Source organism: Triticum urartu, chromosome 4A (genome assembly GCF_056163025.1).
Source record: "Triticum urartu cultivar PI428250 chromosome 4A, HENAU_Tu73, whole genome shotgun sequence".
NCBI classification, from domain to species: Eukaryota; Viridiplantae; Streptophyta; class Magnoliopsida; order Poales; family Poaceae; genus Triticum; species Triticum urartu.
Genome location: NC_141876.1, coordinates 599,355,946 through 599,493,152, shown reverse-complemented (window position 1 = coordinate 599,493,152; position 137,207 = coordinate 599,355,946). Strand labels below are relative to the sequence as shown.

At 45.0% G+C, this 137,207-nt stretch overlaps 11 protein-coding genes and 1 non-coding gene across 15 annotated transcripts; 6 read left to right on the top strand and 6 right to left on the bottom strand.

Annotated features, from left to right (window-relative positions):
• Positions 1-21,809: 21,809 nt before the first annotated feature.
• LOC125554969 (putative histidine kinase 2) lies at positions 21,810-24,468 on the top strand. The gene is made up of 3 exons (XM_087521069.1): positions 21,810-22,134; positions 22,762-23,333; positions 23,641-24,468. Exons 1-3 carry the CDS (start codon positions 21,810-21,812, stop codon positions 24,466-24,468), a joined length of 1,725 nt encoding a protein of 574 aa, XP_087377195.1.
• Positions 24,469-34,324: 9,856 nt separating this feature from the next.
• ERD2B (endoplasmic reticulum retention defective 2B) lies at positions 34,325-37,063 on the bottom strand. The gene is made up of 6 exons (XM_048716926.2): positions 36,791-37,063; positions 35,840-36,105; positions 35,548-35,663; positions 35,189-35,262; positions 35,034-35,097; positions 34,325-34,611 (listed from the first exon to the last, which is right to left on the bottom strand). The coding sequence occupies exons 1-6, from the start codon at positions 36,879-36,881 to the stop codon at positions 34,575-34,577; spliced, it is 648 nt and encodes a 215-aa protein (XP_048572883.2). The 5' UTR covers positions 36,882-37,063; the 3' UTR covers positions 34,325-34,574.
• Positions 37,064-38,346: 1,283 nt separating this feature from the next.
• Positions 38,347-40,889, bottom strand: LOC125554379 (putative polyamine transporter At3g13620). The gene is made up of 2 exons (XM_048717949.2): positions 39,875-40,889; positions 38,347-39,100 (listed from the first exon to the last, which is right to left on the bottom strand). The coding sequence occupies exons 1-2, from the start codon at positions 40,758-40,760 to the stop codon at positions 38,517-38,519; spliced, it is 1,470 nt and encodes a 489-aa protein (XP_048573906.2). The 5' UTR covers positions 40,761-40,889; the 3' UTR covers positions 38,347-38,516.
• Positions 40,890-52,338: 11,449 nt separating this feature from the next.
• On the top strand, positions 52,339-59,858 carry LOC125553144 (inner membrane protein PPF-1, chloroplastic). 2 transcript variants are annotated; one of them, XM_087519163.1, is made up of 12 exons: positions 52,339-52,786; positions 53,999-54,109; positions 55,103-55,177; positions 55,708-55,841; positions 55,944-56,043; positions 56,132-56,236; positions 56,901-57,008; positions 57,469-57,572; positions 57,964-58,182; positions 58,776-58,920; positions 59,000-59,095; positions 59,238-59,858. In XM_087519163.1, the coding sequence occupies exons 1-12, from the start codon at positions 52,439-52,441 to the stop codon at positions 59,349-59,351; spliced, it is 1,659 nt and encodes a 552-aa protein (XP_087375289.1). In that variant the 5' UTR covers positions 52,339-52,438; the 3' UTR covers positions 59,352-59,858. The 2 variants fall into 2 exon arrangements, with proteins under 2 accessions (XP_087375289.1, XP_048572884.2); XM_048716927.2 differs by having other exon boundaries at positions 52,341-52,786; positions 55,708-55,768; positions 55,970-56,043.
• LOC125554380 (uncharacterized) lies at positions 59,804-60,665 on the bottom strand. Its single transcript, XM_048717950.2, has one exon. The coding sequence runs from the start codon at positions 60,549-60,551 to the stop codon at positions 60,192-60,194; it is 360 nt and encodes a 119-aa protein (XP_048573907.1). The 5' UTR covers positions 60,552-60,665; the 3' UTR covers positions 59,804-60,191.
• Positions 60,666-63,807: 3,142 nt separating this feature from the next.
• Positions 63,808-73,554, bottom strand: LOC125554970 (4-hydroxyphenylacetaldehyde oxime monooxygenase-like). Its single transcript, XM_087521068.1, has 3 exons — positions 72,963-73,554; positions 64,656-65,008; positions 63,808-64,467 (listed from the first exon to the last, which is right to left on the bottom strand). Exons 1-3 carry the CDS (start codon positions 73,552-73,554, stop codon positions 63,808-63,810), a joined length of 1,605 nt encoding a protein of 534 aa, XP_087377194.1.
• Positions 67,458-68,773, top strand: LOC147977114 (uncharacterized). Its single transcript, XM_087519397.1, has 3 exons — positions 67,458-67,611; positions 67,711-67,925; positions 68,072-68,773. Exons 1-3 carry the CDS (start codon positions 67,458-67,460, stop codon positions 68,771-68,773), a joined length of 1,071 nt encoding a protein of 356 aa, XP_087375523.1.
• A 6,404-nt stretch (positions 73,555-79,958) lies between the features above and the next one.
• LOC125528019 (GDSL esterase/lipase At3g48460) lies at positions 79,959-82,920 on the top strand. The gene is made up of 2 exons (XM_087519162.1): positions 79,959-80,674; positions 82,203-82,920. The coding sequence occupies exons 1-2, from the start codon at positions 80,030-80,032 to the stop codon at positions 82,725-82,727; spliced, it is 1,170 nt and encodes a 389-aa protein (XP_087375288.1). The 5' UTR covers positions 79,959-80,029; the 3' UTR covers positions 82,728-82,920.
• A 46-nt stretch (positions 82,921-82,966) lies between these two features.
• LOC125528017 (serine/threonine protein phosphatase 2A 57 kDa regulatory subunit B' theta isoform) lies at positions 82,967-86,883 on the bottom strand. 3 transcript variants are annotated; one of them, XM_048692530.2, is made up of 4 exons: positions 86,671-86,883; positions 84,868-86,266; positions 83,521-83,888; positions 82,967-83,427 (listed from the first exon to the last, which is right to left on the bottom strand). In XM_048692530.2, exons 2-3 carry the CDS (start codon positions 86,041-86,043, stop codon positions 83,529-83,531), a joined length of 1,536 nt encoding a protein of 511 aa, XP_048548487.1. In that variant the 5' UTR covers positions 86,044-86,266; positions 86,671-86,883; the 3' UTR covers positions 82,967-83,427; positions 83,521-83,528. The 3 variants fall into 3 exon arrangements, with proteins under 3 accessions (XP_048548487.1, XP_048548488.1, XP_048548486.1); XM_048692531.2 differs by having other exon boundaries at positions 82,967-83,424; XM_048692529.2 differs by having other exon boundaries at positions 82,967-83,888.
• A 4,996-nt stretch (positions 86,884-91,879) lies between these two features.
• LOC147977113 (uncharacterized) lies at positions 91,880-125,024 on the top strand. The gene is made up of 4 exons (XM_087521067.1): positions 91,880-92,524; positions 92,608-92,996; positions 123,328-124,042; positions 124,962-125,024. Exons 1-4 carry the CDS (start codon positions 91,880-91,882, stop codon positions 125,022-125,024), a joined length of 1,812 nt encoding a protein of 603 aa, XP_087377193.1.
• LOC125530812 (protein CYTOSOLIC ABA RECEPTOR KINASE 7) lies at positions 123,795-131,464 on the top strand. The gene is made up of 8 exons (XM_048695223.2): positions 123,795-124,042; positions 125,193-125,301; positions 127,067-127,311; positions 127,429-127,555; positions 127,664-127,937; positions 130,075-130,207; positions 130,811-130,897; positions 131,012-131,464. The coding sequence occupies exons 2-8, from the start codon at positions 125,208-125,210 to the stop codon at positions 131,156-131,158; spliced, it is 1,107 nt and encodes a 368-aa protein (XP_048551180.1). The 5' UTR covers positions 123,795-124,042; positions 125,193-125,207; the 3' UTR covers positions 131,159-131,464.
• On the bottom strand, positions 125,835-125,906 carry TRNAC-GCA (transfer RNA cysteine (anticodon GCA)). The gene has a single exon. It is a non-coding gene; the product is annotated as a tRNA-Cys (tRNA).
• Positions 131,465-137,207: the final 5,743 nt, after the last annotated feature.

The following is a 137,207-nucleotide window of genomic DNA, read 5'->3' as shown; positions in this document are numbered from 1 at the left end:
TTATAACGCTCTTGTCTTTGATAAATAAACTACAGGAGTTTTTCTTATTACATCTCATCCGAGTGAGAATTCAAGTATAAAAGGGGCGGAGTAGCTCCGCATTCCAGGCTCGTGGCTCATCAATCTGGCGATCGACATCGTAGAGGTGGTATGCTCCATTGTGGAGGACTCTGGTGACTATGAAGGGGCCTTCCCAAGTAGGAGCGAGCTTGTGTGGTTTCTGCTGATCCACTCGGAGGACTAAGTCTCCTTCTTGGAAGGCTCGGCTCTTCACGTTTCTGGCATGGAATCGACGCAAGTCTTGCTGATAGATGGTCGATCGAATCAAGGCCATTTCTCTTTCTTCTTCTAGGAGGTCGACTGCGTCCTGCCGGGCTTGTTCTGCTTCATCTTCAGAGTAGAGCTTGACTCGGGGAGCGTTGTGAAGCAGGTCACTCGGTAAGACTGCCTCGGCTCCGTAGACCAGAAAGAATGGGGTTCTTCTGGTCGATCGATTCAGGGTTGTCCTCAATCCCCAAAGGACTGATGGAAGCTCGTCGACCCATGCACCTGCTGCGTGCTTGAGATCGCGCATCAATCGAGGTTTCAGTCCTTTGAGAATTAGGCCGTTTGCCCTTTCTGCTTTCCCATTTGACTGGGGGTGAGCGACCGAAGCATAGTCGACCCAAGTGCCCTGAGAGGCGCAAAAGGCCCTGAATTTGTCGGAATCCAAGTTTGACCCATTATCCGTGATGATGCTGTGCGGAACTCCATATCTGAATATCAACTCTCTGATGAAACTGATAGCGGTGCAAGCATCGAGATTCTTGATAGGCTTGGCTTCAATCCATTTGGTGAACTTGTCGACTGCTACTAGCACATGAGTGAAGCCGCTCCTGCCTGTTCTCAGTGGTCCAACCATGTCCAGCCCCCAAACAGCGAAGGGCCAGACGAGTGGAATGGTTTTCAGGGCTGATGCGGGCTTGTGCGGCATATTGGAGTAATACTGACATCCTTCACATTTGTCGACTATCTCTTTTGCCATCTCATTGGCTCTTGGCCAGTAGAACCCCGCTCGGTATGCTTTAGCCACAATGGTCCGAGAGGACGCATGATGACCACAGGTCCCCGAGTGGATATCGTTAAGGATCATCTGTCCTTCTTCTGGTGTAATACACTTCTGGCCAACCCCAGTCGCGCTTTCTCTATATAACTGTCCCTTTATGACTGTAAAGGCCTTGGATCGATGGACGATCTGTCGAGCCTCTTCTTCGTCTTCTGGGAGTTCTTTCCTTAGGATGTACGCGATGTACGGTTCTGTCCAGACGGGAGTGATAACCAAGACTTCCATGATCAGGTCGACCACAGCTGGAACTTCAACTTCAGTCGGATCTGTGGTGCTTTTTGGCTGCGGGGCCTCTTCAGTGAAGGGATCCTCCTGGACTGATGGTGTGTGGATGTGTTCCAAAAACACATTGCTGGGAATGGCTTCTCTTTTGGAACCTATTTTTGCCAGATCATCAGCTGCTTGATTTTTCAGTCAGGGTATGTGATGAAGCTCTAACCCCTCGAATTTCTTCTCTAGCTTTCTCACTGCATTGCAATAACCAGTCATGGATGGACTTCTGACGTCCCATTCCTTCATCACTTTATTAACCACCAAATCTGAGTCGCCATAGACCATGAGGCGACGGACGCCGAGTGAAATGGCCATGCGCAACCCATATAAAAGTGCTTCGTATTCTGCCTCGTTGTTAGAGGAATCAAAGTGGATTTGAAGAACGTATCTGAGTTTATCTCCTCTGGGGGAGACCAACACTACTCCGGCGCCGGAACCATTTAGCATCTTGGAACTGTCGAAGAACATGGTCCAATGCTCCGAGTGAACCTGAGTCGGCAGTTGTTGTTCAATCCACTTGGTGACGAAATCCGCGATTGCTTGGGACTTGATAGCTTTCTTTTCCTCAAACTTGATATCTAGAGGATGGAGTTCAATCGCCCATTTTGCCACTCGACCAGTTGCGTCCCTGTTATGCAAGATCTCTGACAACGGAGCGTCACTGATGACTGTAATGGAATGATCAGAGAAGTAGTGGGCAACTTTCTTTGTGGTCATATAAACCCCATATACGAGCTTCTGATAATGAGGATATCTTTGCTTCGATGGGGTCAAGACTTTAGAAATATAATATGCTGGGCGCTGAACTTTGAAGGTTTTCCCTTCTTCTTCCCGCTCGACCGTAAGTACCGTACTGATGACTTGTCCTGTGGCTGCAATGTAGAGCAGCAAAGGCTCCTTGCTGATTGGGGCAGCAAGCACCGGCTGGGTGGAGAGCAGAGCTTTGAGCTCTGCGAACGCTGCGTCAGCTTCAGGAGTCCACTCAAACTTGTCAGACTTCTTCATCAATCGGTAAAGAGGCAATGCCTTTTCACCGAGACGAGATATGAATCGACTTAGGGCAAAGGTTTTCACCGAGTAACTTTCCGCCAGGAACCTCGAATGTGCATTTTGATGGATTAAGCTTGATATCAAACCTCTGAGGTTGGCAAAGGTTTCAGCAAGGTCAGTCAGCAGGTCGGAACCCTTCCATGACTTGACCACAATATTTTATCCATGTACGCCTCCACATTCCGACTGATTTGGGTGAGCAAACACTTCTGAATCATCCTCATGAATGTGGCTCCGGCATTCTTGAGGCCGAATGGCATGGTAACATAACAGAAGCACCCGAATGGAGTGATGAAAGCTGTTTTGATCTCGTTAGGCCCATACAGACGGATCTGATGGTACCCGCAGTCGAGTCGACTATCTGGTCGATGCGGGGGAGAGGAAAATGATCTTTCGGGCAGGCCCGATTGATATGTTTAAAGTCAATGCACATGCGAAGTGACTTGTCCTTCTTGGGGACCATGACAACATTGGCGAGCCACTCGGAGTGGTAGATTTCTCGGATGAACTCCGCCGCTAAGAGCCGAGCTACCTCTTCGCCAATGGCCTTTCTCTTCTGGACGGCGAACCGTCGGAGATGTTCCTTGACAGGTTTTACTTTTGAGTCGACTCTTAGGCGGTGCTCAGCCAGCTCCCTGGGAACACCTGGCATGTCAGAGGGCTTCCATGCAAAAATGTCCCAGTTCTCACGGAGGAACTGGATGAGCACTTCTTCCTATTTGGAGTCGAGTGTTGTCGAGATATGAGTTGGAGCAGCGCTGGGGTCGGTCGGGTGGATGTGAGCTGTCTTCGTATCGCCAGTCGACTGAAAAGCTGACTCTGTAGCGGGCTTCTTGGCTCGCAACAAATCACTCGGGTCTGCAGTCTTCTGGTATTCCTGCAACTCCACCACTGCCATCTGAGCATCGGCGATCTTCGAACCTTTCTGAAAACATTCTTCCGCTTTCTTCCGATTGCCCGTAATAGTGATCACACCTTTGGGGCCAGGCATCTTCAATTTGAGATACACATAACACGGTCGGGCCATGAAGCGTGCATAAGCCGGCCTGCCCAAAATAGCGTGGCAGGCACTCTGGAAGTCTACAACTTCAAATGTCAACTTCTCTTTCCGGTAATTCTTGGAATCACCGAAAACCACATCAAGAGCAATCTGGCCGAGTGATTCAGCCTTCTTCCCAGGAATGACCCCATGGAAACTCATGTTGCTGGCACTGAGTCTGGACATCGGAATGCCCATGCCTTTCAACGTCTCAGCATACAATATGTTCAAACCACTGCCACCATCCATCAGGACTTTGGTCAGTCGAGTGCCTTCAACAACTGGGTCGACCACCAAAGCTTGCCTCCCAGGGGTGGCGATGTGCGTTGGGTGGTCGGACTGGTCGAATGTTATGGTAGTCTGAGACCATTTCAGGTAACTAGGTGTCACCGGAGCGACCATATTCACCTCTCGGTTAATAACTTTCAGTCGACTTTTGCTTTCAACATCGGCAAAAATCATCAGAGTGGAATTGACCTGAGGGTATCCGTCGTCACTGTCTTCTTTGTCCTCGACCTTGTCCGACTCCTTTTCCTTACCTTTGGGCTGCTTTTCCTGGAACTATTGGATTAAGAGTCGACACTGTCGAGTGGTATGTTTCGGGTAAATGAAATTACCCTCTTCATCTTTCTTTGTGTGGACGAGACATGTTAAGTCCAACACATCATTTTCGTCCTGGTCTTTAACCTTTTGGGGGTTCCAAGGTCCTTTAGGTTTCCCTTTAAACTTTCCTTGGGTTAAAGCCAAGGCTTCCCCGGGAGCCGCTGGCTCGGCTTTCCGCTTCTGTTTCCGATTGGAATTTCCTTCGGTTTCTTGGGCGACTGACTTGAGTTTGCCACTCCTGAGTCGATCCTCATCTTCACCATTAGCGTACTTGGTGGCAATCTCCATCATCCGATTCAGGGACATATCTCCGGTTCGACCGAATTTCAAATTCAGTTCTCTGTACTTGATGCCTTCCTTGAAGGCACAAACTGCTTGGTGGTCAGGCACATTCTCCACCGAGTGATGTAACGTGATCCACCTCTGGATGTAATCCCTCAAAGTTTCATTCGGCTTCTGCACGCAAGACCGCAGTTCCGTCAGCCTTGCCGGTCGCTTGCATGTGCCTTCAAATGTGGTGACGAACACTCGGGAGAGATCTTCCCAAGTGTAAATGCTGCTAGGTGTTAACTGGTTCAGCCACGCTCTGGCCGAGCCCTCCAACATGAGAGGCAGGTGCTTCATGGCCACTTCATCATTGCCGCCGCCAATCTGGACGGCCACTCGGTAGTCCTCAAGCCAAGTATCGGTCTTGGACTCACCAGTGAACTTACTGACTCCAGTCGCCAACCTGAAGTTGGGAGGAATCACATCGGCCCTGATGGCTCTACTAAAGCACTTTGGCCCCGAAACATGTACTCTGCTGCTGGTAGGTGCATCTCTGTTATGACCTTCTCGGTGAGCCCTGTTCCTGTCGACCAAACCTTGGACTAGAATGGATCTCGCGTCAAAGCCTGGCCCTCTGGGGTCGACTGGAATCCTTCGCCCACCACTATGAGGGCGCATGTCATCCTGCTGGCGAGGCACATACGACCCGCTCCTCGAGGAAGGCGTGGGCACTCGACGTCGACCGTCACGATCGACTCGGTGATCATACTGCTCATGGTTCCCATACTGGTCACGCCGGTCTCCATGTCCCTCACGCCTCGGGGGCGATCTTGGGCTGTGAGCCGACTGGACTGTGTCCGCGGCAACGGATCTGCTGTGAATCCTGTTCCGCGACTGAGAAACAGCGGAATTCTGATCTCCTGCTACCCGAAGTAACGCTCTGATCTGCAACAAGTCTCTGCCAGCCTCCGACTGGGAAGGCTGAATCGACTCCACTATACGGGCCGCAGCTGCTAAATTCTGAATCGGAGTTCCATATACCTGCGGGGGCGGGAAGAGCTGACGTCGACTGGATTCGGGAACCCGTTGTCGCGCACGCTCGTCAAGTGCTCGCTGGAGATTCTCCAGTCGAGTGCACTCGGCCAAGTTTGCCAGGCGCGCGTCCTCCAAGGCACGAGCCTCGGGGGTTTCTCCAACGATAGGAGTGTGCAGTGCATCCACGTTCCGGCGGCGAAGTTCTTCTCTTTGCAGCGACGTGAGAGGCTCGGGAAGATACTCCTCATGGAGACGCGACGGGTCGCCTCTACCCGCGCCTCCGCCGATGCGGGGAAAACCAGGAGGACTGGGCGGTCCATCGACCATCAGAACCTCCGCCACCGGATCGCTGCTGTCGCACTCGGATGCGGTCTCTGCGGAGCCAGTCGAACAGGCCGTAGAGGGATTTGTCGGGCTTGATTGCCGCGACTTGAGGGGTGGCCGACTGACGTGCCACCGTGTATCTCACCCACCGCTGAAGTCTCGACCGACCGGAGCGCTTGCGCCGGCGGGAAATGGGGAGGGAGGACAACACAGGAGCCAATGGTAGGGGGTCGACGGTTGCCGCAGGAGAACGCCGCGAACGCACGCGCTAAAGTGTGTTGCCCCGCGAACAGGGAGTGCGTCCACGTCGAGCGGAGCCTCCTGGAGCCAAGCAGAGTCGTCGATGATGAACGCGAGCGCGCCGAGACAGATCTCGCGGCCCTCCACCGAAACTCCGCCGAAAACCATGATGATTCGGGTCGGAAAAGGTCGCAACTCCTCCAACAAACGCTAAAACACCTGCCCCACGGTGGGCGCCAACTGTCGTGGTTCTAAGTCTGACAGTAGTGTAGGGGGGTAAGTATGGAGAGGCAAGACTTAGCTATGGAGAAGATGTAAGCACGCAAGGTTTACGAGTTCAGGCCCTTCTCGGAGGAAGTAATAGCCCTACGTCTCGGAGCCCGGAGGTGGTCGACTGGATTATGTGAGTATGAATTACACAGGTGCGAACCCTTGTCTCGGAGGAGGGGGGTGGCTTATATAGAGTGCGCCAGGACCCCGGCCAGCCCACGTTACAAAGGGTTCAATGTACATTAAGGCAGGGCATTACTGGTAACGCTAGTAATAAAGTGTTATGATGACCATAAAAGCTACTTAATGACCGACCGTTAGCGTGCGGAGTGACTTTAGGTCTCCTGGCCGTCGAGTGGTTGGATCTTGGTCGAGTGATTGCTTCTTGGTCGAGTGTCTCCGAGTCTGTCGAGTGGAACACCTCCAAGTCGATTGAAAGGTGATTTCTTCTAGAGATGTCCTTGGGTAGGGCAGTTAGGACAGGTCCATGACCCTACCCTAGGTACATAGCTTCATCACCAATCATATTATGTAATTCAGAGATAATGTCATATTTATATGTGTAACCGTAATATGAATACTTTGTATGTATTGATATGTGAGTAATGAATAAAATTTCATCCTAAAATATTCTCTTACTCTATATAGATTTTACGGGAAGATAATCCAATGGAAGAAGAACTATGTTTGGTGGACAGTTGTACCACTAACACAATATTAAGGGAAATAAAATATTTCCAAACTCTAACTAAGAGATAAGGGAATATTATGACCATTGCCGGTCGCGATGCGTCAATTATTGGTTCAGGACGAGCCACACTCGTTCTGCCTATGGGTACTACCATTGTAATTGAGGATGCACTCTTGTATCCTGAATCTACTCGCACCCTTCTAAGTTTCAAAGATATCCGATGAAATAATTTCCATGTGAAAACTATCTCTGAAAATAATACTGAATATTTGCTTTTAACAAAGAGCAATGGGTCTGACAAACAAATTCTTGAGAAATTCCCCTCACTTTCATCTGGATTATATTACAGTTATATAAAACCCGTACCACATGTTGCGTACAAAATAATTTTCAAGATCTTGATAAATTCAAGACTTGGCATGACCGCCTAGGTCATCCTGGCATAGGGATGATGAGAAAAATTATTGACAATTCTATTGGTCACAGCCTTCCAACTAAAAGATTCCCCAAATCATCATATTTTGTATGCACCGCATGTGCAACTGGGAAATTAATTATAAAACCATCTTATCTTAAAGTAAAAAATGAGTCATTAAATTTCCTTGAACGCATTCGAGGAGATATATGTGGTCCAATTCAACCACTATCAGGACCCTTTAGGTATTTCATGGTACTCATAGATGCATCTACTAGATGGTCACACGTGTGTCTATTATCCACACGTAATCATGCCTTTGCCAAGTTAATTGCTTAGATTATCAAATTAAGAGCAAACCATCCCAAAAATAAGATAAAAACAATTCGAATGGATAATGCTGCTGAATTTTCTTCACGCGCATTTAATGACTATTGCATGGCTATGGGCATTAATTTAGAACATTATGTGCCTTATGTTCATACTCAAAATGGATTGGCTGAATCTCTCATCAAAAGAGTAAAATTATTTGCTCGACCATTATTACAGAATTGTAATTTGCCAACATCTTGTTGGGCACATGCGGTATTACACGCCGCAGACCTGATACAAATCAGACCAACTGCATATCACACAACCTCCCCGCTGCAACTAGTTCATGGCACTCAGCCAAGTATTTCCCATCTGCGAAAATTCGGTTGCGTAGTATACGTACCGATATCACCACCCCAGCGTACAACCATGGGCCCCCACAGAAAACTTGGGATCTATGTGGGTTATAATTCTCCGTCAATTATAAAATATCTTGAACCTCTTACAGGGACCTGTTTACTGCTTGATACGCTGATTCTATTTTTGATGAGGACCATTTCCCGGCATTAGGGGGAGAATCAAACCACAAAGAATGCCAGGAAATAGATTGGAATGTAACAGGCATCCAGTCCTTAGATCCACGTACTAAAGAATCTGAAACTGAAGTTCAGAGGATTATAGATTTGCAACACATTGCAAATAATCTGCCAGATGCATTTACTGACCATAAAGGTGTCACTAAATCACATATTCCCGCTGTTAATGCACCAGAACGAGTGGAGGTACCAAGTAAAACCACTCAAACCCCAAATGAGAGTAAGAGGGGGAGAAATCTGGTTAGCCGGAATAGAGCTTGTCAGAAGCCTCCGCGGAAACATAGGAAATCAAATCCTGTACCAGTAAATGCAATTCAACCTCAAGTTGAAGGACACCAATCAAATGCTCAACATCTAGAACCCAGCATAAATGCGCATACAAATATAATAGCTAGGACATCGGAACACCATGACTCTATTGTTGTGGGAAATCACATAGAGTCTGAAGGTATAAAAGAAATTTCCATAAACTATATAGAATCAGGAGAATCATACAACAGAGAGACTACAATTGTCGACATATATTTTGCCTCTAAAATTGCTGAAACCCTTCAACTGGATCCAGAACCAAAGACCGTCAGGGATTGCCTCAAGCGTCCTGATTGGCCTAAATGGAAGGAAGCAATTGAGGCAGAACTGCGCTCGCTCAACAAAAGAGAGGTATTTTCCTCAGTAATACCTACTCCTCAGAATGTCTTCCCTGTGGGGGCAAAATGGGTTTTTGTTCGAAAAAGGAATGAAAACAACGAGGTGGTGAGATACAAAGCGAGGCTTGTAGCACAAGGGTTCACGCAGAGACCTGGCATCGATTATGATGATACATACTCTCCTGTCATGAATGGAATAACGTTTCGATATTTAATATCTTTGGCAGTACAAATGAATTTATCTATGCAGTTAATGGATGTAGTGACAGCATACTTGTATGGGTCACTCAAATCGGACATATATATGAAAGTTCCCGAAGGACTTAAAATGCCGAATCCAAAAGTAAATCGCAACGCATATTGTGTAAAATTACGAAAGTCACTCTATGGCTTAAAACAGTCGGGTAGAATGTGGTATAACCAACTGAGTGAGTTTCTTATTCAGAAAGGATACTCAAATAATGATGATTGCCCTTGTGTATTTATAAAGAAATCTTCAAATGGATTTTGCATCATCTCAGTGTATGTTGATGATCTCAATATCATTGGGAGTACACATGATATAGAAGAAGCACGCAATCATTTAATGACGGAATTTGAGATGAAAGATTTGGGAAAGACCAAATTTTGCTTAGGCATACAGCTTGAGCATCTTCCCTTGGGAATTTTAGTATACCAACCTGCTTATATTCAAAAGGTTTTGGAAAAATTCAATATGGATAAATCATATCCAACCAAAACACCCATGGTTGTCAGATCCCTTGATATGAATAAAGATCCTTTTAGACCTCGGGATGATGATGAAGAGATATTAGGACCTGAGTTCCCGTATCTCAGTGCTATTGGTGCGCTAATGTACCTTGCAAATTGCACCAGGCCTGATATTGCATTTGCGGTAAATTTACTAGCTAGACATAGCGCTGCTCCAACAAAACGTCATTGGACAGGAATAAAGAATATCTTTAGATATTTACATGGCACAAAATATCTTGGCTTATTCTATGAGAAAAACCAAGATATGACTATGGTAGGATATACTGACGCTGGCTATCTATCTGATCCTCACAATGCTAGGTCACAGACAGGTTTCGTATTCTTATATGGTGGAACTGCTTTTTCATGGAAGTCACAAAAACAGACTCTCGTAGCAACTTCCACTAATCATTCTGAAATAATTGCATTATTTGAAGCATCAAAGGAATGTGTATGGCTTCGCAGGATGATTAACCACATTCAAACTTCGTGTGGTATTGGTTCATTAGGATCACCAACTATTATTTATGAAGATAATGCAGCTTGCATTGCTCAAATGCAAATGGGTTATATTAAAAGTAATATCACAAAACATATTTCTCCTAAATTGTTCTTTCCACATTCATTACAGAAAGATGGAGAAATTGATATTTTGCAAACCAAATCATGTGACAATCTAGCAGATTTGTTCACAAAGTCTTTACCAAATTCAACATTCCAGAAATGTATTCATGGGATTGGTATGAGACGCTTTCGGGATTTGCAAATTTCAGGGGGAGAAAACTCCTAGAATTATGACCCATTAGTTATCATCAGATAATAATTATTGTACTCTTTTCCTTATGAGTTTTTACATCATTTTTCTCATAAAAGGTTTTTAATGAGGCAATATAAATTATACCATATCGTTTTCTCCTTATATTTTTCCCACAGTGTTTTAAAAGGAGTTTTCAATGGTGTATCTATTACTCCTCATATTTTTCCCACAGGGTTTTTGGGGGAGGTTCTTAAATTGCTAAAATGATTCTCAAGCTGGATGACGATTATACAAGAAGCACTAGATGATGAAATATACACGAAGCACTAGATGATGGATTCTTCTAGAAGATGTGTGATCCAAGGGGGAGTGTTAGGAATAGAGTTAGAGTATTTGTTAATTTACTAATTAACAAATGCTAATTAAGGAACCGACACAGGAACCGACCTTGTACTCTCTAACTGCTATGAGCAGTTGTACTTCCTCTCTCATCTTAACAACTGCTATGTGCAGTTGCTGTTTTGTCTCAAGCATTGGCAACCGCATGTTGCGGTTAGAAATGTTCTCACAGAATTGTAACCACTCCCTGTATATATAGTGCTCAATCAATGAGAATCATCTACTTCTGGCAAATAACTTTTTCACTTTACAAGGACAACCCAAAAAGGTAACCCACCCACCCGTGCACGATCACGCCCACACTATCTATCTCACCTGCATTTATTAGGGATCAAAAACTTTAAAAAGTTGTAACTTTTCATTAGAATGTCAAAATTCAAATCCGTTTTCGCCGTTGGGTTTCTCGCGACGGGTTCTTCAAAACTAGAACCCATATGACTAGGTTTCGACGAACTTTTTTTTCGAGCAACTTTGTGTGCTACATAGGCAACTTTAGTGCTATAGAAAAGCAACTCCTTTTTATTGTCTCATATGATTACCTATGACTCGGGAGTCCTTCTAAATTAGTTACCATGACCATCAATGATTAGTTTCACCTCTAAGTAGCACTATAGGGAAGCAACTCCATCTATTTTGCCTAGTGGGACTACCTATTAGGTTGGTTTGTGTAAAAAAAATGAGAAAAATCACACGAAGGCTAGTCCTACATGCAAGCAACTTCATTGCACTATGTGCACCTGCTAATTTGGTAACATTATCCCAACTTGCCTATCGTAGCTGCTTAGTTATCTATAAATACTATGGAATCTCCTATCATTGATGCCTAGTTGCCTGCTATTCGTAATTAGTTGCCTACCATTGTTGATCAGTTGCCTATATATATTGTGAAGTTGCTTATCATTGCTTTTCTAAGTTGCCTACAATACTATAAAGTTGCCTACCAGTGATGCTTATATTAGTTGCTTGCAATTACTATTTCAGTTTCCTACAATACATTGCGAAGTTCACCAGGCAACACGGGTGTAGTCCAAGCCTGAACAACTCCATAGTTTTTTCTTGGGCAACTAGGCAGTAGCAAACGAGAAAACACACAAACGGCGGGTGCACACACACACACATACATTGTCATGTGCCTCATATCTCTAGGTAGGAAACCTGACCAGTTCCACCCGCTCCCCTATACGGTCACACCAAGGGGATCCAACCCCAGGAGAGGAAAATCTCGACTCCACCTCTATGACACAAACTTAATTACAGGCATCTAAAACCTTTAGATATTTACGAAATAATGATCTAGGGAAAATGTTACTATTCATGAGGATTGAGCAACTAGATACATGATTTTAGGCAAACTATTTGTTGATTGTGGGCAACTGGATACTTAATTTTAGGCAATTGTATGGTTGATTGTGGGCAACTATGACACCTGAAAAAGGGATAAAGAACATAGACATGTTCATTTTTGGAGGGTTCACAGATAAATTTAATCCCCTAAAAACACTTCATAGTTTTAGTTACTTCCCCATGACCAACTCCACCCTGCTCCCCCTCTATGATTATTCGCCAAGTATTTACAATCATATCAAGGAGATGAATTCTTGACGCATCTCTATGACATGAACTTGAAAGGTATCTAAAACCTTTACATATTAGCCAAACTATGGTCTTGGTAATGTTTCTGTTCATGAGGATTGGGCAACTGGATATATGGTTTTAGGCAACTATATGATTGATTGTGGTCAACTTTTGGGTGTTTTTTGCAACTCCAGTGCGTTCATCAGACTACTCGTGTGTAATCCCAGTCTGACTTGGTATCTAGATAAAACGGTCACATATATAAAAGAGTAAGTTCACCCAACATAGCCTAATGGGGGTAAAAAGGACGACAACATTATGATTGATATGCACTGGAGTTGCACATTAAAAAGTCAAAACCTTTTGGGTATTTTTATGCAACTACAGTGCATTATCAGGCAACTCATGTGTAGTCAAAGTCTGACTTGGCATCAAAATAAAGTAGCCACATATAAAATACTACAGGCACTAAACTGAGCCTATTGGAGGTAAAAAAGGACAACAAGTTTGTGATTGATATGCACTAAAGTTGCATATAAATATTCAACAATTGTTGGGATGTTTTTGTGCAACTCTAGTGCATTTACGAGGCAACTCATTGTGTGTTTTCATCAAGCAAAATAATTACATACAAAACGAACAAGACTGGACCAAGAAAATACACAAAATTATGCCCAGAAAAATATCTTCATATGTATGCACAAAAAATATATCGTTGAAAGACAAAAAACAAGTACTAAAATGTACTATTAGTACTAACTTAGTTCAAAAACCGGCAAGAATAACTAAAAGAAGCGTGATAAAGCAACTTTGGACTTGGGTTGTGCAACTTCTGTGCATATATTAGGCAACCAGAGGGACAACATTTGATATTGGCTCGTCCACATCAAGTGAATCTAGCTTAGGGAAGTCGGGTGGGTTGGTCTTACCGTGTAGCGCCGTTTACCACGAATGACCAAATCGGAGACGGAATGGCCTTGTCGTGTAGCGCATGCGACACCAACGACCGAATCAAGGGTGTGGGAGTTGCCTCTGGTAGAAGGAAAGTTGCTTATGAAATGTGATTTTCAAAGTTGCTCATTGCCGCTAATTAGTTCCTATCATTACTAACAAGTTACTTTAAAAGAAGCGAATTTTCCTACCTTATTTATTTTTCTAACTTTAATCCTAATTGGTCCACATATTATGGTATAGGCAACTTCAAAACCATGGAACACATATGAGAAAACATATTTTACCTACTTTTGAAAAATATGAATATGTCATTATTGGACCGTGTATGCATAATACATAGTGTATGCACCTTCATAATGAAAATTTCCTCCTTTAGTGCTAAACTTGCCCCCATGTAATATCAAAACAATGGAAAAACGATAAAACATTGTCCACACATGTTTAGGAACTATTTTGGTTCCAAAACAAAAACACGAGGAAAAATATATAAAAATTATTTCCTACTATTTAAAGAGGAGCAACTTCCTCCCAATTTTGCAAGTGCATGCGATCTTGATGATGTCATTTGGCAAGCAACTATGTGGGTTTTTTAAACAACTCTATTGTTTTCCTCGGACAACTAGGTAGTGTATAGTAGAAAACACACACAATTAAGGTGACCCAACATAGCCAGAGTTTTGCGGGTGCCTGTGAGCCTGATGAGATGTGATTAGCGGGCAACTCTGTGCAGTTTTCTGAACAACTCTAGTATTTTCCTTGGGCAACTAGGCAGTAGCAGAGGAGAAAAAAACACACACACAAACTACTAGCACTCCGTTTCAACCAATTTCAAATTGGAGATGCTGATTTCAACCAATTTTGTACCATTCTTGTCAGTAAATTCACAGATCAGCACAAAAGTAAGTACATCAAGTTAGATAACACACAAACTTCAATAAAAAAAGATAACACACAAACTACTAGCACTCCGTTTCATTCCTCTAGAAACTACGAGGAACATGTGTACATATTCATACAAGGAGTAGTAATTATCAACACCATGATCAGTTCATCACAGTACTACTAACAAAGCATTGATTCCAAAGCAGGGCCGTCTTCAGAAATTCGGGGGCCCGGTGCGAAATGCAAATGGGCCTCTAAAATCTAAAAGTTTCTTGCAACCAAAGCATACTCTCCCACTTAAATTATACTATGACTTTGGTTATGTGTTATTCTGTACGATATCCATAAAAACAAGGGCAACTATCTTTCTCAAACAATTCAACCCGAGAGCAATTGACATATAAAGATCTACTTCCTCTATAATGTTTTATAAGACTAAGTTACAGAGGTTCTATGAATTAACCGAAGAACTGGTGCACATGTACCCTACACTCACTAAATTACTGAACATGGAATGTAGCCTAAATTTGCTTTGGCTTGCGCACCTGATGGCCATTGACCGGCCGGGGATGCCTAAATTAAAGCTCCTGATCATAGCGTCTGCCTTCTGCTTTCCTTGGTGGTATTTTGGCCCTTGCTGGCCCGGCGGTTGCTGAATTTTGATTGAATTCATGGCGCTGCCGCCTGCCCTGTCGTTGCGATTGCGCCGCCGCCCAGATCTGATCGATTCGAGGGACATGGGAAGATTGGAAACGAAGCGAGGAGGTAACTGATCGGGCATAGAGCCTAATTTGGACAGCGTTCGACACGGCCCATGCGATAGATCGAGAGAGGGAGCTCGAGCGATCAAACCAGGCTGGCAGGCCCAAATCCATGCAAACAAAAAAAGATATCGTAATAGTACATATAATCTTGATCTAAAATAGGAGGCCCCTAAAATTTGGAGGCCCTGTGGGGTCGCACAGCCCTGTTCCAAAGTAGTACTCGATCCTCTAGGCTCGGAGCTAATACCAGGGTGCGCGAAATAGAGGTGCACCGTTCGCCGCTAGTGACTACTGACTAGTGAGCTGCGAAGTAGAGAAGGTGTGCTACGGCCGGCCGGCCGGCCGACCGGCGTCACGCCGTCACGGCGAGGCGGCCCAGCCTAGACGGGTGGGGCTTGAAGTCACGGCAGCTGCGGTGGTCGCTGCCTCCGGAGGACGGCCGGCTGAGTCGGGCTGACCAGCCGCAGCAGGTGCGTGCGCATGACGGACCGACACTTGCCTGTTCCTGCCTCTCGCGCCGGCGCTGGTGCTCATGATGATCCCCTCCACGTGCTGGCCCCCGGCGCGAGAGGAGCAGGTACCTTGACGGCTCGGGCTCGACGACGTCGGCGGCCGCACCGCTCCATCTCCGTTTAGAGAAACTGGGAGGCGCTGCTGCTCCAGTTCCCTGGCGGACCTTCTCGCCGGGCTCCTCCGATCCGCCGCCTCCACATCGACCTCTCAGGCATCGCGCCGGCCTGTTCCCGTGCTTCTTCTCCACCTCCGTGCTGACTGCTGAGACGAGGAAAGGGATAAAGATAAGGCTTTTTTTTTCGGGAGAGAGAGCGACAACAAACGGGATGGACCGGTGTGCTGGATCTTTTAGGAGGCATGTGATGTGTGTGACTTGTCGGATAGTGCGTGCGCTCGTAACAACCAAATCGCGCAGCTGCACTGCTAAGACTAGCCACAATAGAGAGTAACATACACTAGTAACATACATATATCTCTAGACTATATTACTACCTTCATAATGGATAGTAACATAAGTGTAGTAACATGCAAAACTTCATTTATTATGTTATAGACTCATATTGCATTGGAACATGTGATATTACAGTAACTAGCTAAGTTACTACAGCTCCCTCTCTCCTCATTAACTCATTGCCACATAAGCAATTTTGCTGAGTTGGACTCGATGTTACTGCTGAAGTTACTCCCACTATGGCTAGTCTAAGTAATTAGGTAGGAAAAAATATTTAACACAAGTTCGTCTGTTTTTTGGGCCATCAAGTTAAACTTCACTACTCCATACTTCACCAATTCTTCGCTAATAACCTGATCCAAAGAAAACTAAAAAAATATATAATTCAACAGAAGCACCACTTCCTTAACTGCTCCTATTAATTCAATCGGTCCTTTCTCCAATCTTCGTTGGCTACATTCTTCTTTTCTCTATCGACTTCTTAAGGTTGCACACTTATTTCTTCTCTTTTTCTTCAAACTTGGACATTGTATCCTCTCTAGCAACTAATGCACCAACATCTAGCAAATTTCCGGTCATCAATAGATCATGTACTCTTCTTACAAATACCAAAATTTGCATCCACCTACTCCCTCCGTCCGGTGAAAATTGTACATCTAAATTTTTTAGAATAAAATATGAAGTGAAGTAAAAAATGTATTGGGAAGATGCAAGACATCATCTATCCTATTTAATTACACAACCCCCAATGAGCTAAGTGCATGTAGAAATTAAGAAGACTATGTATAAAATGCTATTGGTCTTGATTATCGTAGAGAAAATACTTTGAAGTGCATTGGGAAGATAGAAGTACACTCTTTCGTGGACAAATCTTAAACCCAAACGTACACTCTTCACCTAGTTTCACTCTACGATGAATTCAAAAAACAACTGTACGAAATGGCACTCATTCTATCCTTTCTACACTTGAAGAAACCCCATCCAGGATGTTTCAACGTGCTTGAAACGAGACGCACCACCGGCCACTGGCAGTGGTCACACTTGGTTATCGGCGGAGGCTCGCTGACAAGCTGCTCAATAAGGGCTGAGCCAGGTCGACGGCCGGACGTGGTTGGGCTGACGTTCGGCCGACATGTGAGATGCGAGCAGCGAGAGGAGGAAGACATACCAAGATACAGCGGGTAGCGGTCGAGGTGGATGATACGTCTTCAACGTATATATAATATTTGATTGTTCCATGCTATTATATTCTCTGTTTTGGATGTTTTATATGTATTAATATGCTATTTTATATGATTTTTGTGACTAATCTATTAACCTAGGATCAACCACGCTGGAGTGTGTGCGTCAGGTTGCTCACACGCAACCTGCTCACCAAATAGAGAATCACTAGTTAAAGTACCCTTGCAAAGGTCACTCTCATCATACCATGTTGCGACAAATGGTGCACTATATATGCGCCACTTGTCAGGTTTTTTTTCTTATATTTGTTTGTTGAGAACATTTTATCTTTTAAGTCGCGTGTCTAAATCCTGAAGCGTTTGCACCGTTGGATTTCTCATGTCGAGATTTTGAAATTAAATTCCATGTCGATATGTGTTGATGTACCTTTATTTTCATGAAAGAACTAAACGAAAAAAATCAAGCTAGAAGCATGGTTTTTTTATCATTCTTTTCCTTTTTCGAAGAGGCACTGTTGTGCCTCTCGTGAAAGCAAATTTGTTCCTCAACGAGAAACAAATCTGTGCCTCACGGAAGAAAAAATGTGTTTTTTTGAGGTACACTAGAAGTAAATATATGCCTCTCATCGAAGGAAAAAAAAGAAACATGTTTTTTGTTGAAGAGGCACATTCCTCTCAAGACGTAAATTTGTGCCTTCGCAAGCAGTAATTTGTACCTCTCGTAGAAGAGAAAAATGAAAACATGTTTCTTCCCGAAAGGCATGACTGTGCCTACACGAGAGGTAAATATGTGCCTCTCGCGGAAGCAAAAAAACCATGTTTTCATGCGTAAAAATGTTTTTTTAAACATAGAAAAAACCTGGCAAAAACCGAAAAGCCGGAAAAAATAAAAAAATCATCTAAACCCGAAAACACGTTCAAAAAAATAAGAATCCAAGTCCCGAGAGAGCGCCGAGCAGCGGAAGTGGCGCGCTCTCAGCCAAGTAAAAGTGACCATGAGGGCTCCCGCAAGGGGTACCCTTCAATTAGTTGTTCTCGCCAAATAGGAGATGTCGTGTACCCTCAATAACACACAAATTTTGGAAATTCGGTACACATGTCCACTCGTGTAAGAGCATCTCTAGCAAATCCTTTATAACCGCCCAGCGTATAATTCCGGCAACTATATGGGTTTGACCCTTTTTTGGGCCAGACTAGACCCTGTATAGTCGCCCTGCCTGGTAAAAAGTTTACAGTGGCCCGGAAAAAAAAACCACGCAGTATATATTCGGGTCCACTTCCGCGATATGGGTCGAAACCTATCCCCCCCCCCTATTTCCCCCTTTGATTTCTCGCAGTTGGTGACCTAAACCCACCGCCCCACCGACCGATCCACCACCGCTCCGCCTCATGTGGCACGGGATGTGGAGCGCCGGCCGCTCAGCCAGCTGTCACGATGACGAGGAGCGCAAGCGGTGCATCGCCGTCGACGCGACGTGGAAGCGCTCCGCCCGCCAGTACACCAACCACAGCCTTGAGCCGCCAGCATCCCTCCCCTGCCGCAAGACAAAGGAATACAACCGGCGGCAGGCTCGGCTCTTCGGTGCGGGCAGCTCTTCTGGCGCGGGTAGCTCGCGCACGTCGCTGCCGCCGATCAAGAGGGAGGCAGAGGAGCTCCCGCCGCTCCGCGTGGTCAAGAGGGAGACGGACAAGCTCCACGTGGTGAAGAGGGAACCCAAGGCAAAGGAGCGGGAGGAGGACAAGGTGGTGCAGCGCCGTCGCCGGGACGAGGAGATCAACCAGCTGTTGTACGAGTAGGGCCTCGCCAAGGCACGGGAGTTCGACGAGAAGATGGAGGCGTGGCGCCGTGAAGGCGACGCGCAAGACTCCATGTACATCGTCACCTCTGACGACGACGATGACGAGTGATCGCCACCAGGCTGCAGCATCGCTGCTGCACCCAGAGGGCTCCAGTGAGCCCCATCTTGGGCAGTAGGTTAGGGTCCCGACGCTGCGATGAATCTGCACAATGTAAATCGATGACCTCGTATACGTATCGATGATGAACTTCTATCTACTACTGTTTCTTGTTCATCTTTCGCGCCAAACCTTTTTTTTTCAAACTTTACAGTTTCAACTATGATTTTTTTTTCTGTTGCAGTCAAATTCACCCTTTATAAAAGGGAAAATGTGAACTATAAAACCCTTATAAGGGCTCGCCTTATAAGGGGTCGGCTAGAGATGCTCTTACTGGCTACTACCACTGTCCAGTAATCTAGGAGTAGTTCCGTAGAAACTAGAATCACTTGATAATGCAACCCGGTACGTAATACTAGCACACTGGCCACTGCCTCCTTGCCTCCTCGAAGGGGCGAGCTCTGTGGTAGTCTGGTGGCAAGTTTTGGAAGATTGGAAGGTCCTGCAGGGAGAGATAAATCTGGGACAAAGATCTTGCAATTGCAATGAAGGAGGAGATTGGAAGGCCCTGCGGCTGCGGGGACAGATTTTGGGGCAAGTTCGATCTTCCCGTGGGAGACCGGACCCACAAAACATGGCTGCGTGAGATTAACTGTTCGCACGTCGATCGATCGCCCTACCCAGGGCCAGGGGAGGGATCCGCCGCCGCCATCTAGGTCTCCACCATAGCTCCCCGCCGCCGTCCCCCGGCCGGCCCCAACACCTCGCCCATGCCTCCTGCTCTTCCTCCGCTAGGTACCGGTAAATGGCCGGCCGTCCCCGGGCCGATCGACGCAGCTGGGAGGTGGCCTCCCTAGCTGCCCCGGCCGTCCCTGCTTGGCATGTGTACGCTTGTGATTTCTTCCTTCTTGATTGCAGGCCGGGTACGTGCGTGATGAACAGGCTTGACTCCTTGGTGGAAATATAAGACCCTGACCGCAAGTTCGTCGTCACAGAGCAGGTACGTACGTACGTCTCCTCCCATGCATGCAGGCACTTAGGGTGCATGTTAACACAAGCTTTACATTGCCGTGAACTATATGGACCGTGTTTCATTCACAGGGCCGTACCTGAGAAAAGGGAGGCCCGGTGCGAAATCAAATTACGGGCCCTTGGCATTTTTTCCTTTTCTTAACTTTTCCATGTCATGACTCATAGTTCCTTTTTTGACATCATGACTTGTAGTTCCTAATTCTTCTGAAGACACTGAAGAAGGTAAAACTAAGAAACAAACATCCAATGTTTAAAATTGGACATATACAGATAAAAAGGATTCAAGCTACCTTAGCCTTCAATTGCAGTCAGGCTCCAATTGATGCTGATGCACATAAGTTGCAGCGCTGGCAACAGGCAGCTAAGTGGTCGAGAGAAACACTGATATGCAACCCTACCAAATTGAGATCTGAGAAGAATAGAACACAAATAAAAAAAGGGGATTGAGAGTGAAACATTACCTATTCAATGTTCATCGCAATGGGTTATTTGTGGAAATAGCACAGAATTAGCAGAGTGCTGCTACACACACGATGGTTGTGGACGATTTCCGCACGATGAAGCACATCAACGCGTCCATGTGTCGATTCAAAGTGAACAACACCGTTGAATACTCCATCGTGCGCAGTTCGTCCGGCTATTGTCGTCCACACAGTAGTTTCGTTAGCAGATGGGGATTGGGAGTGGAACATTACCTATTGGAAGTTCATCGCAATGGATTATCTTGGGGTAAATGCGGAAAAAAAAGATGGGGATTCAGAGTGGAACCTTAGCAAGGAAATAATGTTGCTGAGGATTTAGGAATTAAGAGTAAACTAAGGATCAAGGAGTGAAGATTGATGAGGAGTAGGAAGGGGTATTGTACCTGCTGTGTTAAGAAGCAGAAGAGTAGAAGAGAGCCATGCGTGAGAACCTCATTTTTTTAATGGAAAAAGGAGCCATGCGTTGAGGAGAGGCTGGATAATTTCTTCACGCAGGTTCCCATGTAGTAGTACTGGCTGAGTTAATTAAGCGCCAGGTTGCCATGCGTGAGCAGAGGCTGGTACGTTCCTGCTTTGATTATTCAACCGTCCATGGTAATAAGTGTACCTACCTCCTACTAACCCCAGCAATTAACTAATACTCTCGCTGATTTGGGGCCTCCGCTGACTTTGGGGCCCTGTGCAGGCGCACACGCTGCACATGTGCCTGGTACGGGCCTGTTCATTCATGAACTACGTGCGTTCGTTTCAGACTCAGCATATTGGTGAACTATGTTTCGTTCATGATGTAGTATACCAAATTTTGAAAAACAAATCAGTAAATCATGAATGATTGATGCAATATTCTGGTATAGTTTCAGTTAAAATTGACTTGCAGTTTAAGAAAAACTTGGCGTTTAAGATTTAAGTGCACCCCTTTTTCTTTCTTCCAACACAACACTCTACCAAAACTAAGCTTACTTAAGTCATGGCACCACAAGATAGCACGTATATTAAGGTGCCAAGTATCTGCGGTATCTTCACAGAAAATTTCATCAACTTCTCAAAATGGAAAGGGTACTTAAAAACTCGAGAGTTTCCAAATTAACGGGATAGATCAAAGTGATTTTTCTGTTCCAATCGTGAGATATCGTCGCAGATTCAAAGATTAGGCTCTCCATGAAAATTTTGTTTCCTTGTAATCCGAACGGCTTCCAGCGCAACAGCGGCTCACTGACAAATATTTACATTCATATTTCTTGTTGCTTCCTAAGGAGTCCGGCTGGTGCTCAGCGGGTGAAGCGAGGCGGCCGAGGTCTGGGAGATGGAGGTGGTTGCCGTGTGCATCGTGTGCACGGTTGTGGCGATCGCGACGGTAGTGTGCTTTCTCATGGCGCGGGCGATGTGGCGGGCCGGAGCGCGGGAGGCAGTGCTGGAGGCTGACCTGGTGAGGCAAAAGGAGGCGCTCCGGCAGGCGGAGCGCAAGAGCATGAACAAGAGCAATGCCTTCGCCCGTGCCAGCCATGACATCCGTTCCTCGCTAGCCGCAGTTGTTGGGCTCATCGAGCTCTCCCGATTGGAGGCCCATGACAACCCCAACCTCACCTACAACCTCGACCAAATGGGCGTCGGCACCAACAAGCTCTTCGGTCAGTCTGCAAGCTCCATATGCATCCATAAATCCATGGTCGATCCTACGTACCATTGCATACATAACAATGCCATGAAAGTAAATTTTAGTACTAGATCTACTCCACACTTGGCAAATTAGCAAATATGGTTGGCGCCACCTTTTAGTACTAGATCTACTCCACACTTGGCAAATTAGCAAATATGGTCAGATTATTATATAATTTTTCACGCCATGAAAGTAAATTTTCCACAAATAATATGTTTATAATTTTAGGTGTAGAACATGTGCAAGACAACTGTTATACGTTTTGAATATAAAATTTGCTCATCATTTATAAAATAAACAAGAAATAAATCTCTGTTTGGTAAAGAATCAATAGTTTTTTTAAGATTAAAGCTTAGGATAGTTGAAATAGAATTTTCCTATATCACCATGTTAGCAGCCAGTAGATACATTGTGTTTCAATATTTTCTGTCTATTTTGTGGTAAGGCAAATATTTTGTCACGTTAATGCACCATACGTGTTGGTTGTGGCCGTCTTTGAAAGCATAAAACGACAAGTTTTTTCACTCTCTCTCTCTCTCTCTCTCTCTCTCTCTGCTGAGCATATGATGACTAATATACATGTGTATATTACATGCAGATATACTTAACACGATCCTGGATATGGGCAAGGTGGAGTCCGGGAAGATGCAATTAGAGGAGGTGGAGTTCAAGATGACAGACGTGCTTGAGGAATCCATGGACCTGGCGAATGTCGTCGGCATGTCAAGAGGCATCGAGGTAATCTGGGACCCTTGTGACTTCTCCGTGCTTCGATGCACTGCCACCATTGGTGACTACAAGCGTGTCAAGCAGATCCTTGACAACCTACTTAGCAATGCCATCAAGTTCACGCACGAAGGCCACGTCATGCTTCGGGCGGTTGGCCCAATCATGAGAGGATCCGTGATTAGCACCCCGACGAGGTTTGCCCCCCGCCTTCGCCCTGGTGGGGTCTTCCGATGGCTCCTTGGAAGGAGGGAGAACTGTAATGAACATAATGGTTGCATGTTCTTGCAAAACGATCCCAATTCGGTTGAGTTTTACTTTGAGGTGGTTGACACTGGTGTGGGGATACCCAAGGAGAAGAGGGAGTCTGTGTTTGAGAACTATGTTCAAGTGAAGGAAGGGCATGGTGGTACCGGGCTTGGACTTGGAATCGTGCAATCCTTTGTAAGTGATCTCAACTCTTTTTGTGGAGGTTAAAACCCTGCCAAGTACATCAATGCTTTTTCTATGCTTTTGAATTGCCACTTGACTAAAATATCACCTTAATTTACACACTAGAAAGTATAATAATTTGTATTGTATATTGGAGGTTATATTTAAATTATAGTGACTTGAGATGAAGATGGCTATATCTTAATCCAAATGCTTAGAAAATTTATTGTATCTAAGAGAAATTCAGGCAACTTATGTTGTTTTGCATGTAACACTCAATAGAAGTTCAAGAAACTTAATACTTACTTTGTATGCTTAGGTTCGTCTCATGGGAGGAGAAATCAACATAATGGACAAGGAGCCAGGGGAAGCCGGAACGTGCTTCGGTTTCAACGTGTTCCTGAAGGTCAGTGAGACTCCAGAGGTTGAAGAGGACATCGAGCAAGGGAGGACGCCGCCCTCGCTCTTCAGTGAGCCCGCCTGCTTCAAGGGCGGGCACTGCGTCCTCCTCGTCCACGGCGACCAGACCCGCCGGATCCTGCACACATGGATGGAAAGCCTCGGAATGAAGGTCTGGCCCGTCCCACACACCGAGCTCCTCGCCTCGACTCTCGACAAGGCGCGCATCGCCGGCGGTGCCTCACCCTCGAGGCCGGCTTTGATGTCGTCGCTGCATGGCGTCGGAGGCGGCGACTTCGGTTGCACCACGGACCGGTGCTTCAGCTCCAAGGAGATGGTCCGCCACCTGCAGAACAGCGGCGGCATGGCCGGCAACCACAGCGGGTGTGTCCACCCCTTCGGCCTGCTCGTCATCGTCGACATCTCCAGCGGGATGCACCACGAGGTCGCCCGCGAGGCGGCGAGTTTGGCGAGGATCAGGCACCAGGCACCGTGCAGGGTCGTCTGCCTTACCGACCTCAAGACCCCCTCCGAGGATCTGAGGAAGTTCAAGGAGGCGGCGATCTGCGATCTCGACCTGCGCAAGCCCATCCATGGATCCCGGCTGCACAAGCTCCTCCAGGTCATGAGAGACCTGCAGGCATCCCCGTTCCAGCAGCAGCATTTGTATCAGTTCGGGACAGCCATGAAAGAACTGCCAGCGGCAGATCATACCTCTGAAATCACGCCCACTCTGACTGACTCCTAAATCAGCCACCAAAACTTTTGCTTTCTATCGCCATCTCGCTCTGCATTGCTCACTCGCTGCCTCTTCCACCTCCATATATGTTTCCATGGAACTTTTCTGAAACTATTAGATAAGTTTTTTGAATTTTTGTTGATGGTGGATCAAACAGTCGCATGAAGAGCTTGTCCAAATTTGCACAAGACCCCCCAAGGAGTCTGATAATTGCACCCAGGTCTAGAGACTCCAAAGCTAACCGTTGGATCCATGATCCAACGACCTAGGAGCCCTCGTGTCATGGGAGCAAGGTAGTCAGAATCCCGACCCGGCTGCTAGAATCCTACGACTTCATGACTGTACAGAAGCATGTCGATCCAAATCCCACTATGAATCCGAATCAGGTAGAATCCATGTTGAGTCGCGATCCAAATCATCGAATCCTGTACACAAATGTACAATCCCGACTATGCTATGGACTATGTTCGATTCTACTAATTTATTTAAGCCGTTTGTTTAGTTGTAGCAGAATGGTATACCATCATCCAAACCCCTTTTCATATACCTCTTGGACCTTTATTCGCCTTCCAAGCCCAAACGCTCAGCCGCCGACACCTTTGATCTTGCTCTCAGAAACCCTAGATCGAAATTGAGGACCAGGCTTGTCGATAGATGGAATTGGCATGAAAAGAAGGATGCTTCAAGATTGATCGGAAAAGGAGAGCAAGACCCTTCAAGGTTTAGCACTACAGGTCAGATAGACAAGTGATCAACTATTCACGCACTCTAAAAAGAACCTAAGTAAATTTTGTGCATTGAAGCAACGGCGGAGCTATGTTATGACCTGAGGGGGCCGTGCCCCCCCCCCCCCCCAGCCCAAACGATTTTATTTCATTACTACTAGGTAGCAGTGGCCCCTGCTGGCTGCAGCTCGGCTTAATCCATCTTCACGCACAGTGCAGCAACGAACTAACCCATCTTCAGGCACGTGCTTCTCAGCTCATGTGTGTAAATTATATCTAGTGTGCATGCAGTCACTAGAATAGCCTGCGAACTCATTGTCAGGGCCGGTCCTGACTTTTCCGAGGCCCGGGGCGAGCTTTAAAAGTGGGCCCCATGAAAAAAGACATTTCTTTTTGAAAGACATAGTCAATAATTTCATTCATACTGATATATATCACAAAAGTTTATCGGACTTCAAACATCTAACTAAACAACAGTACCAAGAATTCATTAGCAAATATGATCTCATAATACACCAAGGACATGGTAAATTTTAGCAAACAACCAACAAAGCTTTTTAGGTTATACGTATACTGCACGAAAGGAGAGGGGACAGCTGAATCGTTGGAGGAGAAAAGTAGAAATTGAACTAGACAATTCCAAACATCTTCGACCTCGCTCCATCCTCAATTTCGTGTTTGAGAAACCTGTATAGAAAGAGAAGACCAACTAGTGAGCTAAAATTACATAATTGAGTACAAAGATCAAATGGAAAACAGACTGAAAAGTTACTAGAACTTTTTGAGGCGGTGTCCGTCCTAGTTGCAAAGCAAACATAACTGATGTGGTTCGGCTGGCCTACCCCCTGCGGCTGCTTATAGGATGGGACGTACTTATAGGTAGCGTGCTGCAGAAAAAAAAGAGAAATTCATAAGATACGAGTAGTAGTGATGAAAAATTTAAGGGTGATCAACGGAACCAGTCATAATCATTGCTAGGTGCTTCGGAAGAGGAGCGGAACGGAGAATAAGAAGACAGACGCGGGGAGAAGAAACATCGGCTGTAGCGTTAACCCCTTGGTTAGATCGATGGAATCCAAATTCTACTTGAAGAAATGATTGGCTGAACAATAAAACGATGGGCTGTATAGCGTACGTACCACACAGGTTAGGGCCCTCATCAGGTGGGGCCCTAGGGCGCCGCACTTCTTGCCCCTACCAGGGCTGGCCCTGCTCATTGTATTCATCCACAAAGGCACGAGAGTGGCGATGGTATGGACGGGCTCGCGCGCTCCTGATAGCTGGACGAACGATTGAACGACGCGTTGCAGGCTGTATTCAATGCGAGGATATGAAAACAGGCCGAGTACGCCCGTGAAAACGGTGGAGTTATCGGCGGAGGCGTGTAAAATAACGTGCAACTAACGACCAACGATTATGCTGTTCCATTGGCACTGGTTTGTCCGCACGGTACAGAACAGTGTCCGTCAGCTGCGCCACTGTTGATTAGATTATGCCACAACTCTCTAGTTGTTCACCTGGATGACTGGTCAACCTTGTGTTTGCTTCTATTATTGGTACAGGGAGATTTTTTTTCAAACAACCAAACAATTCAAAAAGTATATCTATATGTTCTCCGTCTCATGCAAATGCTATCTACCAATTTGTAGGGAAAAGGACAAAACATTTTTTGTGGAAAAAAAACAAAAAAACGCCAACGGTCACCACAAAATGTCACACTAAATTTGTTTGAGAAAAAGTATAGTTTTTGTCCCTCAACTCTTGGTGAAGTCTAGATTTAGTCCCTCAACTTCAAAACCGGGCAACTTGCACCCCCCAACTACCGAAACCGGACAAGGTTCATCCCTGGACTCGGTTTTGACCCGTGCTCACTCATATTCTTGTAAAGTTTTTTATATCCGTGAACTTTTTGAAATTCACATACACTTTTCAACTCCGCGTATTTTTTTACAAAAATAATCATACTTTTTTCAAATCAGCAAACTATTCTGAAATTCACGTACTTTTTCAAATCCATCATTTTTTAACATTTACGTACTTTTTTTCTAAATCCCCGTATTTTCCCAAGTTTATGTAATTTTATCAAATCCAAGTTTTTTTCAAAGCCATGAACTGTTTTTGAAATCCGCATACTTATTTCAAATCCACATGTTTCCAAAGTCCGCATTTTTTTCAAATCCGTGTTCCTTTTATAATCCATGAACTTTGTTTGAAATTCACGTACTTGTTTCAAGTTGAAATAAGTTTTGAAATCCACATATTTTTGCGTAAAAGAAGTCCATGTCCACGTACTTTTTTCAAGTCCGCATAAAAATTTGAAATTCATGAACTCTTTCAAAAAAGTGTAATCGAATATGAAAAGCTACATCAATTTTTTAAAATTAAATGAACTTTCAAAAAATACGCATATTTGAAAAAGTACATGAACTTGGAAAAAGTACGCAGATTTAAAAAAATTACACAAATTTTTAAAAGGTTCACGTATTTGAAAAAAGTAACCGAATCTGAAAATATTACGTGGACTTGGAAAAGGTAGGCAAATTTGAGTCGGAACGGTCAAAACGGGGGTGGGACAGCACGAAAACCGGTCAACACTGTGAGCAGGGATGAATCTTGTACGGTTTCAGAAGTTAATGGTGCAAGTTGTCCGGTTTTGGAGTTGAGGGACTAAGTCTAGACTCCGCCAAGAATTGAGGGATGAAAAATATACTTTTCTTAATTTGTTTTCTTCACCACGAAACACTGCTGCTCCATTTTGCATGAAAAAATTTGTGGATGCTTGCACCACAAATGCGGAATTTATTGAAACCATTCAGACCATTTTTTTAACCCTTAACACGTGAGCCAAAACGCCATAAGGAAGGGATTTGCTGGGTCTGTGCCGCTGCGTTGTCATGTTCTTACAGAAACACTTACTGCCGCCTTGTAATCTCTCTTTACCCGTGTTGACATATTGTATCTGCTAAAAACAATCTTCCTGACTAAATTAAAAACATGGCCACTAATACGCTGGCAGTAGTTGATATACTATTTGAACTTCAACCAAACACTTCCTCAAACTGCCCCTGGTACGAGTATAAAATAAAAAATAAAAATGACGGGAGCACATTAAGCCCAGCATTAGGCATGCCGTTGGTGGGTCCCAAAACGTTTTCTTAAATTCTGATGTTCCCCTGATCACCCAGACCGTAGAATAGTCTATTCATGCCTCCGGGCTGGGGTCGTTTCCATACTCCGGTACATATTGGTGTCAAACAGTGAACAACGGCCCGCAGGAAACACCGTGGTCACCGCTTAAACGTCCGCAACCTCCATCGGTTCTCACGGCGTCTCTTGCCGTCGCGTACGCGCATTAAATATCCCCTTGTATGCCAGGTGTACCATCACACGTCTCGTATCTATATGCGAACGAACGCCTTGCGATACCGTGAGCGCGCGAGCTCGTCCACGCCAATGGATTTTCGTCCACAAAGGGGTTACAAGTATATAAGAAGAGTACAGAGAGAGAGAGTAGAGCAGCGGCAGCACATGACTAGCTGAAGTATTTAGGCAGCGGATGACTCGTTCAGTCTAACAATGTGGTGTGGTTCATCTCAACCAGCTGCCCCCGCCGTGACGCACAGCCTAAATCTGAAGAGCGTTGCCTGTACATCAACACTGATGTACAATGAGTCAAACTGGGGTTTTTTCTTGTGTGGTTTGATATAACTAATTGGGAAGTTTTTGGTAATGGCACTACAATTTTCTCTTTAAGTGGTAGTTGGTCAGCCGTTGATTGTATTATTGGACTGTACACATTATAAATCAGTTTTACTAAGTCTCCGCCGATTAAGACTTCGTTATGTCTTAGTCGATACTATATCCCTTAGATCTTGCATAGAGAATTGTACATTCTTTTCTTCAGTTTTTTCTTTTTCTTTTTATATACTATATCATCCTTAAGTCTCAGTCAACCGAAACCTAGCTACACTTATTATAAATTTCCTCTCAGCAGCAGTTGCTCATCATGGATTTTTTGTCTTTCGCCCCCCCCCCCTCCCCCAAGCACTTTTGTCTAGCTCCGCCACTGCATTGAAGGTTTAAATGTTCTATATATTCCCTCCCATATATGTTCCATACATGCGAGCTAGATGGTATGTTAGGCATAAAAAGAAGTGGAATACAACTAGCATTGATGTGTACGTTCTTTGCTCCATATTTAGTGTCAAAACTCTGTAGAACCCATATAAATTTCTTGTGTGCATACAAAATATCTTATTTGAGTAAATCTAGTAGAATCCTCGATTCCACGACTCGATCTTACGACTTGATTCTATCTGAGGAAAATTGATCCGACTCTGACTACCTTGCATGGGAGCACCTGATAGTCTTCCCTCTAGATCGTCCGATCGACAATCAGTAGATAGATCAATATGAATAGTACACATATATGGTGCATATGCTACAAAGATTCCATACAATGTCAATGCTACATGTTTGATGTTGTAGTGCCTGATTTGGCCTGTTCAGGTTCGTGGTTGTTGTTGCAGCAAAAATGGTGGTGGTTTCAAAAAAGGGTGTTCCGGTGGAAAGGTTTTTTTATATGGTTGTGGTTGTGATGGAAACAAAGCAACTGCTAGATCCTATGAGGAAAAGGCCCCAGATACTAAAAAACTACACAAATATTCAAATTGCACGAGTAAGCTCAGACAACAAACCAAATACCGTCTACAATGTATGTTTGAACATACCAATATTATCCTCAGCAATGAGTTTAGTTAGGGTGATATCCTAGCTCCGATAAAATTCTTAAAGGTTGTACTGAGATCTACGTTAACTAGGTTTCCATATTTAATTATGTGTGTGGACTTTTACTTTATTTCATAAACTGGCGGGAGTACATGTTCATATCAAACAATACCAAGCAAATTCTGGGAGTGCATATGAAATAATGGAACCGTATATATGCAAAGTTAGTATAATCCATTTCATTTTTTTAATTACTATCAGCAATGTTATTTCAATACCAATTATATAGCGTACACATGTTATCAACTTACTACTACCAAACCCACTATAATATGTAGGACACATTTGATCACAAAAAATAGTGTAAATAACCGTGTAAGCGATTCAATTTGTACTCTAGAATTTTCTACAACTATGTTTATCTAATCATATACTTTAAAATCTACAATAAGATATTTATTAGACTATGTTTTAGATCCCAACCATAAGTACATCTACATTATGTAGTTTGAGAAATTGAAGAAATCAATAGAAGAAAGTAATTTATTACAACATATGGTTAAATTTGGTACCTCACAATTATATTGTTGTTATACACATTATGATTTTATATGACATAGAACATTACAACTAATATTTAAAAACTTTGATATATGGTTAACTGTGTCACTAAGTGCTGCTGAATTATACTCGCTAAATTATGGCATGCTAAAAATAAAATTATATAAAGTATAAAAAATTGGTATAAATTGTATTAGTTTTAAATTTTCTTGTGGTTTTAAGTTTTGCATGAACTGGTCTTGACAGAATCATCACCACGCCTTTTATTTTGATAAACAAATAACTTGAAAGAGCCGGCGACAACAAGATGAAAAAGGGATAAAGATAACGACTATCGAGATATTAGACTTTGAGTTGTGTTTTCATTTTTTTTCTTTTTGTGTTTATAGAATATTATTTGATTTGTTGTATCGTGTTTTTATTTCATTTACTATCTATGAACTTACTTTAGTTTTGGGTCTAATCCTATTGTTTGAATACATATATGTTACATGCCCATTTTTCTATCGATACTCGAAATATTCACCATTAAAATTATTTATTCTTGCAGAGTTATTTTTCTTTATACTCGGCAAAAAAATTTATTTAAATTCTTTGGATGTGTGTAAATTTTGATGTAAGTCTCTTTAGATGGACATGTGGTTAATTTTTGTGGACATTATTATTTTTCCACATGCCCTCTCTTTCCCACCCTCTCCGTCTGTCTTCTCTTTCTCTTTTTCTCACTCTATCTTCCCGACCTTTTTATTCCGTCGTCATGACCCTATATATTTCCACTCATGTGGGTATTGTGTTGCATCCGTGTTTTAGATGATCCTGTTCGTGGTACCTAAGGAACCGCAAGGTTCTTAGAAGGGAAACGTTTAGAATCGGTCGACCGCCAGGCTTCGGCCGGTCGCCTCTGTCCCGCGCGTCTGCCTGTGGACCCTCCACCTTATCTCAGTTTTTTGCTGGCCACTCATTCTTCGTCTTCCTCATGTGGACGCTGTCATCTACCTCTCCTCCCTCCATCGCAGCTTTTTCCACTAGCCTTTTGAGATGGAGTATGGTGTGTGTCGCTGTCGCCATGCCAATGGAGTTGCTACTGGGAGGTGTTGCTTGGGAGGGCCGCGCCCAATCACAGCTGCAACGGGAAACTTCGCCGACGCTGCACTCCGTGGCCATTATTTTTTTCCGCCATCCATATACAAGTGATGTTGCGAGCCCCAGCGCCACTCGTCGTCGTTGTCTTGATGGCCGCGCTCGCGGACGCCCTCCACCTCTCCGTACCAGCCCCGGGGGTGGCGGAGCTGCGTCATTTTTCACAAGCCAAGTTGAAGCTGCAAACGGCCAGGTAAAACGCTACAACCGGCGGCGCATTTTGCTACAACTGTGGCCGTCGGTGCAGGAAGGGAAGGCTACATCGACACTTTTTGTTACAACCGCATAAAGAAAAGGTTGTATCCGGTGTCATGTTTTTCTATAACCGTGGCCACCAGTGCTGGAAGAGAAGCCTACATCGGCGCTTTTTGTTGCAACCGCATAGAGCAAAGTTGTAACCGGTGTCGTGTTTTGCCACAATGGCGACCGCGTTTTGCTGAAACCAACAATTATCGGCGCTGGAGAAGAAGCTATCAGATGTTGCAACAACGAGCTTCACGTGCTGGAAACAACCGCCGATGATGCTGGAACCAACCTCCGGCGGTCCTACAACCTTGGCGACAATATGTTGGAATCGATCGCCGGAAGAGCTGCAACCATCACCGTCAGAAGCTGCAAACAACCAGCGGTGGCGCTACAACCGTTTGACACAGCAAAGGAACTATGAGTAACCTGCGAGATGCTTTTCTGCTGGAACCGGTGAGTCGGGGAGTTGCAACCGTGGAGTCAGGGGAGCTGCATGCCACCAGACGCCATGCTCTGCTCGCCGTCGGGATGCTACGACACCATGGCCAGAGGCCGCTGGGGGATGCTACGACCATGCCAGGGATTTTCGTTGGACAACGAGCTGCGGTTTGCGGTGAGGGCAGCGAGGCGCGACATGCGGCGAGGTCTGGTGGACGTGGAAGGGCAACAAACGGGGGGAGGTGGCGGCCTGCGGCGCGGCAATGCTGCTGTGCAGTGCTACGAGACAGGCGGGGGACGGGGATCTGAGGGAGATGATGGCGTCCAGATCGCGCGAGAGGACGACGCCCACGGGGATCAGACACGAGTCAATCGAGCGGCCGGTCAACCGGCGCCTATCACCCGCCCTTGTTGGAACCGGGAAAGCGGTTGACTGAGTATCCTATCTAAGGATGGCAATTTTACCCATGGACATGGATATTCATGGATATCCGACCCGAATGGACAGGGTCTGGATATGCTTTTGTGTCCATGAATGCCGCCCAAACTCGACCCGGTTGCTCGTGGGTAGGGCATGGATATAATATTGTACCCGTGGATATATCCAAACCCGACCCGATAGTGTGACTTAATGGGCCAAAATCTGCTATCCCTACCCCACAGTCACATGTCCCACTGCAATTTTACACTTTGTTATCTAAAACATGTAAAAGAAATTGCACAATCTCCATCGTGACTTTTATTAGTTGACATTCAATCCCTTCTGTAACATACTCCAATGCCCCTTCCCTTATTTTTATCTCCTTGTTAAATGACTCGTCATTCACAACTATTAGAAAAATACTAAATGATCTTATCTTGTTAGTGGATGTTGATTTACCATAAGTTGATGTTTAGCATAAGTGAGGCCTAGCCTACCACAAGGTGAAGAATGGAGGAGCTTATGTTAACACTGTGTTATGTGTAATATATATTTCTTGAGAGGACCCAATGGATATCCGGTGGGTATGGATATCCATCGGGTTTGGACATGGACACAATTTATCATCCATGGATTTTTTGTGGATGGACAAAGACTGTCTTCATGGATATGGATATGGATTTAATATTGTTCAACCCGATCCAAACCCGACCCATTGCCATCCATTCCTATCTGAAATGCCACAGACTCTCTGTTGCCCGCAAATAAGCAGGTGTTTGACCAGAAATTCAAGGGCCCATGGAAGATATACCAAAGCAGGTCGAAGGCGAGCTGGTAACTAACAAGAGTGGACCAAACTAAATTTTGATGGAGCTATTGCTCTCGTACTCGACGCATAGCTGAATACATACACGCGAGTGCAGTGAAGGTTGAGGCTGCAACATGCCTAGAAGGCCTCCGGCTTGCGGCGAACAGGATTCAGATGCCAAGCACTATTGAATCATACAATGCATAGGTGATAAAGAGCCTGATGGTGCAGGAACTGGAAGAGTATTTGTGCTCGGATTGTGGATGTGCCGTGGCACAAGAGAAAGACAGGATGAAGCCAACTTCATGGACCTCCTGCCATCGGAATGCTCCTTGACCAAGGATGTCATCCCCATTTCGCTTATTAGTGAAATCCTCTCTTTTGTGACCGCGTTGTGCCCAATGGACTGCCATTTTTTTTTACCTAAACCTCTGCCTTCTATAAAGTTAAGGTACATATTTTGCGTACTCTCAAAAAAGGAAATCCTCTCTTTTACACTCTGAATTGTTTTTACATCAATTGACTATTGAATGCTATGGGTTGGTAGGTTTTAATCTTTCTCAAGAACCCGTGTAGCTGCAACAACGTACAGGGATCTCGAAATTCAAACAGTTTCAGCTAGCCTGAACAGAGTATCCTAGAGCAGGACATCCATGAATCTAGTTCAAGGTTGTGTTTTAGACTTTGCTGGTAGTTCGAGGTTGTAATATGGATCGACTTCTCTCATTTAACTCTTCAGTCTTCACTAGTTAATTACTTTCTTTGAAGGAACACACATGGACGCTACGACATTGCGAGTTATGAAATACAACCATATAAGCAGCAGCACCATCGAGTTCCAAACAGTATCACAAGTACACAACCTCCTTATATTACCTTACAAGATACAAGGCGAACCTAGCTTTCACCTCCGAAAACATTGGAAGGAAACAAGAAAAACCAGGGACCCAAAACGCACATCTGTATCATATGATCCATATCTTTCCTGTCTACCCATTAAGTTAAGCAAGCCGTAATACCTAGTCTATCTTGGAAGGAAACAGCGAGCTCAGGCTGGTAGCTCTAGCTTCACGTTGTTCTTCCAGCTGCAAATTGTCCAGAGTAATATCGTCAGTGGAAAGGGACAATTCATGTTGACTAGCAACTGTGTATGTGCAATGCACATTTTACATAAATGATATCGCAGAATATGTAGTAACATATACAACCAAGAGATGAGTGTTCCAACAGCCGGAGGGCTAGATTATATCACACAGAATATGTAGTGTACAGTGGTTCCAACAGCTGGGGAGCACTGTGTGCTGAGTCAGTACTGAAATGTAACAACGAGACAGAATGCGGGGAAAATCGAGACCTAACGAACAATTATTGGTGGGTACTTAGTGTGTTAGTGAGACACAAGGTTATCCATTGGATCAATCTGTTTGGATTATGGATTGACTGGACAAATTCCAATTCATGCTTTTTATATTGGTATAAAAATGATACGGTAAATCAAAGGCAATACCTTATTATGTAATAGTAGAAGAAGTCAGCATACAGCATAGTCTGCACGATACCCGCAATCCAGCCTGCATTGAAAACATCTCGGTTACAAAATGAGTAATGATCGCATCCCTGTAATCTTGAGAAACGGGACGGTATGGTGCATAGAGTTCATACTTATCCAGTGAACAAAATGGGGCTCAGTGAAGTATCGGTAAATCCAGTTGAGGATATAAAGTACGCGGTAGGCACTGTATCACCACCAGGGTAAATGTGTTAGGAAACAATTACGTAGTAGCATCATACCTAAAACTAGAAAAGGGAAAACAAGGTCCCGAGATGATATCTGAACACCAGAATATGACAATAGAAGATTCAGATGATTAACCAAAACTAAAACACAAACAAAAGGGTAGATTGACAATTACATTATGTATAGGCCGCTATTATCGTACAAAGTATAGTCCTGAGCTTTATTTCTTTCAATGCAAAAGCAACATAATTATGTGTCTTCAAATAAAAGGAGGAGACATTACCCCAAAAAGAAGACATATTGGCCAGTCAAGTTGTCGATATTCCTTGTGCGCTGTAGCAACACAAGTTGAGGCAGAATTGCTACAGCTTCCAAGTAAATGGAGAATGCCCACATCACCTGTCCAGATTAAAGGTGCAAATTATCACAACGGGGCATTCTATCTAAAGAGAGCAATAATATAAGGCAACACCCATCACACCATCATACAATGGTTTCAACAACTATGGGCAATTCAGAAAGGTCAAAAATTGGCATCATAACATAGTGAGCATGTAGGAACTAACAAAACTGACCTCTCTGAAGGTGAACCTCTCATTAATGAGGAAAGCCAGAACCAAACATGGCAGCACTATGAAATGATGGCGAAAGGTGTCGTGCTCCTTGTCATAGGTCCTACGCACGATCTTATGCTTCCTCATGTACCAAACTATTGAGAAAGAGCTCACCAGGAAGACCAGCTTCATGACGGTGTTATACAAAGATACAAAATGCACAAACAGGTCCAGGTAGCGAGCTGCAAAAACTAGTGCATATAGCTCCTGCGTCTTCAGGGATATGCCTGCAGGGAATTATCAAATGTAAAAAAACAAAGGCCCATCAAACTAAATGCTAACAGACTCTATTGCCAGTAGTATGAGCACAACTAATTACTTCCTCCATCCGGAATTAGTTGATGCGCAAACAGATGTGTCTAGCACTGAAATACGTCTAGATACATCCATTTGAGCGTCAACTAATTCAGGACGGAGGAAGTAGAAAACAATACTATACGGAGGAAAAAATTCAAGTTTAATTATCATGTAGCAAGTTGGCTTCTACTACAGGATTCGACTCTTTAGCAGTGAAGGGATGCTGTTACAGAACTGGCCTACAGCCTAGTCTAGGAAGCAGAGTAACTGGTCTCATTAGTAAGATCGATTACTCTTAATTTCTTACCAAATACTCCCTCCGTTCCGATTTACTCGTCATGGTTTTAGTTCAAATTTGAACTAAAACTGAACTAAAACCGCGACAAGTAAATCGGAACGGAGGGAGTAGTTGCATCAAAATTAGAATAGCTTGCACAAGCCACCAACATTTTCTGAGCCCAAACTGTCTAATGCTGAAATCAGATTTTCTGAGCGCGCACCCCCACTATCCATACATGGAAACGAGAAACCAACAGACAAAACTGAAACTAAATTCACCCTCACTGACTGATTTAACTCTAATTGCATGAATTTCTGGTTCCAAGGCGGAGTTACCTGCGCACGACTTGATGGTGTGGATCTTGAGGAGCAGCACCACCACGCTGACGAGGTGGGTCATGTCCCCGGCGAGCCGAAACAGATTCATCTCCGCCTGCCTTTGGGTGACCGGGATCCGACCTCCGGAGCCCTCAGATCTCGTCGGCGGCGAGCTGCCTCTCTGGTCGGCGGGAGGCGGGCGAATGGAGGGGGCGGGGTGAGGACTGAGAGGTGGGGCCGGGCGAGGAGAAGGCCGTTTCGGCCGCGTGTATCTTGTGCGTGGACCGGTGGGCGTGGGCTACGTGGTCGGGCTGACGTGGCGCCCTGCAATTGGCCGGTCCCTCTTCAGGAAGGGGATTTTCAGCCCTATATTGCCTGCAAGTAGAAATAGATACTCTCTTACATTTATCCATTATTAAATTCACACGCAAAATCAGTTTGATGTGAAATGTGTATTCATCGTATATAAGTGCAAATTTGGTAAAATGCTTAAGTTATCGTCTCATCTTCAAAATTGAATGCTATAATGTCGGCTGTAGTATAAGGGTGTGAGCTTCCTCACCATTTTGTTAGTTGGTAATATGAAGTTGGTCAATTATCTATTTTCCGGCTCTAACTATCCGGTTGTAAGGAGAGAAAAATGGAATCTCACTCGTTCATCGTATAGGCTATGAAATACGTTGTTTCGTTGCTCCGCACACAGAAGAAAAGAAGAGAAATGGATGGCATGCAGCTTACTAGATGTCATAATTGCCCTGACCAAATCAAACATGTCAGCGTGGTGCCAAGAGAATCACAATCCTTATAAACCAGCATTTGCACCAACATTTGCTGAGCGCAAACTGTGTAATTCTGAAATTAGATTTTCGGAGGCCACGCCACCAGTATTGATGCATGGAAACGAGAAACCAACAGATAAAACCGAAATCAAATTTATCCTCACTGACTGATTTAACTCTAATTTTATGAATTTCTGGTTCCAAGGCCGAGTTACCTGCACAAGACTTGATGGCATGGATCTTGAGGAGTAGCACCACCACGGCTGACGAGGTGGGTGATGTCCCCCGCTACCGAAATAGGTTCATCTCCGCTTGCCTTTGAGAGGCCGGGATCCGACCTCTTGAGCTCTCAGATCTCGTCGCTGGGAAGACGGCAAATGAAGGGGGCTAGGGTGAGGACTGAGAGGTCGGGCCGGGAGAGTAGAAGGCCATTTTGGCCGCGTGTATCTTCCGCATGGGCTACGTGGTCGGGCTGACATGGTACCCTTTGATTGGTCGACCTCTCTTGAGGAAGGGGATATTCAGCCCTATATTGCTTGCAAGTCAGAAATAGATACTCTCTTACATTTATGCATTAAATTCATACGAAAAAACATTTTGGTGCGGTATTTATTTAATATAAGTGCAAATTTGGTAAAAAAAAGACTTAAGTCCCAATCTCTTATCTTCAAAATCGACTGACATTGCATTGGTTGTACTATAAGGGTGTGAACTTCGTCACCATTTTGTTGGTTGACAATATGAGCTTGGTCAATTATCTATTATCCGGTTTCTAACTACCCGATTGTAAGGAGAGAAAAAAAATGGAATCTCACTTGTTCATCGCATAGGCTATGAGAAACCTTGCTTCGTTGCTCTGCACACAAAAGAAGGAAAGAGAAACAGATGGCATGCACATTACTAGATGTCATAATTGCACTGGCCAAATCAAACCTGTCAACATGACACCAAGAGAATCACAACCCTCAGACACCGACATTTGCACTCTCCTGGTGACGCTCGTACATCAAACCCTCGCCATCGACGGTGCCAAACTTGAGGAACCCCCTTGCCTTACAAAACTTCATGAGGTAATAGATCCCGAGGCCTGCCGCGGTGAAGATGGCGCTGATGGCATACGCCTTCCAGCCGGCGATGGCCATGACGAAGACAAGGAACCCTGAGGGGACGAGACATAGGACAACAATGCCTGGGAGTCGCAGTGGTACCCGGTAGGGGCGCGACATCTCGGGGCGCTTAATCCGGAGCCAGATGAATGTGGCAAACTCGAGGAGCATGCCGAGGCTGTAGAGGAAGTTGGCAGCGGTCACAATGTTGTTGAAGCTGAAGAAGGACATGCCGAGGGTGATGAGGCTGGTGACCACGATGCTGACCCAGGGTGTATTGAAGATTGGGGCGCGTAGGGCGAAGACGCGAGGGAGGAGGCCCAGGTCCGCCATTCCAAGCAGCTGGAAGGCCGCACTGCTTAGCGTCGCTGAGTAGAGGCCGATGGAGGAGAGCACCGCGCCCACCTCGATCCAGTACTTGAGCCAGTCGCCGGCGATCATGCCTGCGTTGCAATGAAATTAGTCATGTCACAAATTGTTTGTGGCCAAATGGCACTCCTAGCTTGTGTGAACGGAAAACCTTCTTTATAGATGAAAAATAAAAGTTAATTTATCTTGGATCTTCATTACTAACACACTATGAGCATTACCTATTGTTGTGCATCTATACATTTTTCTTTTTAGTGACAGTGCTTCTATTGAAAGAAAGTCCAACGCCCGAAAAATGGGAAGCTGGAATATAAGCCAGTCTAGTGTCGTTCTAAGCTAAGTAACCCAAATGAAAATTTTCAGATTCACTTTCCCTGTCCTAGTAAGTAAAATTTTAGGACCCCGATAAATCCTGAATCTTCGGAATTTTCTGCCCTATAAGATTTACTACTATTGCACGAAAAGAAAGTATTTCTGTTGCCTAGTTCTACCGGTTGTGACGCAAAAATCGGCTTTTGGCATGTTAAACTTTCAATGTTCATGATTTTTACAATTCAAATATCATTTTCAATACTTGGATTTAAATTTAATGTCCATCTTGAAACTTGTATCAAAATTTTGGGGAGTATATGTGCACACGCCACGCAACAATATCCTAGGATTCTTTATGCCAAATGGGTCTCCTCCACACGTGGTTACGAATCATTTTGCAATCTAAAAACACTAAACAAGTGACACTAAAAATACTATAATCCATAGCTGTTCGTAGTGCATCGACAGACAACTTGCATGCAACAAGGGCGCAAAGCAACGCGTTTGCGTTGATTTATAATGAGTAAAATAATTACCTGCGGCGTCGGCGAAGAAGCCGTTCCCCCACTGCTCCGGCGGCGCGTCGACGGCGCCGGTGGCCGCCATGAGCGGCAGCAGGTACCCGAGGGACGTCATGCCCACGGACGCCATGAGCGCCGTCGGGAACGTCTTGCCGGGGTTCTCCACCTCGCCGGCCATGGTGCTGACGCTGTCCCAGTAGTTGAGGTTCCAGAAGAGGGTGTTGAAGAAGAGCTTCCAGTCCTTGTCGCCGGCGGTGGCCCCCCACCTGTGCGGCCGGATCTTGGGCAGCGCGACGCCGGTCATGAGCACGAACGGCGACAGCGAGGCCACCCCCAGCGCCACGGCGGACCACCCGACGACGCTGAGCCCCGTGTAGTTGAGCAGGGAGAGCGCGACGTTGAAGGTGACGATGGTGGCCACCCGGGCGCCGCCGCCGGCCACGGCGGGGACGACGCGGGCGAGGTAGTCGGCGCAGAGCGCCGGGAAGGCGGCGCCGTTGATGGCCCCCGACACGTACTTCCAGGTGCCCATGAGGGAGCCCGAGACGGGGCCGAAGGCGCGGTCCGCCCAGACCACGAAGCCGCCGTTCCCCGGCATCGCGGTGGAGAGCTCCGCCGTGACGAGGGCCTCCGGGATGGCCCAGATGAAGGGGAAGATGAGGAAGCCGAGCAGCGCGTAGAGCGGCCCCGCCGACTGCACCGCCGGCTCCGCGCCGTACGGCCCGCCGGCCACCTCGAAGAAGATGAGGAAGATGAGCGGGACCAGGGACAGCTTGTTCTTGGCGCCCTTGCCATGCCCATGGCCGGCTCCTCCTCCTCCTGGTGCTCCGCCGCCGTCATCGGCCTTGTCGCCGTCGAGATTCCTTTTGTCGCCGTCGAGATTCTTGATCTCTGGAGTCATTCCCGGAGCAGCGTAGGAGCAGGAGTAGGAGTGACCGTGGATACGTGCTCCGTGGAGTCGGGACAAGCGTGAGGTTGGACTTGGACTGGCTTCGCGCAGCCATTGCCGGCCGATCGAGTTTATATATATGCACGCATTGTTTACTGGGAATCACATGAGAAAGATTGACTCTTCGTGCATAACTGCTTTAATTTGGCAAGGAGGCTGCGGGGTTGGTGCACCAATCCAATCTCTGACTCTGAGTTTTTTCTTGTGTGTCTTTTGTATTATACTCCCTCCGTTCCCAAATATTTGTCTTTCTAGATATTTCAACAAATAACTACATACGAAATAAAATGAGTGAATCTACACTTTAAAATATGACTACATACATCTGTATGTTGTAACCATTTGAAATATCTAGAAAGACAAGTATTTAGAAACGGAAGGAGTATATAAGATAGAAGAATAGAGTTATGTTACAAGCAATGTCGCACCATAGATGATCACCAGCTAACTAGTAAGGTGTGTGCGGGGTGGATGAAAGATCCACCCGTAGGAGATTGTTGATACTCTTGTAAAAGATAATGCGGTCATCACCTTGCAATAAAATTACTACATTTGTGAACAAAAACGCAGCTATCAAGAGAAGTCTTCCGTTCCTTGATCTCCTTGATGATTGCACCATAGGTTCCACAAGATCACTGCTCAATATCTTTCACCACCACTAAGCAATCAGAAGCAACCAAAATGCTTCTAAGGTTAAGATCCCCAGCAAGAGCTACTCCTTCTCGGCACGCCAGAGCTTGTAGACAAGGCGTGGGGCAGCAATGTTATTGACAACAATAGCCGATGCACTAACATATGCTCCATTCGCATCCTTGCAGAGAGCCACGGCCGCACCTTTAGTATCAGGACGAGCGAAAAGCACCATCCACATTAATTTTTGCATGTCCCGATTGGGGCGACAACCACCGCTGATGGGGGTTGAGGGTAGGTCTAGGTGCAGAAACAGCCGACCATTCCAACACCTGTAGCTTTGCTAAATATGACTCAATAAACTGATACGTAGATAATGGGCTTTGGAAGATGTTTTAAGGAAAAAGAAAAAAATACAACGTATGACCTAAATGCATACACAACATACAACCAAAATGCACATACGACTAAGGGACCTCCTATTCCGTGTAGTGCGCGACACGAAGACGCGGCGCGTGCACCTCCTGCTCTCCCCGCGCACCCTTCGGGGCGAGACACCCCCTGACGGTGTCCTGGACTAGGGGGTACTCATCACGTCATCTCCCGATCTGTTAGATTGGGCCAAGGACCCCATGGTCGTATACTCATGGGCCAGTTTGGACAGCTGCCGCATACAAGGAAGATTTCACAAGACTTGGCGAAAGGACTTCTCCCCACCGGCGTATTCGGCTAGGACTCTTGTTATCCTAGGCCTCTGGTGCATTATATAAACCGAGGCCAGGCTAGTCGATAGATATATACAGACAATCATACCATAGGCTAGCTTCTAGGGTTTAGCCTCTCTGATCTGATGGTATATCAACTCTTGTAATACTCATATCATCAAGATTAATCAAGCAGGACGTAGGGTATTACCTCCATCAAGAGGGCCCGGACCTGGGTAAACATCGTGTCCCCTGCCTCCTGTTACCATCCGCCTTAGACGCACAGTTCGGGACCCCCTACCCGAGATCCGCCGGTTTTGACACCGGCATTGGTGCTTTCATTGAGAGTTCCGCTGTGTGATCGGCAAAAGGATCGATGGCTCGTCTGCAGATTAACTGCGACGTCGACATCTTCGTCACCGTCTCGACTGGTCACCTTGGCTTGACCGAGGACTGTGCCCTACCTCCGATCGTCATGTTCGGATGAGGGCCTTCATCAACATCAACTCCGATCTCTATCAAGATCATGAAGGAATCATCCATGGAGCTCGGGGCTCAACGTCAACATTGCCCTCGGGCGACCGTGCTGTTTTTCCAAACAACGAACTTGTATTCGCTGCCACCACCTCTTTGAGCATCGCCTTGACGATCCCTTTGGTGGAATTGTGTGGAATTAAGTCTACAACAACCATGCATAATTTCATCGAGTTCCGATGAAGGAATCTCTGGCAATCTATGATATACCGGAGCCCTGTCAAATCTGGATGGGAATCTGAACGAGTTTAGGGCGTGGTCTCCAGAGCCCAGCTCGGAGGTCCTTTGGAAGACCCAACCGTTCATCTACTACGGAATTCCCATATCTACCACCCCTCCAAATTTCAGCTCGATCCGACGGTTCAAACTCCGGGAACCTTCCGATGAGTGGATCAATTTTTGGATCTGTTTTCTACGCGAATACGGATCCGACCCGAATTCATGTTTTTTATGAACGTGATATTGGACAACCTTTTTAGAGGAGTTCTCTTCTAGGGTATTGTGCGTCGTTTTTAAACATGTGCCCGTAAAATTTTAAGCCTCCCCTAAGGTCATCTTCATCATCATGCTGGTGTCAAACCAGTCCGGCAATATTGCTCCAAGGCTGCCGACCTGCGCTAGACACGTCGTCACTTTGTTGAGCCGAGCTCAGCTTCTTCGGATCATCATCTCAGCAAGCGAACAAGAGTTTGGAATCACCAAGGATAAATCATCACCAACATCGCCGCCCCACGGATTACACGGAGTGGGAACACATGCATCGCCGCATGGTCACTTCATCAAACCGGCATTGACCGCGTCACAAGTTACGACCTGCTTCGGCATGGCCGCACTGTTGCTTCACCACCCATCAGGCAATGGGTGTGCAGATCGAGTCCCATGTCTGGGAGTAACTTTTCTTCAGATTGCTACAACAGACAAATCAGGTGCTATTAATCCTAGTTTTTTTTCTTGCCTGGGTTTATTTTTCCCAAGGAATTATTACTCCGGTTTGTTTCATCATCTATACACAAGTCTATCAAATGGTGACCGCATTAACAACAGTGACATAGCGGTTTGGTCAGTTTCCGTATACAGTTCGACGAATGCCGCATCCGGAACTCACATCGGCCTGCGAATTCGGGCTTGGCCACGCCTTCACCGCGTCACGCCGACGCCCTGCATCGACATGACTTCGGCGCCAGGCCACATCTCTTTCAATAAATTATTTTTTGCGAAAAGCAATTATCCTTTTTTGGACCGCACTATTTTATGTGTGTAGGTGATCGACTTCGACTGCGTCACGTGGTCTCTTCGGCAAGCCGACGCCATCGTCCCAATCGGCGTAAATCGGCTCGCGTGATCACCTTGTTCGTCGTGTTGCCATACCGACGTGTTCGGTTGCCTCGGGGACTTCGGCATCGCCGAGAGAGCTCTACCTCATCGAGTTTCGGCGCACAGGCCATATTTCTTTTATTACTCACTTTGCGTAAATTACTAATTATGCAAGAATTTTTTTATTATTATTATTCCTATTATCTCCGGCTTGCACTATTTTCTGTGCACAGGTAGATAATCCGGGTCGGGCAGCACTGTCACCTCGGCTGGCCGGGGGCTTCCTCATCACTTCATTAACACACGCTGGGGGCCTCGGCGTCACACTGTTGGCCTGCTCCGTCCCCGCGGTAGGACTGGGGTTTTCACCTCGCCCATCGACTATGCTGCGTCACCACTTAATCAAGCCGAGCTCTTTACTCGGACATCTCGGGACTAGCTTGGGGGCTGGGGTCTCGTCCCGCCACAATCTCGGCTTGCGTCATCTACGTCGAGCACATTAACCAACTAAGTTGCTTTCATACTCAAAAACTTTCAGTTTTAAATTTTGTTCGGTTCGACCAAGCATTATACTTTTTGGCAAAAAGTTGTTTGTGACAAAATTCTTTGTCAAAGCCTTGTTTGTTGCAAGCAAATTCAAATACCTCGTTTACTTGGGGGCTTATGTCGGTGTCAAAACCGGCAGATCTCGGGTAGGGGGTCCCGAACTGTGCGTCTAGGCCGAATGGTAACAGGAGGCAGGGGGCACGATGTTTTACCCAGGTTCGGGCCCTCTTGATGGAGGTAAAACCATACGTCCTGCTTGATTGATATTGATGATATGGGTAGTACAAGAGTAGATCTACCACGAGATCGGAGAGGCTAAACCCTAGAAGCTAGCCTATGGTATGATTGTATGTTATGGTTGTTGTCCTACGGACTAAAACCCTTCGGTTTATATAGACACCGGAGAGGGTTAGGGTTACACAAGGTCGATTACAAAGGAGGAGATATCCATATCCGTATTGCCTAGCTTGCCTTCCACGCCAAGTAGAGTCCCACCCGGACACGAGACGAAGTCTTCAATCTTGTATCTTCATAGTCTAACATTCCGGCCAATGGAGGTAGCCCGGCTGTCCGGAGACCCCCTAATCCAGGACTCCCTCAGCTTCCTTCATGGAGCTTTTCCTCTTGCATATGCTTATACTTGTACGCCTTCGTTCCTTATTCGTGTATTACGCCACAATATGCACCATATTGACTTAAGCGATTTGCAAGCTGGGTTGCCTGGCTCCTGTGCTTACCCCTATGTTCTCGATTGTTCGGCTAAGGAGTAAAGGGAGCACCTCTGCGATTGTCACGACCGGGTCATCCGAGCTCTGACCTCAGACTGGGTGAAGCCGAAAGCTAGCGCTCTTATTGTTTTCAATAATGGTCGGCACATGAGTACAAAAAATCTATTGCACAAGTCTCATAGTAATAATGAGCACCGAAGAAAGGTATCGGTGGGGGTACTATTTTCTTCGAAGATGCTTCTTACACTTCGTTAGTAATATATCATAAGTTCCCTGAGCGCGCTTTGTCTGTTACAGCCTTATGGCCTGATTGCCTGGTCATCGGAAACACCGTCGATACTCTCGACAGGCGGAGTACATGACACTTTTCGGCCCTTGGCCGAAGAGGGAGAAGCCGACGGTCGGTTAAGACGCATTTAAAGTTCAGGTGAACACAGATATGATATAAGTACTTCGGTACATACAATCATTATATATATAATTCTTTTACCCAAGTCACTTGGGGGCTCTTAAAATTTATATATGAGCTGTAAATGTGTTTTCTTCTTGGTTGTTGTCAAAACATGACAGAAGCACAATTTTTTTTCTCTTCCAATTTTCGGATTGGCACCGAACACTTGATCTTATTCGGACGTCATGTTTTTACTGACGTTTTTTGGTTTTCCAAGCTTTTGGCACTTTTAAACTGTTTGTGTGTTTTCAGCACAAGTCTCGCAGTGCAACGCCGGACACCTTTAGAGATTCGGTAAAAACATTCTCGGATATTGCTATATATGCATCGGTTTCGAATTGTGTCTTTGGTCAATAGTTGGGTTGCCCGGCTCCTGCGCTTGCCTCCTGCGTTCCGCTTTGTTCGGTTAGGTGTGCAAAGGGAGAACCACTACGATTGTGCTTCCAGCTCACATGGTTAAGCACCTCAGTGGAGAAAGCCAAAAACTGACTGTCACAATAAGTGTAAACTGGTCAGCGATCCAATGACTGTGTTAAATGATGGGCCATTCATAACATTGGCCGAAGTGTTTATGGCTTGACCTCGACTGCCGCCGAACACTACCGGGGGCTAGTAACTGGCCTCCCAAACTAAATCCTCAATATTTTGCTCTTACATTAGGGCTGAGGTTTCATGATCATGTTTAGCATGACAACCCAAAGAAAGGAACTGATAGCGGGACTATTTTCTTTGGAAGACATTTCTTATGTTAAACAGTAATATAACATATCTCTCTGTGTACCTTTGTTTATAAAATCGTATAGCCAGATTGCCTTGTTTGTCGTAAATCTTTGCCCTCATAAAGGCTTTATAAAGTAGGACAAACACTCCTCGGCTACAGGCCGAGGAGGTGGAAGCCGATGGTCGGTCACCAAAGTTTTGTATAATGCGGATCTGAGCATTAATGACGAAAAGACATTACACGTAATTTGTGATTTTACTACGGATATCGATCCTTAATTCGGCCACCCGTACCCGCATTAAAGCTCAGGGGCTACTAGGCTTCGGGCTTATTATTTATAAATATTAAAGGGGCACATCGATCCCCTGATCTGGTGTTGCCACCTGGCCAGTGTCTCGGGGGCTACTGCATTGCCTATCCAATGCAAAAAAAATTAAGTACAATACAGTTTCCGAGGAGATTATGATCCTCAGGTTGGTCGGCCGCACCCAACCTGAGTCTCGAGGACTGAGCACACCGCTTTTTGTGTCCCAAAGTATTCTGCCGAGGTAGGACTTGATCCTCGGGTCAATTTTGCAAATCAACCTGAGTCTCAGCGACTACTGGGATCGGCGGTCTTACGTCATCCTTCAAGTGCATCTCGGGTTTTAGACCGATACACACCTTGAGGGATACTGGCTATATATCTCGGCAGAGAATAAATTGCACCAATCAAAAATATTGACAAAAAAATTGGCCCGCAGTCGGGGTGGTGCACCACCTCGGAAGCAGTCCGGCATAAAGCTCGGGCACTAGTGGCTGGCTCTATAGAGGGCATTTCCAGCATTAAGCTCGGCTAAACTCCTTCAACTTTTTTGAACCAAGGTGATATGACACCTCGGATATAGTCCGGCGTTGGAGCCCGGATACAGTCCGGCGTTGGAGTTTGGACATAGTCCGGCGTTGGAGCTCGGATACATTCCGGCGTTGGAGCTCGGAAAGCGGTCCGGTGTTGGTGCTCGGCTGCAAAAGATACCTCGAACGCAGTCCGGCGTTGGAGCTCGGACACAAGAGGATGCTGCCGCCCGGGAACAACTTCAAACCCGAGGTGTGGCATAAAAATAACAAGGCATTGATAAAGGCCGAAGACTTAAAGGGCTCCTCGGATACCCGACGTGTGAGATCTTCAGATTTAGCTCGGCAATCCTCAAGATAGAAGATGGGAAGATTTGTTGAACCAGTTTTCAAGACCGACGACCGAAGATGAAGAACAGTTCGGAAGAATCGAGGAGCGTCCTTAACTTGAAGACCGGTTCAGGGGGCTACTGACGGTGTCCTGGACTAGGGGGTACTCACCACGTCATCTCTCGATCTGTTAGATTGGGCCGAGGACCCCCATGGCCGTATACTCATGGGCTAGTTCGGACAGCTGCCGCATACAAGCAAGATTCCACAAGACTTGGCGATCAAGACAAGGACTTCTCCCCACCGGCGTATTCGACTAGGACTCTTGTTATCCTAGGTCTCTGGTGCATTATATAAACCGAGGCCAGGCTAGTCGATAAATATATACAGACAATCATACCATAGGCTAGCTTCTAGGGTTTAGCCTCTCTGATCTCATGGTAGATCAACTCTTGTAATACTCATATCATCAAGATCAATCAAGCAGGACGTAGGGTATTACCTCCATCAAGAGGGCCCGAACCTGGATAAACATTGTGTCCCCTGCCTCCTGTTACCATCCGCCTTAGACGTACAGTTCGGGACCCCCTACCCGAGATCCGCCCGTTTTGACAACGACACCCCCAGTTTTGTTTCATTTCGTTCTTTTTTTTTGCTTTTTTTATTTTTTATTTTTCCCTTCTTTAAAATAACTCAGGATAAAAAAACCCAAATTTGAAAAAAGTCAAGGAATCATAAAATGTTTGTTAATAAAAAATCATGATTTTGAAAAATGTTTGGAAATCATACTATGTATGATTTTGAAGAAAAAACATTTGGGAAATAAAAAAATTCATGATTTTGATTTTTTGCATATTTAATAATGTATGTGAATTTGAAAAAAATGTTCATGGATTGTTAAAAAATGTTCAGAGAATTCAAAAATTGTTCCCAAATTTCAAAAAAGTTCATCACCTAATTTTTTTTGCTGATTCAAAAAAATTCATAAAGAATTTCCTGCATTTCCTAAAAAGGTTTGTGAATTTCGAATATTGTTCAAAACTTTTGTAAAATGTTCACTGATTCTATTTTTTCAGGAGTTTCAAAAAAGTTCACAATATTAAAAGAAGTTTGCAAATTTGTAAAAAGTATTGGTGAATTCAAAAAATGTTCGTGAAGTTGTAATAAAAGGTCTGCGAATTTGAAAAATGCTCATGATGTCAAAAAATATTTGCAAATTAAATTGTTTTTCATGATTTCAAGAAAGTTCACTATTCTGAAAGATGTTCCCAAAATTTAAAAAGGAATTAAAAAAGCAAAAAAAGAACGGAAATTGTAATTTCCGAACGTTCTCGCCTTGTCGATAGATCTGAACGAGTTCGGCTCTAGCGCTCCACCTTCCGCCTGCTTTTTATTTTTCACAAGAAAAATCAGCAGCGGTGGGATTCGATCATTGCACTTGCTGCATGCCTTCCACTACTGGTAACCAACCCAGCTAAGTCTTTCATATGATAAAATATATGTTACATTTCGTTTTATCGTATAACTGCTCCTTTGCATCTACAGCCAAAAAAAATAGAAAATAAATTTGATGTTGTGTGTGGGGTGCCTTTGGACTCGGACTTGAGTCTCTCGCAACTAAGCTCTGGCCCATTAACCAGCTCACTTAAATTACTTTTGTTGTCTTACCCTTTAATTTTATGTTTTTAAATAGCTTGCTGGTATACAGTAGGCAGTTTTCATACATAGTATTAAAAATGTTGTTATCTCTCTACATTATGGTAATATGTCTTGTTGTCTTGCTTCCATTTCTACCTTGTTCGAGGAATGTAAATAATGGACTAGAAATTTAAGAGGATTGAAATGGGAGCACGCAATCCTTGCTCCCATTATGGTAGCATGTTTCTCTCCATTTCAAAAACAGGAGCAACCAATGCACGCCATCAGGCTCTTGGAGTTGATAACTTAGGTACATAAATCACGATAACTTTGCCCCATGGATAAAAGTTGTTGAAAACATACCATCGATAATTTTTTTGTAAATAGCATGATAATATACATTCCCAGACTTGGTAACTTAGGAATAAACACCATGATAACTTTCATCCTTGGAAAAAAGTTGTTGAAAACATAATCCGGTAACATATGTGTAAATAACATGGTAATATAGGATTCTGGACCTGATAACTTAGGTACAAACACTACAATAATTTTGACCCGTGAAAAAAAGTTGTTGAAAACATACTCTGATAACTTGTCTTGTGTAAATAGCATGATAATATAGGCTCCCCGTCCTGATAACTTGGGTACAAACACCACGAGAACTTTGACCCATGAAAAAAATTGTTGAAAACATACAACCGATAAATTCTTTGTAAATAGCATGATAATATACACTCGCGAACTTGATAACTTAGGTATAAACACCACGATAACTTTGACCCGTAAAAAGAATTATTGAAAACATACCCCAGTAACATCTGTGTAAATAACATGATAATATGGGGTTCCAGACCTGATAACTTAGGTACAAACACCACGATAACTTTGACCCATGAAAAAAAGTTGTTGAAAACATACCCTGATAACTTTTTGTGTAAATAGCATGATAATATAGGCTCCCGCCCCTGATAACTTAGGTACAAACACCACGATAACTTTGACGTGAAAAAAATTGTTGAAAACATACCACTGACAACTTCTCGTGTAAATAACATGAGCTGATAACATGGAAAAATGTTGTTAAAAAATACCTCCCAATAACTCATGTGTGAACAACATGATAATACACGCACATGAGAGCTGATAACTCATATACAAATATCGCGGTAATTTTTTGACCGAGGGGATGAAAATTGTTGAAAAAGATACCCCCGATAACTTTTTGTGCAACATGGTAATATAGACAACAAAAGCTGATAACTCACTTCAAACATCATAATCACTTTTTGACCCCTCGGACAAAAGTTTGTTGAAATCTTACCCCCGAAACTTTTGTGTAAATGACACGGTAACTTGTGTATGACAGATGTGATAACTCACGTAGTCCGGATGTGGTAACTTTTGGTCCGAAAAAAAGTCATTAAAACATATCAACATAGGATCTAGTTTCGAAGATCTCATCGAGACGATTTTTTTTGTGAAGATGGTATTTCATTTGGGGCGACGGTTTGAGCTACAAAACAATTTGAAGTTTAAAAAAAATCTAGGATGACATCAGCTTTTCATCCTTTAGGATGCGTTCGGTTGGTGTCACAAAGTGAAATGTAATGGGTCGGTTTCATCCCTAGAGCTCATTCTAGTGTTTAGTTTGTCAAAGGAACAAGAACCCACCGATTCCACGGAATGTCATATTCCTTGTTTATGGGGAACCAAGTGATACCTCCGAATCGAGCGGACCACAGGGAACCGCCACGGGGCCGCATCTTCCTCCCCAACCTTGCGCACGCCGCCGCCAGCAGCCTCATCGCACGCCGCCATGGATGGCCACCGCAGCATCCGTCGCGCTCGTAGCAGCCCCGGCCACCCCGGCGTCTCCCCCTCCCCTGGGCCGCAGATCCCTCCGCATCTTTGTGTGTGCTGCCGCCGACAGCCCGACCGCGTGCGGCCATGACTTGCCACCGCCGCATCTTCGCGTTGGCGTTGCTTGCCGTCGCGTCGGCCACGTCCCAGGCGGGCGCACCTGACACGCTCGCCGAGCAGGGAGGTCGGGCGGCCCTCTCAATCATCTTCTTCAGCCGAGCATGGAGACCGGACAGCCCTCTCACTCGTATTCTTCAGTCGGGCTTGGAGGCTGGAAGTATCTAATTAAGACGCCACCGTCGGGAAGCTTTGGCCGCTGCACCAAGGAGCATGTGGTTTGCAGTGACAATCGCCGTATGTTTTCAACATCTGTATATCTGTTCAAGTACATTTAAGTGTTCCGTGGGTGTTCTTCTGTACTGCAACGTCGGGTACATTTTTTCTTTTTTACGGGTGAAGTACATTTGTTCATTACAATTGACGTAATCCAATGTTCAACATTCAGTTTAGGTTTCTACCAAAATCTAATTCATGTAATAAAGTGAGATGAACAATTCCATTCCATTACATCTCTCAAACGAAACACCAAGATGTAACCATTCCATTCCTCAAAACTGCTCATACCAAACATAAGGACGGAACCGACCCATTCTAGTGGAATGGAACCATGACATTCCGTTTCACTTCGTTCCCAAACCAAACACACCCTTAGTGCATATATGTATGTATGTAATTAGAGGGAAGAGTGCACGTGAAAGTAAAATTAGTCATTCTAATGCATGCATGTATATAATTAAAGTGAAGTAAGGATTGTTCTTGTCTATTGCTAAAATCCGGACGTTTGCTAGTTATAAAAGTCCAAAAAAGAAAGAACAACTGTAAATAACGATTCAAGAAAGGTTCTAGAACCTTTCAAAATTGATGGAGAAGAAACACCAGAATGGACCAGGCCAAACAGGACTGTGCGCGTGACGGAGCGTATGACTGATGAGAAGGCAAGGGCTTATAATGTTAAAAAAAAAGCCATTTTGAGAAAAAAAAAACCATGACGGAATGAAGAGGCGTTGCACGAAGCAGCTCTTTTTTTTACACTGCAGGCCCACAGCTGAGGGGTTGGCAGGAGATAGTAGGCCTAGCCCACCCTGGATTCCTTCCGCGGGGCCCACTCCACTCACAGCAGCACCGGCCCACGTGCGTATAACTTCCGTGCCCAACTGCTCCGCCTCCCAGCCCGATCGCTCTCCTAGTACACCTCTGTACACAAGTCCAACTCACTCAGTCGCCGCTCCGACCAGAGCCCAGCCGCCGGCCACCTCCTCCTCCCCTCCTCCCCTCCAATGGCGGCGGCTCCGCGCCTCCACCTCCACCTCCTCCTCGCCCACCACCCCCAGGCCCCGCCCCTCCGGCCCTCCCCGTCGCGGCCCCCGCCGCCCGTCCTCCTCCCCCGCCTCACGCGCCGGGGCCGGGCCGCTCTCCCGCGCCCGGTCGCGGCGCTCGGGTGGGGAGGCGGTGGCGGAGGGATCGAGGACGTCGGCCAGATATTCAGCCGCGTCGAGGCGTTCCTCTACACCGTCGCCGACGCCGCGGTCGCGGCCGCCCCGGGGATCGCGGCCGACGGCGGGGCCAAGGAGGCCTCCGGGGACTGGTTCTCCGGGATCACCGGCTCCATGGAGACCGTGCTCAAGGTGCGCCCGCCTAGCCTCCCCCCCGCCGCTCGTTCGTCCGACCACCACCACGGTTGCGTGCCGTGTGGCTCTCTCTGGTTCCGACGACACCGCCATGTTCGCTCGCCCCCGCTTGCAGCGTGTGATACCGTGCTGCCCACCCTTTCGGCGCCGAAAAATCCGCGCCCCTGTTTTTCGGGGAACAGTGGAATCTACTGTGGTTGCCTACCTAGATTCCTGAGCCGGGCAATCCCAGCCCAGGGGCCGTAGGGTTGGGGGCGCTGACATTTCCCAGCACGCTCAAATGTAGCGTGCGACCCTTCGGCGCTGAAAAATCCGCGCCACTGTTTTTCGGGAAACGCGGCGATCTAATTGCCTGGATTCCTGAGTCCCCTGAAAGCGATTCCGATTCGGGGGCCGTTGGGTTGCTGTTCCAAGGGAGCGCTGAAATTTCTCATTTCTCAGCATGCTCAATCGTACTAGCTAACTGGCGAGAACTACAGACGGGAGGATAAGATTCAGCATGCCCTGCCGTTACATGCCTTATTAGTACACCATACTGCTCAAGGAAATTGTTGAGATATGCTCAAGGCCTCATAGGATCTTGCAACGGCTGGTTTCATTTTCTTGCAACTGCTGCAACAGCATCACTGACTTTTCAGCAGAAGAAATGGCTTTCCTGACATCTGTGCCCAAAGTATGTTTGTTGACAAGGAATTATCATAGGCACTGCTGGTTAGGAGGTCAAAACGGCGGCGAATGCTCTTCACTTAAAGAGCGATGCTGTTCGTTATTAGTATAGTTTCTGCAGCTTGGCCTATGTTTTGTTCTTTGGGGAAATGGACTACTTGCTGTCAAGAATCATGTGTAATTTTACATGGTTCTGATCTTGGGTACACGAACATGCCCTGATTTATTCTATTGTAGTTTCCACTACACACAGATGATGGTAGGTTTGGAAATGAATGAGGCCTAGCTTTTTACTAGGCTCAGAGAGGGGATCAAGAGAGAACCAGTGTTTTCCTGTTTGTTCTCTGCTTTCCTCTATTTTTGAGTATTTGATCATACGAATGAACATTACTGTTTAAAACCTGTTGGTATAAGTGTATGTGTTCACATTTGTGTACATTATAACCCCCCCCCCCCCCCCCCCCCCGTCTCCTCGTTATATGTTTATATCATGCCTGAAACATCGAATACATTATGTGATATGTATCTTTTTCTCATTGGCAGGTTCTGAAAGACGGTCTTTCGACTCTCCATGTTCCTTATCCATATGGTTTTGCGATCATCCTCTTAACAGTTCTGATTAAGGGGGCCACTTTTCCTCTTACAAAGAAGCAAGTAATTCTCTCTCCCATGTAGCTACAGCCAGAACTTATTGGGATATAATTTAATTTACATTGCGGTAGATGTTGTTATTCACATAAAGGTGGTGAAGTATGCTAACTATTTCGTTGGGACATGATTAAAAGTGATTACTGCATGGAAGTGTGAAACTGTGCATTGTGGCAGTTCTTTCTAAGAAGTTATATGAATTTATGATGTCTACAGTTCTACGTAGCACTTGCTGAGAAATGATACCATTTACCATGACTGAACTTTGGAGTGATCCACAACTTAACAAGAAAATATTGATATTCATCAATACACAATGCATATCCGGCATTTTGACAGTCTTTTCTCTTATCTATCTACTGGTTGTAGCTTCAATCATATCCTAGTAGATGGTAGTTCCTTGCAGGTCCTTCCCAGCTGAACCAGTAATTAATACATGAATTGATCATTGTACCAGTCGTCCAGTACTACCTGGCAACAACTTTATTGTGGGGTCTGTTTTACAAGAACAATGTGAATCACGTGTGTTTCAGCTGGCCCTGGGAGGAACTTCTGGCCGTAAACAATTGATGGCATTAAAGCTTTCTGAGTTTAATTTTGCATTCAAGCATTACCTACTACTAGTGATAAATGAGGATGTAGCACACCCTGTCACAGTCCTGCATGGAGCTTTTAATTTGCAATTTTTATGCCTGTTACCTTGTGAATCATGCACTCATGACCACCATTGCACCTCCTTGTATTTAGAAGGGTCAAGATTCGTACTCATCGGTTCTTAGTACCATTGTTTTCATTACCAAACATGCTCGTTTACTTTCTAATCTTTTCCAAATGGCATCATCTAATTACAAGAGCTCCACAATTTCTTTAAATTACTTACATTACTTGCTAGGTCCAGGCTTGGCAAATATTGTTGCCTGATGCTAAAGAAGTTCTTAAATGTTTTCTGATATTCTTGTATCCAATAGTGAAACTCGTTTTTTTTTTGGTTCCATCTAGGTCGAATCTGCACTTGCAATGAGGTCACTTCAACCTCAAGTGAAGGCTATTCAAGAACGACATGCTGGGGATCAGGTATTTATGTTTTACATATAAACTTCCGTATGTGTTCTTTTATTGGAATGTTGCACATATTCTTAAATTAGATTCTTCAATGCACAGTGGACCGATGATATGATAACCTGTCAACCTTTTGTCATCAATTGAGTAGGGGCAAAAATAAATGCAATATGCATTAAGGTCTACATCAAGTGAAAGACATATTTTTCATATAGTTTAGTTTATATTTCCTCAGTGCTGTTAAGATGTTCTGTGGGAATGCGACATGATTGAATTTATGTGGGGTTAGCTCATTTCAATGTATATTTTTAAGACATGCAGCTAATTGAGATATTATCCAAAATGTCTTTAAAAAAGGTGCTTATTCCCCCAAGTGCATATATCAGATAAAATGCATGTAAACAAACGATTAACTAATATAACTCGGTTGGCACCTGGGTGATAAAATTGAATGGATTTACATAGTACATTATAGATCCTTACCAATGTATTTGGAGTGCTACTGAAATCACTATTGTCTGTAAGTTATTTATTTATCTTTCCAGGAAAGGATACAACTCGAAACTGCCCATTTATATAAGTTGTCTGGCGTTGATCCACTTGCAGGTAGTTATACACACTATGCTTGGTATTTTTCCTACCAGGGGCTCAATGTGAGCCCCTCAAAGCTCAATGCATAGTAAGACTTTAATTTAATTGGGTCTCACATTTTCTTGATCCATTGCTAGTTTGCTACCGTTTCTATTGAGGTATTTTCTTGTTTATAGTTAATGATGTGCAGTTTCCTTTGGCATGCTTTTGTACCAGGGTGCTTGCCTACTCTTGTAACAATACCAGTCTGGATTGGTCTATACAAAGCTCTCTCCAATGTAGCTAATGAGGTTCATATGATTAAATGTTCTTTTTGTCATTCTTTCTGTTGAACACTAAACATCTATATTACCTAATGCGTCCATTTTCGTTAAAAAGGGACTTCTTACGGAAGGCTTTTTTTGGATACCTTCTTTGGCTGGTCCAACAACAATTGCTGCTCGAGAAAGCGGCCAAGGAATATCCTGGCTTTTTCCATTTACGGTAAACATATAGAACTCGATAACTTCATGTTATTTCCTGGGTTTGATCCTTAATTATAAGGCCAAGTAATGTCATACTCGTACCATTATTTTTGTGCATCAGCACAGTCGCACTTACTAATCACACAGCAAGCAGTTTAGTCTTCGCCGCTGAGTTAGATGCAACTTTTAGTGTTTAGGACCATGTTGATTCCTATCAATGTTGTTGCTAAATTATTTCATTTCAACATTGTTGTGTTGTGTAAAAAAAATGTCTTCTCCTTGTTCACATTTTTCTTGCCAGAAAAATGGTGATATTGCTTAGATTTGACTTTCCCACCTGTATTTAGCTGTCCAAAAAGACAGATACATGTACACGTATGTTGTGTTCACTTGCTGCCTTTGTAAGCACCAAAGCAACTGTGTTGTCAGCATAGTTGCATTGTCCATGAACATTGATGGAAGGTCCTCTGAATGATAAGTTGCATCACCTTTTGTAGACATTTCTATCTTCTAGGATCATCTATTAGGGTGAACAAATTTTTTTTGAACACCCAATGTTAAATTTCTGGATCCGCCACTGACTTCTAGTACAATTCTGCTCCCAGAAATTTATATGGTTTCCTGGAAGTTTGTGGAGTTTTCTCCTTATTTCTTTGACACTGGTATAATTGATGATGTTGTAGGACGGACATCCACCACTTGGTTGGTCGGACACTATGGCATACCTTGTTCTTCCAATTCTTCTGGTTATTTCACAATACGTATCTGCTCACATAACGCAATCATCACAGGTTTGTGTTGCCAAGTGCTGAACATATCTACTGTATTGTATTATACTCTTTTTAGGGCATTATTTTTGGTCCTTTGTACTAGTATGGAAATTTTCTTATCAGCTGGATTGTTTCTATATGGATTATGGAACTCAAAATGAATACATGCAATACAATGCTGCTGATTGGATTCATTATCTCTAGTTGAACAAGTCATGAATCATGACTATTCAAATATCCACAGAAGACTGTCTTTCTCTCTTTCCTCTAAGTAACATGTAAAGATGTGTTAAAGCAGTACAGTTGTAGCTTTTCTGAACTCTGTTAATTGTTTACTCTTTAGAGGAAAACGTTTGGGGCACTGAGAAAGAAACACACAAAGATCAAGGACATGCACCTCCTTTGCTGTATGATGCCAATGTAACTGGTACCCCATGAGGTTTGTCTTTACTTGAGCTTACTGTTGTCCATGTCATTGCAGAGCAATGATCCTAGCCAGCAAGGTGCACAAGCTGCAGTGAAGTTCCTGCCTTTGCTAATTGGTTATTTTGCTCTTTCCGTTCCTTCTGGATTGAGTCTATATTGGTGAGTACATACTGTAGAAATTTCAACTGTTTTTTATACAAAAAACATGTTCAATTGTTCACTGAAATAAAGGCTTTAACATAACTTCCTATAAGTAGAGCAGGTCCTCGTATGCTCATTGGGGCATTTCCCATATTTATATTTATGTACCTATGCTGGTTGTGCCAGCAGCCCAGCATGCTACATAATTGAGATCAAGTTCTCACACTTTGATTTGCTTCAAACATTGACTGGTCGTGTCTTTGTTTTGTCTTATAGCACAATTGTTGCATTCCTTTTAGTTTCGGGTTGACATACGGGAACATTCCATCAGACCTAGCCAGCTTTCTGTGTTATCTTGTGGCTCAGTTTTCATATATCGGTGGTTTTCACTAGTTGTTCTTTCTTGCAGGCTTACAAATAATCTCCTTAGCAGTGCACAGCAGGTGTGGCTTCAAAAGCTTGGAGGTGCCAAAAATCCTGTCCAAGAATATATTGACAAGCTTGCTAGAGAGGAATCAACTAATGTTGGAAAGTATGAACCTGCTGACAAGAGTGAGGCTCTCCCAAAAGCTGGTCCAGCCCAGCCTGGTCAAGTGCCAAAACCAAGCGAACCACAGCGTGGTGGAAGGTAATGTTTAGATATAGCTTAAGATTGCTGCTCAATGCATGTACTATCTCAGTAGTAATGTCACCGTGACAGTAGCTGGCTAGGAATTAGAAATAAGGGGAAACAGAAGTAAATCAGTTTTGGATACACTGAAGCCTTGTGTACGGCAAGAAATTTAGGATCAACCTCAGGGATGTATTTGAAATTCTGCAGTGTAATGCTTGGAATTTAGCAGCCAGTAGTAAATTAGCTAAGACTGCATATGAATCCAGTAAATCTTTCGCGTGGACCATGATCCTCTTGGCCTTTGCTGTATGTACATTTGTTAGCGTCAATGTTGTCCTGTCTGGCCAATTGAAGGATTTGGACAATGCTGTCACTTTGAGTTGCACTCTTGCATTTGCTTGCTGCTGCTAGTGAAAGGTGCCAACAAAGCATCATCTTTTCAGCATGTCAGTCGGAGCTTTTATTTGCTCTGTACTTCTATGCCACATTAGCTCTTGTTATTGCCCATTTAGAAGGGACAACATACCCCTGTGATTACTAAATAAGGTCAATGCCATCCATCAGAGTTTATAATGTAATTTCAAGAGCTGATAAACCATGATTGGCAGGTTTAAGAAATTAATGGAAGAAGAGTCAAGAAGGAAACAACTTCTGGAACAAGCAAAACAAATTGAAGAGGCAAGCATCGACTCTGTTGCCATTGATGGGAAACAGAATTTTGACAGCTCTGCTCCAGACACCCAAGATGAGCAGGTCAGTTTATTTGTTGATTGATAATATAATATCATTTCTTTTAGAAAACTGATTTTTTTTGGGCTCAAATATTGAACAGGAGGAATCCCATGAAAATGAACCGATTTCAGCTAGTAGCAATGCCGGACTTAGCCATGATACACACGAAGCAACCCCAAACAGGAACACGGAAGAGGTATATTCTTCTTGCATGGGAGCATATTTTAGTCTGTAAAAACTGGAGAATTTCACATGCAGAAATCTCTCTCTCTCTCTCTCTCTCTGCACTGAATGAATCATAGGTCGAAAGATTCTAACAAAGCCGTCCTGCTGTGCAGGGAACAATTCAGGAAGCGACCGACACTGACAGCCATTCTTCAGTAAGCAATGCTACTTCCCCCTCTGACGATAGATTGAGAGGCCAAGATGAGGATGGTAAAGACACAGAGTAGTGAACGCGGATTGGCTGGTGAATCTAACGAGTTCATCGTCGTCGGCTGGTTCCAGCGTATCCGCTGTGCTACCCTCGACGTGCTCGTGCAAAACCGCCATGCAGGCGGCCTATTCTTTCCACAGGAGGATACCATAATACCATGCGGCAAGATTGATCAAGATACAAACTGTATGCTTCTCTTGTCAGAACCGGAGATGTAGAGTACGCGTAGCTTGTACTGTCGAGTAGAGGACTGTTGATCATCCCCCCTCTGATGTATTTTCGGCTGGGAAATTGGGACGAATGTGTCCTGTCTAAGGTTTGCTGTAATCTATATATGGACATCTTCCTTGCCTGAACGGGAAACTGGGACTATGTATCAGGCATTCAGGCGCCACATCTCTCTGTAGCTAGCAGCTAGCGGCTGCATTCACTTGAATTTGAAATAATTTGTGATACTCCCTTGGAAACTTTGTACTAAATCAGTGATGATTAATCATATGCTACTATACTTGTACAATCGAAACTTAGTTAATTTGCTCCACTGGAGAAGAAGGCAAGCAAAAACAAAGCTGTGCTGAACTTACAATGAGATTAGCATGGGAAAATTCCTTGGGGAACTATATGTTGCACGCACCACGGTCTTTAATTTACTCGTATGCTTTCGCGGTTTCATAGTGTCGTGCATGCCATGCCAGCGTACGTACGTGGTTAGATACATATATACGGAGAGAGAGAGAGGATGAATGGAAGAGCGATGAGTGTGGGTGAAGGCCTGGATCCGCCATTGCCGGCGACCCCGTGTGCATGGAGCTGGCCGCACCGGAGTACGTAGTTGATCTCCCTGGATGGAGGTTAATTAGAAGGCGAGGACGCCGGCGGCCGCTGCGGCCACGGCGACGGCGCCGCCGAGGCGGGCCGCGAGGGAGGAGGCGGCGCTGGGCGCCGGCGCGTCGCCCCCGGCGGCGCCGGGCGTGGACCCCTCGGGCTTGGGCTCGGTCATGGTGGTGCCGATGGGGGAGCCGACGGGCGCGGCGTCCTCGTCGTCCATGGCGTCGTCCCCCGGCTTGTCGCCCTCGAAGGACCCCACGGGGGTCTTGGCCACCGGGGTCAGGATGGTCGGCTTGGCGTCGTCCGCCGTGGCCACCGCCGCGAGCAGCGCGACGGCGGCGAGTAGGAGGAGGAGCAGCAACGGCGTCCGGTGCCCGGCGTCGGCCATGTCGTGCACACGCACACGCACGTACGTCGAGGTTCTCCGGCGATGAAAATCTGCGGCGTCTGCGAGGCGGGAAGCGTGCGCGTGCGTGTGTCGGGGAGGACGGCGAGGCGCGCGCGCGCGCGTATATATGCGTGCGACGGCAAGAGCGGAGCGGTGGAGAATTCGGGCGGACGAGGTTTGAAACGGACGAGCGGTGGCGGGTGGACGCGAGGCACCACTGGCTGCGCGGGCCCCACGCTCCTCGCCGTCCCTGTTTAGTTTTTCATATTTTTTTTCTTGTTTCCGCGTGAATATATCTTGGAAATTATAGCACCCATTCCACGTCCTTTAACATACGGAAACACTATTTAAAAAAAACATTTGGAAACACTAAAAATCTGACGTCGGATTTTCTAGGCATGGTGAACCTGATGTTTTTTCATGACAATTTATATTGACATGATGATAGCAAGTTTAGTTTGCAAAGTACGTCAAATTACTGACAAACAAATGAACCGAGACGGATTTCACATGCTCATCAACTCCCCAACCGGGCTCGCACCCATTTTCATTAATTTTGCAATCAACGAAAATACATCGGTCTTTGTAGATCAGAATCACAAGATAAGCACCGAGCCAACTAAATCAACTACCAAGCAGAGGAGACTAAAAGGGGTGAAAGCGAGTTGGTGCATCGTCAGGAAACCCACCGCATGACAACCCTGAAACGGACTATCATCTGTGGGGCGAAAACCTGACGACACTACAACCACTACTCGAAACCAAAAGCACATGTCTAGAGTATAGGACTCCAAAGAGGAGGGACCAACGGCACCAAAAGAGTAAATCCAGCGGGCATCAGACCCCAATGGATATAGGCCGATCTAAAGTAAAAGGACCGAGATAACTATACAATCTGAATATCATCCCCATCTCCCAGGAGCAGCCTGCCGCGCGCATATGATCTGTCCGCCAGAGCAGTCACCACATGAGCAAGCCTCTTCACACCAGCCTGGAATTTCGTCTTGTCTTCCTCCTTAAGCAGCCCTACCCAGTATAACATAAAAGAGCAAGCGGTGAAGACAGCCTCCAAAGGAGTACGAGCATTATACTTATCAAAAGTAGTTTTGTTACGAAGGCACCAAACTGCCCAGCACACAGCCGCAATAATCACCATATATAATTTCTTCCCTCCTGGAAAGAGCTTGTACAACCAAGCAAAGCATTGCCAAATAGACCTAGGGGCACAAGAGGCCCCTGCTGTCAACCCCAGCACGCCCCAGACCGTGCGGGCGAGCGGACAAGTGAAAAAGAGATGATTAACAGTTTCCACATTCGTGCAAAATGAGCACATAGGATTTCATGGATAATTCCTATGTCGCATGTTATCGTGCGTAAGCACAGCGTTTTGGAACAGCCGCCATAGAAAAAAAATTATTTTCAAGGAGATCACGGCTTTCCACACCCCTTTATAGTTAGGGCCAGATAAGTCTCTCTCCAGCCACTCGTATACATATTTAGTGGTAAATTTACCCCCACTATTCAAGGACCAGGAGACAATGTCAGGATTCTCATTCAAAGATTTCTTTCTAGCCTCGCACACCACCCAGTTCCATTGCCCCTCTAACGCACCAAACAACCTATGTCTAAAAGTTAGATCTTAGTTGTTGGCTGCAAAAGAGGCAATAGTGCAATCTTGATTTTGACAGATGTCATATAAGATAGGAAAACGATCCCGTAATGTGCAGTTATCTATCCATGGGTCGTGCCAAACCCTGGCTAAATCCCCTTTATTAATGATGATTCTCCTCCTAGCCATATAAGTATCTTTGACCTTCATAATGGATTTCCAGCAAGGAGAATCAGAGAAGCGACTGCGGATATTCGCCACAGTTTTGTTCCTGAAATATTTCACTCGGACAATATGTTGCCATAGCCCATCACTAGTTTCTAACTTCCACCACCATTTCACAAGAAGACTAATGTTTTGCTTGTGAAGATCTTTTTTTCCCAAGCCACCAATTCTCTTCCACCGGCAAATCCTAGCCCATTTAACCATGCGATAAGCACGCTTCTTATTCTTCCTCCTCCAAAAAAACATCTGCGATGCTTATTAATCTTCTCAATAGAAGTTTTGTTAAAGAGGAACATGGACATGCTCATCAACTAACCTTGTCATCTTTGAAAAACATAATTTACCATAAAAAATATTCGATTTGTCATGGTCAAAAAATCTGACGTCAAATGTGTAGTCCAAAGTCCAAACACAGACAAACCAACATATCCACAATCCACTGCAATCATCAGCTTATCCACTCTGTTTTTCTTCTGCTAGTCTTCTTCCATAGCCGTGTACCCATTTTCACCTTCTTCTTCAGCTTCCGCTCGTCCACCCTCTTCCATATGCCCGATTTTGCCATCTCCCGTTGTAATGCATTTTGCTCATTCTTCCAGCATCACACGATCCTCCTCCAATTGCAAGCATGCCCAGTAATGCATAAACAAGCCTGCATAACACACAAATTCAGCCGACGACCGAACCGGTTTGAAATCAAAACAAGCTCTACTGTGAAGCTTCTGTATCGCCCATCAAAGAGCTGCTAAGCCCACAATTTGTAAGTTTTGACTATTTGTTAGGAACACAGGATTCCACCAGAAATATTGTAAGAGAGATTTTTAACTACTAATCAGTCATCGGACCATGGTGGACTACCTTAGCAGATTGGCCCTAGAGATCCCCTATCAGAATCAGGTATCAGTGCTCCTGTCTATTTCTGTCTTCGCCCTCTGCCTCCCTAGCACAGGTTTGATGGAGAACGTGTACCCTTCGTCTCTTGTTCTGCGCGATCGATTTGTTATGACGAATCGGCTTCTTAAGTTAAGTTAAGGGGCAATTGCAAAACTTACAGATTTGACTTTTTCTCATATAAGCCCTCTCTAAAAAGACCCTACACACTTTTCTCAAAACACACATAACTCCACCACTGATTATAGTTACTCCCTCCGGCCCATATTACTTGTCGCTCAAACGGGTGTATCTAAACTGTTTGAGTAACGAGTAATATGGATCGGAATGGTATATTTTTCTAAAAAGACATGCCTCATTTTAGAGCTTAGCACAAGTGCACAACACCCTTTATTTTACCGGCTCGGCCCTGCAACATATGCCAATTTTATTATTCCATTAGAGTGCAGTGCAGCTCGTTATTTGCTAGTACAAGTTGAGTTGCAAAGTGGATAATGCAAAAGCAAATAGTGATCACCCTACTCAACAAGGTCATGGGCGCCATGGCGGCACGTAAGCGGTGGGCACGAGCACGAGGGGCGTCTTGCGGTGGAACACGAGCCTTCCTTCCTCCTCCATGCTCACGTCGTCCACCGCCATCCCCTTCGGGAGCGCCCAGTCGAAGCAGCAGAGCAGATTGGCCAACGTGAACTCCACGGTGGCCATGGCCAGCGTGAACTCCACGGTGGCCATGGCCAGCGACATGCCGGGGCAGATCCGGCGCCCAGTGCCGAACGACATCAGCTCCGGATGCTCGCCCTTAAGGTCTATGGCGCTCCCCTCGAACCTGTCCGGGTTGAACTCCTCCGGGTTGTCCGGCCAGCTCGCCGGGTCCCTACCGATGGCCCACGCATTGACGTAGACCCGCGTCTTGGCCGGCACGTCGTACCCGGCCACCTGGATGTGCCGCATCGTCTTCCTCGGCAATATCAATGGCGCCGGCGGGTGCAGCCGCGTGGTCTCTTTTACCACCATCCCGAGGTAGCTGAGCTTGGACACGTCTTCGGACAGCACCCTCCCGTTGACGTTGCCGCCAGCCACGGCTCTGATACCGGCTTGCACCTTGCCGAGCACGCGCGGCTTTCGGATAAGCTCCGACATCGTCCACAGTATTGTCATCGAGCTCGTGTCAATGCCGGCGATGAACGTGTCCTGAAACTCAAAATGCTTTTATTTTTCTTGTTTTGTTCTTCTTAGTTCTTACTGAATGCACATGAATTGATCGGACCAAGCAAAGATTGATTAATTACTACTCCCTCCGTCTCATGATATAAGACATTTTTGACACTACACTTGCCTTAAATTATTGGAGGGAGTACTTAATTAATGGACATGCTTACAAAGATTATGGCCTTGACGTGGTCTCTGGTGAACCCACGATGCTCCTTCCAGTGGGCGATGAGCGCATCGACGAGGTCGCCGCCGTTCTCCATCTCAGGGGGACTGGCGCGCTCAGGGTGCAGGTGCTGCTCGATGACCATGTCAAAGAAGGCGTCGAGCTGCCTGAAGATCCTCTCGCGGCGGGCCACGACGCCCGTGACGCGGTCGACGAGCCGGCCGATGACTTTGGGGAAGAAGTCCTCCGCGGAGGTGCTGGAGATCATCTCCATGGCCTCGTCGAGCGCGTGCTGGAAGCTCTCGTTGAGCGCGAACCTGTCGCTGGCGTAGACGCTGCCGAACGCCACCGTACCGAGAGTTAATTGCACAGAAGTATCACAATTCGGGCATCACATGCAGATTGGTACCATGATTGCTAATTTTTGCGTGTCAGTACCAACATTGGTGTAAGTTTTTGCAAATTAGGTTAAAACGCGTATTTATACGTATTGACGCCCGATCCGACAGCTCGGGCCCACCCGTCAGGTGCCACGCTGGCCAATCGGCGCGTGCCCGCGTGCTGACTAGGACGAGCCGGTGCGCTGCTGCTCTCCAACCTGGTCCAGTCGCACCAGCTCCAGCCCGGCCGCACCATTCCCCTCCCCTCCTCCTCCTCGCTCGAACCCTAGTCCATGGCGTCGGCGATTCCGCCAGGCGGCGGCGAGGGCGTCCACGGCGGCGGTGAGATGCCGTTCTGGCCTCCTAGCGGAACGGCTGGCGTCGACTGGGATGGCGGCGATGACTCCAGCTCCGCGTACTCGACCGACGACGAGGAGTCGATGTTACTCACCATGGAGCAGCGGTTGCGGTTGGCGCATCAGTGGGTGGCGAACCCTGGCAGCAGCCATGAGTTGACGCATGGACTTGGCGGCGTGCTGTAAGTACCCTTGTCCTCTTCCTCCTCTGATTTATCCATTTGGGCATTTTTAGGGTTTGTTCATTTTCTGCTCTATCCAGTTGGGGATTAGGTTTTATCCAATTGAAGTGACTAGTATAGGACAATTAAACTAACCTAGTAACATAGTGTATTGCACTCTCAAATTAGTTCAATGACAGTAAAAATTTGGGATTATTGTGGCTCTCCAAATTGTTTTGTACTGTCTGGTATTGTTACTTTAAATTGTTCTGTACTGTACTGTTGCTCTCCAAATTTTGCTATTGTGCTCAATTAGTAAATAATAGACTTACAGGTTACTTTAAATTGCATTGTACTGTACTGTTGCTCTGCAAATTAAGAGTAATTATAATGAATACATGAAATTTAATTTGTTCTGTAGTTTGTATGAAGACATTTGGGAAGTAAGGATCCATTTTGATGCAAGAGAGCCATTGGAGATGAAGCTGTGTGGTTCAGATATTACTTATCTGAATTTGGTTGCAGTGATGGAAACCCAAGGATTTAATGCATATGATTGTTTGTTTCACATTGAAAATCCATCTTTAGGAGAGAAAGGGCTGGATTTGGTAGACAGTCATGCAGAATTACAGATGATAAAGAGGAAGATCCAGGACAAATTGGTGCTTAATTTGCTAGTCAGGACTTGTCCACCCCCTAATACTGATTTTGAGAGGCAGCATTTCGAAAAGCCAGACTTGTCCACTGTGGTGTACCAAGAGCCTCTTGTTTATGATCTGAGTGAGCCTCCTATCTTAGCTGTTGATAAGGAAGGAGTAGTCTTTGACAGTCAATGTAGCACACATCACCCTGCTGGTCCTGCTGGTGTTTGCACACAAGAAAGCAAAAATGCAACAAACAAGTTGAAAGCAGTTTTGGAAGAAGAAGAGGGATATCAAGGATTTGAGGCTTATGAGGACAGTGATGCCTCTGATGAGGATGGTCAAATTGGAAGTGACCCTAATTACATGGTTGATGATGAAGATGTAGAGGTGGAAGAGGGAAAGAGACAGAGAGAGCTAGAAGCACAAGAGGAAGAATCAGATGATGATCAATCAGAAGAGGAAGAAATGCTGCATTATGAGGGTGACACTGAAGTTGAGGACCCATTTGAGGTAGAACAAGATAGGACTTTTGAACAAGAAGAAGAAACTATAGTTGAGCCTGTAAAGAAGAAGCAGAAGCTGCCAGTTAGAAGAGGCCCAACCACTAGGTCACATTGTAGTGAGATACCAGAGGTTGAACCTGATTTCAGACCATCATCAGATGAAGAAGAGAAGGGGTTGTTGAGGGAGAGTGATGATGATGGTTTTGAGCCACTCTCTTTTGTCCTACCAAAGAAAAGGAAGAGTAGGGCAAAGAAAAGGCCTGCTAGGAAGTGGTATAATGAGAAATTGGAGCAACCACATGAGCAACCGTGTATGAAGTTGTGTTTTAGGGATCAGCATCAATTCAGAGATGCTTTGTTGAATTTGCACATCACCCAGGCCAGGAATTTCAGGTATCACAAGAATTCAGATCAGAGGATAATTGTTGAGTGTACAGATAAACAATGCCACTTCTTAATGGTGGCAGCAGTTATAAAAGGGGAGAAAACCTTTGTAATTAAGAAGATGAGACTAGAGCACACTTGCCCTAGTACCACAGAGACCACCAGGGTTAGTGCTAAGTGGCTAGCACAGAAATATGAGCATCTCTTTAGATCTGATATAACTACTGGTATTCAGACTATAATTGATGCATGCAATGAAAATATGGTGTAGATGTGCCCAAGTGCATGGCATATAGGGCAAAGAACATAGCTATTGAAGCTGTGTTAGGAGATCACAAGAAGCAATATCCTAGGCTTAAAGACTATGCTCAGACTGTCATGGACACAAACCCTAGAAGCAGAGTAATAGTCACTACTGTTACTCCAACACCAACTGCAAGAATACCCCACCCAGGCCCAAGATTCCATGCCATGTTCTTTTGCATGAATGGAGCAAGGGAGGGATTTCTCAATGGGTGTAGGCCATTCATTGGTTAGTTCCTAAACCTTGTGCACCATTTACATATTGTAGAGTACTACATTTTGTTTCTCACTTGAATGTATTTAATGTTTGGAAATGTTGATTATGCAGGTGTTGATGGGTGCTTCATTAAGCTCACTACAGGTGCTCAACTCCTTGCTGCCACTGGTAGAGATGGCAACAACAACATATATCCACTGGCATTTGGCATAGTTGGACAAGAGGACAAAGCTAGTTGGTGTTGGTTTCTACACCAACTGAAAATTTGCCTAGGGGGAGAAGTGGGCAAGTTTGGACCTTATACTATAATGTCAGATAGACAAAAGGTATGTGTTTTGCAGAAGTGTTTACATTAGCTTAGAGTTTCATTATGTTTTGCACAAGTGTTTATAGTAGATTAGAATGCATATTTAATTCATTGGTGCATATTTCTTTAGGATGTAGCTTAGACTTGTTATATTGTTTGTGTCAGGGGTTATTGTATGCAGTGAATGCTGTGTTTCCAAATTGCAACCAAAGGTTCTGCCTTAGACATATATATGCAAATTTCCAAAATGCTGGGTTTAGGGGTGAAGATCTTAAGAAGTGCATGGATAATGCTAGCTATGCCTACAATAAACACAAATTTAATATTGCAATGAATGATCTTAGAGCTGAAAGTGAGGAAGCTTGGGAGTGGCTTACTGCAATACCAAAAAAGACATGGGCAAGGCATGCATTTGACACAAACTGCAAGACTGACTTGGTAGTGAACAACTTGTCTGAGGTGTTCAACAAGTACATTCTAGATGTTAGGAGAAAACCTATAAGGACAATGTGTGATGGGATAAAAGATAAGCAGATGGTGAGGTGGCACATGAAGAGAGAGAGTGTTAAGGAAGCAAGATGGGAGATAACACCTCATTACAGTGAGAAGCTAGAGGCTGAGAAGGAGAGGGCCAGATACTGCAAGCCAATACAGGCAGGGGTCAACTTATGGCAAGTTACAAGTGGGCAGCAAACACATGTTGTCAACCTGGAACTTCAGACATGTGGATGCAGGAAGTGGGACCTTAGTGGCATACCTTGCAACCATGCCATCTCTGTGATAAACAAGGCTAAAAGGAAACCAGAGGATTATGTCAGCAAATTCTTCAAGAAAGATTTTTTTATGCTGCAGCTTATGAACCAATGATCTTTCCTGTGCCTGGTGAGCATGATTGGACAAGGACCCCTGGTCCAGACATAGAACCACCTGCATTCAAAATCAAGAGAGGAAGAAGGAAAGAAAAGAGGATCAAGGGCAAATTTGAAGTACCAAAGCCAAAAGAAACTTTAAGAATGGGGACCATAACATGTGGCAATTGTGGTCTCCAAGGGCATAGGTACACAAACTGTCTTAAACAGTTGAAGCCTGAGCTAGCTTTGAGGAAGAATAAGCATGTGGTAATAATTTTTCACCTTGAAATATACTAATGTTTTCTTTCTTGTACATTTCTTTCTAGCATTATTAATTGTTTCCTTTTCTTTGCAAGGCTACTCCAAGTACCTCACAGCCAAGAGCTGCTGGTCCTTCTACTGCACCAACAGCAAGACAGCCAAGACCTGCTGCTTCTGCTCCTACACCACCATCATCTGGAAGAAGAGGAGCTGGCAGAGGAGCTGGTGCTACTTCTACTACAACACCACCATCTGGAAGAGGAAGGGGAGCTGGCAGAGGAGCTGGTGCTACTTCTACTACACCACCACCATCTGGAAGAGGAGCTAGCAGAGGCAGAGGAAGAGCTGGAAGAGGTGCTCCCAGGAAATATGCTGACATTCCTACTGATGGCACACACACTGGATGGATGTCCTACTTCAATGCTAGCATGGGAGGAGGAGGAGCCATGTAATGTGAAATACCGTGGTGTTATTTTGGTTGAACTTGATGCTTGAGGTGGAGTACTGGTGGAGTACTCTAGTAATGTTGAACTTGATGCTTGTAATGTTGAACTTGAGGTGGAGTACTGGATATGTAGAACTTGCTACTGGATATGTGGTTGAACTTTAGGTGATTATCTGAATGTTGAACTTTAGGTGGTTATCTGAATGTTCACCTTTAGGTGGTTTTCTGAATGTTGAACTTTAGGTGGTTTTCTGAACTACCAGTATTTGCAAAGCAGTACCACAATTGCAGTTACTTGTGACAAATTAGTACCAATACTGCTGCTATCTATTGCATGTCAGTACCAATATTGGGGCATCACATAACATGCAGTACCACATTTGGGGATTCTGACATGTGGGACAGATACCTCTTCTACTATTAAATTGACAGCACCAGATCTCAGAGTGGGGAATGAAACTAGGGTTCATCCACGCAGTGGCCATTTGGAGCGCAGCCAAGGAGAAATCTCAGAGGCGCTGACTGGGGCCGGCGGTGGAGATGTCGTGGTCGTCCAGTGCCGGGTCTGCTCCCGAATTTCGTCGAGCTGCAGGAAGGAGGGGGGAGGAGTCGCGCTCGCCGGTGCGCTACCGCGAGAACCCAATGGCATACGAGCCTCCAGTGATGTGCCACTGCTCAACTCCGAGGAAGGCGCCAAGATGGATCTCCTGGAGCAGTCAAAACCCTGGTAGGAGGTACTATAGCTGCGTGGATGCTATGGTGAGTGTTGTTTTTTGCCCTAATTTTCTTCCTCTTTCTTCTGTGCAATAGTATGTGGTAGCATGGTGAAATTTGCTTGTGTATCTTAATAGCACGGTGGCTGTGGATTTGTGCAATGGCATGATGATCCATTGCCACATTCTGGAGTGAGCTCATTGGGGATATGCGTGATGAAGTATGGAGGCTTAAAGGTGCAACTGTTGCTAGATCTGAAGATCAATTTCCAATCCTGACTCCAAGTGAAGATGATGGCACAAGGGAGGCCATGTTTCTGTCTCTGCAAACTCAACTCAGAGAGAAGAATGCAGAGATTGCAGGGATTAGGGCCAAATTTCACATTGTGCTATTTCTTTTCACTATATTTGTGCTTGGCTTAGTTGCAGGCAAGATATTAAGTTAGTTAGTTGGTTCAGTTGTAGCCAAGTTGTAATGGATCAAGTTGTAATGGATCAGTGAAGTTATCTTATGATGCAATGAGATTTAGTGAGTCTTGTTCCTCTTTTATTGCAATGTACTGTCTGGTTTGCTGCAACATTGTCATAATGTACCATCATCAACATATCCATCTACATAATCAGCATATCCATACATAATAAGAAACTGATCCATACATAGCAATACATAACCATTGTTCACAATACATAGAGGAGTTCCACTTCAAATGCATAGTTCATCCTTTTCTCACAAAAGGATGAAAAGCATAACTACTACATACATACACAGCCATAGTTCACCATTAGTACAAGCATACAGTACACAACATTAGTTCCTAGATGCTAGGTCATTACACAACCATCATTCCCAAAAGGTCAGTAATGCCACTAATCTCATTTTCATCTTCTTCACTTCTCCAAGATGGCCTGAATCCCCCTGAACTTCTCCTTCAACTTTTCATTCTGAAACTCTAACTGCCACTTCTCTTCAATATGCTTTTCATTTCCCTTAAGCAGATCAGCAACCTGTAGCTTCAACTGTAGCTTCTCTTGGGTGAGCTTCTCCTGACACTTAGTTAGTTCTGCATTCTTCAGCTCCAAATTCATACTAGCTTCAGTAAACACTTGCTTCTCTTTCATTTTGTTCAACTTCAAGTTCTGAATGACTGTTGCTTGAGCTCTTGTCAGGTTGAGCAGCAGCTCATACTTCTGAGTAAGTTGCTGGTCTCTGCATCTTTCTTTGCCATCTCAGTTGCCATCTTTGCCTTCATATCATCAATCAGTTCTTTTCTTACCTCCTGCTGATATGTAATGGCAGACTGCAGATGTCTGAAATCCACCACCTTATCTTCCTGGAAGTTCATCAGCTCATGCACATCTTGGACTAGCTTGTCATAGTTGGCCTCCAGCTTGTTCTTCTCTTCTGTCAGATGGTGGATAGTGAAAGAACTTTTAAGATTGTCATTCACCCTAGCACTTTTGGCATCTTCAACCATTGCCCATAGCTTCAACAATGCATTCTGCATTGTTGGGGGCCACTGGTGATCAACCCATTCAACAAAGCCACAATTGCTACCTTCCTGCAAAAACAACAACAACAACAAAACAGTTCATACAGCAAGTAATTACACAAAAAGAATGTCTAAATTTAGCATCAGACCACTACATTTAACAAGAGGAGCAGCCACTTGAGTAGCTAACTGACTAGTTTAGTTACTGTACTGTTCATATCAAGGAGTGTTCAAATATTTGTAAGCTACTCTACTACCACTATTAACATAAATTACTATGTTAGCACCAGACCACTACATTTAACAAGAGGAGCAGCCACTTGAGTAGCTGACTGACTAGTTTAGTTATTGTACTGTTCATATCAAGGAGTGTTCAAACATTTGTAAGCTACTCTACTACCACTATTAACATAAATTACTATGCCATTGTACTCCAGCAAAATATACTCATGCTTGACCTAAATAAGCTACTCTAACCACTATGAACCAAAATGTTGACAGCAAGCAGAGTACTCCAGCAAACAGAGTTCAATATGGCACTGACCAAGTAAGAAAAAAAATCAGTATGCCTACAATCCTACAATCCATACCGGCTGTGCACATGCTAAAAACCTCCTGCCTGTGTCTGTTCCTTCAAAGGCAACAAGCCTCTCAGATGCCATGCCGTGCTTCTCACATGGAGACATCACATCCAGCTCAAGCCCCTTGTAATCTCGATCTTCAATGCTGAAAGGGACCTGCAGAAGCTCGCACAAAGACAATGGCCAAATCAAAACCTAGCGATATTAACCAAATCAAGAAATCCCAAATCTGAAACCCTAACCCTAACCCTGTACTGACCTCGTTGAGACAGTCTGTGGAGGAAGACTGCATGTACGGGAGGCTAGAATGGTCGTCGCTGCTTTCGTCCTCCAAAACCATGGCGTCGGCGGGGCGGTGCGGCTGCGAGCAGTCGGGACGCGGGCGGCGGCGACGGAGGAAACGAGCGACGAGGAGGAGGGGAGGGGAATGGTGCGGCCGGGCTGGAGCTGGTGCGACCGGACCAGGTTGGAGAGCAGCAGCGCACCGGCTCGTCCTAGTCAGCACGCGGGCACGCGCTGATTGGCCAGCGTGGCACCTGACGGGTGGGCCTGAGCTGTCGGATCGGGCGTCAATACGTATAAATACGCGTTTTAGCCTAATTTGCAAAAACTTACACCAATGTTGGTACTGACACGCAAAAATTAGCAATCATGATACCAATCTGCATGTGATGCCCGAATTGTGATACTTCTGTGCAATTAACTCCCGTACCGATGACGCCGTCGGAGAGGCGCAGGACGTGCTCGTCCAGCGCCACCGCCCGCCTCGCCGCCGCGGCGGTTAACAGGGCGCTCATCAGCATGTCCACTTGCTCCTGGCGGGCGTACCACGCGGCCTTGACGCGGCGCGCGCTGAGGAGCTCGACGACGAGGAGCTTGCGGATGTGGCGCCAGTAGGCGCCGTAGGGCGCGAACGCCACGTTCTTGAGGCCGTAGGTGAGGCGCCTCGGCCCCGGGGACACGGGCCGCGTGCAGCAGTCCAGGTCGTGCACCTTGAGCACCTCCCATGCCGCCTCCGCCGACGACAGCACCACGGCGGGCGCCGTGCCGAGCCGCAGCTGCATCACCGGCCCGTGGAGCCGCGCCAGATCACGCAGAGCACGGTGCGGCAGCGAGCCTAGCTGGTGCAGGTTCCCCAGGAGGGGCACCTGGGCGGGGCCTGGTGGCAGCCTCAGCCGCCCTTTCCATTTCCTCCTCGTCAACAGCAGGAGGGAGACGGCAGAAACGAGGAGTGCTAAGAGGAGGGGCTGCCATTGTTGCCATTGTTGCCATTGTTGGGATTGGGAGAGGAGCAGCGAGGTCGCCATTTAGATTTAATTTGGACGACTAAGTACTACTTCTTCAGTGTGTGAATTATATTCCTTCAAACTAGGAGTATGAGTGTGAGACGAAGAAAATTGCGGGTAATGCCATTGTGTGCGTGTTGAACTTCTCGAACGACTCTAACAACACTCTCCTCGTGCAGCTGCAACAGTACCGTCGCAAACAATAGGAACATCGTGGACAACTAAAAAAACTGAAAGTAGAAACCAACGGGCTGACATCCCCATGCAGTCGTAGCAGGAGCATCGTGCATGGTACGGTGTCACGTTACATGCGCCCCGATTGTAAAGGAAGCTAAGGAAGCTAACGAGGAGCTCAAGCGAGGCGATAGCCCTCCTATTGTGCCGATGTCAAGGTAGCCAAGAATGTGCAACATAGTAGCCATAGTCGACGTAATCATGCGAGGGACATATTGGTCAATGTTGAGGTTGGGATTGTTGGGGTCATCATCGTGTTTCATTACGAGTAATCACAGTTATCAACAGCAAAGGGAACCGCGGCTGAAAATCACAGTGACAACTCAAGCGTTTCATATGTGAGATATATATTGGCATGCAAAACTTAGCATGTCTCACATGGTTAGGTTCTTTTTGATGAAACCAGCACCAGGGTTCAAGTCCCAGCTTGAGCACTGGTGCTTGCATTTTTCTAGATATATTTTAGTCTTTCGGTGATGGTTAGTCAGTGGAGAAGATGTTTCTGTCAACTACATAGACGCCTTTGTTGCCTTTGTGAATCTTAAGATGATGCCAACTTAGTATCTCGGAGGATGAGTGTATGTGCGTTTGTTTAAGCGTATGTGCTTGTACCGCGTTAAAAAATGGAACAGGTCTATGTATGCTTGGCTGCAGTGAATGATTTTTCTAACATTTGTTTTTACCAAAATTCGCCTTGCTTTAAAGTGTTGCATGATGCTTTCCACTCCTTAGCTGTGTAGACTTGTTGTCTGTTTATGTTAGAATCGTTGGGTGACGCATTAGAGAATCGACGTCATCGCCAATAGGAAAACCAAATCTGAATATATAGGCATTCATCGTCTTGATCCATCCATGCAAGTTCTTCTTTGAGTGTGGACTCCAGCGACTTACCACGCATGCATGGTCTCGTCGGCCCGCCGCGAGGGCCGCCGGACCACCACGAGGTACGTACTAGGCCACACCGCCACAGTGGTCGCCAGCCGGTCCAGCACTCCACCTAGCTAGGTAGCTCCTCAGTCTCTGAAAGACGTACGTGCTGCACTCAACATAATACAGTACAAGGTAGAGCGTTCAGCATTGTTAGAGCATCTCCAACAGTAGTCCTATTTTTTACAAAGTCATTTTTACCGGTTAAGGTGGGGTGAACCATCCATCGTCCACACATGCATCATGATTCGTGGAGAGACCCATCACCAAGCCTACACGAGACCATATACAGCTCCTAGACCCCACAATGCATGCATGGGAGGAAAAGTCCCTTTTATTGATTCTCAAACGAAAATGTACCTTTTTTATTAATTCTCAAAAAAGTGTACCCATTTATTTCATCTTTACTCATTTAAATCATTCATACATTTCAAACCATAATCTCATATTTGAAACTTTTTATATATTTGAATTCCTAGCCTTAAGCCCTTTTATAATAAGACCATTTTGGATACATTTCAAACATGTTTAAATTTCAATGTTTCAATTTAGTTGAAGTCGACTTTCAATTTTAGTGAAATTATTTTTCTGCAATGAGCAGAACTTCTGATTTTTAGGAGTGAATGTTTTTTCGTGAAATTAGTTTGTTTCAAAAGAGTGAAAATTTGAAAGCATTTTGAAAAAGTGAAATATGTTATGAAATTATTGAAATCTATGATCTCACTTTTTCGAAATATCCAAAGTAAGTGAAATCATTTTTTGAAAATGTGAAATGCGCCTGAAATAGTTGAAATGACTTTTAAGTGAAATATTTTGCGAAACTATTTTTTGAAATAATTTGAATTTATTTTTGTAAAAGAACTAAAATCGGGATGTTCGAATGACTACGATGTTGGGAGCTTCTTAGAACAAGACCAATGAGTGAAATCAATTTTCATTTTTTGTGAAATTATACTTTTGGAATGAGTGAAACATGTGTTTTTGGAAAGGAATGAAGGTTTTGTAGTGAAATTAGTTTGTTTTAAAAGAGTAAACTTTTTAAAGTATTTTGAAAAAGTGAAAAATGTTATGAAATTATTGAAATGTATTAAGTCATTGTCTTTGAAATAGCCGAGTCTTATCTGAAATAAATGAAATAGTATTTTGTAAAAGTGAAACCGGATTCTTAAACCGAGTGAAATAATTTGTGAATCTGTTTCTTGAAATGATTGTTTGAAATAATTCAAACATATTTCTTACAATGGTCCACTCGTCCCTCTTGCAGCGCCGCTCCCAACACTCCGGAAAAAACTGCGGCGGCCTCACAACAGTGGCTCACAGCAACACTACCGTGGTCCGTCCACCGGGGTTGCCGTCGCAACATCGCCGCAACAGCGTTGCTGCAGACGACTTCACCGCCGGTCACCACTGTTGCAACCCCCTTGTCGCATTAGCCGGCTCGCGGCCGATCACCGCAGTTGCAACCCCACGTCACACAAACGGCGTTGTTGCATCCGCCTCGCCGCCGACCACCGTTGCAACTCTCTCGTCACAGCACCAGCGTGCCTTCGCGCCACGGTACCATCGTTGACCTTGCAACATCTCGCCGTCGTGCTTCTTTGGATGGAGGTTGCACCTTGCATGTCGCGGTGGGAGCAGGAAAAAGATAAGGAAAGGAGAGGGCGTGTGGAAAGAAGATAAGGAAGGAGAGAGGGCACATGGACGTGCCCCCCCCCCCCCAGGATTCGTGTTGAATGGACTAGGCGGCTGTCGAGCGAGCTCTACAGTCAGTTGGAGAGAATCAGTTTCCATAATAACATTGTTTCATTGTTTAATTCTCTCATCTAAATGAGATTTAGCTATGTCTCAAGTCTCACACCACGCGATTAAAGGCATCGACAAGCTAGGTCCAAAATAAGTCTCACACCAAGTGATTAAAGGCGTTGTAATTTTCATGAAACCTTGCCGCTAGCACTTGTTTTCGTCGCGATCTTTTTTGTAGAACATCATTGTGGTTTTTTTTTTTTGAGAAACCGCCATGGGTGTTGTGCTTTCTGTTGTCCTTTTGTCTGGCCTGGTCTTTGGGAATGCATTTTTATGTCATGCGAGTTGCAGGGAGAATTGCCAGAGTTGGGCTAGCTCTCCCTTCAAGTGATTTTCACCGTCCGTTGCCCATTGTCTCTTCTCACTCCCACTCTTTCTATTTGTTTTTTCTCTCAGTATTTTTTTTGTTTCCCTTTTCTGGTTTTATTCTTCATTTCAAATTCACGAACCTTTTTAAAACTCATGATTCTTTTTGTCCATGTCAGTTGCATGTTCACCATCAAATATGTAACTGGAAGTATCGCCCTTCCACCTCGCAATTGTATGTCTTTAAAATGACCGCACTTTGGGGGGACGAAATTGTTTTGTCGCACTGGGGGATGGGGCAGTTGCATATCTCATAGTAAAAATAATAGACCATAATATTAAGAGAGAATGTGAGACACATAATTCGACCTGAAGAGGGGTCGAACTCAGGTCGGCAGGCGACACCGCAACACTCCCACCACTAGGCTATGAGCGCATTAACATGTTTCGTAGTAATTAAACACATAGCTTCAAGCGCCATCACTAACTATAACTTTAGCAAAAAAAAAGTCAAAATACTAGCAAAGGTTAAATATTTTCAAAAAGAAATTAGCAAACATGGTCTAGCTTTATACATGTGCGTAAAGCTGCTCAACAAAATGCATAATGTGGAAATCCCGGCAAAAAGACAAAATTGCAGGTACGAAAAAATGTGAATGGTAACTTCTATATTGTATCATTTTTGTTTTAGTCAATTTGTCACGAAATTTTACGCACATGCATAACACTAGATCATGTTTGTTCCAAAGTTTAATATTAGACTTTTTCTAATATTTTCATAAACATAATCAAATCGGGTCCATGTGCAACCATGTCATCGTTGTATTTTTTATTCAATAAGGAAATTTTCAAATTTTGAAGCCTCTTACTAAAATTTCAAATAAAAATGTTATATTACCTTTTGATGATGAATCTAAGGAAGGCTTTGGAAATCTTAAGAAAGCCTTAACTTTTGCACATATAGTTCATAATTATGTTGCAGTTGTGTTATTTTGCAACAACAAAATCCCAAGACCCTGTATGCCTGCGCAAATGCGTGTGAATGGTGACATGTGAATTATTCTCCATGACAATACAACAAGCTTCACACGCACCTACTCGACTTCAGCAGACAATGAACTACTTGAGAGTTGAGACCAACCATGTTGGAATTGGACATAGGTTCTTCGCCATGCTTCAGCATGGACCTCGAGGGCCATTCCTCTTTCTCACTTCCATATTTGAGGATGCTTTAGAGTATCATTGAATGTTTTAAAAAGGTAAAAAGATTCAAAGTAATAAAAAACATTCAAAATAATTAAAGACTCAAAGTAATCAAAATAATTAAAAAACTCATAATAATAAAAATATTTAAAATAATAAAACAGTCAAAATGATAAAATACTGAAAATAATAAAATTGCTCAAAGTAATAAGAAGTTCCAAAATAATAAAAAGACTCAAATATTTTAAAAGTTTCAGCATCATAGAAGAATCAAAATCATCAACATATTCAAAATAACAAAAAGACTAAAAAATATAAAAAATATTCAATGTAATTACAATAACTACAATATTATAAAAATAACACAAAATAATATAGTGGTGATGTGGCAACACATATCATGCTACAAGAAAACCTAATAGTGTTGGTGTTCCCTGTTATGCCACATCACCACTATATGATGCCTTGTACCAATTGTGGGTCCCACATATAAGTGGCCTTCAACTATTTTCCGACACCACCACTATGGTCTTAGTGATGTCGTACCAAATATGCCAATGCCACCTCTATTTGAAAAATATAGTGATGGCGTTGATTGAAAATGGGGCACCACAAACTAAAGTTCTGGCTGGCCATTTTTTTTCTACTAGTGATAGGAAATAAAATGACATGTATCTCGAATCCTATTAATAGGGATAGGAAAAGAGATGCCCTTTGGTTCATATCATATGATTGTTTATTTTTCATTTAGTCTAGGCTAATGATTATTTTCCTATGAAATGTGGAGGATACGAAGAGTTCCTTCATAAAATAGGATTCCATTCCTATAAACCAAGGTACTCTAACTGAATTTTTCCTGTATAAATCCTATCCTATATAATTCCTACAAAATTCCTCCAAACCAAAGGAGGCCTAAAGGGTGATAGAAATAAATCTCTTTATACAGTTTGTTAATAATAGAAAGAGGGGAAACTCTCTTTGCAAAAAAAATGAATCTATACCGCACGACTCTAGATCAAAGTTTACTTAATTTTGGCTCAAAAAAAGGTTACTTAATTTTTTTACAAACAAGCTGATGTGAAGGGTTATGATTGGTAATAAGAGGATGAAGGGGCAAGGGGAGAGAATTATAGTTTGAAAAATTAAGTAAACGTTTGTAGATTCTTTGTAGGTCTAGCATTATTGCCAGAGTAATGCTACATCTACGTAAAACACAAATGTAAATTAACCTAAACAACAACATGGTGGGCTGGGATTGGAGAGAGGGGGAGGAAGGGACCCACCCCTGGTTAAAACAGGGGTGGGGGAGAGAGGATTTAGTTTAGGCAAGTTACGTAAGCCTTTTTACTCAAAAAAAAAAGTTACGTAAGCCTTTTGTAACTTTTTATGTAGATGTAGCATTATTGTTATTGATATAGATACTCCTATGTAGAGCACATACAAATGTTTAGTACCTTTTTTTTCTGGACTATTAATTGCATTGCAGCGCGTATATATAGTCCATCATCTAGAAGGACGTGGACAGAGGTGTAAGTGCGGCGCCTGCAGCCTGCCTGCTGTCTGTGCGAGTAATGAGCACCTAACAAATCCCAAGGGGTTGGTGCAGGCGTGCAGTGCATGACTGAACCCACACACACTAATCCGTTTGATCCATCCACATCTCCTTCTAGCTACCTCAGACACGGCCCATTATGGTCCTTAACCACCACCTAATTGGGTCTGCTAATAATTTCCCAGTGAAATTCAGCATAGTACCACCACCACTAGTACAGCAGCTTGACTTGCAGGCGCCTGCAGGTCAATGAGAAGCGCCATGCATGCAAGTCACGGGAGGCCCAGGTCCGATCTCACGGGCCGGGCCTCGGGCACGCGTTGACCCTCAAGTCAGTCAAGTCCGGCCCGGTGTGCTGGCGGGCCTGGATCCAACTATAAAAACTACCACACGCACACAAGCTAAGCAGCAGCAAGCTAAGCTAGGCAGCATCGAGAAGCTAGTGAGCTCACTCACTCAATCGCGCTCGCCATGGCCGCGTCCACCGCCGTCAGCTGTCTCTGCCTCCTCCTCGTCGCCGCCGTGACCTTCTCCGTCGCGGCCGCGGCGCCGGCGCCGGCACCACCCCCGCCGTTCCGGACGGTGTACGCGTTCGGGGACTCGTTCACGGACACGGGCAACACGCACTCCACCACGGGGCCCTACTCGTACGGCTACGTCTCCAACCCGCCCTACGGCGCCACCTTCTTCCACCGCTCCACCAACCGCTACTCCGACGGCCGCCTCGTCGTCGACTTCCTCGCCACCGACGCGCTGGCGCTGCCCTCCTTCCTCCCGCCCTACCTCTCCCTCGCCGCCCCCAACGCCAGCAGCAAGAGCAGCAAGTACTACGGCGCCAACTTCGCGGTGGCCGGCGCGACGGCCATCGAGCACGACTTCTTCGCCAAGAACAACCTGAGCATCGACATCACGCCGCAGTCCATCATGACGGAGCTGGGGTGGTTCGACGCGCACCTCAAGACGCGCCAAGCCAAGAAGGAGGAGATCGGCGAGGCGCTCTACTGGGTGGGCGAGATCGGCGCCAACGACTACGCCTACAGCTTCATGGCCGCCGACTCCATCCCGCCGGAGCGCATCCGGACCATGGCCGTCGACAGGGTCACCACCTTCCTCGAGGTACACCTAGCTACTCAACCTCAGTCAGTTACTAGCACACTAGTTACACTGACTAATTTTCGTCTGCACACTCTGTCTCTGCGGAACAATACTTCACAAAATGCATGTGCATTAATCTAGAGCACAGTGAGCATGCCTGTCGATGAAAGTTAAACCAAAATCTATCTAGTGGTGTAAGGATGCTTGCTACTCCCTCCATCCCATAATATAAGTAGCCTTTCGTCCCATAATATAAGTAGCGTCAAAAACGCTCTTATATTATGGGACTGACGGAGTAGATCTTCTAGATAGATGGATCTCCTAATTTCATCACTGTAACTTGTAACTAAGTAGTGCACAGTGAAAACAAAAGGCGGTTAGTTATCATAGTGAGCGTCCAGACCAGAGCTTCAGAGCCCATGCCGTGGATGCAACCTGTCCTTGTAGTACATGTCAGAAGGTCTGATTCTGACAGATGGGTGCATTTATTTACTTTGATTTCGGTGTGATTAATTCCTAGCTACTGAGCTGACCTCCAAGGACTGAAGGTACATCACTAGTTACTTGTACCGAGTTTCTCTACCTTTGCTTGGTTGTAACCGGAGTCAGTAGGTGAGCGAGCTGTTGTTCTTCATCAAAACTCCTACTAGTGCGCAAGAGTAGATAGATCTACGGCTGCCTTTTTGCTGTCCCTGCCGACACTTACTACACTACTGCTGCCGATCTATCCGATCCCGTCTTAAATTCCCTCTTCAACCTTTGTCCCTGGAGAACATAATGCACCTAGCTAACAGCATCCTACTGAAGAGAATAGTAATTCCACCGTGAATCTCCCATCTGTGACTGCAGCTCAAGTGCTGGTCTGAATTTGGTTCGGTTCAGTTCAGCTAGGGGTTAGGACAGTGTCAGCCGATGATAAACAGGGAGAGGCGTGATTAATCCATTGAACTGACTAGTAGTACTCCGACTTAATTCTTGACGCTTTGATGAGGCGCCGCAGCTTCCATCCAGTACTCCGACCTACTAATTTTGATGGCCATTTACTGCATTGTCTCTATCTGCTACCTCTGCATATGCATGTACAGTGCTAGCCTCAAATTCTGCTACCTACTCCCTCCGTTCGGAATTACTTGTCGTCGAAATGGATGTATCTAGATGTATTTTAGTTCTAGATACATCCATTTCCGAGACAAGTAATTCCGAACAGAGGGAGTAGAAAAATCACAGGCAGTAATTACTTATCTAGATGTATTTTATACAGTGCTAGCCTCAAATTCTGCTACCTACTCATAGAAAAGAAGCGCTGTGATGAATGAGGAAACCGGTTAAAGATTGCAGCAATCATGGACTTCATCATTCTTGTCCATGCAGTCACCATCTGGAGTTGTAGTAGTAAAAAGAAGAATCAGGGTATGGAGTAACGTACGAGAGTGTAGTAGTACTACTTTTGTGCCAGAATACTTCTTCATGATCAAAATAAACCTCACATTGTCTCCTTAATTAATTTGGAGTGATTTCTCTGCGACTGACGGAGAAACAAAAATGGCAGGGGCTGCTGAAGAGGGGGGCCAGGTACGTGGTGGTGCAGGGGCTGCCGCTCACCGGCTGCCTGCCGCTGGCCATGACGCTGGCGCGGCCCGAGGACCGGGACAACCTCAGCTGCGTCGCCTCCGTCAACAAGCAGAGCATGGACCACAACCACCACCTCCAGGCCGGGATCCACCGGCTCCGCCAGGCGCACCCGGGAGCTGTCCTCGCCTACGCCGACTACTACGCCGCGCACCTCGCCGTCATACGCAGCCCCGCCAGGTACGGCTTCGCCGAGCCCTTCAAGACCTGCTGCGGCTCCGGCGGCGGCGCCTACAACTTCGAGATCTTCTCCACCTGCGGCTCGCCCGAGGTCCCCGCCGCCTGCGCCCACCCCGCCCGCTACGTCAACTGGGACGGCGTCCACATGACCGAGGCCATGTACAAGGTCGTCGCCGGCATGTTCTTCCGCGACGCCTCGGGCACCTTCATCCGCCCATCCTTCGGCTCCCTGCTCGCCGCCGCCAGGAAAGGCCACGGCAACTGAGCGAGCGCCAGCATCATCATCATCATCATCTTCAGCATTCAGCAGCAGCAGCAGTCTTGTGGTGGCTGTTGTAATTCAGTTGAACTGTGACCAGCACCTTGTTCTGAATCCAGTGTGATTTGTGAGACAGATGTAGTTGACGCTATGGCGACGAGCAGCGAATTTTAATAAAGAGTATCCTAGAGTTTCATCAGGTTAAAATGGCCAATTCAGAATTCCTCCAACAAGACAGAACGCCATATAATAATAAAATGAATGCACCTCACACGTTCTGTGAGAAAATATTTTGGTTATATTGTACAGGAAAAGAAAACTTTGCTTCCATTTTTTACAACCATGCCGACTCGAGAACAACCATGACTCGTTTTGAAATGAAGACCGACTTCTCTCTACCTCTCTAACTAGAGATCTACCCACCGACAACAACGACCGACCATTTGCTTCCACAACAAACCCTTCCATGGGAGGAACAGACTGTGACCGAATTCCGACAAGGATAAAGGATATAGCAATGAACCGCAGATCTCAGCATGCCGAGAGAAGCCGCCGAGGCTCAGGACCAAGAAATGATGATGCTCCCGTGCTGCGCCAAACCCACCACCTGGCTTCTCAGATCTCCTGTCGATTTGCCTGCCTGATATACCTTGTATATACAATTCAATCATGTACAATGTTTCACGAATCTCTGGAGGACCCCCTACTGATTCAAGAAATTCTTACATTAGACACAATTGCACGAGCTACAAACTACCCAGCAGAAAAAGAAAAGAAAAGAAAAGGAGAACATCTTTACCACTCCAACTACACAGCTGAAGATTGACGGGGTAAGGTTCGATGGACGAGCACAGCCTCTCCACTGGTTGCTCTTGATGACGCAATCTCTTCTAGGCGTTTCCATGTGGCTTCTTGCTTCAATTTATTCTCCTTCTCTTTGGCTTTGGCTTCTTCGTATTTCCGCAGACACTCGGTGTACAGTCCGGCGTCATGATCAGAGAACAATTTGCGCACATTAAGAGTGAGGCTTTGCACAGCTGGGTTCCAGTGCCCGCTGGAATTTCTCTCCAGTGCAGGGAATATGATAGGCAATATCACCTTGCTGTTTTGTTTGATCAAACTCTCGATATGGTCATTGTTCCACAAAAACAATGATCTCTCAGCAACCTGGAAGTGGCATAAGCACCATTAGCTACAATTCACCAGTTAATGATATACTCTGGTTCTGCGACTTCAAGCATGCTAGCATGTGCATTCATGAGTACCTTCTCCAACAACAAAGTAAAGGTTCTATTCACATAATCATGAAGAATGAGAATAAAGAACCAGAAGCATCAGCTTTTCAAAATTCTGACAGATTCAAGATGTGCCACAAGGGCTTTTGATGGAATAAAGTGCAAGTGAAGTCCCTGAATTAGGCCATAGGATAATGGCCCACACGAAACAGACATCTCCTAAACAGAATCTTGTCAGGTGCCCATTGTAGGCAAAAGCCATAAACAGCTGATAGAGTTTGCTTCTGTGACAATGTCACTAACCAGAGAACTGCCAAACCATTATTAAAACCAATCGTATAAGTTTTACTTTGGCATATTTATTCTGCTAGCATGTTTCAGTCATAGTGCTGGGAGCCCAGCGGTGCTCCATGACGACTTAAACATGCAGCATTTATGTCTAAAATTAAATTAAAAACGGCTTTTTGGCGAAGCTGTGATGTCAGAGATTGCGTGCAGCACCACACTGCGTGTCATTAGCACAAAATAACAGGGCGCTCTAAAAAAGGAGGCCCTGAAAGTAAACGGAAAAGTATGGAATAGAGAAAACTATCACAAAAGTGTCGTTTCAAATACAAAGCAGTGAGCTGGAAATATGACATTCCGTGCAATAAGGTAACGTGTGCACTAATTCTAGACAGACCAGCCACCGGATAAATTGACACAATACAAATACTAAATCTGCACTACCATGTCTTGAATAGAAACATAATAAATAAAATGAGATTTTATCACTATTTATTTGTTACCTATCCAGGGACAAAAGGACAGATGAAAATTACACAACAGAAGAAATGGAAAATGAAGCATCAAGCAACACAAATAGATGTATACTTCTAATAAAAAAAGGTACCGTGTGCGGTTAATATTACCTGAAAGTGAGAGCTGTTCAGACAACGTGCAATCTGGCGGAAAAGAGGAACCATGCATTTCTGAAACTCTGCAGGCTGTGTAGCTTCTAGTATCTCTTCTAACTCTCCCAAAAACATCACCTCCTTGTTGCTGTTTGTGATGGGCCAATATTTCAGTAGGCCCCTGATAACTGTGTCTGAAAGTTTACAATCTTTTTCAACGAACTGCGTAATGCAGTAAGACAACTGTTGATGGTACATTGCAATGCACTTTGGCTTGTGAAGTGGAATCAAGGCCCTGATAAGGAACAATTTATGCTCTTCCTTAAGTGGCAACGCAAACCCGTTGATGATGCTCCCTAAGATCTCCAGTAGCTCTGCAATTCCATTGTGCTTTTCAGTTTCGTAGATGAACTGGTAGAAGGTGTTGTTGATGGCTTTCCTAATAACTGGCCGATGAACCATGAACTTTCCATAGACACGATGGAGTATCATCTTGAGGTACTCTCTCTCCCTGGGGTCTTCAGAGTCAAAGAGATCAAGTAGCCTGAGGACAAAGGAATGATCGATGTACCTTTTAGCCAGCTTGGCATCAGTCTCCGGAGACTGAATGAACCTCAAGAACAACTCATAAACAATCTGCAAGTGCGACCAAGCAGGGTCCATCACAGGCTCATCCTCATCCAAATCATAGGCTGAAATGTTGTTCTCCCTGGGAGGGGTGGTCAGCGTCCTGAACAGGTTCAGAGAAACCATCCTCGTGGTCTCCTGCATAACTATCTCCGGAAACTTCTGATTGGCCGAGGCGACATAGTCCACGAGCTCCAACAGAGTTTGTCGTTTTACTTCCTTCTCCTTCATGCTCTTTGTCGGGTCGCTGAAGTCAAACGTGACGCAGCACAGGTTCAGTTTCTTGACAAAGAGGTTATTCTTCTCGGCGTTGGGGACATCCTTAAAGCCCGGGAGCAGCTCGAAGGCCGATGAATTGCCATTGTTGACCCTCGAGTTGTTTCCGTTACCCGGATGCTGGCCGCCGCCGTAGCTGAGCCCAGAGCTGGAGATAATTGGCGTGTGGCCGGATGCCCTCTCCGCGCCTCTCGGAGGGTTGGACACGGAGGCGCCTGACCGTCCGATCGGATCCTTGTCCCCGGACTTGGACGGCTTCTTAGGGAAGCGCCCAAGGATCTGCTTGATCATACTACCACCCAGATCAGTCCAAATCTCCCCGACACGGACGCCGAATTAAGCTGCCTCGTCCCCTGGGTCCCCGGCAGCAGGAGGTGCCACCTCACCCTGCTACTGCTGAACAGTAAACCCTAGGTCCGTCGCAGCACCACAGCGGGGAGCCGAGCTGTGCCTCCACCCACACCCAGAGCTGGCGTGTCCGGCGAGGCAGCGCGCCGAATCGAGCGCCGCCGACCTGCGACAACGAAATTGACAGGTGAGAAACATCAGATCACGGTAAGATCGCGCGAGGCACGCTCTCCGCAGGATCACGCGCGCGGCAGTCAATCTACGGAAGGGCGGAGCCAAAGCAGCCCGCATCGCGAAATGGAGAACAGTCCGACGGCATCTAGAGTAAATCCCACCCATACAGAGGGGAAAAAATCCCGAGAACTCTGACAAATCCCCCACTACCGCGACCGCGACCAAAAAGGCGGCGGGGGCCAAATCTGCCCGCACCGCCGGCCGAGCCGGGAGCCTACTAGCGCAACAAACCACCGGCCGGATACATCCGAGGCCGCGCGCGGCCAACGCAGCAGCACCCACGCGCCCACGGCGAGGCGAGGCAGCACGCGACGGCGCTGACCGCTGAGCACGTACCTGTGCCTCCGAGGAGCGGGCGGAGGGAGGGAGGAGTCAAGCGGGGCGCGGCGGTGGTTGGGTCCGGTCGGTGGGGCGGCGCGGCCGGTGGGAAGAAGCAGTCGCTGGAGGAGGAAGACGGGGACGGAGGGAGGACTCGGAACTTGGACCTTCTCTCTCTACTTTTCCTCCGCAAAAGAAAATGGCGGAGTTTGTTGGGGCGCGGGTGACGTGGCGTAACGCGTCGCTTTTCCCCCCTCTCTCTCCTCCGAAAAAAAATGAAAAACAAATCCGTGGGCACGGCAGTTGGGCCGGGTCGCTTTTCTTTTCTTGTGCGATGCTAGGCTGGCCGCCCGCCCGCCCGCCCGCTCCCTTCCTTCCGTTAAGCCGTCATGTTCCCTCCGGAAAAAAAAAGTTAGGCCGTCGTGAGATTGGCTACAGGCTAGAGAAGAAATAAATCATGAGACCGCCACCGTCTCACGTGCTCCACACTACTGCTCGTTAATTCATGATTCATTGGTTATTATTAAGTACCCAACGACTCCGCTGCGAACGAAGCTGCCTACTCCTCGTGTCATCATTAATTAGCGGGCCGCGGTGTTACAGCTAATCCGGAAAGCCAACGAGGCCGGATCTGCATGCACACTAACGCCCGGCCATTTTTAGAATTAGATGATGCCTCGCGCGTTGTTGCGAAAATGAAGTCTTGGTTATATATGAAACCTGAATATTTGAAATGATAGTTTTTGAACGAATGTACGAATTAAATATTAATAGCGTAATAGAATGGAATTTTTCATGCATGCATGTTTGCATGTTGAGGTGGATTTTTATTATGAATAGTTGCATGTTTAGGTGGACCTTTCCCATGAATGTTGAATGATGAGGTGGCATGCTTGCATGTTGAGAGAAATATGTTAATGGGGGCTAGCTATTTAGATATAGAAGATTGATGATGACTTGCTCGCTCCAGTTTCAATTCCCCGAGAAGCAAAATGCGCTGGTACCATTTGAACGGAAGGTTTGGAATGGAAAACAAAAATGTCATGCGCCGAGGGGGGGAATTCACAATCTTGACGAACAACCGGGTGGACTTGCTAGAGCGAAAGCGAGGTCTTATCATGCATGTAAAGATGTGAATTTCATCAAGTGAAAGATGTTTGAAGGTCGTTGAGTTTATCGAAACTATGTTACTACATCGGTAGTGCTGTCGAATCTTGATCTCCATGAAGGGTGGTGTTTTGCAAGGACAACACTCCTTAGTTCATCGGATGGTGAGTGGAAGGATCTCAAGATTTAGATAGAGACTGTCGTATCGCAAGAGGAGGTACGAGTTAGAAAGATCGCGGAGAGATCCCGTACCGCAAATTACATGATTATTTCAGCATTGGTAGAGGCAAAAGGTGTAGGTAGCACCATGTATCACCCCGTGAAAACCTAAGAGCGAACCGACAAAAATGACACGTGGGTTGACAACCGACATCGGTCAAAATCCTGTGACGGAATCAACTAATTTACCTATCCAAAACTGTTTCAGACTGCTTTATAACCCAAGAGCGGACCAACAAAAATAACACATGGGTTGACAATCGAGGCAGGCACAAATCTTATGACGTAATCAACTAATGAACTACCCAAAGTTGTTTGTGCATATTGTCTTATAAGTGAGAGTGAATTGCAAAAAAAACCACCACATTTGGGGCATCGATTGCAGAAAACCACGAGGTCGCTAATCATTTGCAAAAAACACCGCACATTCAGTAAACTTTTTGCAGTGTGCACTGATCGACCGATTTGCTTCGTTTGAGTGCGTTTCCGACAGATGGGGCCCGGTTTCCCCCTACGTGGCATAACGGACGGCAAACGGCGCCGTCTGGTCGAGACGACTTGGTCGGCTCGCGTCGGACCGGCCGACCGCGCCGCCCCCACTCCACTTCTCACTCACTCGCTCCTCTGCTCTCCCTGGGGCTTCAATGGGGAAGGCGAAACCTGGCGGCGGCGACGGCCGCGGCGGCGCTTCCGCTGGCGATGCTGGTGGTGCTGGAGATCCACTGGAGCTCTCCGGGAGCTCGAATCCTTCTCAGGCGGTGCCTCCTCCCCAATCCCCGGACCCGCAGTACACGGCGGCTAGGGCATTTGCCAAGGCGGTGAAGGCAAATCCGACAGGCAGCCAACACTTTGCATCCTCCTTCGGCGGTGTGGTGTAAGCCATCCATCCTCTCCCCCTCCTCACTGTTTCCTTGTTTCCCCGATCTGGATTCTAGGGTTAGGGTTCTAGGACAAGTACAAAGTTGGGGATTATGTTGTTGGTATTTGGTTTGGATTATTGTGTGTAATGTTAGTGAACTGCAAATTAGCTTGCCCTTAATTATTCAGTCATGCTAACTGAATGTTATCTGTAATGTTTGGGTTCTAGGGTTAGGATTATTGGGTTACAGTAATGGTTTGGAGTGCAAATTAGTTGTAACACTAGTTTTCAACTTACACAGTAGTTTAACATAATTGCACTGCTCAGTCTTGCTAACTAAGATGTTTTTAACTTAACTTTAACATTAGTTTAACATAATGGCTCAGTAGTTTCAACTGCAATTGCACACTAGTTTTGAACATAATGGCTCAATAGTCAGTTGTTTTAACTGAATTGTTTAACACTAGGTTTACTGAATTTTATCTGTATTGTTCAACACAAGTTTTTATCTGAATGTTAACAACTATGTTAAATGAACTAGGTTGGATGATGAAGAATGGGAAGTGAGGTTCCATTTCTTTGATAGAGATAATTTGGAAAGAGCCATTTGCTTATTAGACATAACATATTGGAATCTTATTGCACTAATAGAGTTGGAAGGCTTTAGTTCAAGAGATTATATGTATTATGTCAGAGATCGAGGAGTTGGGGTGTCAGGAATGGAAGAATTAACTGATGATGACAAGGTTGAAGAAATGTTGGATGACATATGAAGTAAAGGAAATAATGTGGTTAACATTACAGTCATGAGAAGTGATGCACCCACACCAGCTGACCTGAACATTGGTCATGTTTATGAAGAGTAGGTCCCTTTGTCTGAATTAGGTGTACCACTTGTCTATGAGGTAGATACTTCAAGAGTTCTTTTCCCCAGTCCAGTTAAGCCCCAACCACAGCCTGTCCAGGTCATGAACACCCAGGAGAGTTCATGTTTGAAGCTTAAGGGTCCAAGTGAACCAGAGTTTGCATTGGACTATGGTAGTGAGAGGCATGAGTACTTCATGGAGACAGACCAAGATCAAGAGAAGATTGAGAAGATGATGGAGCAGAGGAGGAATGAAGAGATTGAAAAGTTTAGGACCAATAAGAAACAAAAAGAGAAGTACAAGGAAGCTAAGAGAAAACTTCCAGAGCTGCTTGCTGAAGAGTTCACTGATAGTGATAGTGACAATGAGATTTTAGAAGATGAAGACATAATAGCTAGGCTGGAGGCAATGAAGAGGCATAGAGCTGATCCTCTCAATCACTTTGAAGGAGACACTGATGTAGAAGAGCTTTATGAACCAGATGAGGAGGAGTTGGAGGATGAAGCAGGAGAGGAGGAGGTAGGACAGGATGAGCAAGCTGAGGAGGGTAGGAGAGGAGGAAGCACTATAGGAGGAAGTAGTGCAGGAGGAAGCAGCAGCACAGGAGGAAGCCAGAGGAAGGGGCCAACAACCAGATCACATGGAAGTCTTGACCAAATCATAGAGCAAGATTGGATACCTTCATCTGATGAAGAGAGCAACCCAGGTGACTTAAGTCAGGATGATAATGATGGTGCTCAGCTTCCAACATTTAGGCAACCAAATGGTAGGAAGAGCAGGGCCAGAAAGCAGAAGCCTAGGCTTTGGTATGATGAGAAGAGGGAGAACCCACAAGAACAATTTGTGAAGAAACTTTGTTTTCTAGATGTCCAACAATTCAGGAGAGCACTTCTTACATTTCACATCTCACAAAACAGGAACTACTCTTTTCATAGAAACTGCTCAGATAGAGTTATTGCAGTTTGCAGTACAGAAGACTGTCCTTTTTTTCATTGCTGCTTCTCAAATAGCACATGAGAAAACTTTTTGTATAAAGAAGATGAACTTGTACCACAATTGTGCTGCTGTAGGAGAGAGCACCAAAGTGACTGCAAGATGGTTGGCACATGAGTGTGAGGAACAATTGAGGGCAGACATAAACACACCAGTCCAGACCATAATAGCCAATTTGAAGAATAAACATGGAATAGAAGTGTCCATTCACATGGCCTACAGAGCAAGGAAAGCAGCTAAGAGTGTTGTCCAAGGAGATCAAAGGGCACAATACACAAGGATAAGGGATTACCTCCAAGCTGTGTTGGATACCAATCCAGGAAGTAGATGCATTGTTACAACAAAGCAATTGAAGGCCCATCCTAGCATAAATCCTAGATTCCATGGCTTGTTCATGTGCCTGAATGCTTGCAAAGAGGGTTTCCTAAATGGTTGCAGACCCTTCATAGGTACCTATATTAATTTGTGTGAACACAATCATTTATGTTGTCCTAGTACTGATGTGAAATTTTCTGCTGTAGGTGTTGATGGCTGCTTCATTAAGTTGACCACAGGGCAGCAAATATTGGCTGCAACTGGTAGAGATGGTAATAACAACATATTTCCCATTGCATTTGCAATTGTTGACAAGGAAGACACTACCAGCTGATCATGGTTTCTAACACAACTGAAGTATGCTCTTGGTGGTGAGTCAGGGAAGCATGGCTACTACACTATCATATCTGATAGACAAAAGGTAACTCATACACCACAGTACTTACAAATAGTGCAAATTAGAACATGCTTAGTACTTACAAATAGTGCAAATTAGAACATGCTTAGTACTTACAAATAGTGTCTTCTGGCATCATATTCAAACATTAGTTTACTTTCACAGGGTCTGCTTAAAGCAATAACCAATGTATTCCCAAATTGCCCTCAAAGATTCTGCCTTAGACATATTTATCAGAACTTCCAAACAGCTGGCTTTAGAGGTGAAGAGTTAAAGAAATACATGGATCAGGCTAGTTATTCATATACTGAGCATGGATATAATCAAGCAATGGATGGTATGAAAAAAGAGTGTCAAGCAGCTTGGAAATGGCTTAGTAAGATACCAAAGCATACATGGGCTAGACATGCCATGGACACAAATTGTAAAACTGACTTGGTTGTGAACAACATAAGTGAAGTATTCAATAAAATGATACTTGATGTGAGAGGAAAACCAATTAAAACCATGGTTGATGGGATCAGAACAAAATTGTTAGTTAAGTTCAATGCCAATAGGACCAAGACAGAGACAGCTAAGTGGCAGATATGCCCAACATATGCTGAAAAGCTGGAAGAAGCTAAACATCATTCCAGGTTCTGGCAGTCAATCAAGGCTGGACCTGATCTATACCAGGTTGCAAGTGAAGAAAGCACATATGCAGTAAATCTGAAAGATTACACATGTGGGTGTAGAAAATGGGACATGACTGGGGTTCCTTGCAATCATGGTGTTTCAGCAATTAACAAGGCTAAACTACATCCAGAAGATTTTGTTAATGCTTTCTTCAAGAAACCAATGTATCAACAAGCCTATAGTCTAATTGTCTACCCTGTGCCTAGACCTGATCTATGGCCAAAGACTGGGACCCCTGACATAGAGCCACCTGTTTTCAGAGACAAGCCAGGGAAGAAGCAGACAAAGAGGAGAAAGAATCAGTTTGAGAAGCCAGCTCCCAAGGATACTTCTAGGATGGCATCAATCACTTGTAGTAATTGCAATTTGAGTGGGCATAGGTACACTAGCTGCCACAAAAATCTTAAGCCAGCCCTTGCAATGAGAAGGAACCAACATCAGGTTAATTGTCCAAACTTCAAAAAATTCAGTTTATGATTATATTTCCTATACTATGTTCTAATCTTTGTATGTTTACACTGCAGGAAAACAGAAGAGTTGATGCAGCTTCATCAGCCCCAAGGGCAGCTCCATCAGTACCCAGGGCGAGAACTACAGCTCCACCAGCACCTAGGCCAGCTCCAGCAGTTCCCAAGGCAAGAACTACAGCTCCACCAGCACCTAGGCCAGCTCCATCAGCTCCTCCTGCAACTAGGAGAGCAACTGCATCTACTGTTGCTGCTTCTAGGTCAAGTTCATCTACTGCTACAGCTAGAAGGCCAAGTTCATCTACTGCTGGTGCTTCTAGGCCAAGTTCTTCTACTGCTGCAAAGAAAACATTCATACCACCTAGAGCTTCAGGTACTGGAAGGCTGAGAAAACCTTCTTACAAGATGTCTGAGTGGTTCAATTGTTCCCAGGGCAGCAAGAAAAAGTAATTTCATGATGGTGATGTTGAAAACAATTTCAAGTTTGTGATGTTGAAAACAATTTCAAGTTTGTGATGTTCAAAACAGCTGTGAGTTTGTCATGTTCAAACAAGTTTAATTCAGCCTATTTTGGCTACTTTGTGATGGCACTATGTAAGTTACCTAATTATGGTTGTGATCAAGACTTTTATGCATGAGGATGTCAAGTAGACTATGATAATGATTATGTTGAATATGATGCTGTCATTTAGACTTTGTTGCATCAAGCTATTTAGGATTTTATTGTTGGGTAACGTAGTAATTTCAAAATTTTCCTACGCACACGCAAGATCATGTGACGCATAGCAACGAGCGGGGGGAGTGTAATCTACATACCTAGTATATCGACAACGGAAGCGTTTGGTTGATGTAGTCGTTCGTCTTCACGATCCGACCGATCAAGCACCGAAACTACGGCACCTCCGAGTTCTAGCACACGTACAGCTCGATGACGATCCCCGGACTCCGATCCAGCAAAGTGTCGGGGAAGAGTTCCGTCAGCACGACGGCGTGGTGACGATCTTGATGTACTATTGCAGCAGGGCTTCGCCTAAACTCCGCTACAATATTATCGAGGACTATGGTGGCTGGGGGCGCCGCACACGGCTAAGGAAAAGATCACGTGGATCAACTTGTGTGTGTCTGGGGTGCCCCTGCCTCCGTATATAAAGGACTAAAGGGGGGAGGCTGGCCGACCAAGGAGGGCGCGCCAGGAGAGTCCTACTCCCTCTGGGAGTAGGATCCCCCCCCCAATCCTAGTTGGAATAGGATTCGCGGAGGGGGGAAAGAGAGAGAGGGGCCGACCCCCTCTCCTTGTCCTATTCGGACCAAGGGAGGGGAGGGGCGCGCGGCCCATGAGGGGCTGCCTCTTCTCTTTTCCACTAAGGCCCATCATGGCCCATATAGCTCCCGGGGGTTCCGGTAACCTCCCGGTACTCTGGTAAAATCCCGATTTCACCCGGAACACTTCCGATATCCAAACATAGGCTTCCAATATATCAATCTTTATGTCTCGACCATTTTGAGACTCCTCGTCATGTCCGTGATCACATCCGGGATTCCGAACAACCTTCGGTACATCAAAATGCATAAACTCATAATATAACTGTCATCATAACCTTAAGCGTGCGGACCCTACGGGTTCGAGAACAATGTAGACATGACCGAGACACGTCTCCGGTCAATAACCAATAGCGGGACCTGGATGCCCATATTGGCTCCTACATATTCTACGAAGATCTTTATCGGTCAGGCCGCATAACAACATACGTCGTTCCCTTTGTCATCGGTATGTTACTTGCCCGAGATTCGATCGTCGGTATTCCAATACCTAGTTCAATCTCGTTGCCGGTAAGTCTCTTTACTCGTTCTGTAATACATCATCCCGCAACTAACTCATTTAGTTGCAATGCTTGCAAGGCTTAAGTGATGTGCATTACCGAGAGGGCCCAGAGATACCTCTCCGACAATCAGAGTGACAAAACCTAATCTCGAAATACGCCAACCCAACATGTACCTTTGGAGACACCTGTAGTACTCCTTTATAATCACCCAGTTACGTTGTGACGTTTGGTAGTACCCAAAGTGTTCCTCCGGTAAACGGGAGTTGCATAATCTCATAGTTATAGGAACATGTATAAGTCATGAAGAAAGCAATAACAACATACTAAACGATCGGGTGCTAAGCTAATGGAATGGGTCATGTCAATCAGATCATTCTCTTAATGATGTGATCCCGTTAATCAAATAACAACCCATTGTTCATGGTTAGGAAACATAACCATCTTTGATTAACGAGCTAGTCAAGCAGAGGCATACTAGTGACACTTTGTTTGTCTATGTATTCACACGTGTATTATGTTTCCGGTTAATACAATTCTAGCATGAATAATAAACATTTATCATGATTATAAGGAAATAAATAATAACTTTATTATTGCCTCTAGGGCATATTTCCTTCAGTCTCCCACTTGCACTAGAGTCAATAATCTAGATTACACAGTAATGATTCTAACACCCATGGAGCCTTGGTGCTGATCATGTTTTGCTCGTGGAAGAGGCTTAGTCAACGGGTCTGCAATATTCAGATCCGTATGTATCTTGCAAATCTCTATGTCTCCCACCTGGACTAGATCCCGGATGGAATTGAAGCGTCTCTTGATGTGCTTGGTTCTCTTGTGAAATCTGGATTCCTTTGCCAAGGCAATTGCACCAGTATTGTCACAAAAGATTTTCATTGGACCCGATGCACTAGGTATGACACCTAGATCGGATATGAATTCCTTCATCCAGACTCCTTCATTTGCTGCTTCCGAAGCAGCTATGTACTCCGCTTCACATGTAGATCCCGCTACAACGCTTTGTTTAGAACTGCACCAACTTACAGCCCCACCGTTATGTAAACACGTATCCGGTTTGCGATTTAGAATCGTCCGGATCAGTGTCAAAGCTTGCATCAACGTAACCTTTTACGATGAGCTCTTTGTCACCTCCATATACGAGAAGCATATCCTTAGTCCTTTTCAGGTATTTCAGGATGTTCTTGACCGCTGTCCAGTGATCCACTCCTGGATTACTTTGGTACCTCCCTGCTAGACTTATAGCAAGGCACACATCAGGTCTGGTACACAGCATTGCATACATGATAGATCCTATGGCTGATGCATAGGGAACATCTTTCATATTCTCTCTATCTTCTGCATTGGTCGGGCATTGAGTCTTACTCAACTTCACACCTTGTAACACAGGCAAGAACCCTTTCTTTGCTTGATCCATTTTGAACTTCTTCAAAACTTTGTCAAGGTATGTGGTTTGTGAAAGTCCAATTAAGCGTCTTGATCTATCTCTATAGATCTTAATGCCTAATATGTAAGCAGCTTCACCGAGGTCTTTCATTGAAAAACTTTTATTCAAGTATCCCTTTATGCTATCCAGAAATTCTACATCATTTCCAATTAGTAATATGTCATCCACATATAATATCAAAAATGCTACAGAGCTCCCACTCACTTTCTTGTAAATACAGGCTTCTCCAAAAGTCTGTATAAAACCAAATGCTTTGATCACACTATCAAAACGTTTATTCCAACTCCGAGAGGCTTGCACCAGTCCATAAATGGATCGCTGGAGCTTGCACACTTTGTTAGCTCCCTTTGGATCGACAAAACCTTCTGGTTGCATCATATACAACTCTTCTTCCAGAAATCCATTCAGGAATGCAGTTTTGACATCCATCTACCAAATTTCATAATCATAAAATGCGGCAATTGCTAACATGATTCGGACAGACTTAAGCATCGCTACGGGTGAGAAGGTCTCATCGTAGTCAATCCCTTGAACTTGTCGAAAACCTTTTGCGACAAGTCGAGCTTTGTAGACAATAATATTACCGTCAGCGTCAGTCTTCTTCTTGAAGATCCATTTATTCTCAATTGCTTGCCGATCATCGGGCAAGTCAACCAAAGTCCATACTTTGTTCTCATACATGGATCCCATCTCAGATTTCATGGCTTCAAGCCACTTTGCGGAATCTGGGCTCACCATCGCTTCTTCATAGTTCGTAGGTTCATCATGATCTAGTAGCATGACTTCCAGAACAGGATTACCGTACCACTCTGGCGCGGATCTTACTCTGGTTGATCTACGAGGTTCAGCAGTATCTTGTTCTGAAGTTTCATGATCATTATCATTAGCTTTCTCACTAACTGGTGTAGGTGTCACAGAAACAGTTTTCTGTGATGCACTACTTTCCATTAAGGGAGCAGGTACAGTTACCTCGTCAAGTTCTACTTTCCTCCCACTCACTTCTTTCGAGAGAAACTCCTTATCCAGAAAGTTTCCGAATTTAGCAACAAAAGTCTTGCCTTCGGATCTGTGATAGAAGGTGTATCCAATAGTTTCCTTTGGATATCCTATGAAGACACATTTCTCCGATTTGGGTTCGAGCTTATCAGGTTGAAGCTTTTTCACATAAGCATCGCAGCCCCAAAAACGACAACTTTGGTTTCTTGCCAAACCACAGTTCATAAGGCATCGTCTCAACGGATTTTGATGGTGCCCTATTTAACGTGAATGCGGCCGTCTCTAGAGCGTACCCCCAAAACGATAGCGGTAAATTAGTAAGAGACATCATAGATCGCACCATATCTAGTAATTTACGATTACGACGTTCGGACACACCATTACGCTGTGGTGTTCCGGGTGGCGTGAGTTGCGAAACTATCCCACAATTTTACAAATGTACACCAAACTCGTAACTCAAATATTCTCCTCCACGATCAGATCGTAGAAACTTTATTTTCTTGTTACGATGATTTTCAACTTCACTCTGAAATTCTTTGAACTTTTCAAATGTTTCAGACTTATGTTTCATTAAGTAGATATACCCATATCTGCTCAAATCATCTGTGAAGGTGAAAAAATAACGATATCCGCCACGAGCCTCAATATTCATCGGACCACATACTGAAGGAAATATGCCCTAGAGGCAATAATAAAGTTATTATTTATTTCCTTATAATCATGATAAATGTTTATTATTCATGCTAGAATTGTATTAACCGGAAACATAATACATGTGTGAATACATAGACAAACAAAGTGTCACTAGTATGCCTCTACTTGACTAGCTCGTTAATCAAAGATGGTTATGTTTCCTGACCATGAACAATGAGTTGTTATTTGATTAACGAGGTCACATCATTAGTTGAATGATTTGATTGACATGACCCATTCCATTAGCTTAGCACCCGATCGTTTAGTATGTTGCTATTGCTTTCTTCATGACTTATACATGTTCCTATGACTATGAGATTATGCAACTCTCGTTTGCCGGAGGAACAATTTGTGTGCTACCAAACGTCACAACGTAAATGGGTGATTATAAAGGAGCTCTACAGGTGTCTCCAATGGTAGATGTTGGGTTGGCGTATTTCGAGATTAGGATTTGTCACTTCGAATGTCGGAGAGGTATCTCTGGGCCCTCTCGGTAATGCACATCACATAAGCCTTGCAAGCATTACAACTAATGAGTTAGTTGCGAGATGATGTATTACGGAACGAGTAAAGAGACTTGCCGGTAACGAGATTGAACTAGGTATTGGATACCGACGATCGAATCTCGGGCAAGTAACATACCGATGACAAAGGGAACAACGTATGTAGTTATGCGGTCTGACCGATAAAGATCTTCGTAGAATATGTAGGAGCCAATATGGGCATCCAAGTCCCGCTATTGGTTATTGACCGGAGACGTGTCTCGGTCATGTCTACATTGTTCTCGAACCCGTAGGGTCCGCACGCTTAAGGTTACGATGACAGTTACATTATGAGTTTATGCATTTTGATGTACCGAAGGTTGTTCGGAGTCCCGGATGTGATCACGGACATGACGAGGAGTCTCGAAATGGTCGAGACGTAAAGATTGATATATTGGAAGCCTATGTTTGGACATCGGAAGTGTTCCGGGTGAAATCGGGATTTTACCGGGTTACCGGGAGGTTACCGGAACCCCCCGGGAGCCATATGGGCCTTCATGGGCCTTAGTGGAAAGGAGAAAGGGGCAGCCCAAGGTGGCTGCGCCACTTCCCCCTCCCCTAGTCCTATTAGGACTAGGAGAAGGTGGCCGGGCCCCCTCTCTCTCTTCCCCCCCTTGGGAATCCTAGTTGGAATAGGATTGGGGGGGGGAGTCCTACTCCCGAAAGGAGTAGGACTCCTCCTGCGCCTCTCTCCCTGGCCGGCGCCCCCCTTCCCCCTTGGCTCCTTTATATACTGAGGTAGAGGCACCCTAGAACACACAAGTTGATCCACGTGATCTATTCCTTAGCCGTGTGCGGTGCCCCCTGCCACCATATACCTCGATAATACTGTAGCGGAGTTTAGGCGAAGCCCTGCTGCTGTAGTTCATCAAGATCGTCACCACGCCGTCGTGCTGACGAAACTCTACCCCGACACTTTGCTGGATCGGAGTCCGGGGATCGTCATCGAGCTGAACGTGTGCTCGAACTCGGAGGTGTCGTAGTTTCGGTGCTTGATCGGTTGGATCGTGAAGACGTACGACTACTTCCTCTACGTCGTGTCATCGCTTCCGCAGTCGGTCTGCGTTGGGTACGTAGACAACACTCTCCCCCTCGTTGCTATGCATCACATGATCTTGCGTGTGCGTAGGAAATTTTTTGAAATTACTACGAAACCCAACAGTGGCATCCGAGCCTAGGTTATTTATGTTGATGTTATATGCACGAGTAGAACACAAGTGAGTTGTGGACGATACAAGTCATACTGCCTACCAGCATGTCATACTTTGGTTCGGCTGTATTGTTGGACGAGACGACCGGACCAACCTTACGCGCACGCTTACGCGAGACCGGTTCCCTCGACGTGCTTTGCACATAGATGGCTTGCGGGCGACTGTCTCTCCAACTTTAGTTGAACCAAGTATGGCTACGCCCGGTCCTTGCGAAGGTTAAAACGGAGTCTATTTGACAAACTATCGTTGTGGTTTTGATGCGTAGGTGAGATTGGTTCTTACTTAAGCCCGTAGCAGCCACGTAAAACATGCAACAACAAAGTAGAGGACGTCTAACTTGTTTTTGCAGGGCATGTTGTGATGTGATATGGTCAAGGCATGATGCTGAATTTTATTGTATGAGATGATCATGTTTTGTAACCGAGTTATCGGCAACTGGCAGGAGCCATATGGTTGTCGCTTTATTATATGCAATGCAATCGCGATGTAATGCTTTACTTTATTACTAAACGGTAGTGATAGTCGTGGAAGCATAAGATTGGCGAGACGACAACGATGCTATGATGGAGATCAAGGTGTCGCACCGGTGACGATGGTGATCATGACGGTGCTTCGGAGATGGAGATCACAAGCACAAGATGATGATGGCCATATCATATCACTTATATTGATTGCATGTGATGTTTATCTTTTTATGCATCTTATCTTGCTTTGATTAACGGTAGCATTATAAGATGATCTCTCACTAAATTATCAAGAAGTGTTCTCCCTGAGTATGCATCGTTGCCAAAGTTCGTCGTGCCCAGACACCACGTGATGATCGGGTGTGATAAGTTCTACGTCCATCTACAACGGGTGCAAACCAGTTTTGCACACGCGGAATACTCAGGTTAAACTTGACGAGCCTAGCATATGCAGATATGGCCTCGGAACACGGAGACCGAAAGGTCGAGCGTGAATCATATAGTAGATATGATCAACATAATGATGTTCACCAATGAAATTACTCCATCTCACGTGATGATTGAACATGGTTTAGTTGATTTGGATCACGTGATCACTTAGAGGATTAGAGGGATGTCTATCTAAGTGGGAGTTCTTAAGTAATATGATTAATTGAACTTTAATTTATCATGAACTTAGTCCAGGTAGTATTAGCATATCTATGTTGTAGATCAATAGCTTGCGTTGTTGCTTTCATATGTTTATTTTGATATGTTCCTAGAGAAAAATTGTGTTGAAAGATGTTAGTAGCAATGATGCGGATTGGATCCGTGATCTGAGGTTTATCCTCATTGCTGCACAGAAGAATTATGTCCTTGATGCACCGCTAGGTGACAGACCTATTGCAGGAGCAGATGCAGACGTTATGAACATTTGGCTAGCTCAATATGATGACTACTTGAAAGTTTAGTGCACCATGCTTAAACGGCTTAGAATCGGGACTTCAAAGACGTTTTGAACGTCATGGACCATATGAGATGTTCCAGGAATTGAAGTTAATATTTCAAGCAAATACCCGAGTTGAGAGATATGAAGTCTCCAACAAGTTCTATAGCTAAAAGATGGAGGAGAATCGCTCAACTGGTGAGCATGTGCCCAGATTGTCTGAGTACTACAATCGCTTGAGTCAAGTGGGAGTTAATCTTCCAGATAAGATAGTGATTGACAGAATTCTCTAGTCACCATCACCAAGTTAGTAAAACTTCGTGATGAACTATGATATGCAAGGGATAACGGAAACGAATCCCGAGCTTTTCATGATGATGAAATTGATGAAGGTAGAAATCAAGAAAGAACATCAAGTGTTGATGGTTGACAAGATCACTAGTTTCAAGAAAAGGGCAAAGGGAAGAAGGGGAACTTCAAGAAGAATGGCAAGCAAGTTGCTGATCAAGTGAAGAAGCCCAAGTCTGGTCCTAAGCCTGAGACTAAGTGTTTCTACTGCAAAGGGACTGGTCACTGGAAGCGGAACTACCCCAAGTGATTGGCAGATAAAGAGGATGGCAAAGTGAACATAAGTATATTTGATATACATGTTATTGATGTGTACTTTACTAGTGTTTATAGCAACCCCTCAGTATTTGATACTAGTTCAGTTGCTAAGATTAGTAACTCGAAACGGGAGTTGCAGAATAAACAGAGGCTAGTTAAGGGTGAAGTGACGATGTGTGTTGGAAGTGGTTCCAAGATTGATATGATCATCATCGCACACTCCCCTATACTTTCGGGATTAGTGTTGAACCTAAATAAGTGTTATTTGGTTTTTGCGTTGAGCATGAATATGATTTGATCATGTTTATTGCAATATGGTTATTCATTAAAATCAGAGAATAATTGTTGTTCTGTTTACATGAATAAAACCTTCGATGGTCATACACCCAATGAAACAAGTTCATTGGATCTCGATCATAGTGATACACATATTCATAATATTGAAACCAAAAGATGCAAAGTTAATAATGATAGTGCAACTTATTTGTAGCACTGCCGTTTAGGTCATATTGGTATAAAGCGCATGAAGAAACTCCATGCTGATGGGATTTTGGAATCACTTGATTATGAATCACTTGATGCTTGCGAACCATGCCTCATGGGCAAGATGACTAAGACTCCGTTCTCCGGAGCGAGCAACTGACTTATTGGAAATAATACATACTGATGTATGCGATCCGATGAGTGTTAAGGCTCACGGCAAGTATCGTTATTTTCTGAACTTCACAGATGATTTGAGCAGATATGGGTATATCTACTTGATGAAACATAAGTCTGAAACATTTGAAAAGTTCAAAAGAATTTCAGAGTGAAGTGGAAAATCATCGTGACAGGAAAATAAAGTTTCTACGGTCTGATCGCGGAGACAAATATTTGAGTTACGAGTTTGGTCTTCAATTAAAACAATGTGGAATAGTTTCACTACTCACGCCACCTAGAACACCATAGTGTAAGGGTGTGTCCGAACGTCATAATCGTACTTTATTGGATATAGTGCAATCTATGATGTCTCTTACCGATCTACCACTATCGTTTTGGGGTTATGCATTAGAGACAACTGCATTCACGTTAAATAGGGCACCATCTAAATCCGTTGAGACGACACCATGTGAACTATGGTTTGGCATGAAACCTAAGCTGTCGTTTCTTAAAGTTTGGGGTTGCGATGCTTATATGAAAAAGTTTCATCCTGATAAGCTCAAACTCAAATCGGAGAAGTGCGTCTTCATAGGATATCCAAAGGAAACTATTGGATACACCTTCTATCACAGATCTGAAGGCAAGACTTTTGTTGCTAAATTCGGAAACTTTCTGGAGAAGGAGTTTCTCTCGAAAGAAGTGAGTGGGAGGAAAGTAGAACTTGACGAGGTAACTGTACCTGCTCCCTTAATGGAAAGTAGTGCATCACAGAAAACTGTTTCAGTGACACCTACACCAGTTAGTGAGGAAGCTAATGATAATGATCATGAAACTTCAGATCAAGATACTACTGAACCTCGTAGATCAACCAGAGTAAGATCCGCACCAGAGTGGTACGGTAATCCTGTTCTGGAAGTCATGCTACTAGATCATGATGAACCTACGAACTATGAAGAAGCGATGGTGAGCCCAGATTCCGCAAAGTGGCTTGAAGCCATGAAATCTGAGATGGGATCCATGTATGAGAACAAAGTATGGACTTTGGTTGACTTGCCCGATGATCGGCAAGCAATTGAGAATAAATGGATCTTCAAGAGGAAGATGGACGCTGATAGTAGTGTTACTATCTACAAAGCTAGAATTGTCGCAAAAGGTTTTCGACAAGTTCAAGGTGTTGACTACGATGAGAGTTTCTCACTCGTATCTATGCTTAAGTCTGTCCGAATCATGTTAGCAATTGACGCGTTTTATGAAATCTGGCAAATGGATAAACAAAACTTCATTCCTTAATGGATTTACTAAAGAAGAGTTGTATACGATGCAACCAGAAGGTTTTGTCAATCCGAAAGGTGCTAAAAAATGTGCAAACTCCAGCAATCCATCTGTGGACTGGTGCAAGCATCTCGGAGTTGGAATATACGCTTTGATGAGTTGATCAAAGCATATAGTTTTATACAGACTTGCGGTGAAGCCTGTATTTACGAGAAAGTGAGTGGGAGCACTACAGCATTTCTGATAAGTATATGCGAATGACATATTGTTGATCGGAAATAATGTAGAATTATTCTGTAAAGCATAAAAGGAGTGTTTGAAAGGAGTTTTTCAAAGAAAGACTTCGGTGAAGCTGCTTACATATTGAGCTTCAAGATCTATAGAGATAGATCAAGACGCTTGATAAGTTTTTTCAATGAGTACATACCTTGACAAGATTTTGAAGTAGTTCAAAATGGAACAGTCAAAGAAAGAGTTCTTGCCTGTGTTACAAGGTGTGAACTTGAGTAAGACTCAAAGCCCGACCACGGTAGAAAATAGAAAGAGAATGAAAGTCATTCCCTATGCCTCAGTCAGAGGTTCTATAAAGTATGCCATGCTGTATACCAGATCTATTGTATGCCCTACCACTGAGTTTGGCAAGGGAGTACAATAGTGATCTAGGAGTAGATCACTGGACAGCGGTCAATATTGTCCTTAGTGGAATAAGGATATGTTTCTCGATTATGGAAGTGAAAAAAAAGGTTCGTCGTAAAGGGTTACGCCGATGCAAGTTTGACACTAATCTAGATGACTCTAAGTCTCGGTCTAGATACATATTGAAAGTGGGAGCAATTAGCTAGAGTAGCTCCATGCAGAGCATTGTTGACATAAAAATTTGCAAAATACATGCGGATCTGAATGTGGCAGACCCGTTGACTAAGATTCTCTCACAAGCAAAACATGATCACACCTTAGTACTCCTTGGGTGTTAATCACATAGCGATGTGAACTAGATTACTGAATCTAGTAAACCCTTTGGGTGTTGGTCACATAGCGATGTGAACTATGGGTGTTAATCACATGATGATGTGAACTATCGATGTTAATCACATGGTGATGTGATCTAGATTATTGACTCTAGTGCAAGTGGGAGACACGCAGGTCATATAAAAGAATAAAGACAACTCCTATGGCTCCTGCCGGTTGTCATACTCATCGACATGCAAGTCGTGATCCCTATTACAATAGCATGAACATCTCATACATCACATATAGATCATTCATCATTCATCACAACTTTGGCCATATCATATCACAAACCACTTGCTGCAAAAACAAGTTAGACGTCCTCTAATTGTTGTTGCAAGTTTTACGTGGCTGATTTAGGGTTCTAGCAAGAACGTCTTCTTACCTACGTTAAAGCCACAACGTGATTTGTCAACTTCTATTTACCCTTCATAAAGACCCTGTTCATCGAATCCGCTCCAACTAAAGTGGGAGAGACAGACACCCGCCAACCACCTTATGCAACTAGTGCATGTTAGTCGGTGGAACCGGTCTCACGTAAGCGTACGTGTAAGGTTGGTCCGGGCCGCTTCATCCCACAATACCGCTGAAGCAAGAAAAGACTAGTAACGGCAAGAAAGTTGACAAATCTACGCCCACAACTCATTGTGTTCTACTCGCGCAAGAAGAACTACGCATAGACCTAACTCTGATACCACTGTTGGGGAACGTTGCAGAAAACAAAAAATTTCCTACTCGTTTCACCAAGATCTATCTAGGAGTTCATCTAGCAACGAGTCATCAGATGCATCTACATACCTTGTAGATCGCGTGCGGAAGCGTTCAAAGAACGGTGATGATGTAGTCGTACACGACGTGATCCAGATCACCGATGACCAAGCGCCGAACGGACGGCACCTCCGCGTTCAACACACGTACGGGACGGGAGACGTCTCCTCCTTCTTGATCCAGCAAGGGGAAAGGAGAGGTTGATGAAGATCCAGCAGCACGACGGCGTGGTGGTGGATGCAGGGCGTCACAGTAGCAGGGCTTCGCCTATACTGCGAGAGAGAGACGTAACGGGGAGACAGGGAGGCGCCAGGGGCCGGTGTATGAAATCCCTCCTCTCCCCCACTATATATAGGAGGGCCAAGGGGGGGTGGTGCGCAGCCTAGGAGATCTGATCTCCTAGGTGCGGCGGCCAGGGGGAGGATTCCCTCCCCCCCAAGGCACCTAGAGGTGCCTTCCACCACTTGGACTCCTCCCCCATGGAAACCCTAGGCGCATGGGCCTAGTAGGGCTGGTGCCCTTGGCCCATGTAGGCCAAGGCGCACCCCCTACAGCCCATGTGGACCCCCGGGACAGGTGGCCCCACCCGGTGGGCCCCCGGGACCCCTCCGGTGGTCCCGGTACAATACCGATAACCCCAAAACTTGTCCCGATGGCCGAAACAGCACTTCCTATATATAATTCTTTACCTCCGGACCATTCCGGAACTCCTCGTGACGTCCGGGATCTCATCCGGGACTCCGAACAACATTCGGGTTCCTGCATATACATATCTTCACAACCCTAGCGTCACCGAACCTTAAGTGTGTAGACCCTACGGGTTCGGGAGACAAGCAGACATGACCGAGACGACTCTCCGGCCAATAACCAACAGCGGGATCTGGATACCCATGTTGGCTCCCACATGCTCCACGATGATCTCATCGGATGAACCACGATGTCAAGGATTCAATCAACCCCGTATGCAATTCCCTTTGTCAATCGATATGTTACTTGCCCGAGATTCGATCGCCGGTATCCCAATACCTCGTTCAATCTCGTTACTGGCAAGTCACTTTACTCGTACCGTAATGCATGATCCCGTGACCAGACACTTGGTCACTTTGAGCTCAATATGATGATGCATTACCGAGTGGGCCCAGTGATACCTCTCCGTCATACGGAGTGACAAATCCCAGTCTTGATCCATGTCAACCCAACAGACACTTTTGGAGATACCCGTAGTCTACCTTTATAGTCACCCAGTTACGTTGTGACGTTTGGCATACCCAAAGCACTCCTACGGTATCCGGGAGTTACACGATCTCATGGTCTAAGGAAAAGATACTTTGACATTGGAAAACTCTACCAAACGAACTATACGATCTTGTGCTATGTTTAGGATTGGGTCTAGTCCATCACATCATTCTCCTAATGATGTGATCTCGTTATCAATGACATCCAATGTCCATAGTCAGGAAACCATGACTATCTGTTGATCAACGAGCCAGTCAACTAGAGGCTTACTAGGGACATGTTGGTGTCTGTTATTCACACATGTATTACGATTTCCGGATAATACAATTATAGCATGAATAAAGACAATTATCATGAACAAGGAAATATAATAATAATGCTTTTATTATTGCCTCTAGGGCATATTTCCAACAGTCTCCCACTTGCACTAGAGTCAATAATCTAGTTACATTGTGATGAATCGAACACCCATGGTATTCTGGTGTTGATCATGTTTTGCTCTAGGGAGAGGTTTAGTCAACGGATCTGCTACATTCAGGTCCGTATGTACTTTACAGATCTCTATGTCTCCATTTTGAACATTTTCACGAATGGAGTTGAAGCGACGCTTGATGTGCCTTGTCTTCTTGTGAAACCTGGGCTCCTTGGCAAGTGCAATAGCTCCAGTGTTGTCACAAAAGAGTTTGATTGGCCCCGACGCATTGGGTATGACTCCTAGGTCGGTGATGAACTCCTTCACCCATATAGCTTCATGTGCTGCCTCCGAGGCTGCCATGTACTCCGCTTCACATGTAGACCCGCCACGACGCTCTGCTTGCAGCTGCACCAGCTCACTGCTCCACCATTCAACATATACACGTATCCGGTTTGTGACTTAGAGTCATCCAGATCTGTGTCGAAGCTAGCGTCGACGTAACCCTTTACGACGAGCTCTTCGTCACCTCCATAAACGAGAAACATTTCCTTAGTCCTTTTCAGGTACTTCAGGATATTCTTGACCACTGTCCAGTGTTCCTTGCCGGGATTACTTTGGTACCTTCCTACCAAACTTACGGCAAGGTTTACATCAGGTCTGGTACACAGCATGGCATACATAATAGAACCTATGGCTGATGCATAGGGGATGGCGCTCATCTCTTCTATATCTTCTGCCGTGGTCGGACATTGAGCTGAGCTCAATTTCACACCTTGTAACACAGGTAAGAACCCCTTCTTAGAATGATCCATATTGAACTTCTTCAATATCTTATCAAGGTATGTGCTTTGTGAAAGACCTATGAGGCGTCTCGATCTATCTCTATAGATTTTGATGCCTAATATATAAGCAGCTTCTCCAAGGTCCTTCATTGAAAAACTCTTATTCAAGTAGGCCTTGATGCTGTCCAAGAGTTCTATATCATTTCCCATCAATAGTATGTCATCTACATATAATATGAGAAATGCTACAGAGCTCCCACTCACTTTCTTGTAAACGCAGGCTTCTCCATAAGTCTGTGTAAACCCAAACGCTTTGATCATCTCATCAAAGCGAATGTTCCAACTCCGAGATGCTTGCACCAGCCCATAAATCGAGCGTTGGAGCTTGCACACTTTGTCAGCATTCTTAGGATCGACAAAACCTTCCGGCTGCATCATATACAATTCTTCCTTAAGGAAACCATTAAGGAATGCCGTTTTGACGTCCATTTGCCATATCTCATAATCGTAGAATGCGGCAATTGCTAACATGATTCGGACGGACTTTAGCTTCGCTACCGGTGAGAAAGTCTCATCGTAGTCAACCCCTTGAACTTGTCGATAACCCTTAGCGACAAGCCGAGCTTTATAGATGGTCACATTACCATCCGCGTCTGTCTTCTTCTTAAAGATCCATTTATTCTCTATGGCTCGCCGTTCAACGGGCAAGTCAGTCAAAGTCCATACTTCGTTTTCATACATGGATCCTATCTCGGATTTCATGGCTTCTAGCCATTTGTCGGAATCCGGGCCCGCCATCGCTTCTTCATAGTTCGAAGGTTCACCGTTGTCTAACAACATGATTTCCAAGGCAGGGTTGCCGTACCACTCTGGTGCGGAACGTGTCCTCGTGGACCTTCGAATCTCAGTAGGAGCTTGATCAGAAGTATCTTGATCATTATCATTAACTTCCTCTCTAGTCGGTGCAGGCACCTCAGGAACATTTTCTTGAGTTGCGCCATTTGCCGGTTCAAGAGGTAATACTTCATCAAGCTCTACTTTCCTCCCACTTACTTCTTTCGAGAGAAATTCTTTCTCTAGAAAGGACCCATTCTTGGCAACAAAGATCTTGCCTTCGGATCTGAGGTAGAAGGTGTACCCAATAGTTCCTTTTGGGTATCCTATGAAGACGCATTTTTCCGACTTGGGTTCGAGCTTCTCAGGTTGAAGTTTCTTCACATAAGCATCGCATCCCCAAACTTTTAGAAACGACAGCTTAGGTTTCTTCCCAAACCATAATTCATACGGTGTCGTCTCAACGGATTTCGACGGAGCCCTATTTAAAGTGAATGCGGCAGTCTCTAAAGCATAGCCCCAAAAAGATAGCGGTAAATCGGTAAGAGACATCATAGATCACACCATATCCAATAGAGTGCGATTACGACGTTCGGACACACCGTTACGTTGAGGTGTTCCAGGCGGCGTGAGTTGTGAAACTATTCCACATTTTCTTAAGTGTGTGCCAAACTCGTGACTCAAGTATTCTCCTCCACGATCTGATCGTAGAAACTTGATTTTCCTGTCACGTTGATTCTCAACCTCACTCTGAAATTCCTTGAACTTTTCAAAGGTTTCAGACTTGTGTTTCATTAAGTAGATATAGCCATATCTACTTAAATCGTCAGTGAGCGTGAGAACATAACGATAGCCACCGCGAGCCTCAACACTCATTGGACCGCACACATCAGTATGTATGATTTCCAATAAGTTGGTTGCTCGCTCCATTGTTCCTGAGAACGGAGTCTTGGTCATTTTACCCATGAGGCATGGTTCGCATGTGTCAAATGATTCATAATCAAGAGACTCTAAAAGTCCATCTGCATGGAGCTTCTTCATGCGTTTGACACCTATGTGACCAAGGCAGCAGTGCCACAAGTATGTGGTACTATCATTATCAACTTTACATCTTTTGGTACTCACATTATGAACATGTGTAGTAATACGCCCGAGATTCATTAAGAATAAACCATTTACCATAGGAGCATGACCATAAAACATATCTCTCATATAAATGGAACAACCATTATTCTCAGATTTAAATGAGTAGCCATCTCAAATTAAACGAGATCCCGATACAATGTTCATGCTCAAAGCTGGCACTAAATAACAATTATTGAGGTTTAAAACTAATCCCGTAGGTAAATGTAGAGGCAGCGTGCCGACGGCGATCACATCGACCTTGGAACCATTCCCGACGCGCATCGTCACCTCGTCCTTCGCCAGTCTCCGTTTATTCCGCAGCTCCTGCTGTGAGTTACAAATATGAGCAACGGCACCGGTATCAAATACCCAGGAGTCACTACGAGTACTGGTAAGGTACACATCAATTACATGTATATCAAATATACCTTTGGTGTTGCCGGCCTTCTTGTCCGTTAAGTACTTGGGGCAGTTCTGTTTCCAGTGACCCTTCCCTTTGCAATAAAAGCACTCTGTCTCAGGCTTGGGTCCATTCTTTGGCTTCTTCCCGGCAGCTTGCTTGCCGGGCGCGGCAACCTCCTTGCCGTCCTTCTTGAAGTTCTTTTTACCCTTGCCTTTCTTGAACTTAGTGGTTTTATTGACCATCAACACTTGATGTTCCTTCTTGACTTCTACCTCCACTGATTTCAGCATAGAGAACAACTCAGGAATGGTCTTTTGCATCCCCTGCATGTTGAAGTTCATCACAAAGCTCTTGTAGCTTGGTGGAAGCGACTGGAGGATTCTGTCAATGACCGCATCATCCGGGAGATTAACTCCCAGCTGAGACAAGCGGTTATGTAACCCAGACATAGTGAGTATGTGCTCACTGACAGAACTGTTTTCCTCCATCTTACAGCTGAAGAACTTATCGGAGACTTCATATCTCTCGATCCGGGCATGAGCTTGAAAAACCATTTTCAGCTCTTCGAACATCTCATATGCTCCATGTCTCTCAAAACGCTTTTGGAGCCCCGGCTCTAAGCTGTAAAGCATGCCGCACTGAACGAGGGAGTAGTCGTCAACACGTGTCTGCCAAGCGTTCATAACATCTTGGTTCTGTGGGACGGGTGGATCACCTAGCGGTGCTTGTAGGACATAATCTTTCTTGGCAGCTATGAGGATGATCCTCAGGTTCCGGACCCAGTCCGTATAGTTGCTGCCATCGTCTTTCAGCTTGGTTTTCTCTAGGAACGCGTTGAAGTTGAGGAGTACGTGGGCCATTTGATCTACAAGACATAGTGTAAAATATTTTAGACTAAGTTCATGATAATTAAGTTCATCTAATCAAATTATTAATGAACTCCCACTTAGATTAGACATCCCTCTAGTCATCTAAGTATTACATGATCCGAGTTAACTAGGCCGTGTCCGATCATCACGTGAGACGGACTAGTCAACGTCGGTGAACATCTTCATGTTGATCGTATCTTCTATACGACTCATGCTCGACCTTTCGGTCTTCTGTGTTTCGAGGCCATGTCTGTACATGCTAGGCTCGTCAAGTTAACCCTAAGTGTTTTTCATGTGTTCCGAGGCCATGTTTGTACATGCTAGGCTCGTCAACACCCGTTGTATGTGAACGTAAGGATCCATCACACCCGATCATCACGGCGTGCTTAGAAACGACAAACTTTAGGAACGGTGCACAGTTAGGGGAGAACACTTCTTGAAATTGTTATGAGGGATCATCTTATTTACTACCGTCGTTCTAAGTAAACAAGATGCAAAACATGATAAACATCACATGTAATCAAATAATTAACGTGACATGATATGGCCAATATCACATAGCTCCTTTGATCTCCATCTTGGGGCTCCATGATCATCTTGTCACCGGCTTGACACCATGATCTCCATCATCATGATCTCCATCATCGTGTCTCCATGAAGTTGCTCGCCAACTATTACTTCTACTACTATGGCTAACGCGTTTAGCAATAAAGTAAAGTAATTTACATGGCGTTTCTCGATGACACGCAGGTCATATAAAAGAATAAAGACAACTCCTATGGCTCCTGCCGGTTGTCATACTCATCGACATGCAAGTCGTGATCCCTATTACAATAGCATGAACATCTCATACATCACATATAGATCATTCATCATTCATCACAACTTTGGCCATATCATATCACAAACCACTTGCTGCAAAAACAAGTTAGACGTCCTCTAATTGTTGTTGCAAGTTTTACGTGGCTGATTTAGGGTTCTAGCAAGAACGTCTTCTTACCTACGTTAAAGCCACAACGTGATTTGTCAACTTCTATTTACCCTTCATAAAGACCCTGTTCATCGAATCCGCTCCAACTAAAGTGGGAGAGACAGACACCCGCCAACCACCTTATGCAACTAGTGCATGTTAGTCGGTGGAACCGGTCTCACGTAAGCGTACGTGTAAGGTTGGTCCGGGCCGCTTCATCCCACAATACCGCTGAAGCAAGAAAAGACTAGTAACGGCAAGAAAGTTGACAAATCTACGCCCACAACTCATTGTGTTCTACTCGCGCAAGAAGAACTACGCATAGACCTAGCTCTGATACCACTGTTGGGGAACGTTGCAGAAAACAAAAAATTTCCTACTCGTTTCACCAAGATCTATCTAGGAGTTCATCTAGCAACGAGTCATCAGATGCATCTACATACCTTGTAGATCGCGTGCGGAAGCGTTCAAAGAACGGTGATGATGTAGTCGTACACGACGTGATCCAGATCACCGATGACCAAGCGCCGAACGGACGGCACCTCCGCGTTCAACACACGTACGGGATGGGAGACGTCTCCTCCTTCTTGATCCAGCAAGGGAAAGGAGAGGTTGATGAAGATCCAGCAGCACGACGGCGTGGTGGTGGATGCAGGGCGTCACAGTAGCAGGGCTTCGCCTATACTGCGAGAGAGAGACGTAACGGGGAGACAGGGAGGCGCCAGGGGCCGGTGTATGAAATCCCTCCTCTCCCCCACTATATATAGGAGGGCCAAGGGGGGGTGGTGCGCAGCCTAGGAGATCTGATCTCCTAGGTGCGGCGGCCAGGGGGAGGATTCCCTCCCCCCCAAGGCACCTAGAGGTGCCTTCCACCACTTGGACTCCTCCCCCATGGAAACCCTAGGCGCATGGGCCTAGTAGGGCTGGTGCCCTTGGCCCATGTAGGCCAAGGCGCACCCCCTACAGCCCATGTGGCCCCCCGGGACAGGTGGCCCCACCCGGTGGGCCCCCGGGACCCCTCCGGTGGTCCCGGTACAATACCGATAACCCCAAAACTTGTCCCGATGGCCGAAACAACACTTCCTATATATAATTCTTTACCTCCGGACCATTCCGGAACTCCTCGTGACGTCCGGGATCTCATCCGGGACTCCGAACAACATTCGGGTTCCTGCATATACATATCTTCACAACCCTAGCGTCACCGAACCTTAAGTGTGTAGACCCTACGGGTTCGGGAGACAAGCAGACATGACCGAGACGACTCTCCGGCCAATAACCAACAGCGGGATCTGGATACCCATGTTGGCTCCCACATGCTCCACGATGATCTCATCGGATGAACCACGATGTCAAGGATTCAATCAACCCCGTATGCAATTCCCTTTGTCAATCGATATGTTACTTGCCCGAGATTCGATCGCCGGTATCCCAATACCTCGTTCAATCTCGTTACCGGCAAGTCACTTTACTCGTACCGTAATGCATGATCCCGTGACCAGACACTTGGTCACTTTGAGCTCAATATGATGATGCATTACCGAGTGGGCCCAGTGATACCTCTCCGTCATACGGAGTGACAAATCCCAGTCTTGATCCATGTCAACCCAACAGACACTTTTGGAGATACCCGTAGTCTACCTTTATAGTCACCCAGTTACGTTGTGACGTTTGGCATACCCAAAGCACTCCTACGGTATCCGGGAGTTACACGATCTCATGGTCTAAGGAAAAGATACTTTGACATTGGAAAACTCTACCAAACGAACTATACGATCTTGTGCTATGTTTAGGATTGGGTCTAGTCCATCACATCATTCTCCTAATGATGTGATCTCATTATCAATGACATCCAATGTCCATAGTCAGGAAACCATGACTATCTGTTGATTAACGAGCCAGTCAACTAGAGGCTTACTAGGGACATGTTGGTGTCTGTTATTCACACATGTATTACGATTTCCGGATAATACAATTATAGCATGAATAAAGACAATTATCATGAACAAGGAAATATAATAATAATGCTTTTATTATTGCCTCTAGGGCATATTTCCAACATTGGATACCGACGATCGAATCTCGGGCAAGTAACATACCGATGACAAAGGGAACAACGTATGTTGTTATGCGGTCTGACCGATAAAGATCTTCGTAGAATATGTAGGAGCCAATATGGGCATCCAGGTCCCGCTATTGGTTATTGACCGGAGACGTGTCTCGGTCATGTCTACATTGTTCTCGAACCCGTAGGGTCCGCACGCTTAAGGTTACGATGACAGTTACATTATGAGTTTATGCATTTTGATGTACCGAAGGTTGTTCGGAGTCCCGGATGTGATCACGGACATGACGAGGAGTCTCGAAATGGTCGAGACGTAAAGATTGATATATTGGAAGCCTATGTTTGGACATCGGAAGTGTTCCGGGTGAAATCGGGATTTTACCGGGTTACCGGGAGGTTACCGGAACCCCCCGGGAGCCATATGGGCCTTCATGGGCCTTAGTGGAAAGGAGAAAGGGGCAGCCCAAGGTGGCTGCGCCACTTCCCCCTCCCCTAGTCCTATTAGGACTAGGAGAAGGTGGCCGGCCCCCCTTTCTCTCTTTCCCCCCTTGGGAATCCTAGTTGGAATAGGATTGGGGGGGGGGGGGGGGAGTCCTACTCCCGGAAGGAGTAGGACTCCTCCTGCGCCTCTCTCCCTGGCCGGCGCCCCCCTTCCCCCTTGGCTCCTTTATATACTGAGGTAGAGGCACCCTAGAACACACAAGTTGATCCACGTGATCTATTCCTTAGCCGTGTGCGGTGCCCCCTGCCACCATATACCTCGATAATACTGTAGCGGAGTTTAGGCGAAGCCCTGCTGCTGTAGTTCATCAAGATCGTCACCACGCCGTCGTGCTGACGAAACTCTACCCTGACACTTTGCTGGATCGGAGTCCGGGGATCGTCATCGAGCTGAACGTGTGCTCGAACTCGGAGGTGCCGTAGTTTCGGTGCTTGATCGGTTGGATCGTGAAGACGTACGACTACTTCCTCTATGTCGTGTCATCGCTTCCGCAGTCGGTCTGCGTTGGGTACGTAGACAACACTCTCCCCCTCGTTGCTATGCATCACATGATCTTGCGTGTGCGTAGGAAAGTTTTTGAAATTACTACGAAACCCAACACATACATCTGTATGTATGATTTCCAACAAATCTGTTGCTCTCTCCATAGTACCGGAGAACGGCGTGTTGGTCATCTTGCCCATGAGGCACGGTTCGCAAGTACCAAGTGATTCATAATCAAGTGGTTCCAAAAGTCCATCAGTATGGAGTTTCTTCATGCGCTTTACACCGATATGACCTAAACGACAGTGCCACAAATAAGTTGCACTATCATTATCAACTCTGCATCTTTTGGCTTCAACATTATGAATATGTGTGTTACTACTATCGAGATTCAACAAGAATAGACCACTCTTCAAGGGTGCATGACCATAAAAGATATTACTCATATAAATAGAACAACCATTATTCTCTGATTTAAATGAATAACCGTCTCGCATCAAACAAGATCCAGATATAATGTTCATGCTTAACGCTGGCACCAAATAACAATTATTTAGGTCTAATATTAATCCCGAAGGTAGATGTAGAGGTTGCGTGCCGACTGCGATCACATCGACTTTGGAACCGTTTCCCACGCGCATCATCACCTCGTCCTTAACCAATCTTCGCTTGATCCGTAGTCCCTGTTTCGAGTTGCAAATATTAGCAACAGAACCAGTATCAAATACCCAGGTGCTACTGCGAGCATTAGTAAGGTACACATCAATAACATGTATATCACATATACCTTTGTTCACCTTGCCATCCTTCTTATCCGCCAAATACTTGGGGCAGTTCCGCTTCCAGTGACCAGTCTGCTTGCAATAGAAGCACTCAGTTTTAGGCTTAGGTCCAGGTTTGGGTTTCTTCTCTTGAGTAGCAACTTGCTTGCCGTTCTTTTTGAAGTTCCCCTTCTTCTTTCCTTTGCCCTTTTTTCTTGAAACTAGTGGTTTTGTTGACCATCAACACTTGATGCTCCTTCTTGATTTCTACCTCCGCAGATTTCAGCATTACGAAGAGCTCGGGAATAGTCTTATTCATCCCTTGCATATTATAGTTCATCACGAAGCTCTTGTAGCTTGGTGGCAGTGATTGGAGAATTCTGTCAATGACGCAATCATCTGGAAGATTAACTCCCAATTGAATCAAGTGATTATTATACCCAGACATTTTGAGTACATGCTCACTAACAGAACTGTTCTCCTCCATCTTGCAGCTATAGAACTTATTGGAGACTTCATATCTCTCAATCCGGGCATTTGCTTGAAATATTAACTTCAACTCCTGGAACATCTCATATGCTCCATGACGTTCAAAACGTCGTTGAAGTCCCGATTCTAAGACGTAAAGCATGGCACACTGAACTATCGAGTAGTCATCAGCTTTGCTCTGCCAGACGTTCATAACATCCGGCGTTGCTCCTGCAGCAGGCCTGGCACCCAGCGGTGCTTCCAGGACATAATTCTTCTGTGCAGCAATGAGGATAATCCTCAAGTTATGGACCCAGTCCGTGTAATTGCTACCATCATCTTTCAACTTTGCTTTCTCAAGGAACGCATTAAAATTCAACGGAACAACAGCACGAGCCATCTATCTACAAACAAGCATAAACGAGCAAGATACTTATCAGGTACTAAGTTTCATGATAAATTTAAGTTCAGTTAATTTACTTAAAGAACTCCCACTTAGATAGACATCCCTCTAATCCTCTAAGTGATTACGTGATCCAAATCAACTAAACCATGTCCGATCATCACGTGAGATGGAGTAGTTTCATTGGTGAACATCATTATGTTGATCATATCTACTATATGATTCACGCTCGACCTTTCGGTCTCCGTGTTCCGAGGCCATATCTGTATATGCTTGGCTCGTCAAGTATAACCTGAGTATTCCGCGTGTGCAACTGTTTTGCACCCGTTGAATTTGAACGTAGAACCTATCACACCCGATCATCACGTGGTGTCTCAGCACGAAGAACTTTCACAACGGTGCATACTCAGGGAGAACACTTCTTGATAATTAGTGAGAGATCATCTTATAATGCTACCGTCAATCAAAGCAAGATAAGATGCATAAAAGATAAACATCACATGCAATCAATATAAGTGATATGATATGGCCATCATCATCTTGTGCTTGTGATCTCCATCTTCGAAGCACCGTCGTGATCACCATCGTCACCGGCGTGACACCTTGATCTCCATCGTAGCATCGTTGTCATCTTGCCAAGCTTGTGCTTCCACGACTATCGCTACCGTTTAGTGATAAAGTAAAGCATTACATCGTGATTGCATTGCATACAATAAAGCGACAACCATATGGCTCCTGCCAGTTGCCGATAACTCGGTTACAAAACATGATCATCTCATACAATAAAAATCAGCATCATGTCTTGACCATATCACATCACAACATGCCCTGCAAAAACAAGTTAGACGTCCTCTACTTTGTTGTTGCAAGTTTTACGTGGCTGCTACGGGCTTAAGCAAGAACCAATCTTACCTACGCATCAAAACCACAACGATAGTTTGTCAAGTTGGTGCTGTTTTAACCTTCGCAAGGACCGGGCGTAGCCACACTCAGTTCAACTAAAGTTGGAGAAACTGTCACCCACAAGCCACCTCTGTGCAAAGCACGTCGGGAGAACCGGTCTCGCGTAAGCGTACGCGTAATGTCGGTCTGGGCCGCTTCATCCAACAATACCGCCGAACCAAAGTATGACATGCTGGTAAGCAGTATGACTTATATCGCCCACAACTCACTTGTGTTCTACTCGTGCATATAACATCAACATATAAAACCTAGGCTCGGATGCCACTGTTGGGTAACGTAGTAATTTCAAAATTTTCCTACGCACACGCAAGATCATGTGACGCATAGCAACGAGCGGGGGGAGTGTAATCTACATACCTAGTAGATCGACAACGGAAGCGTTTGGTTGATGTAGTCGTACGTCTTCACGATCCGACCGATCAAGCACCGAAACTACGGCACCTCCGAGTTCTAGCACACGTACAGCTCGATGACGATCCCCGGACTCCGATCCAGCAAAGTGTCGGGGAAGAGTTCCGTCAGCACGACGGCGTGGTGACGATCTTGATGTACTACTGCAGCAGGGCTTCGCCTAAACTCCGCTACAATATTATCGAGGACTATGGTGGCTGGGGGCGCCGCACACGGCTAAGGAAAAGATCACGTGGATCAACTTGTGTGTGTCTGGGGTGCCCCTGCCTCCGTATATAAAGGACTAAAGGGGGGAGGCTGGCCGGCCAAGGAGGGCGCGCCAGGAGAGTCCTACTCCCTCTAGGAGTAGGATCCCCCCCCCAATCCTAGTTGGAATAGGATTCGCGGAGGGGGGAAAAGAGAGAGAGGGGCCGGCCCCCTCTCCTTGTCCTATTCGGACCAAGGGAGGGGAGGGGCGCGCGGCCCATGAGGGGCTGCCTCTTCTCTTTTCCACTAAGGCCCATCATGGCCCATATAGCTCCCGGGGGTTCCGGTAACCTCCCGGTACTCCGGTAAAATCCCGATTTCACCCGGAACACTTCCGATATCCAAACATAGGCTTCCAATATATCAATCTTTATGTCTCGACCATTTCGAGACTCCTCGTCTTGTCCGTGATCACATCCGGGACTCCGAACAACCTTCGGTACATCAAAATGCATAAACTCATAATATAATTGTCATCGTAACCTTAAGCGTGCGGACCCTACGGGTTCGAGAACAATGTAGACATGACCGAGACACGTCTCCGGTCAATAACCAATAGCGAGACCTGGATGCCCATATTGGCTCCTACATATTCTATGAAGATCTTTATCGGTCAGACCGCATAACAACATACATTGTTCCCTTTGTCATCGGTATGTTACTTGCCCGAGATTCGATCGTCGGTATTCCAATACCTAGTTCAATCTCGTTGCCGGTAAGTCTCTTTACTCGTTCTGTAATACATCATCCCGCAACTAACTCATTTAGTTGCAATGCTTGCAAGGCTTAAGTGATGTGCATTACCGAGAGGGCCCAGAGATACCTCTCCGACAATCGGAGTGACAAAACCTAATCTCGAAATACGCCAACCCAACATGTACCTTTGGAGACACCTGTAGTACTCCTTTATAATCACCCAGGTACGTTGTGACGTTTGGTAGTACCCAAAGTGTTCCTCCGGTAAACGGGAGTTGCATAATCTCATAGTTATAGGAACATGTATAAGTCATGAAGAAAGCAATAGCAACATACTAAACGATCGGGTGCTAAGCTAATGGAATGGGTCATGTCAATTAGATCATTCTCTTAATGATGTGATCCCGTTAATCAAATAACAACTCATTGTTCATGGTTAGGAAACACAACAATCTTTGATTAATGAGCTAGTCAAGTAGAGGCATACTAGTGACACTTTATTTGTCTATGTATTCACACATGTATTATGTTTCCGGTTAATACAATTCTAGCATGAATAATAAACATTTATCATGATTATAAGGAAATAAATAATAACTTTATTATTGCCTCTAGGGCATATTTCCTTCATTTATCACTTAGGGTGGCTCGGTGTCGACCAATCTTAAATGAACCATTTTTGTCACTTAGTGTGGCTAGGCGTCGCCCAACCCCTAAGTGAAGCAAATTTGTCACTTAGGGTGGTTCGGCGTCGAGCAACCCCTAAGTGAAGCAAATTTGTCACCTAGGGTGGCTCGGCGTCGACCAACCCCTAAGTGAAGCAAATTTGTCACTTAGGGTGGCTCGGCGTCGACCAACCCCTAAGTGAAGCAAATTTGTCACTTAGGGTGGCTCGGCGTCGACCAACCCCTAAGTGAAGCAAATTTATCACTTAGGGTGTCTCGGCGTCGACCAACCCCTAAGTGAAGAAAATTTATCATTTAGGGTGGCTCGGCGTCGACCAACCCCTAAGTGAAGCAAATTTGTCACCTAGGATGGCTCGGCGTCGACCAACCCCTAAGTGAAGCAAATTTGTCACCTAGGGTGGCTCGGCGTCGACCAACCCCTAAGTGAAGCAAATTTATCACTTAGGGTGGCTCGGCGTCGACCAACCCCTAAGTGAAGCAAATTTATCACTTAGGGTGTCTCGGCGTTGACCAACCCCTAAGTGAAGCAAATTTATCACTTAGGGTGTCTCGGCGTCGACCAACCTTAATTCAACAGATTGACAGCTTAGTTCACAGCTTAGTTCACAGCTTAGCCAAGCTAAACCCATTACATGCCATGCCATACTTCACAGCTTAGTTCAACAGGTTCAAATTTAGCACACATTACAAGCCATAGTTCAATGCTTCATAGTGGCATAGTGCCAATGCTTCATAGTTCAACAGATTACAGACGCGAGCCGACCAAGTCGTCTCGACCAGACGGCGCCGTTTGCCGTCCGTTATGCCACGTAGGGGGAAACCGGGCCCCATCTGTCGGAAACGCACTCAAACGAAGCAAATTGGTCGATCAGTGCACACTGCAAAAATTTTACTGAATGTGCGGTGTTTTTTGCAAATGATTAGCGACCTTGTGGTTTTCTGCAATCGATGCCCCAAATGTGGTGGTTTTTTTGCAATTCACTCTATAAGTGAAGAGCAAACCGACAAAAATGACATGTGGGTTGACAATCGACGTCGGATAGTTGACCTTGTGACAAAATTGGCTAATGACCTATCCAAAATTGTCTCGGGCTGGCTTATAACCATAAAAGGCAAACCGACAAAAATAACACGTGGGTTGACAATCGACGTCGGATAGTTGATCTTGTGACAGAATCAACTAATGACCTATCCAAAATTGTCTCGGGCTGGCTTATAACCAAAATAGGCAAACCGACCAAAATAACACGTCAATTGACAATTAACATATGTGCGAAGTTCATGACACAATTAACCAATGACCTCCCTGGAGTTGTTTTGCATTGGCTTATCAAGATACAAACGAATACAATATTAAAGAACAAGAGATGCTCCCTCCGATCTGAACTAATTGACGCAGTTAATTTGGATCGAAGGAAGTAGGTAATATAACACATATGAAAAAGAAAAATGATAAACATCTGAATAATGCAAAAGCGTCCGCAGCTACTTCTCTCATATTTTTTGCTAGTGGCAGGCCATATATCAGGTAGGGCACAGGAGTATGCGTGAGAGAGAGAGGGAGTCCTTGAAGAATGTGTAATCCATCGCCCATGATAGACCCTAGGTTTAGTGGGTGATTATTCAAAGGATTTTCACAGGATTTTTTTGCCTACGCAACAAACTTTTGTCGCGGATTCAAACCCGTCGGCGTGTGCAACTTATAGGGGCCTTTTCGATTCACAAAATCCTAAAAACTCAGGAATAGAAAAACACATAGAATTGTAATATCATTATCATTTAAATGATATAGTATTTGGGGTTGTTTGACTGCATCGTAAGAAAAACAAAAGGATTTTTCAAAAAGGTTTGAGTGGATGCTAGAAATTCCATGGAAAGTAATACAAAGAAATCCTTAGAAAAAAATTCCCATATGAATCAATCCTATGAATCAAACAACCAACATATGGAAAAAAATCTAATGAATTCTAATCCTCCAAATTCCTATGAAAATCCTTTGAATCGGCTTCTTTGATTAGTTTAGTTGTGCTAGCTAGGAGGCTCATCGGCCGTCTCTCTCGCTTGTAGGACACTACTCTTGTGCTATGAACCCGGCTCGAAAGATGCACCGAATGAAGAGAAGACCGTGAAATCTTGGGGCTTGGGAAGGGTTTATGCTTTGTATGGAGAAAGAGGTCATGGAATTGCTTACTCAAAATTTATCTCAAGACCTGATAACTAGAAACTATGAATTTTTAGCCCTAAAAACAGTTGTAACAGCTGCATGAGGTCACGAAAAAACACGGGTATGCACCCATATTTTGCTTACAATGAGGCATATTTAGGTCCAATCTACCAGAAGATCCATCCAACCCAAGACTGGAGCAGAAAAGCCAACCACATGAATGGGAAGTTTAACCTCCGCGCTGGTCGATTCCGTCCGCCATCGTCTAACATCCACGCGGTCACCCCGAGCCCCGCCGTGGCCCCAACGACCCCCACTTGAGCTTGCCATTGCCTAGCCGATTCCGGTTGTCGTCGCTTAGGCATGGTCGTCGTCAAGCTTGAACTGGAGTCAACGCGCACTTGGCCTGTAATGACCGACGCACCGCGCTTGGGCCAGGTCATGCGGTCGAACTTGGCCATCGCCCCGGCTCCTAACACTGTTCCTCAACCTCCGTCGACCGAAAGCAATCTCGGTACCCGTGAGGTGTTCAAGGAATTCCCCAAAGGGTTTTTATTTTTATTTTTTACTCATTTCCTGATTGAATATGATGTAGTTGTAGTATGTTGCATAATATAATAGTTGAAATGTGTAATTTTACATTGAATTTTAATTTGCCATGAACCTGAAACCAACAACCAAAGATCTATTCGACATATCTAGGCCAAAGGATGCAAGCATCACACGTCGTTAAATAGAGATCAGAGTGCTAAACAACAAATACGACACATGTGCTAGTAACTAACGTCGTCGCAAAATTCATGGCTAATTCGACCGCTGCTTGCTAAAACAAGCAAACTAAAACAACAAAAGGCAACTGATATAACACTAAAATGATAAAACAACCGAAGAATATAAGAGAACTGCTTGGGTATTTTGCTACATAGTATTGTGATGATGGTCCTAAAATGGTTACACTGTTAATTAGTGGAGTTATGCGGTTTGTTTTGGAAAGCACTTGTTGGAACATCAACAATGCTATATAAACGTGTGCATTTGTCTCGTCGAGGTTTTAAGAAGCGTGAGCCTAAAAACGCAAGCCTAAAGCCACCCGAACCCCAGATAACCAAACAATGCAACTTTCATATTTTAAAATTTTATTCAATTATTTTAGGAGCATATATAAACGCATTATTACTGTTATAACCAGCATTTTTTTCGAGTAACTGCATCCTTTATTAAAATCAGACATTCATAGGAATACATATTATGTCGGGCAGAACAGAAAGCCACACATGGTGCCGGAATGGAAGGGAAGAGGATGCCTTAGCGGGAATGAGCCTCCTCATTGAACTCTCTCTTCTCATGAATGAACTTGACATCTTGAAAAGTTTAGAGGTATTTTGTGCTTGTAGACGGGCTAACCATCGGGCTTCAGGCTTGGGCCGGGCTGCACAGGCCCAAGTTTAATGCTGTCATCATCATTGTGCTTTTTCACTAGTATGTAGAGAGACGATCGACCTTGAAATAACAATAATACTACATCTACGAAAGGTGCTACCTAGGCCTACTTAACCTTCCATAAAATTCCTTTCTCCCCCCTTATTTTAACCGGTGTGGGCCCCAGCTGCTAATCCTGGCCCAATTAACAAATCCCACATCAGCTTTTACGTAAGATCTGAACGCAAGCTTACCTATGTCTAGCATTGCTCTTGAAATAATCTGTCTCTGACTCACTGTAATCAGGGCTGTGTTGTGTCTAATCATACAGTGTTGGACAAGGATTAATCGTACTATTAGCAAGGTTGTTGAAATAATCTGCCTCTGACTCACTGTAATCAGGGCGGTGCCAGGACCCACAAGGTCAGCTATCTGCAACACCTGCCCCGGACGTAATCCACCCGCAGGTCCCCGCGGGCCCACGCGTTTTCGGTGCCGCCGTGGGGCCCGCGCCCGCCCATTTCCATTCCCACCCGAACCCGGCGTAGACACTTGCAGACCCGGTCCACGCCGCAAGCAACGGCCGGAAGCCCCTCGCCCATCCCCACACCGCACCCGGAAATCCGCTCCGCCCACCCACAGACAGCTGCGCCCCACCACCACGCGGTGCCCACACGTCACGCAGGGCACCGCGGCCCACCGCGGGTGAACACGCGGGGCGGCCGCTACCGGCCAAAACCGGCCACCTGGTTCGGCGCGCCACCAGGTCGGTTCAAGCAAAGATTAGCACCCGGCTCACCGACGCGCGGGCCACGGGGCCGCTGGTCCCCACGCGTCATTGGGTGGAGTGGGCCGGTTTCCCCGTTTCCGTTGGCGGTGGATGGGCGCGGGGTCGGCGTGGGCCGCGCTGTTAGGGGCAGCCGTGTAATTAGCGACGCTCCCACACCGGTAACGGACGGCGGCTTTTGCTTAGGCGGGCGGCAGCGGGGAGGGGGAGGGGGAAGCGAAGCGAGGCTGCTGCTCTGCTCTGCCCTGCCCACCGCCCTCTCTGCTCTCTCCGTCCCGTTCCCCTCCATCCCCTTGGATTTCAGGCGAGGCGGCCGGAGCGAGCTAGCGCGCGGGCGGGAGTGCGGCGTGCTGCTGCTGCTGCTGCTGCTGGTGGTCGCCGCGGCCGGCGCGCAGGTAAGCGAACAGCTCCGCCCCTCCTGCTCCTCCGCCTGGTTAGTTAGTTGGTTCGCTGGCTCCTCGGCCTCGAGATGTCTGGGGCTACTATGGTTTTGGTTTTGCTAGCGGCTGCACGGGGCGCGGCCCGCGGGGTCGACGGGGAGGAGCGGGGATTCGTCGCCCAGGCGAGCGCCTGGGCTCGTCCTGTTCTGTTTCCGAAAAGGGGAAATAATCACTGGGGTCGGCGCCGCTTGCTCGCGATTAATCCCCAGGCCGTTTGGCTCAATCCGCGACGAGTTGGGGGTGATTTGGGGCGGTCTGTGCGAAGAGGAAGACGCTTATAGTTCGCGCGGTGCGACTGATGTTTCCGTTTCGATCGGCTGGTTGTTTGCTCCTTCCTAAATTAGTATAGTTTAGTACTACTACTTCTCCTTATGTTAGCTGCTGGATGTGGAGTGCGTGTGGTTGGTGCCGCGCATTCATCAGTAGTAGTATGCGTTTTTGGCCAATTAGAGCGTGTGGTGCAGTGAGGGTAGCTTATGTGTAAGGTTTCCATTTGTGTGCTATTTCATTTTCAACCCCTTGTCGTTTTCGCACCATCGAATGGTGCATGTGGAAATTGGATTTGGAGGAATTGGGGATGTGGGGGATTGTAGATGGTGGGTTCCTAGACCAGCCTGGAACTGGAAGCGCCTGAGTATACCCACCTTTTGTTTTGTTTTTTGCACACAACATAATTGAACTCTATATTTTGTACGTGCTGGCTGGTTGTTCCTTAAATCAGTAGTAAGTAGTACTGCGTGCTTAAGCTGCTGGATTTTAAATGCGTGTCATTGGTACCGTGCATTCATCAGCAGTAGTAGGTGTTCTTGGCAATTAGAGTGCGCGGCTCAGTAAAGCGCAGCTTAATATATGCGTTGTATAGTTTGTGTGGCAGTTGGAGGAATTGGGGTTCTGGGATTGTAGTGGGTGGGTTCCTAGACCATCTAGAAGCTACTGAATATATCCACCTTTTGTTTTTGGGCACAGGGTATAACTGAACTCTAGATTTTGTACGGATTTGATGCTTCGTTAGAAATGTAATTTTTGTGTGTAATGAAATGGCTTGTGCCCCAAACTTTATATAGGCTAACTCTTTTGTTTTGTGCATTTGGTGCATGGATTGAAGTGGCCAGGAGACAGTATGAGGCATTGGCTTTGTTGCAATGGCCGGAGCGGTGACGACGACGACAGACATGAGGTGGAACATTCCAAAGCTCAGGGGAATAAGATAGACGGTTCGTTCATGTACTTGTGTGTTTAAACATTATTTGGTTCACTCTGCATTATGGATGCAAACTGAATAACAATTGTATCCCTGTGGTTTTAGATGTGAATTCGAATGCTAGTTAGGACTTAGCACATACTCAGACCAGGTGTATGTGCCATCAAATATTAGGTAGAAATGTACTTCAAGCTGTGCCCATGAACGGTTGTGCAAACCATTCTTAGATTCTTTTGAAGGGCGGGCCCTGATTCGTGAAATGTTCTTGCTATGTGTCTAACAATGAATAAATTGGTCTACCATGCCTCCACAGCATAATAAGCTCAATTTTGTAGTATTTTGGAACTGCTCGAACAGCGGTAACCATCTTGTGTAAGCACAACGGTTCTCAGGAAGAAGAATTGACATACCCAAAAATGTATAACAGATAAAAAAGAGAATAAAGCTAGATATGGTTAAAACCTGAAAGTAAATACTTGCGAAGAAAGTGTGGAAGGCCAAGACAATAGTTGAAAATGGAAATAAAAATAGAAGAAAGAAAAGAATAGGGCCCAACCGGGTTCGAACCGGTGACCTATTGATCTGCAGTCAATTGCTCTACCACTGAGCTATGGACCCATTTCTGTCCTTACATTTGACCCTAAATGAATAATTTCACAAGCAAATATTAATTGGTTCACTCTTTATTGTCAATGCAAATTGAATATCAATTTGTATCCTTGCAGATTTAGATATGGATTAGAGTGCTAGTTAGGAACTCTCACACACTCATATCAGCTGTATATGCCATCATAAATTAGGTAAACATACTTCAACTTGTGCTCATGGATTGCCAGTTCCAGCTTTTATGTAAGATGCTTTTTTTGGGTTATGCCATTCTTAGATTCTTTTGAAGGGACCTAATTGGAGAAATGTCCTTGTACGTGTCTTAAAATGCGTATATCAGTCTATCACGCTCCACAGAATATACAATACATAATTGTCTTAATTTGAAGTAATTGAGAACTGTTTCAATAGCGGTTAACCATCTAATGTAAGCATAACAGTTCTCACAAAGAAGAATCGACATGACAAAAAATGCATAACGGATGAAAAGGGAACTATTTGAATAGCGGTGTCCATTTACTGTAAGCATAACAGTCTCACAAAGAAGAATCGACATGACAAAAAATGCAAAACGGATGAAAAGGGAAGTAATTGAGAACTATTTGATTAGCGGTGACCATCTAATGTAAGCATAACAGTTCTCACAAAGAAGAATCGACATGACAAAAATGCATAACGGATGAGAAGGGAATAAAGCTAGATATGGTTAAAACTTGAAAGTGAATACTGTGACGCAAGTGTGGAAGGCCAACACCGTGGTTGACAAAGAAATAAAATTAGAAAAAGAAAACAATAGGGCCCAACCGGGTTCGAACCGGTGACCTATTGATCTGCAGTCAATTGCTCTAACAACAGCAAAAGCAGTGGGTCCATGCACAGTGGTAGAGCTACCACTGCGTTATGGACCTGCTGCTGTGGTTGTTGTTGGTTATACATATATGTGGAACCATCTATGAGCTGTGTGTATCAATATTGGGTGGTAATGGCCTCTGTCATATTCGAGTCCCTTGTTGCGTATTTTCACTCATATGCCTTATAATGTATTCTGTAGCAATCTGTTTGGGAAAACGGTTTCAAATATATATGTTATTGCTTGTTGCATCTTTTTTCCTTTTGCTGACATGATTTTTATGCTGAGTCCTCAGTGATTGCATTTTTATGTCTTTCATCAGGCAAGCAAAAATCTTCGAAACCTGCTGATCAACCTGAGCCAGATATTTCCCCTCCTACAATTGATGTCCCAGAACTGTCATTTGAGGACTTGAAAGAAAAGACTGACAATTTTGGATCGAGTTCTCTGATTGGTGAAGGTTCATACGGACGAGTATATCATGCTACCATGGATGATGGCAGGCAAGCGGCTATTAAGAAATTTGATGCATCTGAAAATGAGCCTAACGATGAATTTTTGAAACAGGTGAATATGTGTTGCCTATTTAGTTTATTTAATCTTAACTTTCTGAATGTTATACCTCGTGCATTGATGATAGTACCAAAGGAATTAAGCTCTATAGTTTTATTTTTATAACTCCAGGTCTCACTTGTATCAAGGCTAAAACATGAAAATCTTGTGGAGATGCTGGGCTACTATGTGGAGGGCAACTATCGTATACTGGCATATGAATTTGCAACAATGGGTTCTCTTCACGATGTTCTGCATGGTAAGACTTGAGAACCTAGTGTCTTTAACATGTGGCATACTCATGAAACTATTCTTAAGGGCAACAAGTTCAGTTATGATGGACCTGCATCTATTTCTCTATAAACAGGAAGAAAAGGAGTTCAAGGTGCGCAGCCTGGCCCTGTGCTTGACTGGATGCAGAGAGTCAAAATTGCTATCGAGGCGGCAAAAGGTATAGAGTACCTACATGAGAAGGTTCAGCCTTCAATCATCCATCGGGACATCAGATCAAGCAATGTGCTTCTGTTTGAGGACTTCAAGGCGAAAATTGCAGACTTCAACCTCTTAAATCAAGCTCCTGATATGGCAGCACGTCTCCATTCGACTCGTGTATTAGGGACATTTGGATATCATGCGCCAGAGTAATTGTCTAATTCATACTAATACATTTTTGCATGTTGTTCAATACCTTGCATTAACATAACTCAACTACAGTTGTTCCAGCGCACAAGTCTTGAAAAAGTTAGATATAATAAATTTTATTGCAAAAGTAAGTATTCATATGGTTTTAGTTCATAATGATGTCAACGTGGTAGGGCCCATCTTTAAATGACAGCTGCTTACGCGTCAAAAAAATGACAGCTGCTTCGAAAGGTTTAATATGCTGTTTGGATGAAGTAACTTTTAGACTGTCCTTGTCACCACATTTTGCTATCGTACGCGTTTTATGTTCAGCTGGTTGATTCCTATTGACTTCAACCCACTTTTTGTGTACGAATGCCCTACTGACGGTTCTCGTAAGTTGTAACTGCTTAAGTAGCCAGCATAAACCACATTTGTGGTGCTCCTGATATAGCAATAGATTCATGGGGTTGACATTCAATAGACATGACCGGAACAAGCTTAAGTGCCATGACCTGCATACTATCATAGCCAAAGTAACCCTGTCGTGGATGTGGTGGCGCATCATGGCAGGGAAGCATTCATGTTTCACGCACACAACAAATAAACACTGCAGCATAGTTCTGGGAACCTGCTGACCAAATAAGAATGGACCAAATGTAGTGGATTAAAGAACTTCCTGATTTGAACCCCATGATGTACACCTGTATCAATAGAGTGGACGCCCAAACCGCTGCACGCTACCATTCTCTGTGGCAAATGTTGGAATTGAAAGTAGTAGTGTATGCCGTAGTCACCGGGAATATGGTGCACGGCATGGCACATATCCTCTAGAATCTATCTTAAAACCGTTATTGTGCTGCAACTCGACTTGGGGTGATGAATCTGATTACCATGATATGTGCCAGTAAACTGATGCTCACTATTTTTGTCCATTTTTTACTCGCGTAATACATTACAATTTGCACATCTAGTACATTTTTCTCTTCTTCACAAGGATAAATGAAAACTACTTGTATGACTTTTGAGCATTCAATTTCGTACTATCACCTGGTCTTTAGAACCAACCGTTGGACTTGAGAACCTCCACATAATTGCATATCCAAAAAGAACACTAGTAAATCTGGCTTTAATGTGTCGAGCGAGTAGGATATGTGGAGTTTTAGACTGGTAATCATGTTTTACATTGATAACCATTAGCCCCAACTGTCATATTTTCGTGTGAGACTAATATCGTTTGATATAATATTTAATTGTCTAGATGTGTAAAATTTATTCGCCATTATATGGTCGTTTGGATATCAACTTATGAACTTCCAACTATACGGTGGTTGGCTTCTGCTGATATTTAGGCATGCAGCCTTTCTCTGCTAACTAATGTTCCTATATAGCGGCACTGATATTGCGTATTTGGGATAAAAACAACAACACACTTATTTTAGGATAAATATGTCATACTAAGGAAAATGGCTGACTTTTGGAGATTGTATTTCTGTCTTTGGGCATCGCCTAGCACGCCGTCGGACATCTGCTTTCCCAGTTCGCACACGACAAAATATGGCTTGTCAGCATGTAGTGTACATTTTTGGACATTCTGCAGAACATCATTAATTTGCCAAATAGGTGTGTGCGTCATCTAAGCGACCGAAAACCTTGTGGTGGACTACATAAGCCTAGTTAAGCGGTAGCCTTTTATTCCAGACCTAGTTAATCCTATATTTTCAGGATATTTGTCTCAATCCACAAAGTTAACATTTCCGGCAACAATTTGATATTTGCTTTCCGGTGCCTACAAGAAACAAAATATGTTTACTGATTGATTTTGTTTGCACTTCTGACTGGAAGGAAACCGGTCAAACAAGAAACACGACGAACTGCAATTTTTGTGTTTTGCCTGGACGATGTTGGTTTATCTGTTCATAATGATTATATTCTCAGTATTACCCTGCGTAAACTAATCGTGAAGTTACCAAGGACTGGCCCTAAGAAATATTCTAGTGAGATCAATAACTTATATGGCAGCCACTATATCTTTATCTAGTCAGATTAACATTGTAACAAAAGGCGTACTTTTATTCTTGGCATGTGTTGCGGAAATATTTGTAGCCCTGCTTTTCATGCATTTCTTCTCTAATTTGATGCTCATGTTTGTTGCAGATATGCTATGACTGGCCAGCTGACACAGAAGAGTGACGTCTACAGCTTTGGCGTGGTTCTTCTTGAACTTCTGACTGGAAGGAAACCAGTCGATCACACAATGCCTCGGGGGCAGCAAAGTTTAGTCACTTGGGTATGTTATTTTGTTAGCATACTGTTACTGTGTTTGCTTATTTCCCTGTTACTCTAGTGAATTTCCCCTTGTCTACTATGATATATATCAAGTGCGTAAAACTGAAGCTGTAAAAGTTATAAAGAAATGCTGGGAAAAGAGAGGCTTAAGAGCAAGCAGCTTGTTGCAAGTTCAGAATTATAAATCTTAACAGTACAGCAACTATCTGACTGGATACCCTCATTTGCACACTGATTTATGTTTTCTAAAAGTTAGCTTGGCTATAAGTTGTTCGGGATGTGAATTTACATTTAACTCACTAGTGTACTTGTACAGTAACAGCTCAGTCCAGTTGAGTACTTCAATCAGTTAGTGTCTGAAGTCTGAACACCAGACCTAACAGGAAATTAGATGATAACACACATTTTCTGTCTAGAATTTTGGATTTTTGTAAGTCTGAACACCAGACCTAGCAGGAAATCGGGTGGTAACCATCATCTACGCACACTTTCTGTCTAGAATTTTGGGATTTTCTATTGCCTATTATTTGCTGGTTCCAGTTGGTAATTAGTGAGCAATTGGCACTGATCGATAGCAATCTGGTTGTGCAATGTTTCTCTCCAGGCTACTCCAAGATTGAGTGAAGATAAGGTGAAGCAATGCGTGGATCCTCGGTTGAAGGGAGAATATCCTCCAAAGGGAGTTGCTAAGGTATGTCTATCTCATCCACTTTGTTTATATGGTATTCTCCATTGTTCCGCAATTATTTGTATCGGTGAACCATGGGGTCGCTGGTGCTTACCCCCTTGCATTCTCAACCTGCAGCTTGGTGCGGTGGCAGCTCTGTGCGTGCAGTATGAAGCAGAGTTCAGGCCCAACATGAGCATCGTCGTCAAGGCGCTCTCTCCTCTGCTACAACAAAGAGCAGCAGCTCCGGCAGCCTCGGAGCTGGCCCCGGCACCCGGGGCTTAGGAGGTGCTGGATCATGAGACTTCCCAGCGCTTACTAGCCCGAAATGGCACACCTGGTGTGATTTGCGAGCGGTTTGTAGATTTGTTTTGCGGGATTCTTCAGTCGGATACATAATATTTTCTCTGCCAGTCTGTTGCCACCCTAGGGATTTTCCTGCTGTTTGAGATTTGTGCTGTACATTTGTCTGTTATATAGGTGGTCAGTGGTTATCTGTGCTCTTTTTATTGGAAGTGCATATCGGAAATGTCAAAAACTCGAGGCGTCTTTTGGAACTAGATTAAATGCAACATGCTCATAACTTCTTTATTTGGTGCTCCGTGTGGTCACCCGTGCTAGTATCTAGAATCAGTTTGGCTAATTCACATCTAAATGTTTTTGAAGGATGTCACATCTAAGCTTCCGCAAATAACGCAGCAACAAGGAACAAAAAAAACTGGAACAAAAAAAATAGACCATAAACATAGTGGACATCAGGTAAAATGTGACATAGATTGGCAGAACTATGTCACATATAGATGTGTCCTAAATAGAGCCATCTAGAATCTTGATAGAATCTCAGCAATGTCAATTTTTTCGCATCTAATCTCAAGATGGATGGCATGATGGGAAATTCGGAACCGGCCGTCCAAACACTTATAGCTTTTGAGTGGGGAACAATTCTTTTGATTCAAAAAACTTGGAGATACACCTCGACAAAAGGAAGGGTGGCATGGCATATAGCTCGACAGCTCGTGAGTACAGAAAAAGAAAGTGGGAGCACCTACTCATCAGGTGCCTGAAAAGAGTGTTTGCATTAGTCACTTTGTTTCCCGTCCGTTAGATCGAAATCCAACAGTCCACATCCCCCCTTCCTCAAGCATGACTCGTTCACGTTCTTCCTCACGTAGCTGCCCTTTGACCCAGCCCTAACCGTTTGCTATCGCCGCCCCGGTCATCCCTCTACCCGCCAACCCCCCGTACCTCCCTCCCCATTAAGTTTTTTTCTTGCCTCTACCTGGGACGTACAACGGCTCGCTGTTGCTTGCATTGTCGTCCTCGGCTCCGACAAGGTCCCGGCTCAGCCTCGGTGTGGTTGACGCTTGTCACTGCCGCTCCTCACGTCATCCCCACCTTTGACCTCATGCAAAGCGGAAATCGACTCACACGGGAAAAAAATCAGGCACCTAACAGTTAACAAACCAAAAAAAAAACACGTCATCCCTACCTTTGGATTCCAACTGTTTAGAAAAACAGGATATGCATTGTTCAATTATTTGCCAAACCCCTTACGCCTCCAAGTTCCCTAGAAAGAAACCACGAGCATCATGTGATTTGGCCTTCTCTCATGAGGTGGAGCTCACTGGTCAACATAAGGATTGTGTGGTGGACCCTGATGGTCAGTTATCTCGTGCAACTCTGGTACCGCATTTGGTCCAACTCCGTCTGTCGTGTGCCGGTCGTCTCTGTTTTCATGGTCTTCGTGTCGGCTCGGATCTGGTGATGGTTTCTGGAGAGCAAGAAGGTGAGGGGCGGGCAACACAAGAATATGGTGTCTCTGTGGGGGTCTTTGCCAGGGCGGGTACCGTGAGAAGCTGCTTAAGTACATGAGAATCAGAAAATGACGTGGCTACAAGTTGCGATAAGGAGGATGTGGTGGCCGGAGGTGGCTCATCGGCCGCGCTGAGGGACAACGGTGGCCGCTACCGTGTGAAGGTGGGGGAGAGTAAAGAAGAGACAATGTTGCTACTGCGAGGAAGGAATGTCCCACGATTCAAGCGGGGATTTTTTGGACGAGAAGGACCCCAATTAAATTAATTAAACAGATGAAAAATGTTTCAAATAATTTGACCAGTCAAAAGCTGTTGTGGCGTTGCCTAGTCAGCAATCAACACAGTCAAAACCGGTCAATGCGATCAAAACCAAGGAAAGGGTTGATTCCTGAACCAAGTGGCAAGTGTAGGGTGTAGAACAACCGGTTTTGAAGTCGAGGGTTTAATCCAAAATCGAGTGGCAACTTGAAGGTTGTAACATGGACTTTTCTCTCTAATTTATCACTTCGATGGCAAATGATACTGGTTCATATATGCATTTAAAAAAAGAATTCTCAGTTTGTCGACGACAACAGACATGAGTAATTCCCCGTTTGTTGTTCACTCAAAGCAACGATAACAGTATACGAGGGGCTTCTGGTAGGAGTACAACATAATTAAGCACCCAAGAAAACTCAAGCAGGAACTTGAATTGTACTATGCATAACGGCCGAGGCTGCAAGGCAGAAAGCGCGGTAGTACAGAAATCAAATAAAATCATGGCAGAAACCAGAAGCCAGCCCACCATCCATGTGATCGAATGTGATTCAGTCCTGAAATGTGATGGATAGCGCGCATGTAGATTTTGGAGGAGCGTGTATGTTGCCCCTACCTAGGAGTAGCTAGGAATGTGTTAGACCCTCTTCCTCATCCTGTTTCGCTTCACAAGGAGAAAAGCTCCTCCGACGATGATCGCGACGACGACCACCACCGCGACGGCGCCGACTATCACGACGACAAGATTATCTTGAATCCTCTTCCTTGCACGCACACGTCAGAAGCTATATATTTAGCTCAAAATCAATCACCAGCTTCTACTCCCTCCATTTTTAAATATTTGTCTTTCTAGAGATTTCAGTAAGTGACTACGTACGAAACGCAAATCAACCTGTGGTTGAGTTGGTTAGGTGGACAGTGGTATCCCCAACCCATCAAGGTTCAAATCCTGGTGCTCGCATTATTCCTGGTTTATTTCAGGATTTCCGGCGATGCGCTTTCAGTGGGAGGAGACGTTCCCGTCGACGACGAGGCGCCTACGGTGACTTCGTAAATCTCAAGATGATATGCCGGCTCAGTCTCTCGGAGGTGCTCATAGAGGTAGGGTGTGCGTGTGTGCGTTCATGGGAGTGAGTGTATGCGCATGTATATGAGCGCTTGTGTCTGTACTGATGCTTAAAAAAAAAGACTACTCACGAAGGAAAATGAGCGAATCTACACTCGAAAATATGTCTATATACATCCGCATGTGGTAATTTATTTAAAATCTCTAAAAAGAAAAATATTTAGGAACGGAGGGAGTATATATTTAGGAGTAGTTTGCAATAATGCATGCATGGTGTGAGCTCACTTACGGATCCTTGCTCAGGAGCGGAGGGAGGCAAAGCCCGATGGAGCGGCGGCCGATGGGAGGGCGCCGAGGAGCGAGCTCAGGTTGGCGGCGAACGCGGTTGTCCGGGTCGCAGTCGTACAGAAGGTAGCCCCCCGTGACGTCGTCCTTGGAGGAGTCGCTGGCTGCCTCGAACGCCATCACGGCGGCGATGAGGAGGAGGATGAGGAGCGAGCATCGACGCGCCATGACGTTGACCATTTGTGTTGGCTTAGCTACGAGAAAGAGATGGAGACGATATTACACATTAGTACTCCTCACACATCGAAAGAACAGCATCGTATACATACATAGTTCAACATCCGTACGTGCATTCCTCGTATCACAGGTACAATACAAGTGGGAAGAATTAATCACCGGACTTTTTTTTTTGAAACATATTAATCACGCACGGTTTTCCTTTCCTTTTTGACAGGTGCGCGCGCGTACAGACGTGTTCTACCTCTTGAAATGGGAACGACTACTCAGAACCACCATTTTTTGGATTCGCAACAAAGACACACACCATTTTTCATGTTATATGATGAGTCGACGAGTGCGAACCAACCCGTGGTTAGATGGTTAGAGAGACTGTGGTATCCCAAGCCCATCAGGGTTCAAATCCTGGTGCTCGCATTTATTCCTAGATTTATTTCATGATTTATGACCATGGGGTAGAGTGTGCGGGTGTGCGTTCATAGGGGTGAGTGTATGCACGTGTATATAAGCACTTGCATCTATACCGTGTTAAAAAAATGATGAGTCGACAAGAATGGAAACACGTCACACCTCGACCATTTCCCACCTATGTATCATTGCTCTGATTTTTTTTTCCAGACCACTCGATTTCATCCCACTCGTCGCATTAAAATCCACTCATTAAGTTGCAATGACTCTATCAAAGTATTCCATGCCACTGATGCAGACCATACTTGTCCTCGACACCATGGCTGAGACCGCGAATAGATTCAGAGTTCCCTTGCGATGCTACTTAACAAGTTCGACTTCTTGGTGCTTAAAGTTTAAAATATGTAATGAAACCAATAAAGAAACACATATATGTCCTTTTTTATTCGTTAAATTTTGGTGCCACATCAGCCCTGAAAGTGAGCCTGTCTATCATATTTGGCATTAGACATATTTGGCATCAAACGGCTCTCATTTGACCAGTTAGTGCTTTCGGCAACGCGATTACTGAAAATCAATGTTTTCGGCAAATTTTTATGAAAACGGTAGATTTCTGCACCGAGCCACGCAATTGTGGTGGTTTTTGATAATTTACTTTTTATGTAGATATGTATATGCTATGACGCGCCTTAAAGCAAACAGGAAATGATCATACTACAACAACTAGATTAGCACCGTCAAGTTTTCTTGCATGGGACAATGCATGCAACTGGCAACTTTTCCCATAGGGTATGAGATGCTCATCATGACCAATGTAAACAACTGGCAACTACTTGCCCCTTATATCACAGAAGAAAGCTTTATTCGATATTGGGGACTTAAAAGCTTGAGGGCCAGATTTCTAAAAAGGTTCTGGCCCATGCTGGGGAAGGACCTAATTGAGGAGGTTCTGAAAGAAATCAACACATGTACTATCCCGAACGGTTGGAATGATACGGCGATCGTAATGATTTCTAAGATTAATACACCAGAAAAGGTAACACAATTTAGACCGATTAATTTATGTAATGTGGTATACAAAATAATTGCAAAAATGATGGCTACTCGATTGAAGGTTTTCTTTTACCAGAAATTATTAGTCCAACACAAAGTGCATTTGTACCGGAAAGATTGATAACGGACAATATTTTAGTGGCATATGAATGTTTTTCCACAATCAAGAACAAAAGAGAAGGTAGAGAGGGCTTGTGTGCTATAAAACTTGACATGCACAAAGCATATGATAGAGTCGAGTGGCCTTTTTTGAAGGAGATTATATTGAGATTGGGTTTTCATCGAAAATGGGAGAATTCGATTATGCAATGTGTCTCAACTGTCGAATACATAGTAAGGATCAATGCAGTGGAAAGTGAGAGCTTCACGCCTACTAGAGGGTTGAGGTAGGGTGATCCACTATCACCATACCTCTTTCTGCTGTGCACAGAGGGGTTGAATGCCTTGCTGACGCATGCTGAGGAAAACGGAAACATATCTGGAGTTAAAGTCTGTACAGACGCCCTGCCAGTTACAAATCTTCTCTTTGCAGATGATTCATTGATCTTGATGAAAGACAACCAACACAATGCGACAGCCCTGAAATCAGCATTAGATTTATATTGTGCGGCATCGGGATAGCTGGTAAAAGTTGAAAAGTCAAATATTTTCTTTAGTCCTAATACAACGGTAGAGATCAGAGAACAACGGTAGAGATCAGAGAACAAATGTGTACAACACTGAATATAATGACGGAGGCAATGAATGACAAATACTTGGGCTTGCCAGCAAATGTGGGTGTTGATAAAACAGACTGCTTTAAATTTATGATTGAACGAATTGTTAAGAAAATTAGTGGTTGGAAGGAAAAATTATTGTCTGCCGGGGAAAGGAGATCCCGCTCAAGGCTGTGATCCAAGCCATACTACCTATGCAATTTCGGTCTTTAAAATTCCTAAAAAAATTGTAAAGAAATCATTGACGCGATTGCATTTCTGGTGGGGAGACGAGGAGAACCAGAGGAGGATGCACTGGATGGCCTGGTGGAAAATGTGCATACCAGAAAACCAAGGAGGAATGAGATTCCGTGATATCCACTGCTTCAACCTGGTTTTGCTCGCCAAATAGGCATGGCGTCTCATTGATAATCCTGATTCCTTGTGTGCTATTCTAAGGGCCAAGTACTATCTTGATGGCGATTTGATGAAGTCCAAGCGAAAGCATGACACTTCCTTCA

What these genes read in the sequence shown, in the direction of transcription:
- LOC125554969 (XM_087521069.1), top strand. Translation starts at nt 21,810, where the DNA reads ATGGAGGTGGTTGCCGTGTGCATCGTGTGCACGGTTGTGGCGATCGCG. An exon ending in CGGCACCAACAAGCTCTTCG is followed by an intron (nt 22,135 to 22,761) that starts GTCAGTCTGCAA and finishes TATTACATGCAG; the next exon opens with ATATACTTAACACGATCCTG. An exon ending in TTGGAATCGTGCAATCCTTT is followed by an intron (nt 23,334 to 23,640) that starts GTAAGTGATCTC and finishes TTGTATGCTTAG; the next exon opens with GTTCGTCTCATGGGAGGAGA.
- LOC147977113 (XM_087521067.1), top strand. Translation starts at nt 91,880, where the DNA reads ATGATACTTGATGTGAGAGGAAAACCAATTAAAACCATGGTTGATGGG. An exon ending in TGAGAAGGAACCAACATCAG is followed by an intron (nt 92,525 to 92,607) that starts GTTAATTGTCCA and finishes TTTACACTGCAG; the next exon opens with GAAAACAGAAGAGTTGATGC. An exon ending in TCCCAGGGCAGCAAGAAAAA is followed by an intron (nt 92,997 to 123,327) that starts GTAATTTCATGA and finishes ATCCACCCGCAG; the next exon opens with GTCCCCGCGGGCCCACGCGT.
- ERD2B (XM_048716926.2), bottom strand. Translation starts at nt 36,881, where the DNA reads ATGAATCTGTTTCGGCTCGCCGGGGACATGACCCACCTCGTCAGCGTG. An exon ending in AGAGGTTCACCTTCAGAGAG is followed by an intron (nt 35,664 to 35,839) that starts GTCAGTTTTGTT and finishes TAATCTGGACAG; the next exon opens with GTGATGTGGGCATTCTCCAT. An exon ending in TTCTACTATTACATAATAAG is followed by an intron (nt 34,612 to 35,033) that starts GTATTGCCTTTG and finishes GACAATTTGCAG; the next exon opens with CTGGAAGAACAACGTGAAGC.
- LOC125554970 (XM_087521068.1), bottom strand. Translation starts at nt 73,554, where the DNA reads ATGGCGACCTCGCTGCTCCTCTCCCAATCCCAACAATGGCAACAATGG. An exon ending in GCGCCTCTCCGACGGCGTCA is followed by an intron (nt 65,009 to 72,962) that starts TCGGTACGGGAG and finishes TGCAATTAACTC; the next exon opens with TCGGTACGGTGGCGTTCGGC. An exon ending in ACGTCAAGGCCATAATCTTT is followed by an intron (nt 64,468 to 64,655) that starts GTAAGCATGTCC and finishes TTTGAGTTTCAG; the next exon opens with GACACGTTCATCGCCGGCAT.
- LOC125528019 (XM_087519162.1), top strand. Translation starts at nt 80,030, where the DNA reads ATGGCCGCGTCCACCGCCGTCAGCTGTCTCTGCCTCCTCCTCGTCGCC. An exon ending in GGGTCACCACCTTCCTCGAG is followed by an intron (nt 80,675 to 82,202) that starts GTACACCTAGCT and finishes CAAAAATGGCAG; the next exon opens with GGGCTGCTGAAGAGGGGGGC.
- LOC147977114 (XM_087519397.1), top strand. Translation starts at nt 67,458, where the DNA reads ATGGACACAAACCCTAGAAGCAGAGTAATAGTCACTACTGTTACTCCA. An exon ending in TGGGTGTAGGCCATTCATTG is followed by an intron (nt 67,612 to 67,710) that starts GTTAGTTCCTAA and finishes TTGATTATGCAG; the next exon opens with GTGTTGATGGGTGCTTCATT. An exon ending in TAATGTCAGATAGACAAAAG is followed by an intron (nt 67,926 to 68,071) that starts GTATGTGTTTTG and finishes TGTTTGTGTCAG; the next exon opens with GGGTTATTGTATGCAGTGAA.
- LOC125528017 (XM_048692529.2), bottom strand. Translation starts at nt 86,043, where the DNA reads ATGATCAAGCAGATCCTTGGGCGCTTCCCTAAGAAGCCGTCCAAGTCC. An exon ending in TGAACAGCTCTCACTTTCAG is followed by an intron (nt 83,889 to 84,867) that starts GTAATATTAACC and finishes TGCCACTTCCAG; the next exon opens with GTTGCTGAGAGATCATTGTT.
- LOC125554380 (XM_048717950.2), bottom strand. Translation starts at nt 60,551, where the DNA reads ATGGCCGACGCCGGGCACCGGACGCCGTTGCTGCTCCTCCTCCTACTC.
- LOC125553144 (XM_087519163.1), top strand. Translation starts at nt 52,439, where the DNA reads ATGGCGGCGGCTCCGCGCCTCCACCTCCACCTCCTCCTCGCCCACCAC. An exon ending in TCTCCAATGTAGCTAATGAG is followed by an intron (nt 56,044 to 56,131) that starts GTTCATATGATT and finishes TTCGTTAAAAAG; the next exon opens with GGACTTCTTACGGAAGGCTT. An exon ending in CAAACAGGAACACGGAAGAG is followed by an intron (nt 59,096 to 59,237) that starts GTATATTCTTCT and finishes CCTGCTGTGCAG; the next exon opens with GGAACAATTCAGGAAGCGAC.
- LOC125554379 (XM_048717949.2), bottom strand. Translation starts at nt 40,760, where the DNA reads ATGACTCCAGAGATCAAGAATCTCGACGGCGACAAAAGGAATCTCGAC. An exon ending in CTTCTTCGCCGACGCCGCAG is followed by an intron (nt 39,101 to 39,874) that starts GTAATTATTTTA and finishes ATTGCAACGCAG; the next exon opens with GCATGATCGCCGGCGACTGG.
- LOC125530812 (XM_048695223.2), top strand. Translation starts at nt 125,208, where the DNA reads ATGAGGCATTGGCTTTGTTGCAATGGCCGGAGCGGTGACGACGACGAC. An exon ending in ACGATGAATTTTTGAAACAG is followed by an intron (nt 127,312 to 127,428) that starts GTGAATATGTGT and finishes TTATAACTCCAG; the next exon opens with GTCTCACTTGTATCAAGGCT. An exon ending in CTCCAAAGGGAGTTGCTAAG is followed by an intron (nt 130,898 to 131,011) that starts GTATGTCTATCT and finishes CTCAACCTGCAG; the next exon opens with CTTGGTGCGGTGGCAGCTCT.